A 104,513-nucleotide genomic window follows, 5' to 3' on the forward strand; every position below is an offset into this window, starting at 1 on the left:
CTTCTGTGAAATAGGTAATGCTGAATTTATTATATTTAGAATTAATCCTATATTAAAGCTGGGGTACTTGACTTGCTGTTGTAATCACATAAAAAAAAACTTGTTGCATTGTCTTCACCTAATTCTTTATTGAGTGATGGAAGATAGAAGCAGAATCTTAATTAGTGGAACCTTCTTCACTTTGCCACTGCTCAAAGCTGCTTGAAACGTGCATATAAACAATTTGCTTGAACTATTTGGACATGAAGGAGGGATTTTGAGAGCTAGAAAGAAATTTGGGCCAAATTAAAAAAGAAAAAAAATCCAGTATGTGCTGGAAAAATCAGATACCTCGGCTTTAAAGGAGCTATACCTGAATTATCCTCCTTAAGTATAGTGCAAACTGTAGGGAAAACAGTGTGCATCAAATTATAAAACATTTGTATCAATTTCAGGCTATTTTTGTAGCAGTTTTGTTAACGTGACCCTGAAAAGTGACCCTGCAAGTTGTGAAATTTGCTTATAAACCTGTTCCTGTAAAGGATTTGGATGCTACAACGATATTAGGAAAGTTATGAATGAGTTTGGACCACAATTAATATTTAAATTTAGTGGCTTCCCCTTTCATTGTTTGCAATCAAAAAATCAGGTATAGGGCCTTTAAGTCAAATAGTATGAATTAAATTCAAATACTGAACAAGGCAGCTCAAATTCAAACTGACTGTTTATTTCAAATTGCACACATACATAACATGACAATGTGTTACCAATAAAAAAAAAAATCACTTTCACACTGTGAATGTAGCTCTTCAGCAAATATATTTTTTAATGTTTTTTAGTTTAGTTTACTTTTTAATTTTGTCAGGGACCACACATTAGTTTACATGAGAAAACATTTTGCACTACATTTAGATGTACTTTCTGGCCAGGTGAGCACTTACTATATTCCTATGTAAATGAACTGATTAAACTTTGTATCCCCAGAGGAAATTTGTGTTTGGGCAAGTACTGTGTTGACAGACACTACAATGACTAAAAACTACAAAACCTTCCCGCATGTTACAATTTAGTTTAAATTTAGACCACTTAGATTACATGGACCCGATTTAGAGAGAAAGGAAAAAACTCTTATTCAACAGTTTGAATGAATAAATGGCGAGTGACAAAAATGAAGCACATGTCACTGTCTCCATAGTAACAGTCCAAGTTGGGCTTTTAAAAATCCTAAATACATGCACCATTAGCAACGACCATCCATCACTGGAGGCTGTGGTCGCCCGGTGCTGTGTCTCCTGTCAGGACACAGACTTTACAACGGCCACTTTGACATTGTTTACCTCACCAATACACTCGGGCTATTAACGAAGAGAGCTTTCCACTGCCTCAATATAAAACTAAATTGCCTCTAAACCCTATATCCCCCATAGTCCGGTGCAATCCAGTCAGCGCTTAACATTTCCACAAACAAATGCAATCAGAAAAGTTGCAGGCATCTTTTTTTTTTTTTACGAAGTCACAAAACTAAAGGCTCACACAAACGCTTTAATTGAAGCCCTGAGTTAAAGGACCTCGATGGCGGCTGTGGTGAGCCTGATTACTTAACAATATATGGTGATGGGTAAAACTATCAATCAAAGCGGCGTATAGTGACAGCATGTACAACTGAGAAGAGACTGACCAAAATAAGAGCTGTGGACTCCTGTCATGGCAGAGTGTGCTGTGGAGGAGTGCAATTAGATCCCTGCCATACAGTGGTGACGATGGCCATACTAACACCAGCGTGAAGAGGGGAGGAAAGAAAGTGTCACTTTTATGGACACAAAAACAACAACTGGACAGAGCTGCTGAGGAGGAACACGTGAACAATTCCATTTTCTAAAGTCACACCCACTTATACAATTAAACGCTTCATTTCACAATGGCTCGCACTACCTTACAAGAACAAATTATTTAATCATGAATTTATGGTACATTTGAAACTTTTTATACAATACATATTACTGTACATGATATAGTGCCATGGCATGAAATGTGCTCCTCACAATTCACAGTATTAGTTTGTATGTTACACTTTTATATTGTGTTCATCACTAACACATTCAACACATTTTCTTCTGAATTGATGTAAATGTGTTCTTTAAATAAAGGATTTGAATGAATTTAATTTTCAAGAGTTTGTAGTCAGTGACATGAATTGCTTCTCAACAATGCCCTCTCAAGTCCAATGTGTTATTGATAGAATTCAGTCCAAATCATCACGCTGTCAGTGAGGTGCCCTGTAACAACAGTTTTGTAAAGCCTCCACAATGATGTATTGTCATGAAGCTACTCACTCTTTATCGTATGGCTCCGTCACATGCGGGGTCTGCTGTCGATATGACACCATAAATCTAAAGCCGTGCTGCTGCTGCTGCTGCTCTGCTCCTCACCTCTGCACCTCGCCACCAGACCGGGCCTGATTTCCTTCCTTGCGTGACTCCGGAGTGTAAACACAGGGCCCGAGTGACTCATCACTATTTCTCACTTCCACGGTCTGATCTAAACACATGAAGAGGTCAGGGGTCGTCGACGGCTGGTGAGTGGGTGGGGGACCGCGGTCTGTCTCCCGCTAAGACGTCTCCCGTTTTGCAGAAGAATTCATAATGCCTTCCTGCGGCCAAAGTCTGCCCACTCCGGACTGTGCCAGGCTGGAAGAAAAACAACTTTTATGAATATCTTTCTGCTGGTTGCAATGTGTCTATTTTATTTTTCTTTATTAAACTAATTCACAGGCTTTATATGTTTGATGGCTATGTTAAAAAGCCATGTCCTTTCTGTACAAGTCAAGGTGGAAAGGAGGATAGCCGCTTCCTTTCAGGCCCCCGAATCTGAAAAAGGGCCAAATCCAAGTAGACATCAATCACACTGTACTCTGTGGCTCTGCCTGGACTATTGTTAAAAAGCAGAGGGAGCGGAAGGAGGCTGGAAACAGGTGGAAATAAAACTCATTTCAACAACTATAGGAATCTCCTGAAATCATAAGTGCTCTATATTGGGACGAATTAATCATCGAATTGCAAATCCAATTTCAATGGTCGCAAAGAGAAATCATTATTGAGGTGAAAACAAAAAACACTCCAAGAGGATTTGTCATTTAAAACCTGTTCACTTGTTTTTGCTTTGCTGTTTCAGTCTTCTCTTAGTTATTAATGCTGCTGAAGTTGTTTAAAAGGTGTGCTGTATTTTATAACATATAGAGCAAATCTAATTGCAAAACATAACTACAGATTGGCAGTTCTCTTGGGACAGCAATATCTTATTTTGCTAAATGAAAAGATAAGAAAATGTACACACCAAATGTTGATGACATTACAAGAGAGAAATTCAACATGATATCAGAAATGATCACTTGCAAATGTTGTTTTTGTTTTGCTTTCGTTTTTTATCCTGAATGTTAAAACGGTTGACTTTTGTTGTGCAAATTTGCGGAAAGACATCCTTGGAGAGGCTTTTTCTCCATTGCGAATCTTGCAAAGCTATAGTAAATTAGACAATAAGATAAGAAATTAGACGAAGAAACTCAAGAATGAGATTTGCACAAAAAAAATATTATTTATAATATAAAAAAACAAAAATTGAAAATGACCAGGAAGTTTTGGGAATGACTTCATTCATTTGCCATGTCAGTGCGGAAAGACCATGTTAAGATTGCACAAAGCTTTCTGTAACTTTCTATCCTGACAAAGAATAGACGCATGCCGCAAAACAATAACTGAAGGAGCATCTGTGGAGACTCTCCCTTGTCTCCTCTCGGGCACCGCGCCCGCCCCGCCCCGTGCACCTCTCCCACAGCTCTCCTGTCTTTGGGGTCATGGGTTGGAGGCTGGCAGTGTGTGTGTCACTCGATGCCCAATGCGTGTGATGCTTGGCTTGGACCCCCCCTGTGCTCAGGAAATGCTCCGGGCCTTTTTCCCACCCTGGTGTTCCGCTGCGGAGAGCTTAGGCATTACAGACGAATCCAGTTACTTTCCAAAAGCATTCCTGGCTGATTCTGACCACTGCATCCCAGCGCTCCCACATACAATGAGCGGGGATTCTTTGGACAGCTACAGTCCTATCAGTGTTGTGAACTTATACCCAAAGCTGCTCATGCCAGAGCAGGGGGAGTTGGAGCAGCACAATACTCGCATACCCTTCCCCATTTGTTTCACTCTGTGGTCCCTCTGTAGGTTCGGCTCAGATCGAAAATAGACAAAAACTGAAAAGAGACATGAAACGCACGCTACAAAAAAAAAAAAAAAGAGATCTCCCATTGTGGTGCTGTCTTTGGGAATTTCTCAATTGCTTTTTCCATCGCAGGTTTGCCACAGGAAAATCCCCCTTCAGAGTCAAGGCAGAGAGAGATGGTGGGTTGTGCGTAAACACCGTATCGCTGATGTAAACATGTATGTGCAGTGTAAACCTCTGTGCCACCATCAAACTGCCACGAGCCCGGGATCAAAGCAGATGATCCGCAATGAGCCGGTCTGGTCCTCCCTTGTTCTTCTGTGGTTTCTCTTGTTCTTGTTATGGATGTTCCTTCAGCATCAAACTCGCCCCGGTTTGGACCTGGTTGTATGAAACAGACCCTGACTGACCTGACCGTGCTGGCCGGTCGCTGCTCGATATGACACTGTGAGGCCACTGAGATGTCTCCCAAATGGTTTACATTCACTGAAAATCATTTCAACAACACATTTTAAATTAGGCTGATATTACATATTCACAATTGTTAATGGAATCAGCTTTTTCTTTGACCAAATCATTCAACATTATTAACACTCTTAGATTATACTTGGAATTGTTTATATTGGGTTTTAAGCACCAAAATTAATTGATTTTACGTTGGAGGATTTTCAGACCAGAGTTGTTTCTGTCCCGTAAAGTCTGAGTATCCCTGCCCATGCATTGTCCTCTCATATTGGACGGTCAATCCACACAAAGACCTCAAATGGGCTGTAAAACAAAGTCTGATTTTCTGCTTGCTTGCCTATTTTCTTCAAATTTTTTTTAATTCAATTTAGCTATTTATAGAAGATGGTTAAGCCATAGGCCTCAAGAGAACAGCCATTGTTTTCATTTACATATTTTTCATAAGGGGGAAAAGTCCCTAAAGAAAAAACGATATTACCACATTTTAGCGAGGTGGAATTTCTCGAGGACTGGACGCACCAGACGCTCGCCACGGCTGTCCTTTATGTCAAATTGTGTGGTCACTGAAAGAATGTGATGTGCGCTCAAAAATCTCAAGGCGCGCTCCCGTCAGTGGTCAGACGATAAATAAAACAAGAACAACGAAACGAAAAAGGAAAAAAAAGACGCCTGGACACTCAGAGAAATTGGACATTGTCTATTATGGCACGTTCCGGCTCACGTGGGAGCGGTGCCAGCGGGAAGCGCGTGTGAAAGTGCGCAGCGGGGGAAGTGTTTCTCTCAACTGCGTCTGAACCAGTGACTCATAGCGAAGTGTATTTGTAATGGTTGATGAGGCTATCAGAAGGTAAAAAGACAGAGCTATTTGCAAGATTTTTTTTTATAGCTATTTCATGCCTTGTTTTCCGTTGTTTAGTTGTATTTTTTAAGGTGAGCAGATCCGACATTGTTCAAATCGGAGAGCCTAACCAATATAATCTAGCCTACTCTGCTGGTTTATGATTTGTGTGTCATCTCTTAGACATCGGCAGTAAAAATATGTTAACTTGCCATATCTACATCCAATCACAGCGTGCATGTGCGCCTTCATGGCATCGTGGTCGTTGTCAGGGAATTAAAAAGACATCGTGCGCTCGTGCTGCAGCTGATTGGACGGTCGAGGGAGGTGCCCATCAAAAAGGACTTCAAATGTAGCGATGCAGCACGCGCAATCAGGGATCTGCTTGCAATCCCGTGTCTTCTCATTCGCATAAACAGCACTTAAAGGAAAATATACACGGCCACCTACTGCGTGCAGAAAGTGATGAGGGGCAGCTTCCCTCCGCCCTGCGCTGTTTCTAATTAACGCGACAACTAACGGGACTCGAGGCGACTCCATGCAGGCGCAGGGACCCGGGCCTGCACGCGCCAGGCTCCTCGTTCGCACGTTGAAAACACATAACTTTTAAAGGGCCTGAATAGATTTTGGACCATTGATTCCAAAAAAAAAAAAAAAAAGATTAAACAAAATAATAATAATTAAATGTCCATCATAATTCTCAAAGCCTATTCTATTGTTTTTGCGGTAGATTTATAGGCCTACTTCCTTCTACTACTTTAAGCATGAGTCAAAGGATGCCAACTTAGCTTGGAAATGTCTATTATTTACTTAGGCTATTGACTTATTATGTAACATCGGCTAATATTTCGGTTTTTATTTTTGTTAATTCTAAAAAATAATATAAAGTCTTATGTTGAAGTAATTTATGCATTCATGTAACCAGTGGATGGGTAAGTGCGGCCTCGCGCTGACCCCATGCGCCACGCTCTTGACCCACAACCAGTCATTAATAAAACAACCTCACATGGTTTTATTGTTGAACAGAAATTGTTAATTGACAAAGCAGGGTCACATACATAGTTGTGTTGGCTACATCAAATCAAATTGATAGTGGAGCCTAAATGAAAAATACAGATGCTCTGTAACAGACAGATGTGAACTATCAGGAACTTTAGTTGTCCTATTAGCTAATTAGGTCACGTTGTTGTTAAAAGAAAAAAAAGAAGAATGTAGGCTATTCTAAATAGGGCAATGATGTATCCCGGAAAGGCTGTCCTGCGTGCTGCACCTTCACTTATGTGTCCCGCATTCCTGAGGACGCAGCGCTGTCAAATATTTCATAATAAGACGTCATGGAAAAAGCAGGACACCGTCTGTGATAAAGCAAAGTTTAGACCTCAAATTCATTCTCCATTCTGGCCATTGTACCCAAACAAATTGTTCAGACCGAGCTCTCAGGTGAATAAAAACGTAAATGGCTATTTTACGAAAATAAATAAAACATAAGCAAAAAAAAAAACTTGGAGCGCAACATTTAATAATAAAAGGAAAACATTTTGTCCCATTTGAGTCCTGTTTGACAAACAGACTCACACTTGTATTGAATTATACGATTATATTAAAAATGAAATTACGCAGAGCCAAATATTCCCCCCCCCCCCCCCCCACATTTATAAATAAAAGCGCAGGACAACATCATTTTGTGGAGAAAAAACGACATCCCCTGGGTCCAAGGAGCGTGTGAGCGCAGAAATCGGCGTAATGGAATGAAGTCATGAGCGCTAATGAAAGGCAGTAGGCAGAGAGAGGACAGGAGCGCGCGTGCCCCTGGTGCGCGCTGGGTGGTCCACTGTATTCTGACAAACGTGTCGCTCTCCGGAGACGACTGACCGAGACTGCACTAACTAACTAGTTATACGCATTTATTCAAAGTCTTATAGAGAAGCCACTTTCCAAAGGCTATTGCGTAATTAATAAGTGACGTAAGACCGGGATGATGGGACGATGGCACACGCGTGCGGTGGCATTCGAGGAGTCAAGGTTTTATTAGACCCCAAAGAAGTATAAGGATCAAGTATCGGACAGTATTGGTAGATTGTAAGTCATCACAAACCTTATTATAAACGCGTTGACTAATACATATTTATATATTGATCAGACCAATAGACGGATATTCATACGGTCTCGGAATGGTATGCTACATATATTATTATTAGGCTATTTATGAACCAGCTGTTTCCTCTGTCAAACTGTCTTTTAACTGTAGGAGTTGCCTATAGTTTTTTATTTTTATATAAATGAACTTACTTCAGAGTGAGAGTCCATTGGGAGACGCTCGTCGCTCGTTCTAGTCCAAGTCTGAGTGCGCACTTCTCGGCTGTGTTGCACTTCTCTCCTTCTGCGTCCTGCATAAATATTATGACTTCATTAAACAAACAATATTCCTACAAAAACGTGCGCATCTTGTCGAACTGTGAGAGTGCGACTTGGGTATTAGGCGATCTGGGGCTTTGCTTGATATTTTATTTAAAGAAGGGCAGGCAAAATGTTTAGATTGCCCAGCATAAACATCCTGCCCATGTTCCTTTCTCTCCTCACTGAAGTTTGGAACACGAGCTATCGATTGAACACTCGATAAATTAGCTTTTTCGCTTAAAATAATAGACCAATAGTTTTATAAAGGATTTTGATAAGTATGGATGGTTCGTCTTCCAATTGTAAAATGCAAAAGACATAAATTAATATGAAAAATAATCATATATTTATCTGAATGTACACATTATTGCATCACACATGTTATACAGTGCATCCGTGTGAGTTTTGACGGTATTTCGGATAACCAAATTTAACATTCAATCCATGGGGGTTAGAAAAAATGGATTTGGCTAAAAAGTGAGCTCAGACTCAGATGCGCACGCTAACAGCCCACCACCGGAGTAGGAGGGAATTGGGCGGGTCCCAACATGAGGACAGCCAAGACATCCAGCTCCCAGTGCGCTGATGGCAACAGATAAGTAAAAACGGAGCTGATGGGACGCACGACAACCTCATAGGCGCATTGGAAAGTGGCTCCTGTTCTGGTCTTTTTTTTTTACATTTGAGACTTGACGCAGAGAGGGGTCAGAAGATTCAATCAGGAAGAACTCGGGATTTTAGATACTTTTACGCGTGCGTCAAGCTGAAGAGCAGTCTGTTTTTTGGGGATTTTAACAGCACCGTTTGTGGAAGTGGAGTCATTTTGTTCCCCCCACGCACAAAACTTTCTAATGACGGCAGAAGTTCAGCAGCCTTCAGCACAGACTGCCCAGAGCAGCCCGATGTCTGTGCCTGAAAAGCCCCACGCTCAAACGGCAGTGATGGAAAGCGCTTCATCCACCTCCAAAACTAAAAAGACGAATGCGGGAATTCGTCGTCCGGAGAAGCCCCCGTACTCATACATCGCACTCATCGTAATGGCGATACAAAGTTCTCCGACCAAACGTCTCACGTTAAGTGAAATCTACCAATTCCTACAGAGCCGTTTCCCATTTTTCCGAGGCTCATACCAAGGATGGAAGAATTCCGTGCGTCACAACTTGTCTTTGAACGAATGCTTCATAAAGCTGCCCAAAGGGCTCGGCCGGCCTGGGAAAGGCCACTACTGGACTATTGACCCAGCCAGTGAGTTCATGTTCGAAGAGGGCTCCTTTAGAAGAAGACCCCGAGGTTTTAGACGTAAGTGCCAGGCGCTAAAGCCCATGTACAGCATGATGAACGGCTTGGGCTTCAACCACATTCCGGAGTCATACAACTTCCAGGGCAGTGGCGGGGGCCTGTCATGTGCCCCCAATAGCTTGTCACTGGACAGCGGCATTGGCATGATGAACGGACATTTGGCGGGTAACATGGAAGGCATGGCGTTGTCTGGACACTCCATGTCACATCTGTCAACCAACAGTGGACACTCTTATATGGGAAGTTGTCCAGGGTCCACGGGAGGCGAGTACCCCCACCACGACAACTCTGCATCTCCTTTGCTCACAAGCGGAGGAGTCATGGAGCCGCACCCGGTGTACTCCAGCTCCGCGTCTGCGTGGGCCCCTACGCCGCCCTCTTCTCTCAATAACGGTGCTTCGTACATAAAGCAACAGCCGCTGTCTCCCTGTAATCCGGGAACCAACCCTCTTCAGTCCAGTTTACCCACACACTCGCTGGAGCAGTCATACCTGCATCAGAATGGACACAGCACTACAGACTTACAAGGTAGGCCCACTTCAGTCCTTTTATTGATTATTGGGCTACTTTTCTCGAACATTTTTGTCATAGGTTGCATGCGTAAGATTTGGTTCAAAGTATAAACTCAAACGGGAAGGACAGTGTAGAGGTTCGTGACAACCCGGCAGAAGAAAACATGAACGTGATTTCAGTCTGCCCTGAGGCCCAGGGTCCTCCGGGACTCGCGTGCAACTAAACCACTGTCAATTTGGTTAATAGCCTCGAAGCAGCCGCCCACTGTCCACTATCAGGACAGACTGAGTGGACTCTGAATAAATAAGACCCAAAGTTACTGCAGATATGGAGAGACGTTTGTAGAGGAGCTTTCCTCATAGATTTCACCTATAGGCCTATTGGCTATTTCAGTGCTGAGGAAAATATATTTACAAATGTAATCAACTGTGCGTATTTAGCGATATGTTCAAAATGGAACATTCTTTAGGCTACTCTTGTTGAACAGAATAATCTACTTAGATTTTCGTATCTTTATACTTAATGACAAACAAAAACGTTGATGTAGCCATACACACAACCCGTATTGCCCTCTTATGTTCCAAACGTACATTGTCTTATGCGTTGAAAGTCAGTTAGGCTAAATAAAAACTCAATATTAACAGCTTACTTGAAAATAATGCAGGCCTATTTACATTTGTTTAATCAATAAGAGTGTCCAATGGGCTTCTGTTTATTAACCAGGCTAAATTCTGTCTTTGCAGGGATCCCCCGTTACCATTCCCAGTCTCCCAGCATGTGCGACCGTAAAGAGTTCGTCTTCTCCTTTAACGCCATGGCGTCCTCGGCCATGCACTCCCCGGGGCCGGGGAGCGGCTCCTACTACCACCACCAGCAGGTATCCTACCAGGACATCAAACCGTGCGTCATGTGATCACGTGGACAATGTATAGGCCAAGGCCAAGCGGTGGATTTCACGAACGGAAGAAACCACTGAAAGAGGCCGTGGAGTAGCGCGGACTACATTTTACGCACGGCCAAGAACGCACCGCATTTAATGTTGTAATAATATAATTGTAATAATAACTATTGTTTTTGATCTTTGACCACAGCGGGCAGAGACTGTTGCCCATCTGTTGTTTGGTACGCAGTCCGACAGAGCGGGAAAACACCTCTTTACCTTAATTGTGAGGCAATTGTAAATGCACAGTTTCTTTTACCATTTCTGTTTATCGTCAATATTTCTGCAGAGTCTTCATGGACGCCACATTTGCTTTGTAAGTCCGCACGGACTGTGTACACATGATGAAGGCACTTTGTGAATAACCAATAAGCGCGACTTATTTATTCTAGGCCTGCGTATTTTAATTTGAGGCAAGATTGGAAAAGTTTATTGGCAATATTTGTCAGAACGCGCAATGTTGTTTTAATAATTAAATTGAAGTATATATTGTTAGCACTGTTGTTGTGGTAATTATACTGATGATGGATATTAGGAAAATAGGCTATATTTGCAGCACTGTATTAAAATGTTAGAAAATGGAGGTTGAGGTCCAAAAGCGAGGTCATACTCTTCTTAAAGGTCCTACTTACAATCATTCATTGAGAATAAAAAATAACTGCTGGGCTGTTGGAGTCCAAATCTCAATATTGCAACCTTGCGCCGTTTTTTTAAACATGTACAATAAAAATAAGACTCAATTTTTGAAATGTAACTTGCTTTATTGGGTGTTTCAGTCTAAATGCAGGAGAACATGTAATACTGACACTCAAAGGGGATCATTTATCAAGAAAGGTGCTAAATAGTGGGTGCAAATAAATATGCTATTTTGTGGGCATGTTACACCTAATTTACCATTTGATATGGCCAAATGTACAGTATTAGGGACCTAAATCTGAGATGTAAATAAGACAATGCTGAGAGTAAAAACATAATTCTACTGCTGATCCACTTTAGTACGTACTGCTTGTTTTGCACATGAGCAAACGCTTGGTAAATGACCCCAAAGTGTGTTTCTTAAATTGTTAAAAAATGTAAAATCCATTATTGACATACACGCCTACATAGAGATGTGTGTCTATAACAGAAGGGTTTGAAACAAGGTTTAATGACAAAATTATGAAGCAGAGTGTTTTCATGAAATTGAAGTTAGCATAAAAAAACATGACGTACAAACCAGGCAGTATTATTAAAACAAAAAACACAAAGAACTAAACCGAAAAACTAAATGCCTTTAAGTGGATTTCACTTCAACAAAATAATATCAATGCAAGCATAAACACGCCATGTACTTTAAAATATATATTTAAATTGTTTTAAAAGATAAAAAAAAAAAAAATGTTGAACACATGAGAGAAGCTATTTTTTAGAACATTTTTTATTACCCGATTAAAATCGACTGACATCAGGAATGAACCTGATCTCATTGTGTAGTGATTTGGAGAGTGCGGCTGCCGATGTATGCGCACTCATCCGTAGGTCTCAGAGTACAATGCATTGCTCTCCTTTGGCATGACCACAGCGTGAACTCTAGTAAAATGCCACTGAAGCTGAATGGCAGCTTGATCATCAGAACAGCCCTGGACATTAGTGAGTTTGAGAGAGGCATGAGACGCTGCACAGCTGTTCCCAACGCTGCCCACACTGACAGATCCAGAAGCAGCTCTAGCCTGCTACATGCAGACAGACATGCTGCACGCTTGTTCCGCTTAGGGAAAGGTCATTTTACAACAGCAGGTAAGACGTAGTGCTCATCAATTTATAAAAACAAAACTAGGCTTTAAAATTGTGGTCAATCTAAAGGCAACCTTTCTTAAAAAGAAAAAGTATTATAGTGATTGTTATGTGAGAATAGACTTTTTGACGATACATTTATTAAAAGTTTGTATAAACTGCTCTGTAATTTTAATCGCTCCATCACCTGTATTTTTCTGTATGATACATAAAAGGTATCATGTGAAGTGAAATACTTTGAAAAAAATAATTCTTGTCTTATTCATAAAATGGCCATTTAGGACTGAATCATTTTAATAATACGTGACATTTTGGAGACGTAGAAAAAAGCTCATCCCTCTACATTCTGTGAAATCTCCTTCGCGTTTTCAGAGCTGGGGCTCCGTTCTCCCTGGTTGGTGGTTTTAGTCTCGTGTTGGGCTGGTCTGGACTGCTGCGGGCCTCTCTTCCTGGTTCTCCTCTGGCTCTTGGCCAGCTCCACCTGTAGCTCGTGCCCGTTCACAGACAGGTCCTGCAGGGCCGTGAGGGCCTCCTCCGCTGTCTGAGGGTCAGTGTAGTCCAGGAAGGCCCTGTGCTGAGCTCCCTGCCAGGTGAGTCTCAGTGGGACAGCCTGCTTCTCTCTGAGCATGGTCTTCAACTCACTAACGCGGAGCTCAGGCGGGATGCCCCCCAAGTACAGGCTGGTCACCGTGTCTGGGATCTTAGGTCGAGATGAGTAGTCACCACTAGACTCTTCAAAACCCTTTTCATTCATGGTGCCAGCTCTTTTAGCTTTTGTACTTTCGCCCTCCCTCCCTCCAGCACCAGCATCTTTGTTTTCTTTCCTCACTCTCACTATCCGCTGTCTGCTCTTCTGCTGAGGTACTGCTCCCTGCTCGTATTTGGGGGCTTGTTTGGGTTCCTCCCCCACATCTTTCTGTGTGTTCTGCCTTGGCCTCCGTGCAGTTGGCTTCTTGGCCTGGCTGGGCTCAGCTTTAGCCGGCGCCACCCCCAAAGTAACATCCTTCCCCATTTGCTCCTCAAGAGCACGCAGTTTCTTCAGAATAGGTATCTTCTCCAGCTTCTCGATGTCCAGCTGCAGAAAAAAAAGAAAACAAACCCAAAAAAAGAGCCCAATAAGCTCCATCATGTCAACTTTGTATGAGGACAGTATAATGTAATGAAAGCTGACAAATGAACCACTGTGTGGACTTCCTTGGAGCACATGCTACAATGATAACACAACTACCGATCTTTATAGCAGAGCAGGACATTTCACTTCCCGAAAGGTTAAAAATAAAGGCTTCTGTTTTGATTTGTTGTGTCTTCAAGTGCCTTGGCAGCCTTTGATAGCGAGCACTGGTGTAAAGGATACACTGGGCTATTGTTCAAGCAGTGACCTGTCGCTCCCCTGCCCCTGAGAGCCGCACTGGCTGGGCAGAGGAGCCTTTGATGCTCAGACATGGCCTTCCTGTCTGACAGTTCACTAGGTCCTGTTTACTGCACGTCTCAAGAAACCAGTGCTTGTATTAATACTAGGTGTACATCAATAAAATACACAATTTCAATTATTTAACACAAACGGTATTACTGTGTCATGACCTGAGTCCTGGTACAGTCCAGGGTTAATGCTCACTTGATTGAGCCTGTATTATATGAATACACTATTTTATATTTTTAGAATGACAAGTATTAGATTTTGGTACAACCTCTAGCTAGATACTCCTGACCAAGATCCTCACTCAAGATCTGGAGATGAGGCGTTGCAAAGTGGTCGCCCACTGCTCCTGATAGGTTGCCCTGAGGCACTGACTGAGACGTGGAGGACAATAAAGATAACAATAAAAAACAATCCTCACAATTTCTTTAAAAGACTGGTGCATAGTGGACATTAGAGGGCAGCGTTTGTGCTGTTTTCATATTCTATATTATAAAAATATTTTATGCACCTCCTTAATACATTTACAGTGAAGGATTGATCTTACAATCTAGATTATCTATTATAGCAAATAAAATGAAAAAATAAAAAATAAAAACATTAAAAAAACACACACCTACACACACACACAAACGCACACACTCTTACACCTCCGGTGCCAGTGCCATATTCCCCTATGCATTTAAATACATTGTATTTAAATGCATAGGGGATACATTGGATCTAAAATCATTAAAAATAAACACGCAGTACCTTTGACCAGATGATTCCCTGTGGTTTGGGGAGCTGGCAGTTTGTTTTTATGACTCTGGTGGGTGTGAGGATATAGTCCACTGTCAGGTCATGACTCTCTACGAGTTCCTCTGGAATTTCCACCACCTAAAGATGGAATATTGAAAAATTCGGAATCCATTGGTATATGTAGATTAACATAAAAATGATTCTTGCTTTATTCCTGCTTTTTCTCTCTATACTGAGACTAAAAATCTATTACCAAAGCTAAATGTGAAAACTGACCTGGCAGTCGTGCACTACACTGACCACCACAGTTGACTCATTTACTGCTCCCATTGAGGCCATCATTCCAAACTCCATGTCAGCAAATCCCTCTCCTTTTCCAATGCGAAAACCTGTGGTTAAGACAAGAACAAATAGTCAGTCGGACAAACCATAAACATTGCTCTAACCTTTGGCAAATATGCCTTTAAATCTGATGTGGACATAATGCAGGACGTTACAAAAGCCATGAGTATGCTGAAGATTAACACCAGTGTATGTGTATTAGTGTAGTTTGGCCATGATACACCTCATTTACTATTTGTGTAAATGATTCAGTTGCTGATCCACTTTTGCACGTGCTACTCGTTTTGTAGATGAGCAAACGTTTAGTAAATGACTCCTTGTGCGTGAGCTATACACATTCAAGCAGTATAACACACGTAGAATGAAAAGCTAAATTTGGGCCACTTTGAAACATACCCATTCCTGATCTCTGCCTCTCAGACCTCGGCCACAGTTATCCCAGGGATTCAACAGTTGCAGATCAAAATATGTCTTGAGTAGAAAGGCATTTTAAATGGAGAGCAGGCTGCAGCAAAAGCCACAACAGGCAAAATGGTTCTCATTACACACAGCCCCCTGCTCTCATTTCTGCTGCTGTTCCAGTAGGTAGCTTGTGCCAGTAAACATATTTAACAACTCACTAGACTATTGAAACATGACATTTACTCTCTGCCTCTTGTCATTTGTAACAGCAATAAACAGCCATTATGGTATTCTGTTTCTAAACATCTAAATAGTGGGTCATACGTAGACAGGGTGAGTGTCTGATAACAGGCTTTAAGTCACAAACCTTTTCATTTGGGTTCTAAATACCCACTAGTTCAGAGTAATTGAAAGTTGATTAGAAAAGTTTCTGAATATGAGAATGATTTGCCTTCACTGGACCATGAGTACTATATAAACAGAGTATTAATTGACTCAGGGTGAATCGTGATGTGAATTTGTAACTCTGTACAACATCAGAAGGTTTAATTTTATATCGCTGTATTTTTACTTTTGTGCTGGTATGGTATGGCATGATATAGTTTTTATTGAGACAGGGACAGGGCCCAATTTAACATTGACCAAAAGGAAAGATACATTGCACCAGGTTATGGCAAAAGTGCTCATTTCCACCTGTCGCCCCAGGGCAGGTTGATCTTACAGTACAAAAACTGGTTTTAAATGTAGATGAATATTCCGTGACCATGGATTTATACATTTTAACATCACCATTAACATACATTTAACTTAGATACGCTTGAAACATTAAAACATTTCCTACAAGTCCTTTTTTGCTGTGTGTCTCTTATGTATTGCAAGTCCCTTTTTGATTCCACTCATTTCTCATTCACAAACTTGCGGATTACTCACAGAAATGTATGTCATTGATGTTCTAATCTAAACTGTATAAATAAGTACTTTGAAGTATTTAAAATAATAGTAAATTATCACTGTGGTTTTATGTGATTTTATCATTCCCAACATGCCTACCTTTTGAAAACCTTTTGCCATAATTTATCACAGAGCTCACCTTTTTCTGACACTGCGACAGAACCAACCACCACCAGGTCCACTTTCACCTTTGCATCCAGACCCACTGGCACGCTAAAGTCTCTCACTCCCTACAGCGGACAGAAGAGCACAGGCGCATACATTTAACCATTTTGAGATCTGAGATTCACAGGGACGTCCAAATGTGATACCGTTTGACCACATGACAAACCTGTGAACTAGAGCATATGCGAAGTTGTTCTTTGGTGGCTCCAGGAGGAGGGGTGATCTTGTTGAAAAGGCCAGTGCGTAAGCGAGGAGTCGGTACCAATAATGTTTTCTCCGCCTGTAAAGATAATGACAAAAGATTAGGCTAAAAGTTGTGTTATACGTACGCATGACCATTTTAAAACAACAAATTGTTCTTTGAAATGACTTTCTCTTGTGTATCAAGTTTTTTTTTCTCTTTCAATTGTTGGTCTGCTACCTGTAAAATGGCCAGTCGGACCCCCTCCAAAGGTTTGTCGGGGTCCACCTTTACCTCTTCTGCCTGGGCGAATACCTGGAGCTCAGATACTTTGGTGCAGGCGGTTGAGGCGCCCTAATCAGAAGAAGAGAAACTGTGACTTACTTCCAGTGTAAGGAACCGCGCCTGCTCCTGAGGCCTGTCTGGGTTAACTTTGACTGTGTGGCTGGACTTGAACTCCTGCAGGACCGGGAGCTTATTGCAAGCCTGAGCTGCGCCCTGGCCAATAATAAGGGGCACAGGAGAGTTGTTAAAACGTGTTGGATAAGAATGGTGGACTAAAGCGTCTTAGTGTATCTAGATTTGCATCAGTCGTTTGTACACATCCAACACACTGGATAAATGAAACTTCCACTATGGAGCCTACTTTGTATCATCTGTCAGAGCATGTTATAATGGACTGTGAATGCAAAACCTTGAAGTTTGGGATTCTGTTGAAGACAGGTCTTGGAAAATTTGCCAGATTATTTTCTTCGATGTACTGCCAAACTCTCTGACGAATATCTTCTTTTGTCGCGCCTGGGGAGAAAGAACCAGCAGTAACTTTGCAGAAGGCCTTGCATAATAACAATTAAAAATATCACACATTGCGCTACGGGCTACGTGACACTAACCGGGATGTATGCTGATCATCGGGTCCATCGCGTTAATGTCACCACAAAACGTGCGCTTTCTCCAAAACTTGCGTGTATCTTAAATAACGGAGTCTTCCACGTGTGTGCAGTAATATAATACTGAAGAACAGCTGCTTGTCAATGTTTCTCATAACTACGGCAGCTTAGACAGGTCAAAACACACCAACCGCGAAACTACGAAGGCTACGTCTTAGTATATGTTCAAAAACAAATCTAAAAACCGCACAATTCACTGTGGTCAAAGGGACAGAATGCAGTAACTTGTGTCCAGCTTTGTGACGTGTGGTTCGCGTTTGCAAACGAATGGGAGTGATTTTAAAAGGCGTGACTCTGCCCCCTCCAGGCAGGTTTGTTCTCCTGTAAGCCTCACAATCTACCACTAGATGGAGCTCTTCACCAATAAGTGGCGCAGACACTTTTGTGTGAAAGCTTTTTTAAATGTCATGTTGTCTGTCATTACAGACTGCAGTTCAATATTTAATTCAAGATGCCAACTGCGGCTTTCTGTGAGCCACATCTTACTTTAACTGCATTATATATGTGTTAGCCTTGTTTATTTTAGAGCAAAGTCATACTTTTTTTTATTTTTTTATCGCAGGATGATAATATCGAAAATAATATCAAGCTGCTCTGTCTCACCGATCACACTGCCTCCAAAGCTAGTCTGTCTTTGTCCGGGCACAGCGCGCTCCACGCCGCTTGTGCACACTCAGGGTCGGTAGAGCAGACTAGACAATTGCCCTGGAAATGTGCATTGATGCCTCTGCTGGTCCCTGCCCCTCCCTCTCTGGCGCTTTCAGTGAGGCTGTGCCGCACAGACGGTCAGCTCTCATCATCGGAGCAGGTGAACTGTGCATTCTCTTAGGGGTGTAAACATATTAGTTGAAGAGGATGCTAAAAATACCAGCTTAGCAGAAATCTGCCGTGCCAGCCCATCTCTCACGCATTCTCCTATGCACCTCCTGCCCAGACGCGCACACCCTCTCGTCTCCACATTATTCCGGCTTCTTTCTTGTCCCTCCGATGCTGCTGTGAATAACGAGACGCCGGTGGCTGGGCTGCATGGAGGCTCAGGGAGGGGCTGGAAGCCCAGGTAAGAACCATTGTTCCTTCATAAATATTTGTCTTTTAAGATAATTATAGTTTCATCAAAATGCTCGAGCAATTTTGAACTGGGTGTTACCAGTCACGTGGAGGTTATGTGCCATTGATTCTGTACACATCGCCGTTTTCTGACAGCAAACCAGATCAGCAGACAACATAGTCGCTTATCGTGTCTTTATTGAACTATATTTTGACGCATAACTTCATAGTAAAGAAAGGCGGAAACAACCTGCTTCAAGCCACATCACTTCCATGATCCTCTCAACCTCTAAAGATTCAAGCAGAAGCTGCAGATGTGATTATACTCTAGCCTATAGCAATTGTGTTAATACCAGCAAAAGAAGACAATTAGTGTTGGCATTTTGTTTAACTTTTAGTGTAAACTACTAGATATGCCTATAGGCGACAGGACTTATACTGCATACATTATAGTGTTTTACTCTACATGACTTGTTGCAATACTATCGGTCTAGTCTTACATTACAAATAAAAGAGATAAAGAAATGTGTTAAGAGACAGATGGTGTAACAGGAGCATCTGGTGCAGTTGTATAGGTTTTTGTGGATCCTTTAAAAAAAATTCTATCACTTATCACTGCTTAAGTAGTTTACAATAGTAGCCTACGTCAGTATTGTGGAATGAGGCTGCTGTAAACACTGAAAGTTACAATCACGTGATATTTTAATGGTCAAAGAGTAGTCTTTTCCGTTACATGTTTTCAATCCATTTGATTATATTACCTTACAACTGTATGCAGAGCCAAACAAAGACATTCAGAAGCTGCTGAAGCCCTCCAGCTCCGGAGATCTTTCCCGGGATCTGTTCCAGCCTCCTGTGGCCGAAGAGGAAGGTGCTCTGTCGGGGCCCACTGCTGCAAGCCTGCTCCACATCGCTGAGAGGAGACGCGAGTACCGGGGTAAGACTCAGAGAAACACATTAACAGTATAAATACTTCATATGCCTCGAGGTGAAGTAGCTGAGTTACTGCTTTATATATAAAAAGAAAATCTGTAGCGATAATAAAAACAGGCACAATGTAAAATAAATGTATTAGTAGTTTAATCCAGCCACAAACTTTACTTTGTGTCAGTCTCTGGCTTTGATACATGGAGATAGGTATAATATTTTCTGCACTCTACATAACCTTGGGGATCTCAACATCCAAACCATCCCTCTCCATTTTGCTTCATCTTGCCCAGCTCAAAGACCCAATTGTGTTGAGTCCCCTACAGAGAACTGCTTGTAAGTGCCAAGCTTAGAGCTGACACAAGAGAGACCAGTAACATGGGTGACAAGGCGGCCTTTTTAAGCTTTACAAGCAGAAAGAGAAACAGACAGAGCATTCCAGGACAAATTTACCAGCGATTCACCTTCAATCTCACTCACTAGTATTTTAACACTGCAGATAGCATGATGAACATGTTGTGATTAAAAATCACAACATGTGGTATTATGCAAAATCGACTTTTTTAAGCTTTACATCATGTTATTATGTCATTCCCTCATTAAAAACATGCCTGAAGTGTTGCCTTGGCACATTCAAGTATTTTTGAGTAATCTGTAAAAACTCTGATGGCGGCCATTTTAGGGATAGGTTTGCCTGAGTCCTCCTAGGAACGCCCCCACCTCCTGGAGACGCCTCCGACCTTTCGTCACCAGCCGAGTAACCAACCACTGCTCCTCAGCAGAACCCCCTCCCCACTGATGCCACAGACAGTGTGTGGAGGGGGCGTGTCGGAAAGGGGCAGAGGTTCTTAAAGAGACAGAGGCCTATTTCAAGACATTCACTACAGCCATTTTGAGAGAGCAATTTCATACAAGGCAGTTATTCTAATTTACTGCATTTACAGACCAACAGAAGGTTTCGTCATCATTGTAGTGTGATATAGACTGGTGCTATGTGATTGAAAAAAGCATAATACCCCCTCTTTAAAGGAACAGGCCACCGTTTTTCCATACTGACATATGTATGGAACCTTAGCCATTGATGCGTACCTGTCTGGTCCAAAGATGTTGTTAGCATTTAGCCTTTCCTCCTCTCTTCTATGGGGCCAAATGGGGGTGAAGTTAGAAGCGACCAAGCTCTTTCACGTTTTCCCCTATTTAAATACGTGAATAGTTACACGATCCAAGTATAGTTACACAAAACATGTCGATTTTCTAAGCGGATAAAAAGGGGAACTATATTGCAAGGCGTAATAATACCTTAGGAGCACTTCGACGTCCGCGCAGTATTATCTTCACTTTACTGTGTGGACGTATAGTATCCCTTTTTATCCGGTTAGAAAATCCACATTCTATTTTGTGTGACTAGACTTGGATCGTGTAACCGTATTTAAATAGGGAAAACATGGAGTAGCTTGGTTGCGTCTAACCTTACCCCGTTTGGTCCTATAGAGGAGAGGAGGAGAGGCTAAATGCTAACAACATCTTTGGTCTTTGCAAGGCAAGGCAAGGCAAGTTTATTTGTAGAGCACAATTCATACACAAGGCAATTCAAAGTGCTTCACAGTTGCATAAATATAAGAAAACAAATACAATCAATAAAAACATCAACATAGAATTAATCAATTACAGTAAGAGGCAAGAGTGTAGATAAAATACTTTCAGTTATATGCATTTTTAAGTCTTCTTTAGATTCGCTCTGTCTTGAGCACTATTTTTAAGTCTTGTTTTGACTCACTCTGTCTTGAGCACTATTTCACTCTGCGTGTCACTTTTTGCGTGACTGAGTGCAAGACAGTTACGCATCAACTTGTCTAAGCTCAGGTAAGAACATGACCTCATTGCATCGGCATAGATCTTAAATCTTTTTCTCTGATTATGGTCACAACTTAATATCATAGACAACTGTTTGATTACCAAGTATAATGTAAGTGACACTCAAATGAGTTTCTACACTGCAAATATTTAACAGTTTTAGGTGAGATACAGTATATTAATATGAACTTGAAAAAACTAAAATGTGCACAAAGGTCAGAAAGCATGACTAAATTAATTAACACGCATGCACACACCACCTATATCTGTTTTCTGTGCTTTTCTCACACGCATGTAATTTTATAGACAGCAATGACAGCTGATTGACAAATTCAGGTTAATTTCTTGCAGTCTAGGAATAGCCTTTATAAATGGGAGACCATTTAAACACAATTTTGCAATAAAGGCTTTGGGAATTAATTATTTATTTACCCAAAAATAACAAAAGGTGAGCGACAGTGTCATCTCTCGGCTGTGAAATCCAAAATCCACTCAACTGTTCCACAATGTGTATCCACGCAGCCATTTGAAGCTCTTTTTGATTGGTTTCTCACACAAATCCCTTTGTTGCACTCTGCATTTGAGGGGGAAAAAAAAAGATGTGATCAATTATTCAAAAAGAGGGGTGTGGAAGAAGAGAAAAGAAATGGCGATGTGGAAGGCTAAACGCAAGGAGGAGTTAGTAGCAGCGTGTGGCCGAGCCTAGAGCTGCAGTTAAGGTCTGGTAGACTTTATTTTTCTAGTGATGGAATTTATTTAGTTTTGTCTACCTTCAGCATGTTGTAAAAGCAAACATTTGTCACAATAATTACAAAGCATTTTTATCAGTTGTGAACTAGCAGTTTAATTGTTGCTTGTGAATTGTGCTTATAAACTCTTTCATGTGAGGAACTGAGAAGTGTTGTGCATTAGTAAAGTTAGATTGAGTGTGGGCCACAGCTAGTTTACATTTTGTTTGCTTCATCTTCTTCCGTTTTTAAACAAAAGGCCTTTAAATTGAATATAGTTGAATCGGGATATCATGATTTCTTCAAATTGGCATCATGAATCATCAAAGAGTCAGATTTTACTGTAATGCATATTTTAAGGGATTGTTCTGTATCTTTCATAAATGCTCAAAACAGATAAAGTGATGATTTAAATATGCACTAATTATTTTTTATTTAGTTAATCCTCCATTACTAAGTGCTTCAACTTTAAACACAGCTAATGGTGGAGTGTAATGTCTCTGCAATGTAATTATACAGGCTAAAAGGTCAAGGGCTTAGTAAATATTTATGAATGTCAGATGTGTGCGGGGCACCAGAAGCTGGCTGGATCCTGCATCTTAACAGCATCCTATGGACAAAACAGATAAAACCAAGGTGAGATGGGTCACATCACACACTCGTCCCATGGGACTTACTGTGTGAGCTGCATACAATGCTGTCCATCATTTTTCTTTTTACACGTATTTCCAAAGAAAAAGGAAATACGAATAACCGAGGTTTAGATTGTACGGCTATGTGACTCTTTTGAAAAAACAAACAAAACTTTTAGACTGCAATTATATTCGTTATTTATATTTAGAATTAACATTTTGTTAAATCACCAAAGAGCATCAATTTCCTCTACTTGGGAACATGTTTACAGAGGTCGATGTTAAAGATTTAGCTTTTAGGCAAATTGTTATTGAGAAAATGTATTGTTTTAAGGTGAAAATTGTTTTTATTACATATTTTCAAAGAAAATGCAGGCTTTGCTATTTGATTATGTGACCATAAAAAATAGGATATTTATTTGGTTGTGATTCTACAGCCCCTATTAGGTTCACAACTTCACGCATATACGATGATGATACATTTAGCCAAATGTGTTAGGTTTGTAGGAATGGAGTTTGTCATCCAGATTGCTTTTAATTTTCCATCTTTTCATGAATGTCTCAAAAAAGAACAAATATATTAAATCTTTTAAATGCAAAAAAATGCTAAATATGATGCTGATGTTACTGCTTCAAGGTCCAAAATCTTTCAGTCCAATTCAGTTTTCCTTGTTTTTTCAGTGTCAATGGAGACATGGAAGAAAACAAAATGTTCGCCTTGACCCATGTGCCAAGCAAATATTTAATATTTACAATAATTGGTACAATTGTAAAAGCCCCTATGGCCTTCCTGATCCTCCACTGGAGCTTGTGCTGAACTCTCCTCTGCTCCTCTCTGTCCCCTGAGTAGAAAGCCATCTTCTTCTGGTTCTGGAGAGCTTTAAGCTCACGGGTCACCCAGTGGTGGCTGTTGGGGAAAGCACCATACTGTAGATGATGGCACACCTCAAAGAGCAGTGCTATTAGTTTTACCTTTCAATAAGCCTAGTGTTTCTGAGTCTGGTTGTGTCGTGTGTCTGTCTATGTGTGTGCGTGTGTATTGATTTGTCTTTGAGTATGTCTATTTAACTACATGTCATTTTCAAATGTAACTAGAAATCCAACATCTTTACCAGGAAGTATATTGTATCTCAGGGATCTTCCTGGGTAAATAAAGGCAAAGACATAAAGTATAACAAGAACTTGGCTTGAAAGTTATGAACTCCACTTTCTGATGACAGATATCAGAAAGAAATTGTAAAAGTTGACATTTTACTGTTGGATCAACAGAGGAGATGAAGTGACGTTCGCAGAGAATATAGTAATATCAATGGGGGGACGGTGGCTCAATGGTTGGAGGTGCGTTTAGCTAGTTAATGGTCAGTTGTTCGATCCCAGGTGTTGTTGTGTCATTTGGCAAGAGATATCACCCTTGTGGCGTGTGAGTGAGTGAGTGATTGGTCAGTAAGTCACTCACATACCACTTGCGATAACTGGTGATGCTACATATCCCAAGAGCACTTGAGGGCTTGAACTGATGGCCAGACGTTCCTTGTAGTCTGTAGAATTTATTATTCCATTAATGACAGCAAGTTGTTCAGGTCCTGAAGCAGCAAAGCCCCAGGCCGTCGCACTGCTACCTCCATGTTTGACCTTTGGCATGCTGTTATTTTTATCAAAGACCGTGTTGTTTTTGCACCAGATGAAACGAATCGTAGACAATGACATGACAAAAACCTTTGTCTCGTCAGTCCATTTCTCTAAAAGTCTTTAGAGAAATCATCCAGATGTTTTTTGGCAGATGAGAGATGAGGTGTTGCGTTCTTATTTGTCAGCAGTGGTTTTCGCCTCAGAATTCTCCCCGTGGATGCCATTTTTTCTCTTTGTTTACCCTGAGTCATGAAGGCTGACTTTGAGTCCAGTGAAGTCTGCAGACCTTCAGATGTTGTTTTGGGTTCTTTGGTGACCTCTTGGAGTCATTTCGTGGTATTATAAGTGAGATAGATATGAGATATGAAGCTTATGCGCAAATTCAACCTGGAAGACCTACCAGCTGCATCATTCATCACCTCATCACCGGCAGCGCACTCCAATCATCCAATCACAGACTCCGATCAAGCCGCACCTTCACAACAGCCAATCACCGAAGCTGCTCATCCCCTCAGCAGCCTGTCATCACTCAGGATCCCCTTTTTAAGCTTCCTGGTCAATCACTCAGCCGCTTGCCAGCCGTGCTACGACCCTCCTCCACCCCTTTCTCCGCCTGGCTCCTCTTCGGCGCCGCTCATCAAGTGGCCAACCCAGGTCTTTTCCACCACCACCACCAGGGTCCAGGCTCCGGGGAAGATCATGGCTATCATTCATCAAAGCCATGCATTCCATATCGTTCGTTCAGTCTTCCGCCGGGGTCTGAGCCCCAATAATAATTCATGTTCGTTAATAAAACACTCATACTGTCATTTTGTTTCTGTGAGTCTTTTCAGGTTGAATTGTAGCCTACTTTATTTGTCAGTGACATTACCTTGATTCAACAAGCCTGGGAGTGGCCAATGAAACTGAACTCAGCTTTATTCACAGAGGGGGGCATTTAGTTTTTCACACAGGGTTTGGATTTTTCTTTCCCTTAAAGGGGGGGTATTATGTAAAATCAAGCTTTGCATCATGTTATTATGTCATTCCCTCATTAAAAACATGCCTGAAGTGTTGCCTTGGCACATTCACGTATTTTTGAGTAATCTGTAAAAACTCTGATGGCGGCCATTTTAGGGATAGGTTTGCCTGAGTCCTCCTAGGAACGCCCCCACCTCCCGGAGACGCCTCCGAGCTTTCGTCACCAGCCGAGTAACCAACCACTGCTCCTCAGCAGAACCCCCTCCCCTACCTAGTTTAAGCCATTCGCTACAGCCATTTTGAGAGAGCAATTTTATACAAGGCAGTTATTTTAATTTACTGCATTTACAACAGAAGGTTTCGTCATCATTGTAGTGTGCTATAGATTGCTGCCATGTGATTGAAAAAAGCATAATACCCCCTCTTTAATAAGTGTGATCATTTGGAAACTGTATTTTATATTCACTAGGTATGTCTTTGTGCGATATAAAAATTGGCTTGATGATCAAAAACATTTAAGTGTGGTAAATATAAGCAAATGTAAGAAATCAGGAAGGGGGCGTGTACTTTCTGACGATACTATGTCTGTAAAAGCACTATATGAGTAATGCATTGTTATTGTTATTGATCATGCCATTAACGTGTTTGTGTTTTTGTTTTGTCCAGAGCCCTTGAGCAGTGTGTCTTCATTGGAGGTGCACTTTGACCTCTTAGACCTGACGGAGTTGACCGACATGTCCGACCAGGAGCTAGCCGAGGTTTTTGTCGACTCTGATGAAGAGAACCACAACGATGCCCCAACAGGTAAGACAAAGCCACCAGTGTACAGAAACTAAAGCTGGTTAATAATCATATTATTGACAATATTGACAGTAATTGTTAGTTACAGTATTTTGTGTTCCTTAATACATACGTTTAGTAAAGGGAGTTTAGATGGTTAGGTCATTATTTATTCATGTTATTGGAAAGTATCAAGCCAATTCAAGCACCAATCCCAAACAGGTTGTGACACATACATTATATATTTGCCTGCAACAGTAACTATGTTATGGGCTTTGGGGATTGAACATGCTTTGAAGTGAGGACCTGAAATGGAAGCATATTCCCCCTGTGTTATCTGCAAAAACGTGTTTAGTTGGAGTAATGGGGTGCAATACCATTCATGATGAGGTTTGGAAACACATAAAAGCCTGAACACTGTTGCACTCAGGCAGCATTTATTGCAATAAACAACAAGGTGAGGCAGAACAGCTTAATGATTAGAATTAGTATGAGTGACCGTCCATTGGCTAATGCATACTTCTGACTTTACCTTAAAATTGCAATAGGAAGCAACATTTCCCTAATGTTTTATTTATGAAGTGGGAGCTGAGCTTGTTCTGCATACAGATAGTTGTTAATGGTGCTCTTACACACTTAGAATATTGGCAGACATACTGTATAAGTGTTTGAAGACAAAAAGTCTGACTGAAGGTGAAGCACAGAGATTCTGTGCCTGAGCTGTTACTGTCAAACACTCTGTTTATATCGAATGATGGCTTCTGTTGCTCAGAATTATATGAAGCAAACTGTTTACAGATAGGAATCAAATAAAATGCATCAATGGAAATTATGTTTTTTCATTCAAATGTATGCACAGGCTTTTAGTATACGCCTCTCAGTCGTCCAGGAATGATTGTTGTACAGATTAAATGTTGTTGACAGGACGGGGTTATTGAGTTGATGAACAATGGTTAATCTACACGTTCACGTTTTACAATGTGATGATGTCATCATGTTGCCTGGCCTGCCAAACGACATGCTTTTTTTATAGATATTTCATATAGCCAGTTAATGGTCAGTTGTTCGATCCCAGGTGTTGCTGTTGTTGTGTCATTGGGCAAGAGATATCACCCTTGTGGCGTGTGAGTGAGTGATTGGTCAGTAAGTCACTCACATACCACTTGTGATAACTGGTGATGCAACATATCCCAAGAGCACTTGAGGGCTTGAACTGATGGCCCAACATAATTTTCATAGATATTTCAAAGACATATAGTCTGGGAGCAAGCATGATCTCAACAATTTCCCGGTGGGCGTGATTGAGAGACGGCATAAACCAATCAGAGCAACGTTAGATACGTTGCAGCAACAAGCGGCAGGAAGACCTTCCCAAAAACGTCCTTATTTACGAGGAACACTGTTTCTTGCTCCGGTTTTAGGGATTACATTTTTTTTCAAATGATTCAAAAGAGACCAAAAAGCAGAAGAAAACATTGTATCACTCGCTGCGCACGCCATCTCTATTGTTTTGGTAGAGTGTGGTGACGGCTTCCGCCTCTCGGTGCGTGATGATAGGCTGCGAGGAGCTGTCCAGACGGTTCTTCTTTTGAACAGAAAGGAGGAGTGTCTGGCAGGCCAGGCAAGTCATCATGTAGGTGCCAATACAACTCTATGGGAGAGAAACAGTTTTTGAAAGAAATGTCCAAACAGAAAATTGAAAAACGCTGTACTTTATCAGTATTTGGTTGTGATTGGATTCACAAACCCGCTATATTATTTTTATGGCATATTATATTATTTTATTAAACATCATTATGGCTTTCAGTCCATTTAATGCTCATGGAGCATTATACATTTTAGTCATCCTGAGTGAGCTCAGAACTGTTTACCTTTTGGGATATTTAGGAATGCATTATTATGCAGAAAAGGCCACAGACTGGTGAACACAATGGCTGGATGCCAGCTGCACAGAAGGAGCCCACACTGACACTATAGCTCAGGGAGACTGCAGCAAACTGAACAGAAGGACGAGTGAGAAACACATTTGTCAAGAAGCTGGTATTTTATTGTCACTACTTCACTTATTTTTAAATGCACAACTACAGGTTAATGGAGTGAGAACAAAGTGACGCCTATTCTGTACAGATTCAGAAATATTTTGGACGGAATTAATTACAACTTTGTTTTTTGTTTTTAAAATCAAGTTGACACTAATATTCATACAGCTTACTTATATAAACTGTGAAAAGCTGCTCTTAATTACTCATTGTGTGTCGGTTGTATATCTCCACCATGTGGCCAAGACAGTCTGGCAACAAGAAATGGTTGGCTGTAAAGTATTTACGGTAGACTGTTAAAAGGTATATTATTAAAAGGCTATATACTCTCTGAGCCATGTAGCTTATTAATGTAACTGATGACTCAACTAAAACTGGAAATGTTTTATGTCACACTTCTTTCGTGATGCTATCAGGTAATTGGTATGTGGCTGTTCCACCAGGTGCACACCAGCCTCTGCTACAGAAAGCCGGGTACATGCGCTCCCCCTCGTGGACACGCGGCTGCAGTAAAGCAGAGCCACAGAGAGAGCGAAAACACCACAGTGACTCGGACGCCATGGAGCCCTTAATGAAACTGGAGAGGTCCAAACAGCCCTGAAATGAACCAGTCGGACCACACAATGTTCCCTGGTGCTGAGCCAGTTTGGGCTCAACTCTGGACACTGTGCTTTTGTCAATTAAGAATGTGCAATACTTTTAACCATTTTTATATGCATTTTTAAGTTTGGTTTGGTGAGTTTGACTATTATCTGATCAGTGGGATTTTCATTATTTTACAGATGACAGGGTGTGATCATTTTAAAGCAACACGTGGACACACATGTCCACTTAAAAACATCTTGTTTGTCAAATCCTGCTGACGTCACCGTAGTATTGGTAATAAAAATTAAAATAGCTATTGCACTTCTCACAGAGAAATATATAGAATGCTTCAGACTTATTGACAGAAGTCAAAAGACAAGGGTTATTCTATTCAAGTCTGTAACCTCAAACTGGTTCAAGGAAATGCTATGTAAGTGGGAAAGGATTAAAATGTGCCAACAGTTACAATGCAATATTTCTCATTTGTATAGCTCTTTGAACTGTCGATGCCAATAATTCAGAAAGTTGATATGCAACAGAGCAGTTCTGGTGTGTGTGAAGGCCAAATAAATTATTCAAAATATTTTTGTGGTTTCATTGATTATTATTTTTCCTGTTTAAACGTGTGAAAAGTTAAAAAGTCCAAATCATTAGACTAAACATACATTATTTCACTCCCCATCACATTCAGACAGACAGCTTTGTAGTTTCACTGGTTCTCATGCTGTGAAATAGAATAGAATAGTTACATCACTGATATTCAACTTTTTTGATCTCACAATTAAAAAGGCACCATAAACATTGGCTACAGACAGATGTGCAAGAAGTTTGTTTTTCCTTTTTAATATAAAACCACAATATCACAATTTGCATATAAAAGTTTAGGTGATTATCACCTGACAACATTGCTGTGGACTTTTATAAAGATCCGAGGAGCTGAGCTCTGGACCAGCTGTCACAGAACAGACTTTTTTTGTGTCCACCTTCAGTCACTTCACAGATGTTTTGCATGCCCTTGATCTTTGTTCCAGTTTTTTAAACCAACAGGTAGCGTTGTGTCCTCCTCCAACTTGTCATTGTCCTCTTGTAACTCTTCATACAGAGAGTTTTCTTTAAAGGGGCGAGGTCCCAGCAGATCAACTATGTCAGATTTCTCCAATTTTTCTTTTTCAAGAAGACGTCTGGCAACCTGCACCACAAGACATGTTTACTTCTACTTTACTGCATAAGACAGTACAGGGTGAAAAAATGCGAAGAGTGAATTGTCAGAGGTGGGATTTGAACCCGCAATCCTGAGGCTGTAACTGTGTTCTGTGCACATGCAAACCCATACCCACTAAGACAGAGGTGATCCATGAATTTTTACTTACTAGATCAACAGCTTGTTTCTTTTCAGTAAGCAGTTTCAGTGTGCGTTGGTAGGCAGCGTCTACAAGAGCACGGACTTCCTGATCTATGAGCTGTGCAGTGGGCTCACTGAAGGGCTTCTCTGTAATTATGTTTCCAGACTGAGGGAGGTCAAAGGACATCTGACCAACTGCCTCACTCATTCCATGTTGTATCACCTGAAACAGGACACAGCATAGGGCATTAGTTAAAAAAGATCATTGTATTCCTTGCAGTCTTAAAATCTTTGGAGCATCAATGTGAAGTCTAACCTGTGCATAAGCAGACTGCGTGACCTTTCGTAGATCATCCTGAGCTCCCGTGGTGACACGTCTAAAGAAAACCTGCTCTGCCACTCGACCTCCTAAAGTCATGCACATTCGGTCAAACAGCTGTTCTTGGCTGAACAAATATTGTTCTTTGGGTAAATATTGGGCATAACCCAAGCCGTTCCCCCTGGGAACAATGGACACCTAAATGCAGACCATGCGGTAGTAAGCTTTTTTGGAATTTGCTTTGAGTGAAAAAATCAACACAGTGGCGGTAGAAGTGGTATACCTTCAGCAGCGGGTCTGCGTGCTCTAAAAACCAACCACTGACCGCATGTCCTGCCTCATGATATGCTACTGTAGTCCTCTCTGCAAGCTGAAGAACATGGGATTTTTTTTCCAGACCTGTGGGGGAAAAAAAGGTTACATAAATTCTAATTTGTAGTTGTCAATGTATTAAATTACCTCCAATCACCCTCTCCACCGCCTGTTCAAAGTGCTTCATATCAACATGTGGGTTGAGGTGACGTGCTGCAATCAAAGCAGCTTCATTGCACACATTAGCAATATCAGCTCCTGAAAAGTATCAGCACTTAGACTTCTAGGTACAACACAACCCAAAAAAATACTGCACAGAATTACCTGTGAATCCCGGCGTCAGTGCAGAAAGCTGTCCAGCTAACGATTCAAGCTTTATACTAGAGTTCAATTTCAGCTTCTTTAGATGCACCTTGAAAATAGACAATCGGCCTTTCATATCTGGTGGTCCTGTGGGAAAAGAAAGTGTATTTTCTTGCTCGCAAAAAGAGTGCACTAAAAGCATTTATGGCTCAATCATTGAATAAGCAAAGGGAGCATCATAGAAGAAAACTCGACTAACACAAGATTAAATTCAATTAGAGCCACAAGAAAGAGCTTAATGGTGATGTAATAAAAGTAACAGTTCATGGATGTAGCAAACACACAAATTGTACGAGCATTAAAATAAGTATATAGAGTATAAATATTGTATTTTTCTTGTTGTATACCTAAGTATATGTGTCGATCAAAGCGCCCAGGCCTCATCAAAGCTGGATCAAGGATGTCAGTTCGATTAGTGCCAGCCAAAACTACCACATTTGTGTTGCTATTAAAACCTGTATAAAACAGAGTATGGTTATCTTTAATGAATCATCCCAAATATGTTTTTCATTACGAAGAAAACAGAATTGAAAAAACAGGTTTTACCGTCCATCTCCACAAGTAGCTGGTTGAGTGTGTTCTCCTGCTCACTGTGAGAACCTGAATTCCCATTTCCCCTCTTTCTACCCAAGGCATCGATCTCATCAATGAACAGGATACAAGGAGCATGTCTCCGAGCCAAGGCAAACATATCCCTCACCTAACAGTGGACGCAAATATCATCATAAGCTAGAAGATAATCATTTATTTTATTATTTGCTTGCTTATCGTGATAATTACAGGACTGAATTGTACTACTCTAAAAACACATTAATGTTCGAATATGATCAAATTAAAAATGCACATGATTGGGGAGCCCTTACCCTGGCTGAGCCCACACCAACAAACATTTCGTGGAACTCTGAGCCATTCACAGTAATAAATGGGACATCAGCTTCTCCCGCAGTCGCTTTGGCCAACAGCGTCTTCCCTGTCCCTGGAGGTCCCGATAACAGCGCGCCCTAGTGTTAGAAGATGGCAATGGGCAAGTAAATAATATTGTTAAACGGCCAGTTCATGTGAAAAATAAGTTCATCATAAAAGACAAACCTTTGGGATTCTGGCTCCCAGGTCTCTGTATTGCTTTGGGTTCTTTAGGTAATTGACAAACTCCATAATTTCCACTTTGGCTTCAGAGCACCCTGCCACATCTTCAAACGTCACACCAACATTGTGTTTTATTAATTTGGCTTTTGATTCACCCATTTCAGAAACACTTCCTCCTCGTCCACCAGGACGCCCTCCGGACAGAGGACGGTGACGTGTGGCAAGAAGTACAAAACCAATCAGGAGTAAAGGTGGAAGGATGTTCAACAGAACAGTCCTGTTTAAAAGATACATTAAACATGCTCAATAAACACTATCCAGCATATCAAATAAATGTATAATAATAATATTCAGTAGATACCCATCAGTTTCACTGGAATAGATCACAGGGACTTTTGGGAACTCAAATTCCATTTCCTTCTGAGCCACCTCCAAATTATGTTCAAAGGAGTCCACACTGCCGATGTTGAACCACAAGTAATTCTAAAGCACAGTCAATATGTGTTACATGAACGTTATCATGATATAAATAACAAACACTAACCACTTGTGAAGTGTCTACTCCACTGACGGGAACAACTTTGACATATCGTTTGTTGATGACCTCCAAGTGATCCACCTGCCAGCAGTACAAGAACATCATCACTGAATTACAGAGCATTAATGTTAATGCTAATTAACAAACATTAAGTTAATGTTAATTCATTTTAATATAAGTTGTCTCTTTACCAAGCCTTTCCTCAAGAAATGGTCCACAAAGTCTTTCCAGGAAATATGGAAACCCATCTCTCTGGTGTAAAAGTAAAGCATAGCAGAAGCTACGCCGGCAGCACCAACGGCAACATTCAAAGCTCTTTTGTTGTTGATGGACCACTCCTGTTAAACAAAGAGCAAATAAGTTCGACATATACATGAGAGTGGGTGTTCTGTGTCCAAAATCTACCTGGAATTGTGTCCACCAGTGAGATTGTTCATCTCTCCAGCCTCTTCGCTTGTTTTTGCTTCCACCGTCATCGTCATTTTCTGTTTCAAATGATTCTTGATCTTTGACATTTTCTTCTAAATATTTAACAAAGCAAAAATAAACATAATCCACAGCACAGGAAATGAACTGATTGTATCAACGCCACTCACTTTCAGCTGATTTGGTTTCATGATTGTCTTGACTCTTTGGGAAGAATTTCTCAAAACCTTTGGATAAGATAATAAATGATTTGTATGATTCATAACCTTAAGTCTTAATTCAGAAAGACGAATTACCTTTTGGTGGCTTATTAGCACTGAATGACCGAGTGAGAGGAATACTGAGTTTATAACATATTCCAAGTGTCCTCTGCAGATGAGATGCCTTCTGAAAGAACATTGGGTGAAAAGAATAACCTCACTGGGCTAAATTAGAGCCTACTTTAGAATACATTACGTTATGTCTTCTATTGGACCAACTGTTTCTGTGTCCAAGTAACAAAAAATACATTTATAAAACAAAATATATCCAGTGGGGAAAAAAGTATTTGGCCGAAATCCAATAGAATGTCTATGGGGAACTGACCAAATACTTTTTTCCCCACTGTATAAAATTGCCTTCTATCTCCATTTTCTCTATCGTTGAACTCTAATCAACCAAAGCAAAATCTAATTCAAAATACATGCCAAAGCGCTGCTCTTATAGGTTCTACCCTATAGAACAGACTCTTATGACCCTCTCCATGCCCCTGCTGCTTTCAGACAGACACACCCCTCTCCACACTAGCAACAAATTATGAAACTCTGATAGTAGAGCATTATGATTATTAGAACATTGCATAAGTAAACACAAGCAACGATGTGAATATATTAGCAATTACTTTATACAGTCTTGGAGGTGTGCTTGCGCGATGAAGAACATCGTGTACTTTCCCCCAGCACATCTCTCCTACATGTGTAACTTATGGGCAGCTTCGGGTGATGCACCGCGCTGTAATAACAACATGATAAACCGTTTCAAAGAGAAAGCTCAAATAACTCGTAGCCTGTGCATAAAGCAGCTTTCTGACTTGCACCTGCATCAACAGCACAGCAGTTACGTTGCCTACCGACGCGGCGGCTGCACAGTTGTGACGAGTTGCAGAAATAGTGGAGAAGTCTCGGCTCCAGGTCCAGACGCCCCCAGCCCTGGTCCGAAGAGGCCCGATACCTAAACACAACAGCCCCATCTGTCCCACTCATGGATCACTGGACAGGTCCTACGGTCCTATTCACCGCAAGGACACTTTGGACAGTGCCTTGAAGCCAGTAACAGCTGCCGTTAGTCGCGTTGAAAATCTATCGCGAGAGTTTGAAGCAAAGATGTTATGGCCATTGAAATATTTAAATGAGGCTTAGGCTGAGTAGATGTCATTTTATTCATCATGCAACATTGTAAACACCGTATCCAGTTTGGAAATTAACATAATTATAGCAGTTAGGTAGCCGAGTTTATGTTGAATTAATATGTCCTGCATACATTGCATAAAATACAAAATTAATGAGATGTTTTCACAGTTTTTATGCATTCTATGAAAACAATGTTTGGGTAATGCCTTTCTAACTAAATTATAACCAACATTGTGAGAGTTGGTCACTAGAAATTATTTTTTTCATTAATTTGACATTTGTTATTTTTTTACATTAGATTTTGAACTTAAAGTCCAAATAAGGGGCACAGGGAATGCAGATTAATATTGCTGTAACACTCATGGATAGTCTAACAGCAGCACATTACAGCACAAAAAATAAATTACTTTTGTTGCCTCTTTAAAGTGAAGTTTGAGTAAACATGGCAGTAAAAGACATTTGAGGCAGATAATGGTTTTGCAACTTCATGCAAAAAAAAAGAAAAATAAGACAGCTCCAGATACTCGCAAATATTAACACACGTTGATGCATTTCAGTCTACCAGGTACCACTAAACTCATTGATTAAACAAATAGTGTAGAATGAACTGTCTACATTAATACTTGGTATTCTCTGTGAAAAAGTGCAGCAATATTTTCATCCTCCTTATGTAGTTTGCATATCCAACGGCTCATCTTGTTTGCGCTCTGTCATTCGGGTACATTTAGGGCAAGTCGTAGAGTTGTCATAATAACAATCCCTGAAGAAATAAATAACATTATTGTAATTATTACAATGCCTTGGTGTCAAGGTTGAATTATTTTATTGCATATGAATTCATGTGAGGCTTCTTGAAATCATTATCACCATTAGGCTTTTCAATCTCCTTCATACTCGCATACAAAACATTACACTGAAAATACTGATCATGACAGTGATCTAATCGATGAAACTACTCACCTGTGGAAGACAGCAGAGCAGTCGTGGCAGACCGAAGTGTGGCTGTCAAAAGGGAACAGGATGTCGCCTTCTTTGCACAACTCACAAACAAATCCTTTGGCTTGGCATTTCTAGACACATGATCGCAGTGAATACATGCTTTGTAAAAAAAAAAAATGCAGCTACATAAACAAAGAAAACATACAGAAACAAAGATTAAGAAACTTTGAATGACCTAACCTCACAGTCTAATTTAATGTGCTTAGCAAATGTGGTGTGAATCTCTGTGAGCGAACAGCTGAGACGGCCACTGGAAATGTCGATAAGATCTTGAAGTGAATACATGTCGTCATTCTCCACAAAATGTTGCCGGTCTTGCAGCTTCAGAAAAGACATACAGTACAATTGTGACACTTGCAAAATGTTCTGGTCCAACAATGAATACCTGGTGTGTCAGGTGGCGTGTAAAGCACAAAAAGTTACAGAAGTATAAGATGCCACATTATGGTGTTTGGCTAGCATGAAATCTCCTGTGTCCACAAGATGGAGCTATTAAACAGACAATCTTAAACAGTTATTTCACACAGGGCTGACCTGTAGTAGCAGTCGGGCCTCCATTGCCTCCTTACAGGTGATAAAATAGGGCTTCATTAGAAGAATGTCTTGACGAAGTTTCTGCAGGTAACAAAAAAATGATTTTGTACTTACATTATGTAGTATTGTAATTTACATAAATGACTTTAAATACATTCTGATTAATAGTGCATCTACATGCAAGGATTTTCTTGCATCAAAGGGATTTTTAACTCACTCTGATTTCAACCAGTTCCTCAACAAAGTTAAACAGCAGGGGGTTGATTTCTTTTAACTTTAGTACCGGGCGGGACATCATAAGGGCTAAGTAACGAAGTGAAGATCGGCAAACCTAATAAATATAAAATAATAAAATACATAAACAAATAAGCTAATTTATCATTTTGTAGTTGTTAAATCTGTATTCTACAAATATTAACTCTTAGTCACCTTTCGTGGTTCAAACTCCCAGTTATGAATCACTCGGGCTGGGATGATAGCGGTGTCATTCCAGTGACATGTGCAGCAGTAATATTGGCCAGTGTAGTCACATTGTCTGGCCTCACTTGGCACTCCCCCTTTAAAACACACATGAGACCATGAAACACTACTAATGAGCATAACAGGTTGCATTTATGACTTTGTTGACGTTTACTTCTTCAATCAATTTTCCATCCTATATCTCTATACACCATCAAAGAGATGCAATAATAATGGCTTTTACTTAATCGTCATTAGTGGTGGGAGGCGCCATCTTGTATTCATGGCCAGACTGCAGGTCTAACTTATGCTGACATGGGCTTTCATTTATGATATGTGACATTTCTGACATACTGCTCTAAAATATATTGCTCGGCCTTAGTTCTTTACAAAAGATAAAAATAATCTAAGGTCACTTTTGTCATTTTGTCTTCCAATCCTGTGATCAGTCTGAGGCCACGCTAATTCATTTCCTTTGAGCGTTTATTCTTATTATATTTTTGTCACTCTCTGTGATTGGCAACAATTGAAATCCCCACAGGAAATGCTTACAGTGAGCAAAAACGTTTGCCCCCAAAAAGTGGGCAGAGCTGAATAAAATGGATAGCCACAGCTGCCCTCGGATAAACTGATGGAAGCGAGGCCGCCAACTTGTTCCATTGGCCCCTCCCACCACCACAATCATTCACAGGGGCAAAGTAGGAGACAACAGTTTGCACAAGCGGAAGCCAGGATTCAAACCAACAATCTTCTGATCATAAGGCAACCCACTGCTGACTCCAAAACAATAATGACCTTTAGGTTTGTTTAAAAGCTTGTAAGGCTGTGATGGACCTGAACAGTAACTGTGATTTCACGCACTCAGTGAAATGGGTGTTCGACACTCAGCGCAGCGGTAGTCCTGTCGATCCAGACCAATCTCAGGGCAAATACTGAGCTCATACTCCGACTGATGGCTCACTTTCGACCTCACACATGGTTTGTTAATCAGGTTCAGACATTTACTATGACAACGATAATAACATCCTGAAAGAAAGAAGAAACAACAGTCACAAGTATGTTTTGTTGAGTCATGAGAGCTGAAAGTGAGCTAACATTGCTTGACTATGACAAATATCACTGTAAAACTAAAAAGGTCCTGGGGTTATCTGACGTTCAGTGCCTTAATACCGTATGCTTCATTCCTGAGGATTATAGTTTGGGATCTGAACAGACGTTATGAGACAGCCGAGTCCGTCAACAATACCGAATGTCTGATTGTCTCATCAGTTTACACCCCATAGAGCTTTCCAAATATTGCTGATTTGTTCAAGCATAACGGTTTGTAAATAAACATATGTATTCAACATACAGCAGAAGAAATAATAATAATATTAATACTGATATGTACTTTTACCTGTGCAAGTATACCATGTCTGGATGAGGCCCCAAATTATGGCACTGCACTTGTCACATGTTTGCTTCACACTTTTACTCTTCTCTTTAGAAAATCTATGCTCCAACAGAACTCTCAAATTAGGCTCATCTTCCTCAGGATCCTGAATAAAACAAAATGCATTTCTTTTAACAATAAAGCCTTTGAGATATTCTGAAGGGTTAATGTGTATGTGAAGAATATTACACTTTTCTATGTATTCACAACCGAGGTACAGTAACATAAATAATGGTGAGTGAAAGTATATATAACTTAATTTTAAGTTTTACTAAAGCAAATGAAAAAGAGGCTGTACTGCACTTCTGAAAAATAGGTTGAGTTTGTAGGCTACGGATTAGCTCCAGTTCTTTTTCCAAGAAGGATCACAATAAGGGCTCTAACAAGCATAAAGAAACAGCTAAGAGGAAGAACTTACAACACCACCCTGGTTACCCAATCGCAAATACAGAAATGCCCTAGTTACAGTTTTAGGATAGTCCAAACCTTGAGCTCTTGTAGTTTGAGGCGAAGGTGGATAAGTTTAACTACGGTGTCCTTCTGTTTCTCTGAATGCTCCGGCAATTCCAAAATTAGCTTTTTGCACTCCTCAATGGCAAGCTTCAGCTTTTCAATGTCAGAGGCCACAAATGACCCCTATAAAAAGTAAAGAAAAACATGTGCATTGGTAAAATAATAATAAAAAAATAAAAATTAAGCAAATTCAGCTAAATTAAAGAAAGTCTGACACACCATAGGCCTGGAGAAGTGATCTTCAGCCAAACCCAAGTCCATGGTCTTGTCAGTGCTGTGGGTCCGAGTCCCAAAGAACAGCTCTGGTCTGGGTTCTGAAACAACAGGAGTAAATCCTGCTCTTTACATGCGTTGTTAAACAATCGAACATACTGTAGAGCAAAATATCCAATAAACTCTTGTAATCAGTGACAAAAAAGGTGCTGCAAGTAAGGTGAACTTTGTGTCCGCGATAATTAGTGAGAAGCTCAGACCTCAACATTATTAGGAATTGGAATGTACTAGACTACAAAGCTGGCTCCACGGTGAGGTTGGAGCCAGCTTTAAACAGGTTGGGGTTTTCTTGGGTGGATCAGTGGAAGCGACCTGGGCTTGAGGCCTAATGGTTTTTGACTGTGTTCTGTGTGTGTGTGTGATCTGATGATGCATACTGTGCATAACGATTGTGTATTAATGTGGTTCATGTCGAAAATAACTCTAAAACCCTCAGTAAACCAAAACTAACAGTAGTCGGGACATTCTTTTGATTACTCACTCTCTTCAAGCACAAGTCAAGCCCAGGGAGCTAAAGTAGCAAGATACAACCTAATATTCCACTACCAATACCACTAATAATAATAATAATAACAATAATAATAATAATGCATCGGTTTTATATAGCGCTTTTCTGGACACTCAAAGACGCTTTACATTGCATTATTCATTCACTCCATACCCCATGGTGGTAAGCTACTATTGTAGCCACAGCTGCCCTGGGGTAGATTGACGGAAGCGAGGCAACCAGTCTGCGCCATCGGCCCCTCCGACCACCACCAACCACTCACTCACACGCTACATTCACTAGGCTTCCTGGTGTTGTCTCCCATCCAAGTACCGACCAGGCCCTTCCCTGCTTAGCTTCCAGGTCTGACAGGATTGGGCAGAGCAAAGGCGGTATGACCTAAACTAACACTGATCTGAGACTATTAGCTAAAATGTTGCTGTTAATTGTGCCTTTTGAACCATATGACAATATTGCTGCAGAGGGTACATGAAAGTTCATGAATGATTACAATAAAGTATGATTTGTCATCTGACAGCATTTTTGTCAAATACATACAGCAAGAATTTCAACAGAAGTAACAGTGAGTAATACACAAGGAAGGTAGAGAAGTCTCAGAAATGGTTTTCTATACTGTCACATTCTGATTAAAGAAATTAATAATAAAAATAGATAGTCTACCTCTGTGGACTTGTAAGCACATATTGAATTCTAGACAGGGTGCAAGATCTCTTGACAACTTAAACCATAAAAACAACTTCACTTTCAATTCCTCAGTTAAAAAGCATTTATGCAGTTATGTTTCTGTCAACTGATCCTGCCAAGATACCAAGGATACCAAGATGGCTGCTCAGGGCAGCTGTGGTTTGTTAGGCTCTACATGTTGGTCCATAAACTGCAGTATTCCCCTGGTTTTATGGTATCTATTCAATGTTCTTCAACAGAAATGTGCCAACATAAAAGGACATTTGGGTACAAGTGAAGATTCAACAAAAGGGAATGTGGCAAGTACACATGTTTGTGTAGTGCTGCTTTGTCTCTGCCTTGTTCTTGTCCCACCTCTGCAAAGCAATTTCTTGACTGGGAATTTACCATCTATTCTTGGGAATTACTCACCTCTAAACAGCAAGGTAAATCAATTGATGTTTTTTGGACATGGACATTTGATGCTTTATTCAAATTACTGGCAGAAAACATGCAATTGGACATCTAACAAAGATGGCAAACATCACTCAAAAAGAGTTAATTGGCACACCTATTGCAATGTTTTGTTTCTGTTGCTTCTCTGTGGAGATGTGCAACTGAATCCTGGTCCCACCAGCTTTACCCCTGGAGCTACTAGCACTGCAACAACCTGGCATGTTCCATCAACTAGCCCCGCACCTAGCCCTGCCACCATCCGGCTTGGTCTAGGAACCAGCCCTGCTGCTAGCCCTGTTACCATCTGGCCTGTTCTGGGAACAAGCCCTGCGGCTAGCCTTGTTACCATCCGGCCTGTTCTGGGTACCAGCCCTGCTGCTAGCCCTGTTACCATCCGGCCTGTTCTGGGAACCAGCCCTGCGGCTAGCTCTGCTACCATCCGGCCTGTTTTTGGAACCAGCCCTGCTGCTAGCCCTACTACCATCCGGCCTGTTCTAGGAACCAGCCCTGCTGCTAGCCCTCCTACCATCCGGCCTGTTTTTGGAACCAGCCCTGCTGCTAGCCCTGCTACTATCCGGCCTGTTCTAGGAACCAGCCCTGCTGCTAGCCCTGCTACCATCCGGCCCAATCTAGGAACTAATCTTGTTGTTCGTGGAACTGCTGCAAGTAAGATAAAGAAAAAGAACATAAAAGTTGCTTCAATTGCTCCCAATGTTGTAGAAAAACAACAAGCTTCAAAAATGTTCCAAACTGTGAATCATGCTAAAGTCTTGTGGGAGCAAAATACAAAGCCTAAAGGTCTTTTTGGTGGTCATATAAATATAAGAAGCTTAGTATCTAAATCAGAGCAGATGGAGCAGTTGTTGACAAATTCAAACATTGATTTTTTAGGGTTATCAGAAACTTGGTTAAACCCGGCATCACCTGCTGCAGTGTTTAATATCAGAGGGTATAATGTATATAGACGAGACAGAATTCATGGCAAAGGAGGGGGGGTCTTGATCTATGTTAAAGACAGCATCCAGTGTCAACAAATTGACATACAAGAAACCTCTCTTGAATGTGTTGCTGTGAAAATTACTCTGTCGCCAGAAATGTCATTTGTTGTGATCACACTTTATAGACCACCCAGTGCGAAAGATGTGTTTTTTGAACAATTATCAGAAGTACTTAAACAATTTAACAGTAAAGAATTAATTCTGATTGGAGATTTTAATCTGAACTGGCTTGATAAATCAAGAAGAAAAAAATTGAAGGATCTTGCAGCTAAATTTCAAATGTCACAACTACTAAACAGTCCCACAAGAATAACTAATACTTCTCAAACTTTAATAGACTTAATTTTTACAAATAAACCATGTCGGATAACAAAGACATACAACTTTATTACTGGTATGTCAGATCACAACTTAACATTAATAGTTCGAAAACTACCAAAAATTCAATTGAAAGATCAATATAGCATGGGAAATAATAAAATGGTATCATTTTTGCCACGCAGAAACATACCAATGTTTGAAAATGAACTTAAAGAAATAAATTGGATCGATATGACTTCAGACAAAAAATGTGAAGATATCTGCAAAAATGTGATAGAAAAAACTAAATCATTGATAGAATCTTATTCAAAAACAATACCCCCGAAAAAGAGATCAAAACACAAATTGCCATGGTTTAATAACTCAATCTGGCTCCAGATGAAAAAGAGAGATCTTGCTCTAAAAAAATTTTTGAAGTCAGGTCTCACCACCGATCGGTTTGTATATAAAAATTGCAGAAATAAGGTCACTTCACTACTCAGAGCAGCAAGAGCACATTTCTTTTTGGATATAATAAAGGAGGCAAAGGGAAATAATAAAATTTTGTGGAAAAATATTGATAATCTTTCAGGAAAAACAAAGTCAGCAAATCAGATTATACATTTAAAAATAAACGGAGAAGAACAACACAACAATTTGGTTGTGGCAGAAAGTTTTAATAATTATTTTTTAAATTCTGTTTTAGAATTAAGTACAAATTTTACAAGTGAATATTCTAATCAAATTGTAGCTAGTGATGAAACTTCTCTCAACCTTAAACTCACAGATGAATTAATGGTGAACAAAGTTCTCTCATCCCTCTCAAACTCTAAAGCTAAGGATATCTATGGACTTGACACCGTATTTCTCAAAAAATACAAACATTATTTAACGCTTCCAATTACCAAATTAATAAACAGTTCCCTTGAGGAATGTACTTTTCCCACAGCACTAAAATCTGCCATTGTAACCCCTATTTACAAATCGGGCGATAAACAAGCCATAAGCAACTATAGGCCAATAAGTATACTTCCTGTTTTTTCAAAAGCTATAGAGAAAGTGGTTGCTGAACAGTTGACGACACACCTTGAAAATGAGTCCTTATTGCACCCTATGCAGTTTGGCTTCAGAGCCAATCATTCTACTGAAACTGCCTGTTGTTATTTTATGGAATCAATCAAATCAAGCCTTGACACAGGAAAGGTGGTGGGTGCTGTATTTTTAGACCTACGAAAGGCTTTTGATACAGTTAATCATCTGGTGTTATTGTCCAAACTAAAACAATATAATTTATCCATCAATACCCTGAGCTGGATTAAATCCTATTTAGCCGGGCGCTCTCAGTGTGTCCGTGTAAGTGAAGCAGTGTCCCAACTGAGAGAGTGCACTATGGGAGTGCCACAGGGATCTATCTTGGGGCCATTATTGTTCAGTTTATATATAAATGACCTCCCATCCGTGTGTGATGATGTTGATGTCCAGATGTATGCTGACGACACCGTTATCTACACGGATGGGAAGGACCATGAACAAGTGGCAACCAAGCTATCTGTGGCAATGGACAAAATTTCTGTATGGTTGAATGATTCCTGTCTAACACTGAATGTGAGTAAAACTGCGGCAATGTTCTTCTCAACAAAACCAAACAAAAAAACGAACCCCTTAATTACAGTAAAAGGAAAAGAAATTGATAATGTCAATGAGTTCAGATACCTTGGCATCATTTTAGACTCGAAACTAAGCTTTAAGAAACACATCAAAAAGGTCTGCCATACAATAAAATATAATCTGTTTACATTTAAATCTATAAGAAATTCTTTGACAATACAAGGAGCTAAAACGTACTTCAATGCAATGATATTACCTCACTTACTCTATGGTGTATCATGCTGGTCACAAGCCAACAAATCCACAATTAAACCTTTAGAATCTCTTTATAAACAAGCACTTAGGATTCTAGATAGGAGATCGCGACAGTATCATCACTGTCAAATATTGACCAAATATAAAATGCTCAATTTTGAATATATAGTTAAATCAGCCAATCTAAAATTACTATTCAAGATTGTTAATAATGTGGCACCTCCACCACTAAAAAAGTTTGTCCAATTAACATCTGATCAGATGGTCAGAACAACAAGGTCAACAGTCAATGGCCAATGTACCATACCAAAACGAAAAACAGCATTAGGACAATCAGCATTTTCTTTTAAAACTATCTCTGAATGGAACAAACTTCCAACTGCACTAAAATTATGCAAAAACTTAAAACGATATTGCCTGGGTGTGAAACAACATTTTCTGGGAAATCAAACATGTCAGCATTAAAGAAAACAACAACAGCAACAACTAAATTTGACATCTGACAAGGGTAGGGGTGGGTATAGACTATAGAGGAACACGTTTTCCTTTTAATAAAATGTACTTTTTTTTAAAATTTGTATATAAATGTAAATACTGTCTGTAAATATTGTGAACTGTATTTTTTATGCTTTTTGTAGTGTTTTGTATTTGTCTGTCTCGGGGACTGCAGATGGAAATTAGCTCCAAGAGCTAAAGTCTGGTACAAAGCATCTTTTCATGCTGATTAATGCTCCTGTACATGTCCCTGTCAAATAAATAAAATAAACTAAACTAAATTTCCCTTCCCTTACATACTACCCTGGGTTAGAAACAATTAGGTTTACAAATATATGCCATGAAACACACTAAAATAAAGAAGCGTGTTACTTCCCACATATCTAAGTAGTGTCGAAAAACGGCACAAAACAAGAACAGTTGAAGTAACTTTTGAAATGGGTCAAATAAAAAAGTGGTTTAACGAAAACAAACTATCACTAAATAAAACTAAATGAATGATATTTGCAAATAAAACAATAAATATAATGGTTAAAATTAAACTACATTAATTTGACTATTTTCTTGATTTATTCTTGACAAATGTCCAATATTAAAACAAAGATTGTCCAACACATTTCAATAACGGACAAATCAAGGTATCGATATAAATATAATGCTCTTTACATGGTCTATTGCCCCATGACATTGCCATATATCACCTACTGCCTTGAGTTCTGGGAAATAAGTCTACGCATCAAACCAATTTAAAGCGCCTTATCATAGATAGGAGTAATGGTATTCTGTATGTTCCCCTCATGGCATGATGACCCTGTATGAAATTATATTTATGGTATGGTACTGGATGTACTTGACATATACTTGAAACGTTATAGTACAGTATATGGTAACTGAATGTAAACTTCAATACTTTCAAATATGCCAATCTGAAAGGGGGTAGACGCTTACAAGTGCTTTGATTCTTCTGCCTACCCCGTTTGAACATCATGTTTATTGAAGCCATTTTAGTGTCCTATATGTCTGTTCCTCCGGCTACTGCCTTTTTTTTTTTTTGTTACATCATCTGCTTAATATTGTGAAACTCAGCTGCTCAAATAAAAAAGATGAATGAATGAAAATGGGTGGAATTTTTTTGTTTCCCTAAACAAACTTACCATGCTGTGGATCAGGTTGTCCCTCTTGAGGGTCATCCTCTTCATCTTCACGGTCAAAAGGATTGAGACGGGTCTGTCGATAAGGTGCTCTCCTGTCATACTCCATTTCAATGGCTACATCTGAAAACCACATAAGGTATAATTGTGTTATTCTCTGTATTGAAATTGATTGCTGTCACTGTTACGTCTAATTATCACAAGAACAATTACTAATGTAAATAACATCTGAAATTACTTATATATTTCACACGCCTCTTTGTATTACATTCATTCCTTTAGGAAGTAAAAACACACGAATAAACTAACCTGTAGTTGGCGCTCGTACAGATCTAAAGTCTGAAGTCAGAATTACTTAAAACTGCATCAAAATCGCTTGTAATGTACTACACAATATGAGTTGGCCTCTGTGTGCAAGACGGACCACATTATTAAACAAATGGTCGTCAGTCAAACCGCTTTACGCACATCCATGCGAACAAGAGCTGATGCATCGCCTCACCAATTTAGGAGCAAGTCCAACCAATCAGAGCCGTGTTGACTGTAAGCCTCCAAGCTGTGATTTAATACATATATATCGAACACATGCATGCACGTATAGGTAAGAATTAGAAACCACTACTACATGGGGAGGGGAAATCAGATGTCTCAGCATCCTGAGCAAGTTAGCACCACAGTGGCTAAGCTAACTCGCCTCAAACCAACGATTTTCAGTATTTTGCGCAAATGTCACCCATGTGTCGGTGTCGGTAATATTTCGGTCACATACCCCGTTTTTGCCCAAAGCAAATGCTGCTGAAAATATTCTTCTGTTTCTTGCTTATTGGCAAAATGTGTTCAATTGGCGTTGTTTTGTCCCTGTCAACATCACAAGGCAGTAAGACCCAATGCGTCAAGGCAGAGCGCACACAGAGCGTGTTTCTCAGAGTTCTTTCACAATAAAATAAACTATTTCAGCAACATAACAAACATAACATTACATCACATTACAAAACATAACATAACATAACATAACATAACATAACATAACATAACATAACATAACATAGACAGACAGACAGACAGACATGATACGTGACTTTATCACTTATCAACCACATGCACTATGACTAAACCTGCACTACTAACATTTAATTTTTAATTTTATTTATTTATTTATTTTTGGTTCATATACTTTTTGCCCCCTTGAAGTGGTGACCTCTGACCAGGGCTCCCCCTCACTTCTCACTTCTTGATGTAACAGCTGCCTTTGATACGGTTGATCACAACATCCTTCTCCACCGCCTGCAACACAACATTGGTCTGTCTGGTACAGTTATCTCCTGGTTCAAATCATTCCTGGCGGGTAGAGTTGAGTATGTGGCCCTGGGAGACGCCAGGTCACTGCCCCACACTGTCACCTGCGGGGTCCCTTAAGGGTCTGTCCTTGGCGCTGCCCTCTTTAACATGTAGATGCTCCCCCTGGGCCATATTATCGGCAAGCATGGAATCTCCTTCCACTGCTATGCCGATGATACTCAGCTCTACCTGCGCACTGACTCCGTCACCACATCAACCTCGCAAACAGCTCTGGCAGCCTGCCTGGAGGAGACAAAGGCATGGATGGCAGAAAACTTTCTACAATTAAATGACTCCAAAACTGAAGCCATTCTTATCGGGACCCCCCACAAACTCAAAGCCTCCCCTATCTCTGATATTTCATTCTCTGGAATCACCCTCCCCATTTCCTCCACTGTCCGTAACCTGGGAGTTAATCTTTTATCATTTGAATGCCACATACAAAATCTCTGTAGAATCTCCTTTTTCCATCTCAAAAACATTTCCAAACTCCACCCCAGTCTCTCCCCCTCTGACGCTGAAACACTAGCTCATGCCTTTGTCTCCTCCAGGCTGGAATACTGCAATGCCCTCCTCGTCGGGATCCCAAGCAAAAACTCTTCAAAAACTTCAGGATCCAGGATCCAGACGAGGACGCCTGAGCACCAGCACATCACCCCAGCCCTCTGTGACCTCCACTGGCTTCCGATCGGTCAACGCATCAGGTCCACAGACACCAACCTTCTCTCCGTCCCCAGAACAAAACTCCGGACAATTGGTGACAGAGCGTTCCAGGCAGCTGCTCCTAAACTGTGGAACGCCCTACCACTACACCTGAGGGCCCCACAGTCTCTGGAGACTTTTAGAAGAGGACTTAGAAGAGATTGTTGTCAGTTCTTACTTGTGTTGTAGCACTTTGAGATTTTCATGTGCATTACAAATTAAAGGTATTATTATTAACGGTATTGAAGTTTCTGATAATCATTGTAGATCAGGATACCTCTATTTGCTATCTAACTCTTTGCACATTTCCTGTCTATCCTGCAAATCCTGAGTGTTGAGACAGTCATTAGATCTGAATTTCTCCATTGTGAGATCAATAAAGACTTATCTTATACATACATAGCCTATACTTCTTTCCCTTTTCAATGAAATGCGTCCTCTTTTAGGCCAAGAACGAGGTCACATGTCATTTGCGTCCTCCAGCTGGCTCCAGCTATAAAGTATTGATGAGGGTCTTAAAGTTGGAAATTTAAGCACTTAAAGGTGATTGAGCAAAAACAATGTGGTTTAGTTGTTTTACTTTTATTTTATTTTAAATTCCATCTCCAAGTTTTGTCTAAAACCCGCCTGGAGTCTGCTACTGTGGCTGTAGTTTATGAGGACTGTCCTGATCACATGATGACCTACTAGTTTAGCTGAGAGGCTCTTTTGTTTAGATTTATTTTTGCACATAAACATGAAGAAACACCAAAGTAAACCTTGTGTATTGTTTTCTGATTAAAATAGGGGCACGAAACACAAATTGATGTGATTGCACAACGTGTGTTCGTCACATACTGTACGTTTCAACCCCAAACTTTTACAATGGGTCTCTGAGGCTCCTTAAAGTACAATTTCAAGTTGAAAAATTGTACAGCCGGCAACAATGTGTTGCCTAAAATAAAAAATAAGAGTCATTAAAATAAAGAAGGTTTATTGAAACATTGAAACAACAAAAACAGACGTAAGCAGATAAGAACCAGATGGGCAAATGTTCTAGACAACATTAAATTCAGAGACACTTATTTTATGTAATACATTTATTTATATGTTGATGTTTTGTGGACTGATTTAATCTGCCTTCTTCGTGCTCTATACAAATAAACTTACCTTGCCTTTTAGAATGCATAATGCACAATGTCACATTCTTTGACAGGTCTTTCAAATTTGGCCTTTGGTAAAATGACACACTTTCCAATTTTGAAATGACATTTACAGACGTACATATTTGAAGATATTTGTTGCTCGAGACTAGGATAAAGATCTGCATTTTTTTTCCGTTGGAAATCCCCACCCACTGGTGTTATTTGGAGAAGTGAACTTGATCATGAGTTTAAGCATTTGAAGACTACCACTGTTATAGAATGAATGGTCCGTCTGTTTCACTGCACTGTCCTGTTTATGAATAACAAAAATGTAGAATGTAAAAGTAAAGGATCCATCCACTGTGTATTTTGTTTCACGTCGACCCTTCTTGTTCTGCTCTATAAACCAGATGAATATGTCCCATTCACCATAACAACATAAAACATCAATGTTGGCAGCTCTTATCCATACAAGCTATTAATGTCTTTATTACAGAAGATTACTGACAAGGCAAATGTTTGCAGAAAACACATTTACATTTAATATCGGTTTGCAGCATTATCTTGTGGTCAGTGTCAAGTTTGTTGTAATGTACACATTGTTGTGATGAAGATATACTTTACTGACACTACATGTATCACACATATATTCTCAAAATCTACCCTTTAGAAATGTCACAACCAAACCAAGAAATGAATCAAAATATACATTATGTGCAGTACAATTACTTTTTACTCCCAGCAAAAAGGACAGAGACAAAGACTGACTGTTTACACACCCACGCTATGGGGAAAAGATGGCGTTATTTTAAGGAGCCTAATTTCACACACTGCATGGTCTTCAAAATTATGAAACAGAGAGTTTCAATTCATGCGGTTTCATTTTGGCAAACACAGTTGTCATGGGACCCCCCATAACCAATTCACATCTCAATTAAGTATCTCTTCTCACAACCTACTGTTTAGCACTCACAGTCACAGAAAATGTTTAGGGTTTTTTTTTTGTACAAAAAATGCTTATTTTAAATTTCACATAAAGTTGACTTTTTAAATGAGTTTTTAACACAACAACAAATGGAATCAGACACAGTGCAGTTTCCATTAACAACTTTTTTATGATTACGAGGGTGGAAATTTGGCTGTACCTTCATTTAACCACCATACTTGTTTCAGAATACATTTATGGGACCTTTAGTTTAAAGTGCTTGTGGTTTGGTATGCGCTATAGCCTTTAAGTGATCTTGAAACATATTCTCTCATTTGTGACAAGAGTGTATTATAGCAACAAAAAAAAGGAAAAAAAGCCAAACCTAATTTTGAAATTAACAAATAGGAAGCCACATTGAAATGTTGGTTTAATTTAAATTAATTCCTAACTCTCTTCGATATTTGCAGCATTCCAATTATTCACAGGGACAAGTTTATTGGCACATTTCACAACTTGCAGGATCACTTTTGGCTCCAGAACAAAAAGGTGCAAATAGAGTTCCTTGTCCTTGAAATACATTGTGGTACCACTAAAACTGAGGGTGCAAACATTTCAAAATGAGATTGCAAAGCAGCCTTTTGCACCCCAATAAATCCAGTCATGCTTTTCAGGGTCACTTTGACAGAAATGATAGAAAACTCCCCTGCAAGTTCACAAAATTGATTGAAATGCTTTACAATTCGATGTACAGTGGTTTCACACACACATGTCTGAGTTTACAATACACTGAAGTTGGATTAAATACTTTTCATTCCATGACTTCCAAAAAAAACAAAACAGGTATAGTGTCTTGACAGCACTAAAGTAAATTTAAGTTCACAGCAACTCAATAAAAAGGCACCATCTGAACATAGTCATGTTAGATATTACATATATAGTCTTGCAGTTTTCCCAAGTTCCACAGTCTTTTGCAAAGGATAGGGGTCCATACTCTCCAATGTCCTTTGCAGCTTCGCATAAATGAGAAGACCTTTGAGGGCCGCGCGATCCGAACCTTTGTTTTATGCTCCAACATTCAGGAAGAAGAGGACTCGGACAAATTCTTTAACTTGAAACCATCTAAGTTTCTCCCTGAATGAGCAAAACGTCAGACTCCGAAGCACCAGGAGCACAAGATCAACTCCTGTAGTGTCTTGCGCAGCTCCTGACTGCGATACGCGTAAATGAGGGGGTCAATTAATGAATTGCAGATTATAAGGATGAGAAAAAGGTTGAAGTTTCGGAAGAAACAGTTGCAGAAAGGACTCGTGGGACACGTGAGGATGAGGATGAGGTGGAGGAAGAAGGGACCCCAGCAAACAATAAAGACTCCTAAAAGGATGGTGAGTGTGATAGCACCTTTCATGCTCGTTGACTGACGTCGGTTCTTGTTGAATGCCATGATGCGACGTGAGTGCACGTGGGCAAGGACGAACATGTGCAGGTAAAGCACCGCGTTGAAGACGAGAGTAGTGAAGAAGAAAGTGACGAGGCATACGATGACAGCATTGTCCGTGTGGTAGACAATGAAGAGGATGCTGGACGTGATGCTCGCGAGCCATACCACAACAATGATGGCTACAGCGCGTTGGGTGGTCATGATGCTGTGGTAGCGCAGCGCGTAAAAGATTGTAATGTACCGGTCCGCCGCTATTGTGCTCAAAAACGACAGAGAGGACACCACAGAGCTGCAGATCATTACATCAATGATGTTGTCCAGGTGACGCAGCATCCCTGGATGCACGTCCAGCAGTCCGTGGTCGTTGAACAGCATAAAGATGGTTTCTACTACGTTACTGACACTGACCAGCATGTCAGATACGGCCAGACAACAAATGAAGTAGTACATTGGTGAATGTAGGTTACGATTCTTGATTATAGCCATCACAACCAAGATGTTCTCTACCAAACTGATGAGACCCAGTGCCAGGAACAGCTCCTGTGGGATGAGGATCTGCACGCAGCCCAAAGAGTTGCGCTCCCCAAGAGACGAGTTTGTGTCGTTTTCTTCCATATAGTCACTCAATGAAGTGAAATCCACATGGAGAATGGGATTGTGTGACCTGTTGGCCATTTCACCGTATTCTGAACGGTAAAAAAAAGAAAAAAGAAAGAAAGAGTGGTTCCCCGCGTACAATCTTGGACTACTGGAACAAAAAAAAGTTTTAGCATGAGTCAAAATGGATCACCAAATATCTGCATCCTGTAAATTCCTTACTATCAACAGCTTGGGGGGAAAAAAATAGAAGGGCGCACATTTTACGCGCAGGCGTCTTATTGTTAAGATATTGTATTCTTCTCTCCACCGAATTGAATCAGTCCAGACTGTTTCGATGTGCAGAAAGTGCTCATTTGTGCTGTGCATGTCCTGTTAGCCTCGCGCCCTGACTTTGTCATGAGCAGTGCCTGAGCGTCCTTAGGGAGCGGAGCGGTTCAAACACAACTCCTCCTTCCTCTCACATCATACATGGTCCCACTTCGTTTAACAAAGAGCTCATGAAAGAGACCCCACTGAACTTTCAAACACACTCCTAACCCCTGCAACAATCTACCAAAATTGTTAATATTCTATATTTCAGTCACAGCCACCCAAAAGAAGATGGCTGTTTCTGTGCGCTGGCTGCACTGAGGGCAATGTGACAGCGGTCTCTCCTTTGAGAAATGATTAAATATCACGGCAGAAAACTTAACTTTTCATTTGGCTATTACCTTTGTGCTCATTGAATCATTTCCTTTCAGTGCTTTTGTGAAATAATTGAATTGTAGACCATAATAAAGACTATTTAAAGACTACAATGTTACTAAATCTGTTTCGGAGGCTCCTTGGACCATTTGCAACATTAATAACATGTTAGTTTTCATGTACAGAAATACTTTTTTTTCTGTGCCAGTTACACAAACAGAGATAGAATCCACTGGTAATAAGTGGTCTGAAATCACAGCACATGTAGGTCCCTCAGAGGCACTGATATGAAAGCCTTTCTATACTGCCATCAGATCACATGAAAACTTCAAAACCTCAGCTTTAGCTCCAGGTAAACTGAGAACAATGACATCATTTGAGCATCCAGCACAGTCACACTGAGGGATCATGTGGGCCTCTAAGGGCTATGGACATCAGTGTATAGCTGGATACACTGATTTGTCCGCTGCCCGCAGCACCCACAAGAGTTCAGAAGCATTTACAGCTGCTTCAATTCAGAGGCATTTACAACTGCTTCAATTTCTAAATGACACACTTTACTGCTTTTAATCAATGTGTCTTATGCAATGAAAGTATTTGAGTATTTGTGTGAAATATTTCTTTTGCAGAAAAAAAAAAACGGCTTGAGAGAAATTTCAACATTTCAGAGGAAACAAACGGCTGCTTTGATATGATCAACTTTATACACAGTTTGAGTGCAATCGCTGAAAGAAAAAATGTTGGAATTGGATTTCTATTAATACATTGTAATTATATCTGTAAAAGGCATAATTTTACTTGCAAGAAAAACATAGGTCACACTTGATTTTACACTACCCTCGATAGTCCAATGCAATATGCTATGTAACAATGTGCAACCCCAACCTTAACCCGTTATGTCTGATTCCATTTTGTACCTCCAAACTACTAATACACATTATTCCATTGTGTATGTAATTCATGGATACAGGTTTATTACACATTGTTACATATCGCATTACATAATACTACATTTGGCATGTACTATGTATAGTAGTGTAAAACAAAGTGTCACAAAAAAATACACAAGAAGATGGTCTGGATTTAATGGCACAGGGTAAGTTTAATTTGAAGCAGTTTTTACTATCTAATACTAGAAGTTTACACGGGCTTAACTCTGATCAAATGTCCTTTAAAACAATATTGAATATATATCTTTAATTCATGTCTCAATGGTGAAAATAACAAATACTATAAAGGAAAACAAGTTCTTCTTTACCATTCCTTGATTGTGATTATTAAAAGAAAAAAGCAGTCCAGATTATGTATTCTTGTTATTAAAAACACTTCTCTCAAAAGGTAAATCATCTAGACGTCTGTGTGGTCCACCTCTGCATCAGTCCCACTCCTCATCATCTCTGTAAGGGTTGTCTTCCCTCGGTGGCTCCTGAAACCGGATGTTAGCCAACATGTCCCTCATTGCTACCATCAGACGATTGACTTCCTGGTTCAGTTCCTGTCCTGCCCGAGCTACTTCCTGATCATCTTCTTGTCTCTGCCCACCCTAAAAACAATAGAAATGATTAAGCAGGTGCCTGTAAAACGTAACAGCAAAACCCAAGGAAAGGAGTCCAACAGTGTTCTCTATACAATAATTCGTTACCAAAGCTGATTTCATCGTTTGCCCAGAAGCATGGGGTTGTGTTATATGTTATAAGTTCCTGATCTAGATGCTTTAGACATGTAACTCTATTTAAACCATAACCCTATTTGTCATAAATTTAATCTTTTACTTTAGATAACACAATCAGGATGCAAGCTGCCATAATGGAAACCCGGACTCTGTAAACATTGAAATATACTGTATATGGAGTTCACTTCATCACGCTACAATACATTGTCAAAGAAGTTATAATGAGGCTAATTTATATGCAATAGTACCAGAAAGGTTATTTATTTACTGACGTTATTTATGTATGCTGTGTAATGTCATACAAATGGTAAGTTCCTAATTTACACCATCCTTATATTAAAAAAGAGATTCAACTTTTCCAACTTCTTTTTCTTTGAACAAAATAATGGGGCAAAGTAAATACGAACATTGTAAGAACAAAGTGGCAATCCAATCAGAGCTCAAAAAACAAAGAAGCAAAGAAGAAACCATATATACTTAAATACATGCATACAACTCTTTCCAAGGCCTAAAGGGCACTACACTATTGTGAAATACTAACCTGAAGGTTGAAGTTTGGCAACAAGGACCGAAAAAAGAGAGAGAGTGTGCTCTCATTAGATGCTCCATTGTGTTGCCTTAAATCAAAGACAGAACGAATAACAAAAATATCAATATGAAAAACCACTAAGTTCAATAACAATTGAAGATCATTAGGATCTATACCTCTCTGGTCGTGTGTATGATGTGATGGAGTCGAGGGGTGGTAAAGGGTCAAAGCCCATCACTGGTTGAGTGGTCACCTCCTGAGGTCGGGACACAAAGGATTTTATATCAGTGCAAGAAAACTGATAATGAGCAGATAGAAAAGACTTCTACTGTAGTATTGATAGTACTGTATATATGTAATGTACTCTTGCTGTATTTTTGTAATAAACTGGGTCTTACAAGAGGCAGACTGGAGGTGGCTTCTTTTATTTCAGACAGAAGCACATGTCGATGGATGTTCCTTGGTGCACTCAAGTACCTCTGCTTCCTCCTAATTTAACAGAACATGTAATTATTCCAAATTCAGACACAAAACCGCATGGGTAACTGGGCTCTCACTTGTTTTCGTAGTCCTCCACCAGAGGGTCTTTGACATCAACTCGATGAAGCACCGTTTGTACATTGGTTTCCAGCCACAGCATCACTGCAGCCTCCCTCCACAGGTTGAAAGTTCGGCCGACATATAAAGCTGTCAGTTCAGTCAGAGCCAGAGGCTGCCTGAAAAGTTTAATATTTGAAGCATGTAAATCTCTATGGTTCCCGATATGCTAAATCAAAACAAACTTCAACTTGTGCTTCTAAAACTTCGATTATATAAGTTACTAGAGGACAATATAAACAATTATACCCAATCAGACTCCTTGGGGCAAAGAAGACATGTGAGGTGACTGTTTCGTCAGGCTGCACTGTGCAGAGGTCTAGTAACGGCATCAAGACTGCAGATTCAACAAGTAAACAGGTCATTTTCACTTAGAGGAAACATTGATTGCAGCTATAAAACAATAGTAAAGGGGCATACATACTTCCAGGGAACATTATGAGAGCATCTTGCAGGATCTGATCTGCCTTGTGTCTAAAGTTGTCCCTTTCACTTGGGTCCAGATCCTCCTGTTGACTCAGATGGAAATGACAAAGAGCAACAGAAAAGGCAAAATTCGGCAACTGGGAAAGGTTCTTGTGTTCCTGGAGGAAAAAAACAAAGGAATTGATCAAATACAAAGTTAAACTTTAACCTCTTAATCTACAAAGGATAGAGTCCTCTTACAAGAAACATGAGCATATTTTACCTCCCAGTCTTGATACAACTGGATAAGAGAGTGGTATTCTCTTGAACGCAGCATCAGAAAATCAATGAGCAGCAACATGCAGAGTGGGTCAGTGTCTGGGTCCAAACTAATTTTACACAAACAAAATATTAGTTTGTTAAAACTGTTGGGGATGAAGAAAAATGATTAAACGTAGCGCATAGTAACATGCAATTTAGCTGATTTAATCAGTGTTGTATTGACATAGACAGCCATCGACTTTTATTCCCACGATAAAGCCCTACACAAGGACCAGACCAATAGAGCCAGAAAGTCAGGAAGCTAGAGTTAGATCAAAATGAATGATAAGCTTTGACCACTGTGTACTGTACATGGCTTGGATTATGAAAAACAAATCAAAATAACTCATATAAATAACCAATAACTACTACCTGCAGTAAAAAAATATAAATATGTTTTGTAAATTGTCAAGATGTAAAACAGGTGCTATTCGAAAGGGCTTCCCTAAAAAAAACAAAAAGAATAAAAGCAATACATTGTTCTTATCTAGAGACACAACATACATGTTGTAAACCTGATGTCTATATGGTATATTTAGTTTTTTAAGGAAAATAAGGGTTCCTGTTTTGTTCCTCTTCATAATTTAGGCAAATAAAGAGATAAAAGAGATCAAAGATGCTATAGATAATAGCACAACAGTAACAAACTGTGGGAAATGTATTGGACGATATTAAAATGTGGGAAGTGTAAAACACTGCCTGTATTTGCCGGTACTTATGTGATTTAGTGTATACCTTAGGATTAGTTTGCAATATTCCAATGCTGTCCGTGGGCACCCTCTCTTTTCCAAGAACATCATGTGCTTATAAAGTGCTAAATAAAAAGCCCTATAAAAATGTGACATGAAGTTAGAGAAAAAAAACAAGATTATTCTGGTCAATACAGTAGTGTTATCAAAAAGACACACCTGTTCTCAGGTCTGAGGTAATCCAGTCTACTCATTCCAGAGGTCAAACTGAACAGAGGGTGAAACGCACACTCGAAGCTGTACAATGCTCTCTCTGAAAATGTAAAACAATAATTAGTTTTTTATTACCCATGAATAACAAGTGTACTGGACTTAATCCTAATACCTTAGAATGCAAAAAAAACATACAATTATGTATGTATGTATGTATGTATGTATGTATGTATGTATGTATGTATGTATGTATGTATGTATATATATATATATATATATATATATATATATATATACATATATATATATATATATATGTTAATTTATGTGTATATATATATACACATAAATTAATATAGTATATATGTAATAATAAACACAGCGTAATTCAAAAATCAATAGTTCTGTTTTGGTTTGTTGGTGGCATTTTATTAAATAAACGAAACAACAAACCAGACATCCTTCTCTGCATGACCCCTTCGACTCCAGATTAACAGTTTAGATCTATGCTTTTAAGATTTTATCAACATGTTGCCTAGAGAAATGTAGTTAAATATAGACAATACTTCATCCTCAAGATCTTCATAAATGTCATTTATGTCCTGGGTTTCAGATATTAGACATCACAACATTCCCAGGGCTGATAATACTTCAAGTGCAGGTTAGTCAAATTATTCACCAAAAAATAGTTAGAGACTATTTTCTTCCCCTGGTTTGACATTTTTGTGAGGTTCATTATCAATAATACTGTACCAATGGGCCACGAGCATGTTGGATTCTGTCCAAACAGTAAAAATATACACACATCACCAGGCGCAAAGCTACTACAGTGAACAGTGAACATGTCAGATTCTGTGAAACTAAAAAGCCTCTTCCTACTTCACAATTTTGTTCCCAGCTTTTCTTCATATTATATCATAGTGTTGTAAAACTATCATGAAAACCACCATGATCAAGAGCGGTCAAGCTGCAGAGCGTTACTGTCAGGCACCCGCAAGACCCATCTCCACGCTCTGATCCCCCTTGGCTCACTGCAAAATACAGTCAGGTGGTTCCCACACCATCTTTATTTATGCAACGTTACCAAAAATGACTTGTGCTTAACCTTAACCGAACTGAGGGGTGTTGGGCAATGCTACAACACAGGGACAAACTACATTTATTATGCTACTGAAGTACATTCTGAAATATCTCCTGCTTTAAACTGCTGATATATCTGGACAAACTGACCGGAGCAAAGAAATAACATGGCTAATTGATTTAAGATTAATATTTAATTTGTTTGATGATTAAAGATGCTGGTATGATCCTTGGCTCAAAAATTGTCCCTTTGAAACACACTTTACCAAATGCCTGCTGACTGCTCTGCTTTAAGCCCAGGACACTAGAGGGCGCCATTGCTCCGCCATTGCTCCGCCATTGCTGTAGTACCTCCATATCGCCGCTAGGTCCCCATTGAAAAGCATTGGACTTTAGACACATTAAAAACAACTTCAATGCCTGGTTATTATTTTTTAAACACAGGACTAGGCTAGATATTCCTTCAGTGATAACGCTGGGTTAGTCACAATTAAAGAAACCAGGCTGGTTTTCGTAAGAAGAATTTTAGAAATCTCGTAGGGTCGGACTGTTAGCATTGGAGCAGCGCGAGCTACACGTCACACAAGGGCCGAGTCTACAGTGAAGATCCCGCCCTTATGCCCATTTTAGGAACATGCTTCATCAGAGCTGGGGAGGGGGAGTCTGTAAATCCGCCATGATTTCCCCCCTCGAACGTGGTCATTATGGTAAACGGGGAGGAGTGAGTAGATGAGGTCCATTATATTTACAGTCTATGACTTTACCGACTGTGTTAACCTTAAATAAGGAGCGAACTAAGGCTGTAAATATCAGTGTAACTTTTTTTAATTGAGTATAATAATGAAATATATTCTGTACCTGAGCATGATATGCGTCATATGTACATAAATGCAGGTAAAAGTTGTGTTGTTATAAGCCGATTTAGTGAAAATATCCCACTTTCAAAGGCCTAGTCACCTTATAAATTATTAGGTCAAACCTTTTTGAATTTTTCTTTTGGGTATTTGTTGTGAAAATGCTGTGAACTTTTGTAAAAACTAGCTTTTTCACCCATGTGGAAATTATCACATTGTAGAACTTGAAAACCAAGATATAAAGCATACGTGACATGAAAAATAAAGCTCACCAATAAGGTCCCGGGCCATCTCCTGATCCTCTTGTATACGGCAAACATCTGACAACTGCAGTAATGAATCGATGTGGTAGGGATTGAGCTGAAGCAGAGCCTAGGAACAAATAAAATAAATGATTAATTCTAAATACATAAAAAGCTACATAAATGTAATTTGTCAGAATTGGGTATAGAGCTGTCGTAGTTTTACCACAATGTTGTTGGGATCCATGGATTCCACGGCATCCAGGAACTTGAACTGTATTTGTTGATATTCCCGGTTGTGCTCAAAAGTGAAATAGTGAATACCGTCTTTTGACTGGAGCAAAGACATGGCAATTCCTGAAGAAAAAGAACAATAACGTAATGAAGTACAGCCCTCAGAAAATAAATAAATCATTGTAAATTGTTATTGTAATGTATTCATATTATAAAACAGATTTTACATTATGTAAACGGTTTTGTTATTGTGATTCTGTCATTAATCATCAACCTTACAATTGCCATCAGTATAAATTATATTTTGGTTAAAGGAACAGACCACAGTTTTTCCATGCTGAGATATGTTCTTACCTTACCTTAGACGAGTTGATGCGTAACTGTCTGGTCTTTGTGCGTGCACTAAGTCACACAAATGTTGTTAGCATTTAGCCTCTCCCAGCATATTCCTATAGCTCCAAACTGGGGTGAGGCCACTTTGACTTTACTGCGCGGCCGTCGAAGTGCTCCTAAGGTGTTATTATGCCTGACAATATAGTTCCCTTTTTTATCCGCTTAGAAAATCAACATGTTTAATTTTGTATGACTAGACTAGACAGTTTTCACGTAACTGTATTTAAAAAGGGAAAACGTGAAAGAGTTTGGTCATTTCTAACTTCCCTCCAGTTTGGAACTATAGGAATATGCTGGGAGAGGCTAAACGCTAACAACATCGTTGGTCTTTTTGCATGACTGAGCGCACGTACAAAACCAGACAGTTACGCATCAACTCATCTAAGCTCAGGTAAGAACATATCTCAGTATGGAAAACGGTGGCCTGTTCCTTTAAACATATCTTGGGACACAGATAGGTCATGTTTATGGCAATATTTACATACATAGATGACAATCTTACACACTGTACCTTTAAACGGTCTAATGTCTAAAGACTAATGTTACTCGATGGTGCCGAACAATAACAAAGTGATCTTCTTTTGTATCTGTTACTTCTAGTCCTGTGTTTTTTTGTATGTGTGTGTCGGCTTTTGAACACTCTACCTTTAAGCAAATACATAATAGACTGTTTCATAAATCCTACATTATGATATGAGAATTAAAAACAAAGAAACACATTTTTTATGGAAGTACCTGGGCGGCTGAAGCGAGGCCAGCTGTCTTTGGGACTCGTCATCCACAAACTACGATGAAAGTGTCTGTTTCTCTGCCGTGGTCTGTTATCGACAGGAAATTAAGATTAAACCTTTTAGAATTGGACACGTTTACATTGTGGAATACCGGTTTAATTGCCTTTGGTCCCCGAGAACTGCTCTTGCTCCGAAATATCTCTTCAGCTCAGTCTCTGGGTTGAGATTTCTGGAAAGCAAAACACAATCTTACAATATGATAGTAATATTTATTATCTCATTATTGACTAAGGGCCTCCAAGTACAATATTTTAAACTTGACTTGACACTACAAATAAGGAAAACTGACACCGTTGTTCTTACCTGTGTTCGACATGAAGCACACATCTTCGGTCCGGACGTCCAGAACTGTCACTTTGTAAACTATGACTATGAGATTGTTCCAAGTTCTCCAGTATCAAATCAATGTTTTCATCTGGTGCTACATCCTAAAACAATGTAATTACAATACAGAGTCATATTGCTACATTTAGATCATATTTAACAATAAGCAATTTTAAAATAACTTCAATACCTGTCCATTTTCTGATGCTGTTTTGTTCTTTTTCTTTTTCTTCCTTTTCTTTGTTTTGTCTCCTGACTGAATAAAGAGTTTTAAAGACATTTAGTACATGAAGGTTCTGTGGGTGCATGTTTAAGTTTTCACCTTAGACTCTGAGACATCATGGTGCGAGGTTTTATCTGTGGCGTGGCCATCTCTTTTTTCTGCATCTTCATCAGGTGAGATTTTCTCTGCCTCAATGTCTACATCACATATCTGTTAAACAAGAAAAGGAGTATATATTACAAATATCCAATTGACAATTCAAGTTGGCATGTCTATAGTCTACAATCAAATCTAATATTTTCTTATTAGTATTAATTGTCATTAAACGTGAACGACTTCTACAAAACAGAAAAGGCAGTACTGTAATGGGCGAATAGCCTACTTATAAAACGTATAATTCTTGGGTGTATGATATAAATGTGTTGCAGTAAGTTGCATAACCGGAATACTGTTTACAAATTCACATTAGCCTAATTTCAGTTTTGATGTTCTGAAAGAAAGATAATATTACAAAGCTGTGCTTTTTATAAAACGTAATCACACGTGTACAGACCTTGGTTGTGGCGTCACGCACCTGAGCTGAGCTACTAACAGTTCAAATGTATTGTGCTTAACAAGACTGACAGCTCTCTCTCTGCAGGGATTTAAAGTGCGTGCAGTGACTGGTGTCACATCAGAGTGATTACCACTTCATAAATGTTGCTGAAGTTCTTCTGAGCCTTGTTCTTCTTTGCTTTTCGGGTGTTGCTGCTGCTGGTTGTGGACGACGGTGCTGTGACATTAGCCGTGTCCAGCTGCTCCTCGGGACCGTCCTCAGTGAGATCCTCGAGGCCCAGGGCCTCCTGACCCCGCTGCTTCCCCTTCAACCTTCTCAAAGCTCGGGTGGACATGGTCGCACCTCAATAAGTTCACATTAGGCTATAAATGGAAAGCAACAAACTCAAGCGACACATAGCTAAACAATCTCTTCTTCTTTTAATGTGATACCAGTTTATCTGAGGTCTGTTACTGCCCCCTACCGGCATTCCACATAAACACTTGTTAAAACAGCAAAACGAAAGGAGGCATTGCAGCCTGTATTACCAGTTGCATTGGTTTATGACATTTCAAATTACTCTCTTTCTGTTCACATTTTTGAAGCTATTTTAAGCAAATAACAAAAATGGATTAAATATAACAGCACAAAAACGTGTCTCAGAAGAATGTGCATTAAGAGGTATCAAATATTTCCTTGATGTAGTTTTATGCTTTTCTTCAATAATTTCAAGTTTTTCTTTCTTTCTTTCTTTCTTTCTTTCTTTGCTTTCTTGCTTCTCATTTTTTTGAGGAACGTTAAAAAATTGGCCCACAGTTAACGCCGTCTAAAAAAAAAGGAAGTATTACTACACTCATTTCAAATGCTTCACAGGTCAACCGTGGCAAAAAAAAAGGTGTGGACCTTAAGGCCTACAAAGCAATGCATTGTTCACACAAAACAGAGCTGAACTTTTTATCACAATTGGGTTTTTTCAGTAACAATGACAATAACAATTGCTTAAAATGACAGGGGCAGATTCCAATATGATGAAACAGTACAATGAAACATTGTGATAAAGGGAAGACAAGACTAAAACAAAAATATAACACTTATGTTCAAATAATTACACAAAATACATTTTTACAACTTTCAATAGGCTACGCAAAAATGAATATGCCATTATTACTAAATACTCCAGTAAGATGTTTTAAGTTAATATTGACTAAATACAGTGGTATGGTACAAATACTAACATAGAATTGAGTACACTTGAGTGGATAGACCAAAGCAGTGGTAAAAGGTAGGTGATAGTACTTCATTTGAGGCAAATACAGTTGTAATTTAAATAAAACATTCTTTTGACATATTCTGACCATAGTCCCCAGGTCACTCATTGGCAGTAACAGGGAGAGGGTTGTCATAAGCAGCAGCTTCCAAGTCGTCCACTCTTTTCCTGCGTGTCTCTGGAGGGGGTCGGGGTGGAGGGTTCGATGGTGGACTCTTGATACTTTCTGCGGTGGGTTTTGGAGTCTGGGGGCGAGGCAGAATAGGCATCCACTGTTCACCTCGAATAGCTGCCTGGATATGAAAGCAAATGGAGTGACAGATCAAAATCAAGCAATCTAATAATCATTATCATTCAATTGTTTATCGTAAATATGTTGTGCATTTACAATTAATAAAGAATACAGCAAATATTAATTCTCAATAGTTGTGAAGTTACACATTGTACACGAAAAATTTTAGAAAGTGTCATTTTTCCAGTAAATTTTATATCTGTCACAGATTTCTAATTAGTGAAAATGTATTACTCAAAATATATAATACTTTTTGATTGTTTTTCGGTGCTACATCTGGAGGTGTTGAATCATTTAGTCACTCTCTTTGTGGGCCATGTCTCAACTGAGCCTCTTTCCTGAAACTGTTTCCTTCTTTGAAACGAATCGCTTCCTGCTTCCACGCACGTCTAATTTCACAATCATTAAACAGTTTTTTAATGATAAGTTGTATAATAACTTACTCCCAGGTATATGAGACTTGCAATCCCAAGGCAGACACACCCAAGAACTGTAGCAAGCATAAAACCTCCGGGAACACACAACCTAAAGGAAAGGTTTTGTCACGAAAAGCAGATAAAGGTAAATTGCTAGAAGAGACTTTATTACACAAACTTACGCTGCATGCAAAAAGGCTCGAACATAGTAGTTTCTGGTCAGTGGTCCAAAGGCTTTAACACATATAGTGAAGCAGTGCTGACCCCTGTCAACAAAGGAATACAATCAAAGACTTAGCAAACATAGATGTGATCACACTGGCAGTGGCAAAGACTCACGTTCGTCCCACACTTGTGCCCTTGGATCTTTTTCCTCTTGGATACTCAAGGAGACACACAAAGCTTCCAGCAGCACTACAAACCTGTTAAGGCACTCAAACTGCATCATACTCTTGCTCTAGATGGCCATATTAACAAAGCATTAAGAATACAATTAGGCTACTATTGAGGAAATATGGCATTCACACACTAATCAGCCTGTATTGATAGTTAAATGTAGCCTAACCTACTGTAGATCACAATGATAATAAAATCACAATAAAAAAAACCGTATTGACATAAACATACTGAATAAGCAAATCCTATACACATCACACAGGCTATAAATAGAAGGATACACTGCATAAGCTGCAAACTCCCAGCCTCTGAACTGTCCTGCCACCCCCACGATGCCACCAGTGAGGAGAACTGAAAAAATGAACATTTATGTTAGGATCTAGAATGAACTCAACGCAACAAGACGCGTCCCATCGAAATAAAGGCATGTTTCATTATTGCTTTAGTTTGGCTACTTACTGAGTCCGGAGGCCAGAGCTTGCTCGTTGGCCCACATCGCCCACTCTATTTTCCCCATGGCATTAATAATGATAGACGGACCTCACAGTTGAAACCGAGGAAGATAATCGGACAGCGACTGAAACTTTTATATAAGGAGGAAGCAGGTGTTACTTCAGATATGTTGACACGCAGAATGGGCGGGACAGTTGGCAATCCCCTATGAGAGCGTCATTTCCGAAGAGCACGAGCGCAAAGGAGGCGGGGCCACGCCTCAGGTAACGACAGCATACAGGTAAACGTAAATGTCTGAATGTTTTAATGTGAATGAGGACTCCTGAACTCTAGGCTATGAGTCCACACTGTGAATGCTGAATACTTAGCCTATTTATTTTTATTAATATTCCCTTATGCTGAAGATCTGAGTCAGCGCCACTGCCTTCTGTTTCTTCTGTTATTATTCTTTTCTTATGTATTATAATTAAATATAATGAATACATAAAATAAGGGATAGTCAGTTGAGGAATAGAATATCTTACATTTATTATCACATATAATAGACTACTTCTTAATGGACAGATATGACATCATACATAGAAAAGTGGACATCACAGAATTTTCTTTGGCATTCCATCAGATCCAAGAAGGTGCTGTGAATGATCCTCCACAACACATGGCCCAGGTCCAGCCTAATGCAAGAGTTGAAAAGATACTGTCAGATTTCCATAAGAGATGAGGAAATTTGAAGAGTTCATATTTTGGAAGCACAATATTCAGCCGACATTAAATACACCTAGCTAGACACAAGCATACTGTAATCCATTGCTATAGTAGCTACAAAATAAAGTGTGTTGATTTATGCTTACTTTTGTACTAATAACGTAGCTTATTCTATTTGGCATTGGCTCCAAGCCAACATCCTGTTTTAGACCCTCTGAAAGATTGGCGTCATCCACTGGAAGACCTTTTATAAACCTGTTAAAATGAAACAGTGGATTAAAATGCTTATAAGGAAGCCCAATGTAACTCATCAATCTAAGTGTACTCACTTTCCCCCATTGATCTCTGAAGGGAAGAAATGCTGAACTACTTGAACAAACTCTGGGACATGCTGCTCTAGAGTGAAGATGACCGCATTAGGACCTGCATCAAATGTGTAGGCTACCTGAAAGAATATAAAAGTTCAAGTTTTATTTCCCTAAACCAAAACTGCACAGGCTCACAATTGGCTGAATAAGTTAAGACTTATCAATCCTACCCTTGTCTCTCCATAGTGATTGTTATACCGATGCACCACATTGATGATTTGCTGGGACACACTGTTCAAATAGAATATTGGGGGATATGTGTCGAGACAAGTTGCGTGAAACTGATTACTGTCTTTCATTGTTAATTCAGCAAATGTAGTGAAGTCTTTTTGACAAACAGCTTCAATCATGTCTCCCATCCTTTTTGGAACAACACATTCCGCTCGATGCTGCATTACAATGAGGAAATGTTAGGATGTACTTTGGAGAAAGGTAGCCTAATGCTGAGGATGTACCTTCAACAAAGCACTAGTGTGAACACTGGTTTGCATCCCTGAAGTGCTGCCTATTGGCTTCCGATCAGCACTCACCTACAAAATATAATATATATAAATTTTAAAAACAATTTCTACTCACATTATTTAAGTACAAATACTCTGACTTACAACAAGAACAAGGATTCTGAGCTCAGGCCAGTGAGACTCTGGCTCCACCTGTTGGGCCAAACTGTCTTTGCCATCATCTCGCTCTCCCTGGATCCACTGGACAAATCCCCCATACATACTTCGACAAGCACTGCCCGAGCCTTGTCGGGCAATTGCGGACAGCTCCCCTTCCACACCAAACACACGAGCAAGTGTGTAAACTATAAAGCAGAGAAGAATAAAGGTTAAAACTAAAACAAGATTCATATTCACTTTGGTATTAAACATCACATTATGGAACTACAATAAAAAAAATAATAAAAAAATACAAACCCAAACAAGCAAAACCAGCAGCTGATGAAGCAAGTCCAGCTGCAGTTGGAAAATTGTTGATGGAACAAATGTGGACCTTGTGAGACAAACCAGCTACATCAAAACCATGGTGGCAATCATTACGTCTTTTCCTTGCAAGTCGTCGAACTAAAGATATTGGAGAGAGAAATGGTTATACAGAAATTTGCATCATAACACTCATAATAAAAAACTTACTTTCCCTGAGACATGACTGAAGTCTTGGGTGGCTTATGTCTTCCTCTTTTCCATTTAGCCATATCCGATCCTCCTCAAAGGATCTGTCAGTTGCAACTGTGGTGGTTGTTTTAAGCTAGAGTAAACAGGAAAAATAACAAGTTAGGTCTGGAAATATCTGGACTTTTTTTTTTTACTGCTGATAATGTACGTAACAACATGCATTTCATATATGTCCAGAGGTGGCCAAAATATGAACTCATGTAAGAGTAACAGGACTTTAAAATATTTTTACTCAAGTACAGGTAAAAAGAAGAGTAAAAAACTACTAGAAAATGTTACTTGACTGCTGTGAGTACTGAGTAACTGAGCACAAAGGTTGGATTCATGTAGATTATCAGAAACAAAACACGAAATAATGGGAAAATTTGAATATTTTCAAAGAATGTACCATAAAAACCTACACAAAGAAATCATCATGAAGAATTAAGTAAAGTAAACACAAAAGACATCTATTGTACGCATCAAAATGAGGATCTTTCACTTAAAGATTTGCTCACAGAGGCACACGTTACTAATTGTTTTACTCAAGTAAGAGTACAGATACTTCATTTTAATATTACTCAAGTAGAAGTAAAAAGTACTGTGAGAAAAAAAACCTACATGCAAAAGTAAAACGACTTCAAAAAGTGACTTAAGTACATGTACTTGAGTAAATGTAACGGAGTAACCGGCCTCTGTGAACAGTCTAATTACACACGATGATGCACATACCTGATCTTGGTGCAAAGTGACACTTAAAGATGAGTTTATGGGTAGAATGAGTCCTTCATTTCTCTTGCCCCCTTAGCAAACAGCAAAAAAGAGAATAAACCGCACATTCGCATATTAGGTTCAACAATATATGTAAAAAGTAGACAGAAAGGATACATACAGTATTTGATGACAGCTATGTTCACAGGAGCCGTGCAAGTCACCATATTTGATTTATCGTCAGACATGGTTCTGTTCGGTCAAAGTAGTTTGAAGTTATACAAAAAAGAATCAAATGATCAGAAAGTTGCAAAGCCTTGTGTCTTTTTCATTCGTCGATGACACAAAGTAGCCGATATTATATAGATCAATGAGAGTAGCTAACACGAGCATGTAGCCTCCTCTGGTCATTCGTGATTGGCTTGTAGCAATCATGTGGTCTCATCCTGGACCAATCAAAAACCAGCCCGTGATCCACAGCCAATGAAGCGCGTCTGACCACACTCGTGTGAAAACAAGACAATCCCATTAACTAAATGAATAACTTATATATTTTGCAGACGTACTTCTTAAATTACAATGTGATAAATACTATTTTATACAAAGACCTAGTAGCCATGACCTTATTTGATTATTATTATCAACATTATTACAGTCATTTTAATAATTATTTATATTTTGTTTATTGTCTCTTGGTGAATAAGTAATAATGTGGTGTATGGTTTAAGTGCTAATTAAACAGACACAAACATATAACTCTGGTATTTAAGGCTTTTATTTTATTTTAAATGTAAACTTAGAGCCCTAAATCAATGGCATAAATGTTTAAACTGCAAACACTGGGTTTATATGAGTAAAAAAACTTGTGAAAATGTGAAAGTCATGAAATTCTAGTTCTAGTGCTGAAAATGGGGGGGAGACTATCTTGAAACGGCAACCGCATAACTTGCAACTTGGGACAGCTTTTTCTGTTGGTGGTGTGTTCCACTAACACACAGTAGCCGTCGGAGTAATCACAGGAGCTCACTAAAATAAGCAGCTCAAAACGTCCCAACAGGTTCATTTCAGGGTTTCTGATCAGTAATCGTCGTCATCATCATCATCAGAGTCCATCACCCTCTGCCTGTTAAACTGATAGGTACATAGGACATACTATTGACATGTGCAAAAATGAAGATCAATAAAATGCTTAGAAGGAAGTCCCCATAAACTTACTTTGACTGTTGTCTTTTTCTCTGTTTGCTGACGGAGTTTTTCTAAAATCTCAATTAGGCCAGCCTCTGAAATCTTACCAAAAAAAGTAACATTCAGTTTATAACCACAATACTCCCAGGGTTGAAAATGTTTATGTTAATTACATACCTTTCCACTCAACTGCCCAAACTGAGCCATTCGTATGAGATACTTCTCCACAGCAGTGGCCTTCTCTGGCTTTACTAAAGCAAGGCGGTTCACTGACAAAAGAAAACACCTTTTGTTTTTTTACTGTGTACATTTTGAGAAAATATTTCATACATTGAGCATACTTACATCTGGCACGGGCAGACTGATCAAGAACCTGAGCCAATATCGAATTTTTCATGTCATCTTCTCTGCAATAATATTTAAATAAAATACAGTGTGGTTACAGAACAGTATACACTTTTTGTTTACAACACAATATTATACCTTTGTTTAGCCTCCTCTCCCTGCTGGTTGTTTGATCCATCCTGAAATCATAAATCAGAGCAATTTTAAGATGATTCTCTGCTACTCTGATCATCACTCATTAAAAGGAATAGGCCACTTAGCCCCTCCTATAGCATATTCCTATTGCTCCAGACTGGGGTGAAGTTAGAAGCTAGATCGTGTAACTTTTCACGTAACTGTATTTAAATAGGGAAAACGTAGAAGACCTTGGTAGCTTCTAACTTCACCCCAATCTGGAGCTATAGGAATATGCTGGGAGAGGCTAAATACGTTTTTGGTCTTTTTGCGTGACTGAGCGCGCACACGAAAACCAGACAGGTACGCATCAACTCGTCTAAGCTAAGGTAAGAGCATATCTCAGTATGTAAAAACAGTGGCCTGTTCCTTTAAGTAAGATTTAATGGCACTGTTTGCTATGTCCTCTGTGTAACTGTTTTTTGCATATCCACAATTCAAAGGCTTGTGGTCTGTTGAATATTGACAGACATGAGTTAAAGCAAGAGTTACAAATTTGTTCTGAACCATTTTAAATCTATTCTTCACTTTACTATTACTTGTCCCTGGTTGTTAAACCTCTCGACTGTCCCAAATATTTCTCCATTATAAGAAATGGATATGAAGATGTGGACTATTTTATCTTAGTTTTCTGGTTTTCCTGCTGTTAAAAGAAGGCCTACGGCAGCGTCACTCAGCTCTTTGGTTCTGTTTCTCTGAGTTATTTCAACTCTGCAATAAGGGCGGTGTTATACACATAGTAAGAGTAATAAAAAAACAAAACTACGGAAATTTACCAGTTATCAGTTGCCTGAAACGGAGCATTATAAACACCATACCACCTTTGCTATGCCCGTTCCCGTCAGATCTCGGAAGCTAAGCAGGGTTGGGACCTGGTTGGTACTAGGATGGGAGACCATCAGGAAGCCTGGGTGAATGTAATGTGTCAATACGCGGTTGGTTGGAGGGGCCGATGGCGCAGAATGGCAGCTTCACCATGTATAGTGTGGATGAATAATGCACGAAATTGTGAAGCAACTTTGAGCATTTGCAAAAGTGCACTATAAGAGTAATGCATTTTCATTAGGCCCGAGCGGCCAGCCGTCGCGAGGGCCTATTGTAATTGCCCCTCTGTCAGGAGCGTGTGGATAGTGGTCATGGAAGTACGGCAGTCAGGGCCGTCCAATGCTGCTTGTGAAACAAAAAAAGATTTGGATTAAAAAGATTTATCTAATTAATTATTATTATTATTATTATTATCAACATGAGTAAGATTATTATTATCAACATTATTATAACTATGATTATTATTAGTATTAAAGCTGAGGTACCAGGGTTTGTCCTGTTCAAACTTTGAAATGCATCGTTTTGGGCCAAACTCATTTCTAGCTTTCACAATCCCTCCTGCACATTCGAATTGTTCAAGCAAATCCATCGGCCAAAAAGAAAACCGTGGCCATTGCGGAGGTCGTCGATGCTGGTCTATTGGCACACACAATTGATAAAGCATAGTATCAATCATGACCTATATCTGTTGTGTTGACTGACTATATGCACGTTTCACGCCCATGTACAGAGAGTGAAGCAGGGAGGTCCACCGCCAAAATAAATGACACCAATTTAGTTTCTACTTCGATCTTCCATCACTCAATAAACATTTAGGTGATGCAAGAAGGTCCTTATTTTGCTGTGTTTTTTACAACAAGCTCTGAGGTGACAAAAATAAATTTAATCCACAATAAAAAGACAGGTACCCCGCACCAAGGTGCTGGTGAGCGTCACATTTATCAGATGAAAAATAATGTGATTAAGCCTGCTATGGATAAGGCTCTTAAAGCGACGATCGAGTTATTTACATGTGTTTTATTACATGTTTCACGTAATAAAACAATTTCCTTTCAAATATTTTATTGGCAACTACTTATTTTTCTCTATATACGTTTTGAGCATTGCAAAAAGACTAAATACACTTTATGAACAGGAAAATATCGCAAAAACTGTGAATTTGCGGAGTCTGCTGTTGAAACAATCAGAAAAAGCTCTGAGCTAGCTTTAGCGTTAGCACTCTCAGCATCTCCTTATAAGGTGGACACGTTTTCATCTTGTGTTTATTTCCTCACCCTTTGTTTCGCCATTAGCTCCGACATCCTTTGCTGCCTAATCGCTTCCAATTCGTCGTCAGCCATGATTAAATTTGACAAAAAAAATAGATATAATGGTCCTGTAACGTCTGTAATTCAACAACTTGCCTCGTAGCAAGGCCCATCTGAGTTCAGACAAGGAGAGACTAGCCGATCACAGATCGTCACTAGTAGAAGAAGCCATTGGCAATCGAGCGAAGAGTTATATATTTTCATCACAGGTGAGTGAAAAAGCTGTAACTTTTTTACATTGGCAGCCTGACTTTAAGAATAATGACGCACTCAACAACACGCTCAAAGACTCAACATAGTAGGTTCTTGAATCAATGCATGCACGTGACATTTGCCTTCGTGTGCAGGAAAAAACATAACTTCGTCCAGTTATAATTCTGCAGCATAGTAACAGAAATGACAATATTACAAAAAATTGTCAATTGTAAGCTTATATTTATTTGCACAGAGGTGAACGTGTACAAGCTGTGCACAAAGTTAAACATGTATTTATTTATTTATGTAGATTTTGATTAAATACGTGTGAAGAACAAAATATTTGCATGCATTAAAAATAGTAACAGACCCAATGTTTAAAATATAGAAGTGAGAGCCTGTCACTGACTTGCTCAGGTTGTGGGAAATGTTCTTCTGAATCTAAAGTCTTAATTAGTGCTAGTGCAGGCATGCACTAGTTATAGCTCAGTGACTGAACTCTCTGTTGGTTCTTTAAAGTGAGGAATGACATGACATGTCGATTCACAGATCAAATTTGTGTGCGTGCTGCCAAAGGCAACACAAGTTAAATTTAAATCGAACCACTAAGAGTACATCTTACAGTCATTACCTCAAAGCTAAATAATGCCGATCATATAGAGTGACAAATACTGTTTATATGTTTGTTTCTTCAATCCAGAGCACATTTCCTGGCAAGAAGTTGGGCAAATGGAGAAAGGAGTGTCTAGCTTCCTCTGTAAGTACTGTATGAAAAACGGCTCATCAATAATGGGATGTGGTATTTCTGTCCTGGGCCTCTTATAGTGAAGACAATCTGCAACACAAAAACAAGCTAAAGAGTAAAATGAGTAATAATTTAAGGTGGAGAACAATACATGTTCAGAATAGCACTTTACCTCAACATAAGGGTAGAATGATGCCTCTCCAACACTCTCCCAGTATTGCTGAGTCTCAAATCGTAATTTGTACACACCAGCTATGAAGTTATCTTTTGTGATTAGTCCTGGGCACCGGCCATCATGATTTGTGATTCTGTTGAAATATTTTTAATAGGCTATAATACATTAGAATGATAAATTATTGGTGTTTCTGTCTGTGACTTTGTTTATTTTACCCATTTGTAACTAAGCTCCAAGTGTCAGATGAAGTATCCTGTCGAGAAAGACTTAAGGCCATATTTGAACCAGGGACCCCCAGGGAAATATTGAGCACATGTGTGGACAGGGGACTCACAGGTTCAGCCATCGGTGCAACCTGAAAATACAGATGTGACACTGTAGTACTGTATAATAATTATATGTCACATGCTGAAGTTGAAATATGTACGTTAGCCATCACTATCATTACTAACCAAAGATGCATAAACATTTGGCAAAACTAATGTGAATCCTCTACAATTGGATGGTTTTATCTTACCTTGTAGTCAGGCAGAATATGTCCTTTGAGCTGCTGCAGTCTTTGAGCACTCATTCGCTCTGATCGGTCGTCTTCAAACTGGGACACTGTATCTAGTTTAAGAAGATGATTTCAAGGTTCATTTAGCAGTCACATTCCACTCACCGCATGACTTTTAGAAAATTGTCATATGGGAGCCTCCTCTTTAAAGTGTCAACTGTAGCTGACCGTTATGCGGGTCTTTTTGTCACAGTTTTTGCACTTTGATCTTGTTGGCGATGTATGACCAGGCAGCTGCCCCATTGCTAAAGCCAATGCAGAAAGACTAATTGAATCCAGTAAAACACAGACACACACCATTCTCATAAATAAGAAAATACTTTTAATACTGATACAATAATCCTTTTCACTTGGTTTGTCTAAATTACAAACGTAAACATTAAACACCTTTATTAACATCAATTCAACATAAAAACTCAAAAGTCCTAAATCAGACAATTAATGCACATTATTACACAATGGCTTGGCCTTGCACCATTTCTTTTGATGACAGTCAACAATCAGTTCAATCATTTATATCCTCAAAAGTTGATTTACTGTTTACATACCGTACTGGAGGTAACATTCTAACTTTACAAGAATGTGTTGCTAAATTAGTACTTTATTATGAGATCATTGGTGTTAGAGAATTTGTCCTTAACTGTCTCCGTACTGGGTCCTCCTTAACAAACCCCTTCACAAAACATTGCATGAGACTGGAGTTTTGTTGTCATTCTTGGAATGCACGGCTCATCATATTTAAAACTCTTGTTGTGGAAGAATGATCAGACACGGATATTCAATGTCCGCACGTTGACTGTTCAATTGTCTCCAGGCCTGTATTGATAAATGAACTTCTCCTGCATTAGACATCCAGGATTTTGTCTACCGCTTTTTTAATACACCCAGTTGATAACTTTACAATGACTGGGGTGTGTGCTTACAATGTTCAAAACAAAGAAAGAAGCATGCTATGGTTCTTTGCAAACCAGTTAGGCTTGCATTTTACTAGTGCTAAATGTTATGTAATTAACAGTTGCTTGACTGGGTGTGTTGGAATTGTTGATGAGCGTGTTTTGTGGAAAGACTAGACTGATATCTATATTATATCTATATATATATATTATTATTTATTTTTTAAACTTTTTTCAAAGTTGCCTCATTTGTTAATCATTGATTGTGTAGTGATCTGGCCAGACCACCTGCGCACCGAGTGAACTTTAAAGGCAACGTTGCACCCAGGGCATTAACATTTTATACATTGTGTCCTGCAATTTACAAATTTTACACCAGTGCTCACAATAAACATAGTTGTGTATCAAGACAAAACTACTTTTCATTAACATTTTTTGTGTTGTATTAGATTGTTCTGTAAAATGATCCTTGTTTGTCAAGACTTCCTGAATACCTTGTCAATTTAATGACACATTGTAATGGTCAGAAAACAACAACGATGTAATTGTTCAGCTTTCCAGTCAAAATGTGATGTCTAAGAAAGGTTTATGCATTGTTTAGTGAGAAATATGGCCATTGCTTTGATTCTCTTAGTTCTTCCTCCTCGTTTGGCACTTGTTCCATGTCCATGTCCACTCCACAGGCTCTTTTATTTAATCTTCATATTTCCTCTTCAGAGTTATGATTGCTTGTCTGGAAAATCTAAGAGGACAAAGAAAGCCATTCAGTTACATGTCACATGCAAAACTAAAAAAATGAACTGGTTTGACAGTGTCACATGCGTAATGCCCCATGCTTAGTGACACTGTTTTACTGTTTTGGTTAATATGAGCTAATATGAGTTCATTTGGTTAGTAAATAGGTCAGATGTAATAAAAAATATATTCTGACTTCTAAAATCAGTGTGTTACAAGCTTACTGTGTGGTATTCATCTGTCTCCTGCTCAGGGCTCTCCTTGTGGATTTGGTGGTGGTAGGAAGGGGACAGTGAGGAGCGAGAGAGTTCAGGGCTGCTGGCCGATGGAGAGTACACGGAGCCAGCTGGACTGTCCTCTTTCCTTGGAGACCCTATACAGAGCAGACAACAGATGTACCACGGAGGTTTTAGGCACAAGCAGACTGGATGGACTTTGGGATAAGAATGCAAAGAGGAGCATAAAGTAGAAGCACAAGTGATGTGTGCTGCTTGTACAAAAGATGACAGACAGAGAGGATGAGTGGGAGTGACAGGTTGAGTGAAGGACATCATGAGGAGAGATTATGAGGGAGGATAGCGTTTGGGAACAGGGGAACCAAACTATTAAGATTAATGAGCACAGAGATGAGAGCAATGAAACCGCAAGGTCACTGGAGTGTACGTGTGAATGTATAGTTGCATGATGAGTCTTCATGGGACAGTTTTTACAACTGTATGTGTTACTTCAGAGCATGTATAGAGTAACAAAGATACCATGCACTGTGTTAGATTCAGGGGGAGTTTGACTGCATTAAAGCACTCTTCTCAGGAAGGACAAGGTGGGGCTGCAACAGCACCACTCTTGTGTGTCCACAAGAGGGAAGCATATTTCATTCTGTATGGTTACACCATAGATCAGATATGGGCAAAGTTTTTGATGCAGTTTGAATTTTCCACAGGGCCGGACCAGCTGCAAATTTGGTTGTTTGAAACAATTACTATTCTCAAATAGACTGTAATTGCCCGAACACATTAAAAGAGCAACAAAATAGCAGCCGTTGAGCATTATCTATCTGTATGTCAATGAAAACAGTGGTGTTTTCCACTCTTATTAGCCCCCAGGTCTTAGTTTGCCCGTGCCTGACATAGATATAAGATAGAAGAGATGACTGGTGTTCCATTCAGCCCATTCATAGTAATGATCATGAGTGGTCTGTGAAATTAACATGGCTATTCAATCTCCTCCTACGAAGCCTGTTCCTTGAACAGACAAAAAGGCGTGAAGCCCCGCGGGGCGGGCAGACCGGCTACGAGCCTCCACAGAGCTTCAGAGCCTGTTAATCAAAGATTTAGGCTTTCACTTTTTATTGATGTACAAAAAAAAGCGTAGTTGAAAAAATATGAGGCCAGCATTGTCTCATAGGTCACAGCCATTTTTAGAAGAAAAAACCTCTTTGGAGACAGATAATCAAGCAGTTCAAATCAGGTCCAAAGTAAAATAGGAATCCAGTTTACCAAGTGTCTTTTGGAGTCGCCCCTGGCCACCAGGGGGTGGTATTACAGCAATGTCAGCTCCCGCCAAGAGAAGGGCTTTCCTCGCCCATTGGGTTACACACTGAAATGAGTGTTTCAGTGATGCACAATTTGTACATTGTTATGATTTATTTTCTTTCTTTTTTTAAAAGTAATTATGATAGCAAATTGTAATGTTCTAGTGTACTCATAATAATTGTTTATGAGTACACTGCCCAAAGGATCAAGCATTAATTAGAATTGGCTGCTCATCAGTCAATCTGTAATGTGCCATTTTGCCTGAGACCTTTAAAAATGTTTGCTTGGGCTCTCTTCATGTATTAATGGCTCACCTTTCTGCTCAGGCTTGTGTGTGTCCATCCTGTCGAGGCTGTCGAGCAGCCCATCGATCTGTGTCTTTATCAGAGTCAGCTCCTTCTTTATCACCTGCAGTTCCTCCATGCCCACTGCACCAACACACGAGTAGTGTTATTAGGACAGGGTATTATATCTGACACCACTCTGATTGGCCTGGTGTTGCCCTTACATTTGGCTGTGTTTGAACTTGAAGAGTAGGGTCTGGAGCTTTTGGAGTGGCTTCTGTCCCGTCTGTGTTTGGAGGAGTAGCAGGAGGATCGCGGACGTTTGACTGGGCTGGTCCTCAGTGGCACAGGAGACAAGGAGGCTGGGACACGCTGGGAATCATACACTCTAGAGAAACAAAACAAACAAAATACATTCACTTGAGCTTGCAGACTAGGGGTCCCCAACTGGCGGCCCTGGGTCCAGATCTGTGCCTCAAGGATCCCAAATCCTTTTCATCCTCTCGATATACTTAATAGCTAAGGCTGGATTAACAATTATTCAAACAATATTAATAACATTGAAATAAAATGGCAAAATTATTAATTTATTGATCAGCTTTGCTATGAAAATAGTCAACCTGTGCTTATGTTCAACGTTTGTAAGAGCAATGACTGCATATGTCCGGACCCTGGACATTTTGTCGAGAGTTACGAAATTAAAGTTTGCAGACCTCAGGCGGATTTAGTTGGGGACCCCTGTTATTGACAATATTATGCTGATGTCAGGGTTCATATAGTTTATACAGTAATCATTTACTGAACAGGGCAGAGACCATGCTACTCTGCCTATATCAATATATCAATCAATCAATCAATCTTTATTTATATATGCTTTACAGATTTAAAAACTTTCTCTCACCCCCACGTCCTCCCACAAATACAAACACATTGTCGCATTCATACTCTTCCCACCCACCTCCCCAGAGACACACCACACAAGCACATCACACACACTCAAGGTAAAACAATGGACATAAGGCTGAGATAAGGCTGAGATAAGGCTGGGTACAGGAAGGAAACACCATCCAAGGAGCCATCTGCATCGGGAGCGTCACCTCGGCTGCAGCCACAGGGACCAACACAGGGTGCCTGGACAAGGCGCAGTAGAAACACCACACCTCCATCCAGACACCCACAGGACAGCAGCCACAGCCAATCACCGCTCCCGAGGCAGAGGGCTCCTCCAGAGGAAACTGGAAGAGCATAAAAATTAAATAAAAATAAATAAAAAGTAAAATCGAATAATAGGATCACTAAAATAAGACCGAGAGGTAAAATATATAAATACAAAATAAATATTAATGACAATTAAATATCAATTAAATTAATTAAAAGGTGCTGAGATAAATAAATAGGCCTAACAGAAATAAATATCAGTTAAAAGCTAAACTAAAAAGGTGGGTCTTGAACCTCCTCACATGACATCACAACATTCTAAAGAGCCCATAGTTTAAAATTGAGGTGGAGCAACTGAAAATTAACTCTGGTAACTGGTGAAGTGTAGATTTGTTTGTCTTAGTTTTTGGTATTTACTGGAAGAATCCACGTGAAACAAAAACTGTATCAAAGTTCATTGTCTCCGAACAAATTCCCAATATTTTTTTTTTCTGAAAGGCATCCAAAAGTGGTGACAATATTCGAAAACATGAGTGTGATGTGGACCAATCCAATAGGCAGGACTTCAAGACATAAAAAATAACACAGTCGGTTTGTGAATCGAATCATCATCAAATTCTGACAAAAAACTGTATTTCTCCCATAGAGTTGTATTGGCTCCTGCCCTCTACCTGACAATATCACATCATCACATTCTAAATCGTGAACGCGACCAATTGCATTATATGGATAAATAAGAAAGGTCTGTCGGCTTAAAAGAAGTTTGCTGGTAATATTTTTGCGACGTTTGACTTTTATTTCTGTTTCTGTCTCATGCCTTGACATTCCTTTCTGCCAATGGCGCGTTCCATGTCTTTATCTGTCACTGAATGTAATTGGTTCTGTCAGGGCCAATCAATAGCCCCCTCCAGGCTGGTCATGCTGCTGACAATGGCTGTATCACAATCCAACTCCATAGTTTTTACAGAAACGACCGACCACGTGAGACATACCAGAAAGTGAAAATATAAAAACACAGAAATAACCTCTCTGCTCCTTTTCAACCACCTCAGCATCAGTCTCTCCCTTTACATTGCTGGATACGTTTTGGTAACTCGGGGTTTGTCAGCCAACCGACAACAGGAGAGCCCTCTGTCAGCTGCACAGAGGGGATTAAACAAAGTACAAAGCACTGGTACTGTTTAAACACAGGCGTCCCAATGTCATATATGGATGAAGTGCATTAGCCCATAAGAGTGTGTGATTAGAGGCTTTAAACATTGTCCATGTGTTGGGACAGAGAAGCCAAAGACTTAAGGGAGTTTAAAGTACTTTAGAGCAGTTTGCAGCAGATAGACAATGTGTTGCTATGCCGGCTTTGAAGTGTCATCTCATAAACTGAAGCTCAGACAATGAGAGACTGGAGACAACGGGGATTACAGAGGAAAGTGTGTGTTTGTTGTCCCTATGGATTAGACTGAACACACAAAGCGGCTCTGTCAGCTCGGGCTGTTATCAGGGAGCTAAGAGTCACTTTTCTTTCTCGTTCAGGACAGTGCACCACAGTCACTCGTAGGGCTGTGCAATTAATCGAAATTCGATTACGATTTCGATTATTACACTAGACTAGACGATCACAAAAATAGCATAATCGAGAACAAACGATTATTAAGGATGCCCTCCCGCTCGTCCATCCAAAGCGCAAAAAGTCCGACCTGCGCGGTTTGTGTGAGCGCGTCTGATCAGCTGAAACACCAGCGCAGCGTGACAGAACTGTAAATAATATCGTACTAATATTTCTTATACCTAACTCTTGAGATAACGCGCCACTGTTAAGTGCTTACCTTGTGCTGAAAGGAGAACAGCTGTTTTAGAAGCCTCGATATCCTTTGCCCAGGCCCTGGTTTTGTTTAGTAGAAAAAACTCGTGCCTCCACTGTGAGGTCGCTTCCGTTGCAGGCTCCACTGTCAGGACGGGAAGTGCGTACTTTTTTTGGGTGGGGGCGGGGGAATGAGTGCGTTTAAATGCCGATTTTACCTGCCTTTTAATTCGAGGGAGGCCGGCGAGTCAGCGTATGTCCAGAGTAGCGGTGAGTTGCTGATTTTGCAACTCACAACTACTTTGGACTCAACCGCCACAACTCTAACCAGTGGTGTAGTGTACGTGTAACGCAGGTATACGCTGTATAACCACTAGAAAACCTGCAGTATTACCGTATAACCACTACGTTTATCACTCACGTGCGCAGTGTTATTTTCTCTCTGTCCAATTAGACACCAGCCCAAACTTGACAACAATTTCCTCGACTTCTCATCCCTCTCTCTCTTTCTCCGTCTCTGCCGACAGACACGGTTCCCTCTAAGCTGCGCTCGTGCTCCCGTGTTGTCTGGGTATAAAATAAAACCCTGAGAATGGCTGATAATAATGGAGGCTTATTAACGATCCTCATGGCGCTGGAGGAGTCAGCTCAGCGTCTCCTCTGTCTACGCCACCTTTCCTGTTCATCCCCGCTCTGAGAGTCCTCCATGTCGCCCATCTATGCGCATTTCTCAGTCTCTGCAGGGGCTCGTGACAGCGACATTAGGCAAAGGCAGTGACAGGTGCGGGCTAGTCTGTGTTTTACAACAAAGCGCTGAAGTGCGTTTTACATTCGGACTCTGAAGGTGTCGCTGAAGGATTGAAAGAGTCTGTAAAGTGGATGCGCGCGCCTACAGCGCTGCCCGAGCCACGCGCTCCCCTTCATTCAAAACATTTTTTAAAAAACAAGTCCTTCTCCACAAAGCAGCGCGGAGGGGGTTGTGTGTGTGGGCTGCGCAGGCGCTCGTTCTACAGTGCGAGAGTCCGGACATCAGCTGATATGATCAGAGTGTGTGGGGTTAGGGCAGACTGGGCTTTATTCATTTATATTTTCACACTGTTTCTGCCCTGGAAAACTGGGAAGTCGATGTGCTACGACGCTCTGTGACTGAAAACAAAGGGCAATAACTTTGTTTCCTTTGTTTCCTAACTTTGCGGGAGGAGCGAAACAGCGCCGCCAATTTGACGCTGGTGGCCCAAAAGTGTACTGCAAGTTAAGAGTGTTAGTATTAACCATAAACGGCCGGACCGCGGAGATAGATTTTACGTGATATTTTTTGTACTAATTAATACTTCTGGGAGGAAAGCGATTCAACCTGAAGTGCGTTCGCGATTTTATTTTGAAACGTATCCCGTGCATTTCCCGTCCTGACAGTGGAGCCTGCAACGGAAGCGACCTCACAGTGGAGGTTTCAGGAGCAGATCAACGGAGCTCAAAGCAAACTCTTATTACTTCACGCTGCTGAGATGATTGTTTCTGTTCCCTTCGCATTTCACGTGCTAAAGGTTCATGCTTTAGTCTGACCATTGACAGTATATTTAGAAGCGCTGTGTGATGATGTCATCAGGCCGCGCGGCCCTGTTGGACAGGTGTGAGGGCTGGCCAGCAGGGGGCAGGTATCCCTATAGAATTAGTTTAGAAACTGAACATATTAAAGTAAAACATTTAAAAACGAAAATGTAGTCCATAGTTGTTTAAAAAAAAAAAAAATGAATAAATAAAACAAAGATTTTTTTTTTAAGGGAACAAATAATCGTTTGAATAATCGGGATTTCAATTATTACTAAAATAATCGTGATTATTATTTTTTCTATAATCGAGCAGCCCTAGTCACTCGTCTCCATATGCTGACACTTAAACCTGCAGACACACAACACCATCTTGAAGAAGATATGGGAAGACGTAGCAATTCAGTGATAGGCAAAAAATGATGGGTGATGAGGGTCAATTCAGTGGACGGCTTGTGCAACTGGGCTGCCGTCTGTGGCCCAAATGCTCAAACAAAACAAACCAACATATTTGGGTTAGGTTTGTTAGGGTTGGCTAGACAAATATCTGTTCTCCCTATATCTGGAAGAGTTTTCTCAGCATGCATCCGGTTTACTCATCATTACAAATCATGCTAGCTAATCCTCAAGCTTGTCCTGTCCAAACCTAGCCGAAGATCTGAATACGTGTCCCTGGGCAATACCGTCTGACCTACTACAGTCAAACTTTAGACTTCTGCCTTCTCATGCATGAAATGGGAGAGGGAAACAGAACAGTGGAGTCAGTGTGGTCTGTGCCCTGTCTCAACCCCAATAAATAGAAAGGGCTGTACCAGAATACCTGACTTACTGTATCGCCTTCATCAGGCAGCTGTGTGGTCATGAACCATGGCATCATCTTTCGGTCACACTGGGTCGCCCTCCAAACACGCAAACTGTCGGTCATTGTGTTGTAACATGGCCGTCTTACCTGTCATAGTAATCTTCGTGATAGCTGTCATAGTCCAGGTCTACGTCAGATCTGCAAGAGAAGCACACAGAGGCAATATCAGAACAGGTGCCAGAATGACCAAAAAACACTCGCATTTTACAGCACAAAATAGCTTGTCAGTGAACGTCTATGCTCCCTCAGAGTGATATAATCTCTTCATCTGGAAAGAATACTGTGTTGATGAGCGTCAGCCAGTTGGAAAAAGATCTGGGATTTGTTCTGCAGCAGCGTTCAATGTGGCAAATCCATACGACTCAGTGTGTGGCAGCCACTGAACACCCCCACAGTTTGCTCATTGAGACGCGCTGTACTCTGAGGGGTTTGAGGCAGCAGCTATTACCTCCAGTGAACAGTGACTGATGCTGCAGAAAAGGCTGGATGAAGTTCACAGCTCAGGGGTCAAATCGCTGCGGGACCGGCCAGACCTCCGCGTTCCTCCCTAATCCAACACAAAACTCTGATGATCCCCGATGTGATCTGCTGTGGCCCTGTTTGTGTGTCTGACTCATTTCCATAGTTTGTTATATAAAACAAATGGGAATAGCGTTTTACATAGACATGCAGGTCCAAAGGTATACGGTTGTTCTAAAAGTTTAGACCTGTAGTATATATCACAAAGTATTTCACAAAGAACCAGTTTTCACCATAGAAATCATTGAAACGGTGTTAGCTATGTAAACCCGTTGCAACAAATGTGGCCAGTTGGCTGACTTTATGGTTCCAGTTTTGAAATATTTTATTGATTGATTTTTTTTGTGTTTTTTTTTTTTTAGAGATGCACAAATCCGATACCGGAGCTAATACTGGAAAAAATACGATATCGGGTATCAGATACTGAACCGATACCAGTTTTGGCTCCCTTTTACCATCAAACGCTAAGTGAATATGGGAATGCTGTATGTCATAGTAATGTGTAGAAAAGTCATCCTTCCAAGAGTCTATCAATAGATATAATTGATATGCTCTTTAACATCACAATAAAATATGACTTTATTGATTTTACAATGGAGACGAGTCAATAATTTTTTTCACTCAGAGAAAGCCACTTTTAAGAAAATCCCTTGGTATCGGTAAATATCGGATATCGGCAGATACTCAAACCCCAGTATCGGTATCGGTTAAAAAAGCTGGATTGGTGCATCTCTTTTTAGAGAATGGGGTTTTGCAGAAATAAAGCACCTACATCTTATAAACAGCTTAATACAGCAACAAGGTATTTTAGCCTGTTTTGTCATTCCTATACCATAAGGTGTGTCTATATTGTAAAAATACTAACTAGTCCCATCTAAAAAAGAAAATGAAAAGTTGTTTAATTTTGAAACATGGATCAAAGCAGTTTTTCCTGCTGATAAATATATGCAGCAGCATAAAAAGGATAGTCTGTGCACGCCGCAGATTGAGATGAGCTGATTGACTTTGATGGAGATGAGGCGGTGGCAGCGCTCTCTTCCTTCAGACACTCTCTGAGGACAGAAGCAGCTAATCTACTCTCTTCGCTTTCATTAACACAGAGGATTCTAGACTTTGACTTTTGTTTCTCATATGCCTTGATTTTATGCTTTGAGTGACATATGCTGAACAAACTACAAAGGGAATACGTAGTTTAAATAGTCTGTGGATTAATACGAACGATGAGGGGTCACCAATGGCTGGAGCTTTAAACCCAAGTGGACAGCTATGGGTTGTAACTAAATGGAATAGAACCTACAGAAAATAATCTGTCACAGTGCAGCCTCGAAGACTCCTCACTCTCATATTCACTCAGTATGGGGAAAATTAGAATTACCAATGCAGCTGATTGCCATAACACATAACTTGTTCAACAGATGCAGTCACCAAACATACAGCGGATTGTAATGTACTTTTGTACTGTTGACTCAGTGTTCTGCATTATTTTCTGGGAATCGACTGCAGCATGCACCGTGCAATTACAACAGCAAAGAGTCCATATATTTTTATCTTTAATGCATTCGTGTTCATTTATGGTCTCAGTAAAATAGATACAGATTGCACTTATTCTCTGGAGCGAGTGAGTTGCCCTGAACGTCTGCCGGCCCTTTAAGTTTGATTGCAGTATATGTGAGGGAAAGTGTGAGACTTATTGAAAAAGAAGAGCCAGGGAGTGCTACTGCTGCATCAATAAGACATTGAACTGAAGCCAAGACTAAAACAGACAGTACATTTAGGACAAGAGGCACGCATCAGGGATGTGGTGAGCCGATAACGGTGTCACCTCACTCCGTTTATCCTTGGTAAATGGTCTCAACTTATATAGCGCTTTTCCACCTGCAGTAGGCACTCAAAGCGCTTTACAGCAAGGATCCACTCACCCATTCATACTCTCATTCATACACCAATGTACGCAGACACTGGAGGCAATGTGGGTGAAGTGTCTTGCCCAAGAACACAACAACAGTGTGCACTGTCAGGAGGTGGGATTCGAACCCCCGACCTTCAGATCTACCATCTGCGCCACTGTCGCCCAGCAAAGTTACAGCCTTCACGCTGTAACTTATGGGGGACAGGAAAAGACACCGATAAAGTGGCCAGCAAGTCATGTTGAATAGGTTGTTTTTTGTTTTTACTCAAAACTCATATGAAAAAAAGTTTGAAATATATATATTTCACATCAATGTACAACAGTGGCATAAAATGCAACACAAAATTGAGTGTTGTAAATTAGCAAATTGTGCATTAATGGCCAGAACAGATTATGTGCAAATTTCTAGTAAAAAAAGTGGCATGAAATGCCCCAACAGTGAACCTTAGATTTCCTCCATCCTTAGGTTTCCTTTTTTTATGCACACTTCCTGATGCTTTGAGAAAATATTGCTTGATCCTCTTATGGAGAAAGTCCAATGACGTTTATTTTTGTCAGTATCACCCACCACCTCTATTATGCAATACATTGCAGTACAGTCTTACTACTGCACAGTTTGGTCATGATACCCAGCCCTGCACTCAAACACAGAGGAATGAGTCAGATTGTCCTACAGCTGTCGGGGTGTGGACATGCTTGGCTGGTACAGGGGGCTCTGAGGATCAGCCTGATGAACACGGCCTATTATGGTTTTGGTCTGATTAGTAACACACGAACAATGTCAGAGTTGGAAGGAGTGAATGAGTTGGATGAATTGTTCTGTTTTTAGCAGCAGAGACAATCATGGAAACATAACCGTATTGGCATTGATATGAGGGAGAATTAAGTTACACATGTAGAGGACTGGAGGATGTTATTTTGGTTGTGTACGGTATATTAAAGGTACGTAAGTGATGACGTCGAAGCCTAGCAGCTGCAGCTTGGCGGCAGAAGCCAAATAAGTGTCAATTCTACATTATCATTTGTTTTGATGCTGAGGGTTCTGAGTGGATTGAAAATGATGAAAAATTGTTTTGTGCTGCACAATATATCAAATTATTGTTATCGCAGTATCATACTTGATGAATAAATTGCTTACAATTTTATGGCATACTATGTTGGCATGGCTTTGTAAAATGTATATGGCAGTGCAAATAATGCATGAGTGCATTTTCTCTATAGTTTCCATTAAACAACCTTAGCATGTTAGCTCATGGAACAATAGAAATGGACATTTTTCATAGGTTGAGTGTGTGCACTCTGGACAAAGTGTGTGTTCTGACCTAATCCAGCTGCAGGCTCAGTGTAGTGTTTAGAGTGGGATGAGTCCAATTCTTCTGCTTGGCTTGAGACCATCTGTGCGCTGCTCCAAACAACAACACAAACACTAAGGACTATTAAAAGGTCTTGGACCTCTGTTGAATCCACTAAAACTGTTTGAACTGAATTCAGTAGATGTAAATGAGGTTCTTCTTTTGGACATTTTCCACTCAACACCATTTATCAATTTCACATTCGTGCTGTGAGTAGTAATTGGAAATCTGAGAGATCAAGATATTTAGTACTAATTAGCTACCTAACAGCCACTATACGATGACAACTGAGAGCCCTCTCTGTTCCCATTTACCAGCGCAGACCCAGAGCTTTGCTGTGATTTCACATCACACATAATTAGAGCAGAGTTAAGAGGGTTTTTAGCCTGTCGCCTGGAATTAACCCTGTAGCCTGACATTACTGAGAAATCACCAGCTAAAAGTCTTTTTATCTTCTTCCATGTGTGGTACAGAGCTATACTTAGTACAGCCCGACCGATATATCAGACCGATATTTGGGTATTTTACGATATTGACTATCGGCCGATAAAAGATTGATAATATCGGTCTTTTATTATCTCCTGAACCAAAAGTGATAAACATTTGCTGAATTTGACTTTTGCCTTTCAAACAAGCTCCCTCTGAAGTACTGACGTGTTTACAAGTATCGTACACAGGATTTTCCCAAAATTATCAGCGCTGCATATCGGTAGCGGCCAATCAAAATCCCCAATAATCAGCATTGGCCTGAGCAAAACCCATATCGGTCGATCTCCATTAAATATATTTCTATATATTTATATGATTGACACCTTTTCTATATATCGGCTATCGGCCATGCCAACCCCCTTCTTATCGGTCGGACCTTAATACTTGGGGATCCCTTAGACTGTGTGACCTGTGTTCAAGGGGAAATCAATATGTTATAATCTCACAAATGAAGGTGAAGCTTGATTGCAACAAATATTGCTGCAACATTGAAATGAAATTCACATTTTGAAGGACCTCTTTAATTGACTGTTTCACTGAGAACAGAACCAGTTGGTACTATTGTGCACAGTGATCAAGACTGGGCTCCTTTTTGTAATGTTGTGGCATGTGCATGGTTTTGTGTTTGCTCTACACTCTTATGGGACAGTGCTACAGCCCACCGCAGGGCACACTGCTGCATGATGTGCATATTCAATACAGTCTCTCTGGTGCCCTTGCAAAGCCCCATTACCTCTGTGCTGCAGACAGGGCTTTTCCTGTGGGACATTTAAGTTCTCTTGCTTCATTACATTATTTAGATGCAAAGCTGTGTCTTATCAATTTCTCCAAAGTAAGTAAAAAGTGGTGGTTTAGGAACCTATACAGTCATAGGAGTCAGATAATGTTACTGCAAAGTCTTAAACCCTCAGAAATAACACAGCACTGTGTTATATTGTCAATGTCTATGACGCTCTCTTTCTCTAATATGCAACGTCACACAGTATTATTGGACTTGCCTCTTAGGGTAAATAACACAATAGATTATGAAACTGCATGCACAATCATTTATTGATTGACATCACTTTGTATACAGACCTTTCATGAGTAACTTGTCCATTTCTTGAGGTTCCAAACCTATTAACTGGAAGATATTTTTTCTGTTGATGTTTTTGGGCCTGAGAGGCAGATTTCTCCATAAGCTGACGGACTGTCTGAATCCAGGCTGATATTGATTGTCCTTCCTCGGGCCTTCACACAGCCCCTCCGATGGCACGTTAAATGTGTTATAAGTCATTAAGCGCCCCAGGACTTCGGCTTCACCTGTCTCATTCAGAATATATTGACACATTGTGCAGGTAAATGTTTTATTTTCCCTCAAGCCTGGAGGTGTGGCTGACTGCTGCCTGGGCTCCGCATAGGAGCATGCGTGTGTCTGTTGTTACTGTGTGCTGTTATTATGGACTTGTGTTTTGAGTCGCAGCTCGTCCTCTTACTGCCCCGGGGCCTCTGAGCCCATTTCCTGTTGTGCTGTGTGATAAGTTTCCCTGTCAGATCCTCCCAGCACCACTATATTTCTGATAAGCTCCACTGCTAGTTTTCCCGACCTATGGCACAGAGATCAATTTGAGATTGATTCAGAATGCCCTGCTGGGCCGAGCTGCAAGATCAATTTGAGATGGATTGTTCACGCCAGGGGGCCAATGACACGCAGCGCAGTGCTCACTTGCTTCCTCCCCACTGCTTCTTTCACCCCCTCCTCTCCCTCTGTCTCTCCCCCACAGACACTTTATACTTTTTTAGTGGTTTGCTGCTTCTCTTGTGCAGTTGTTTCACACTTGTCTCTGCTTTGTTTGTAGTCAGCACCATATTTACATCAGGCCTGACACTTTTCTCCCTGTTCACCTGCTCCCTTCACTTCCTCATTGCGGCGCCGGGCATAGTGATGACTTCATTAGCACTGTCTGGCACCATAACCTACAGTATGTTCGAGATAAGGCTATACCAATGCACTGAGCAACAGGACAGAGCCAAACACCAATATGATCCTGACCTTTTTCCACGTGTGCCCAAAGCGAATGGTGTCACCGCATTTGACCCATGACCTTATCTTCGCCAAACACAATTTCTACAACAGTCCAGACATGATCCCATTGCTCTCTTTTTCATTTTCCTCACAGCATTTGTGTCTCACAGTCCTAAAATCATTGCTTCCTCCCCATGTCTGAGCACACTGACCTTTCCCCAGCGGAGCCTCATTGACCTTTGCACAACTGTGCCCAGGGCACAGAGGAATACCCAGGTTTTTTCAGCTTCAGTGCTAACAATGAATAAAAGGGATTTCTGCTGCAGCATTTGATAATAAAAAAAGAAAAAAAAGAAAACTGAAAAAACATGTTGTATATTGCAAAGACAACATGAATGCCCTAAATACAAAGCGAATTGAAGACTTGATGATAGCCTCTATATATGAACCACTACATGTTTTTCTTACTACAGGAATTGTCCATTTAGTTCAATGTAAAACAACTCTATTTGGAATAAAACCTAAAACCCTTTGTACACACAAAATGCAACTGCACGGTTCACAGCAAACAGGGGAAATAAACACCAACATTTTTTTTATGTTAATTGTATTTAGTTTTGTCTGTCAAGTTATAATCCTAAATAAATCCTTCACTACTACTACTGTATTATGCTGTAAAACCGGTCAACTTATGATTTAAAGGGATATTTCATGATTTTTGACATAGGGCCTCATTTCCTAGTTATCCAGAGTGTTGTTGATTTCTGGAGATTTTTTTTTTAGCGCGTGTCTATGGTAACTAGTAGCCTTCATTAAAAACAGTCTGACCCAAGCACAGTGCACCTGAGGCAAATCACTTATAAGACAACATTACCGATATAAATGTCTGTGTTGACTGAATCATTTTTGAGATATAACCATTTTGCATTTAAAACAACTTGTATTTGAGCAGCATCAGCTTCCTGGTTGTAAGCGACGCAGCGGCGGAGTGATCTGCTAGGTTACCGACTCTACAGTAGTTTGTTTACCTGCGGCCGACATTACTACAAGTTTAATTCACAAGGAGCTTTCTACAAATCAGATATGGCAACGTTTGGAGGACCCGATGATTTTTAAAAAATGTTTTTAAAAAATATCTCCAGAAATCAACAACACTCTGGGATAACTAGGAAATGAGGCCCTATGTCAAAAATCATGAAATATCCCTTTAAACAGCATTTACTTTCACATGTTGGTTGTATTAAAATGTCTCTCACAGGAAATGATCTTCACACAGTATCTGCCGACTGATCCCGTCAACTTCAAACTCCTTAAAGATCCAGTGATGCTCAGTCCAACTTTACTTCAAACCTGTTCTTGATGTCACCTCTTGGGAGGCTGCAGCACCCCACAGATTTATGAGTAACATTAGCAAACACTGCAGTAACAACAAAGAGTAATGGAGCAAGAAAGGGGCTGTCAAAACCTTTTTAATGGATTAAATAATTTCAGATTACAGACAAAGGCAAATGGGGTGCTGGGACTTTGTCGACTTATCACATCAACGGAGTTCACCACCTGTTCACTGACTCTGTGACTCTGAGCTATTGACAGATGGGTCAGTCACATCACTTTATTCTAATTCAATTTGTTCTGATAATTGACACGGATGACAGTGTAAAAGAACTGTGCCAAAGGAGGGAGACAGAAATACAGAAGAGATGCGAGAGCAGATGTTGGGCACAATCTGCAGGGGCCAGTGATCAAACCCAACCCTCCACCCGACAGGCAAAGTAGGGCACAGAGTGAGATGAGGTCAGAAAAATCCGATAGTATTTATATTCTACAGTATAACATGGTTTGGTAATAGCATTAATGGGGGTGTTATTATTGCTGTTGTAAATATAACTGTTAAGTCATTGATTTTTGGTCCAGGTAACTTTTTTAGGCTTACTCAGCATGTGCTCTTGTGGCCAATAAGTGTATTGGCAAAAAAGTGATTTGGCATGTAAAATGATATAACATCCAATTCACATCTTATAATGTCAAATCATTTCTTCACAGTGACAAACCGCCTTAGCGCAGGGTGCAGAGAGTGTCTGTTAAAGAAATCTTCTCACATGATATGGATGTGAAATGTCCTGTGCTGGTTAAATATACATTTGATGAAGAATAGGGACCACAAATATGGTCAACATTGTCTGAACATGTCCGTACTCCAGAAGCTCAAACAATATTCCTTATTAGTTCAATATAATAACTACAAATTAAATGATACATTTTCGTTATTTTTTGACCTGAAATGGTTTTGTGAAGCTCTCGTGGCCTGTTGTGCTTTGTTAGTGTTTAGTCTTTGTTTGCTTGAGCTCATAGAGGAGCAGAGGCATGAACTGTCCTCATTAATGCATGGCTGCAGGCTGTTGGCTTATACCAGAGAGAGTGAATAAGGTTCGGGGGTTAGAGGGAGACGCAAATAGAAACGACAGAGCAGCAGGCAGGTGCAATAGGTAGATTTACTCTGGAAGCACACGGGGCACGTTTAATGGATTTGCTGCACAAGCGGGAATGTGATTCTACATTGTACAAATATACTTAGTGACAGACGAATGCATTTCACAAACCTTAATGAGGTTTACTGACGATAAGACACATGAACACATAAGAAAATGTTTAAATTCAATAAAAAGTACCATAGTTTACTGTTCAGTGCCTTTGCTGCATTAAACTATTTTTGTGAAACTTTGATTTAAAAAAATCGTAGAACAGTGCCCACTTCCACCGTGTGATATAGAGCACTTATGGAGCAGTGAAGCTTTAAATGGAGAGCTTTTTTTATTTATTTGTTTATTTGATTGGGACAGTGCATGTTAATGAACTTATATGGGACTCATGCATGTAAACACGCCACGCCGGATTGTAGCCATGGGCTTATTTGCATCCGTTGTCCCACAATCACACGCTCAAACACACCTATTGTACCTATTGTACATGTTTTTAGTGTTAGGGGAAACTGGAGAACCCGGTGAAAACCTACGCAGACACAGAGAGAACATGCAAACTCCACACAGAAAGGCCCCGTCCAGAAGGGAATCGAACCCGGGACCTTCTAGCTGTGAAGCACACGCACTAACCGCTGTGTTACCGTGCGACCCAAATGAATATTTTTACTTTCATTTGTATCAAAGTCAAAATATGTTTTGGTAAATACAATTAAAACAACAAAGTTGAAATTGAAAAGACTGCACCGCGGACACACTCAACATGAATTCATGCATATTCAAGAGTCTGACTGTGCAGTGGCGCCAGCTTGTACAGAAACATGTTTGTCCTTTTAGATTTGAACTGTACAAATTGCTCCAGAAATAAATTCTGGTAAATTATGCACTAACCTAGAGGAGTATCTGTAGTGTTTGCAAAAATACAAAGTAAACAATAATTAGCTGCCTTCCTGTCTGAAGCGCTCAAATGTCAACCAGTGGAAGCAGCCTCATAACTTGAATCAAAAGCTTACATGTATGACTTCCAAGAATTAGATATTCTATAATTATGCATTGACTGCTCTGCTGAGGCGTAGCTATATTGTGTTGTGGAGGAATACAGAAACACGGTTAAGTTTTGTGAGTGGTAAACAGAGATAGTTAGACTCACCCATAAACGCTAGAGTTGGTCCTCTTGCTCGCAGCCCTGGAGCGGCTGGACTTCATCTCTCCACTTACACTCGTGTCTGCAGAAAACAGAGAATGCAGCACAATTACAATACTCACTGGTAGGTTTGAGTCTGTGATAACTCAAAAAGTACCGCATGGATTGATCCGGCCTGTACTGCACTCATTACACTCACTCATTACCCTGGACATTGGGCCAAATATACAAGCCTAACCAGAGGAGGATACATAAAAAATGATATGGTCAGGAAGGCACACGCTAAATTAATAAAAAAAATAAAAAAAAAACATTGTGAGTGGTAAGGAGTTAATGTGTTTAGATGCCCAAGCACTGCAGGTTTACAATACTCTAAACAAGTGAAGAGATTGTATTCACTGGAACCTGACATTTGTATTACTGGTCACGGTTTTCAATGCAGCTACTGAACATTATCATATACATTCCTTGTTTATAGTCACATTGTTTCTTCTAAGCCTATAGGTTGTGAGCTATAGATGACGATAAACACATCTTCAATCTGTTGAGATTAAAGAGAAACAACTTTATTTTACTTTTGACTGACAGATCAGTGTTGTCGGGACTAATTTCTTTGTTTTCATGCTCCTTGTCTTTGCAACAAATCTTTCAATTTGTTCCCTACAATTTTGATTTTGCGTACTGTATTGTTGCTGAAGCTGTTCCAATCCCAATCATATAATCCTGATGACTAACAAACATTGGTTGATTAGGCTTCCTGATTACAGGAAGCCAGCACACAGATACTTACTTGGTTTCCTAAAAACGGTGTGTTAAAATGAAATGAGACAGTGGGGAGGGGAGGCGCAGGGGCCGGTCCGACACGGACATGTGCATGGTGAATGGAGTGTGACTGGGCCAGCTGCACATACACTCACTCAGAACCATCGTCAAATGGCTGCGAGCTACAATTAATTAAGTAGGGCTCTGAATATGTGAAAAACGGGGACATGTGTACTGGCCTACTGCATGGATACATACTCCGCCTTTTTTCCTGGATTTACTCAAGCCGACTGAGAAACTCTCCTCTGTGTCTGCGTATACTGGGGCATGATTGTGTGAATGAGTGAAGGGTCAGTTGATGTAAGTGATAATTTAGTTTTTAAAGCTTTTAGTGTCCAGTGGACTCAAACGAAGTAAAAAGTTCTACTATATAATGTGACCATTTATTATAACAATATGGTGAACTCCTTAGTTTTAAAACCTGTAGCTCTGTGTTACACAGGGAATCAAAAGAAAGGAAACATGAGCAAAGAGACGCAAAGTCAAATGCCAAGTGACATTCATAGATTCTGTTGGTCAATTGATGTTGGTATAGAACTACATGTTAAAGGGACACATAAGCCTAATGCAGTGTTATTTTAGGGCTTTGCAATATGACAGTATTGGATACTATGTACCCGGTTATGTCTGTACACATTGTAATATATATATATATATATATATATATATATATATATATATATATATATATATACTTGATATGAGCTCGAAATTAACCAAACCAAAGAGTAAACACCTAATCATGATCTATTCCCTGTCACGATCTGCCAGTGTTGAGAGATCATCACATTGTGATCAAGTTCTTCTCTCTTTTATGCAGCTCTGTGTTCAGTATTTAGGTAAAGGTGTGCAAAGTTGTCCCCTCATATTGGTCAGACTCCACCATCATGTGCTGAGTGAGTGCCACCCCAACTGAACCACTCACAGTGAAGTGGGAACTTTCAGAAGAAGCAGATTGCTTTACTTAGTTCTGAAAGGAACAGGCCACCGTTTTTCCATTCTGAGATATGTCTTCCCCGAGCTTAGACGAGTTCATGCGTACCTGCCTGTTTTTTACATGCAAAAAGACCAAAGTTGTTGTTAGCATTTAGCTTCTCCAAGCATGTACCTATGGAGCCAAACAGGTGAAGTTAGAAGCGACCAAGCTCTTTCACGTTTTCCCTATTGAAATGCACAATCCAATCTAGTTACACAAAATTAAACATGTCGATTTTCTAAGTGGATATAAAGGGGAACTATATTGTAATTCGTAATAACACCTTAGGAGCACTTCGACGTCCACACAGTAATATCTTCACTCCTAAAGAATTCTGAAGTGTAACTATACTTGGATCTGTTACTGGTCACGTAACTGTATTTAAATGGGGAAACGTGGAAGAGCCTGGTCACTTCTTACGTCATCCCCATTTGGCCCCATAGAGGAGAGGAGGAGAGGTTAAATACTAACAACATCTTTGGTCTTTTTAAATGACTGAGCGCACGCACAAAGACCAGACAGCATCAACTCGTCTAAGCTCAGGTAGGAACATACACAGTATGGAAAAACAGTGGACTGTTCCTTTAAAAGCAATGTAAAGACACAAATTGCTCATGAATCATCAAAATCATTATCTAGGCTTGAAGAAAAATATGATTTCGGATATGTCGCCAACCCCATGCAATTTCACTTTTTCAATTATTTTTAGCTTTTAGATTTTATAATGAAATGACTGCAGAAAACCCTGTTATTAATGATGATGACTCACTCATCAAAAGCCACATTTTTACAAAGTGATGAGGTGCAACTGTAGACAGATGTAGTTAAAAGGAAAATGTGTTTTATGAATTCATTCCCTCACCAGGGTATCTGTTTTATACCACATGATGAGCCATTAAACAGGAAGCGGTGGTGAGCCGCCGCTGAGCACAGTGGTCGAGCTCAATAGGAACAAAACATCGGGAGACCTTGGGAGGTAATCAGGAGGTTGCTTTGTAAACCCAGTCCTACACCCTTACAATTAGCTCCCCGGCGGCACCTTTTTTCTTATAATGGCTGTTCTCTTGCTGCATATTGTTTGATCATGCATCCAGACTTTATATTTCTTTGATTATTTAAACATAGAGAAACATAGAAGGCAGAATACATAATATAACAATGTGCCAAACCCAGTTTTAATGCACTGATCAGGTGGGCATATTTGCAAACAGTTTATTCTAGTTCAGTCTTCAAGTTACAATTTGACGGCAGCTGCTGTGCAAGAGTCTTAATACTGTAGGCCTCAATCATCTAGCGACAAAGGAACATAACTACAGGCGTTACAGTCCCAAGCCCCGGAAGGGAAATCCAAAAAAGAAAAGCGACAGTAATAAGCTTCTGAGGAGGCTATGACGAGACATCAAGGTCAAAGACATTCAGCCATAATCAACTACAATGGGCTTATGCCACAAGGAAGTCTGCCAGGCTCACTTTTCTTTATATCGCAGTCGTAGGTATCAGTTTGGAGAGAGAAAATATATGAATGAAGGCATATGCTGTATGATTGTATTATATGTATATTGGAATGGATCTTCATTTACTTGCATGAAATGAAACGTGTCACAGTGATGGTTGAGAGACAGTATGAAAATGAATGCAGTCACTGTCTGTGTTGTCTGCTCTCCCACATTTCACACTCACTCTTTGAATGTTGTTTAAACTCAACACTCAAAATAGTACTTATTACTTACAAAATATTTCTCTTGTCAAGTAAAACAATTTTTTTATTTAAACATTTTTTTAAACATTTTATTATAATACTTGAGTGTGACGTATGGTGCCGTGTACAGTAAAACCATAGAAATCACTGTGATTTTCCAAAAGTAATGAATGTAGACAGATTTTTTTTGTGTGTGTGTGTGTGTGTGTATCACTAAAAAAGGGTGTTTGCAACTTTTCGAAATGTATGTAATCGTGCATGTAAATTTGGTTATGTAAAGTTAAAAAAGTAATTAATGGGAAAAACAAAAACTTTTGTTGGATGGTTGTTAGATGGGAGTTTTAACCCATCCTTGATGTATAGCAACTCTAATGCAATATATCATCATAGCTCTGCAGTATCTGTAACTTCAACATGGCTCTAGTATTAAAGGGTAAACACACACCTCTGAAAGGGTCTTAATTTTCTGTTAAGTGAGAGGAGTCTGGGCGACTGAGAGATGAGACAACCATATCTGTGCAAGCAAACCTCCCCCATCACATGCACAAAGGAGCATAACCTGGATACTCACATCTGGGACTGAACAAAGTCATGTCGAGGATGTAGAATCAGCCGTGAAAGGAGCTGCAGGTGACCCTCTCCTCTCGATCGTCTGTGCGTCTTCTCTCTTCTTCTGTGCGTGTGCTGAGGCAGACATTCAGCTGTGCTACTACACTCTCACTGACAGAACAGCCAGTGAAGCCCCAATGGACTAAACCAACTGTGCCACATAGACAGGGGTGGTCATGGGCAGACGCTAGACTGGTCCATATTGTAAAAAGTGAACCAAAGCAGGATAAGCAGGCTTCCCTCGGCAGCAAGAACTTTTGTGCAGATCTCATAGGAGAAATCTCTGCAAACCTCTGCCTTGATATATCATTAAAGATTTTAATGTATATTATACTAAATGGGCTTTTTAAAGCTTAGAGTGGAATTATTTGTTTTGTAATTTGTGTGCATCACTTTTCCGATGTTAGATTGTGAAATGCCATGGAGGCTAAAAGCAAGACATAAAATAGAGATTACACTGGGCTCGCAAAAAAATCCATACACAAAAAGCTCAAACTGCTGAATATGTCATGGTATCATGAGACAGTGCACAGTGTATACATGGTCTGTTGTATTGTGTATGAAGCTGACTTTTATGTAGCTGTTTTAATAACACATGACATTAGGATCAGCAATAATGCGTGCGATCATGCAACACTGGCTATTTCCACTTTTTGCAGCATCTATCTTTGTTCTTTCTTACCTCAACTCCAATTTATATTGGTTTTTATTTCTCTTGACTGACTCTCCAGCAGGCTGCAATTACGGAGCTGGTCTGATCATTGTGTCAATTGTTGGTGGTATGAAGAGTCCACCTGAGGCAGATTCTTTTATGTGGCTTTAATTAACAAAAGCACAGGCCGTTCCTCACTCTTTGCTCGATTAAACCCTGCTATAGGTGTAAAGTACTAAGCAAGGGATGAACACTAAAGCAGTATTAAATAGAGATATTTTAAAGTGCTGTGTGGAGCAATAGTAATGTCATGGATCTGCATTAAAACAGTGGTTCATGTTTTAACTATTGGCTTTGAGGCCCTACTTTGGGTGAGGTATAGATGCCCAGATTGATGCATGTATGAGAATATCAAAACATGATAGATCTTCACCAAAAGATAATGGCTTTTTATCTATAAACAATATCAATCACTATTTTTATTAGACAATCGAAGCAATGGATCTGCTGAATGATGCTGAACAGTTAGAAATTACATGACAGGTTTACCTTTCATACAATTGTATGCATGTTCTTGCTGGAGTCTGGGAATAGCATAAAATCCTGGGAAATCAAATTGAGGCCCCATCCATACCCTTTTCCCCCCTGCACCACTCCCCTGGCTGGAGTTTAACCATTTCTTTAGCTGAAATATTGAATCCAAGTGACAGTAAAAAATATTGAGTCTGGGCTGTGTGTCGAGGATAAACATAAATTGCAAAGGTAGGAGTATGTTTTCCTTTTTTTCTTTTAAGATGAAACCTTCAGCGCTGTGTTGTGAGCGTTAAAAACTCCAGTGTAGATCCAGTGTCTTTCTTCTCGCATTGAAGCCCGCTCCACCAGACGCTTCCAAAAAGAGTAATTTAAAGCCAAGTCACAGCTGAGTTCTCCTAAAGATTGAAATGTAAATCCACTGAGAAACGCCCGAAAATGAGATATCAACCATGAGCGGCTGCTGACACCTTCAAAATATGGCGCAGGAATAATTTTACATACTTTAGACAGAGCAACATCTTTGAAGTCTTCCTAATGAAATTGTATATCAGTGGATTGTGAATGATGACACAACTGGGCTCAGGCAGAATAGGAAGTGTTTTTATGGTTTCATTCAAGAATATGAAAGATACATTGTCATGTTCATGTTCTTGTAAAAGAGAAAAGACACATCATTGTAAAAGAAAAAGAGAATCAACCTTTTTATTTAAAGCTGCAGTATGCGACTTTTTATGTGGAAAAAAAAGTTGGTGTTTGTGTGTATTTGACCTTGTAGTGACTCAGCGGCTGTGTGAGTGGTCAGCATGGTACCTTTACTTTCCATCACAGTGGTCTCTACAACATGCCAGGACCATTTGTTTTGTAGGTTTTCTGATGAGAGGGTCCGTCAGCAGTGAAAACCTTTCAAACAATTGACCCTGGAGCATCTTAGAGACCACTGTGATGGAAAGTAAGGGTGCAATGCTGACCTCACACAGCCGCTGCGTCACTACAAGGTAGTGCAATACACACAAAGATCAACATAAAAAGTTGCATAATGCACCTTTAATAACAGTGGAATGCATTGAATATGGACCTTAATTTAAGACATTTGGGATAAATACACTTTAAGAACAAGTAAATAAACTCTAAAAAGACTATACTACAGTGTAAGAAGACTATAACAACAGTGTAATTAACCTGGTGTAAGGATTTTAATTTAAAGCAAGATATTTGGTGTAAATACACTTTAAAGGAATAGGCCACCGTTTTTACATAATGAGATATGTTCTTACCTTAGCTTTGACGAGTTCTTTAGGACCTGTCTGATCTTCCCCCGTGCCTTCAGTCACGAAAACACAGCACAGACGGCGTTAGCATTTAGCCTCTCCCTCTCTCCACTATAGCTCCAAAACAGGTCAAGATAGAAGCTACCAAGCTCTTCCACGTTTTCCCTATTTAAATATGGTTACGTGAAGTGTTACACTACAAAGTATAATTACACAAAATTAAACAATGTGGATTTTCTAAGCGGATAAAAGGGGGAACTATAATGTAAGGCATAGTAATACCAGGAGTAATTTGGCATCCGCACATTAAAGTGAAGATTACTGCGCGGATTTCGAACTAGTCCTGGTATTATTACGCCTTACAATATAGTTCCCCCTTTTATCCGCTTAGAAAATCCACATTGTTTAATTCTGTGTAATTATACTTTGTAGTGTAACACTTCACGTAACCATATTTAAATAGGGAAAACGTGGAAGAGCTTGGTAGCTTCTATCTTGACCTGTTTTGGAGCAATAGAGGAGAGAGGGAGAGGCTAAATGCTAACGCCGTCTGCGCTGTGTTTACGTGATTGAAGGCATGGGTGAAGACCAGACAGGTCCTAAAGAACTCGTCAAAGCTAAGGTAAGAACATATCTCAGTATGTAAAAACGGTGGCCTATTCATTTAAGAATGGATAAGTAGCGTTTTTACATACTGAGATATGTTCTTACCTAACCTTAGCCGAGTTAATATATCCCCGTCTGGTCTTTGTCCGTGCGCTCTGTCACGCAAACGGAGCACATACGCAGCCTCTCCCACATGTCATATAGCTCCAAAAAAGCTTACGATAGAAGCTACCAAGCTCTTCCACGTGTTCCCTATTTAAATAAAGTTACGTGAAGTGTTTTCATTCGAAGTATATTTACACAGAAATGTAACATGTAAGGTTATTGACGGAAGTGAGCGGGGGAAGTCTTTAGGAGTTACTGCGCGGACGTTTTACTCCTCGTATCATTACGCCTCACAATATAGTCCCCCTTTTTATCTGCTTATAAAATCGACATGTTACATTTCTGTGTAAATATACTTCGCATGAAAACACTTCACGTAACTTTATTTAAATAGGGAACACGTGGAAGAGCTTGGTAGCTTCTATCGTGAGCTTTTTTGGAGCTATATGACATGTGGGAGAGGCTGCGTATGTGCTCCGTTTCCGTGACAGAGCGCACGGACAAAGACCAGACTGATATATATTAACTCGGCTAAGGTTAGGTAAGAACATATCTCAGTATGTAAAAACGGTGGCCTATTCTTTTAACTTTGCAATTGTGTGAACTGGCCTATGTGGTTGCTTTACGTCATTGCTCTTAAAGAGACTAGATGCAAGTTGGTCATTTTATGCTCACTACTGCCACCTCAGGTCTTATGCATCACTGCAGGTTCTATATTAAGCGCGTGCACGACGGCCCTTCGGACCCGAAGTAGCACCTTTTTGAGTGACAGTGCAGGATTTTAGAGGCAGTTGTGGTGAATATATCTGGGCTCATTCTTCACATTAGGCCATTGCTAGAACATGTAGGGGGGTGAAAATACTTAGTTTTAGCATTTTTAAACCCTTTAACATTCATCAGGAAAAGACCTAATCAGAATTCTGTTATTGCTGGCGATAACAACCCCATTATTTAAATAAATAAATACATGCATGCACGTACAACTGTCAGCCAAAAGTCAATATGCATATATTCAATATGATACACTAACATACTGTACTAAACTATAAAGTGCTTAAATGATGTACAGTACTTACCTTCTATATCCTTATCATCATTATTATTTATTAGTTGTTTTCTTTTATATTTTCTAAGTCTCTACTTTTCTTATCCTCATGTTCCCATATTAGACTCTTCTCCCCAGACAGCTCGAGCCCCGCTCTGGTGTCCAATCAGAGACTATGTTCACCGAGGTAGGACTGTATCTTGACATGATAATCTCCTTTTTAAATGCACCACTGCACTCTTTTTGCTCTACGGTAAAGCACTGCAGACAGCTCATATATTATCATTGAACGCCTTTTCTCCCACTGCTTTCCCCTTTTCTCTCCGTGTCACCGTCCTCACAATGTGCTGCACTCCACACTCTCTCCGGCTCAAGTATCTGGGCGTGAAAAAGCCATTATGCCCTGATAGGCCCGCAAACGCTAAGAGACATGCGGAAGTGTAGGCAACTCCCAATCTGGTCATCTTTCTTATTCATTCCCTTTGTTCACAGTGATAGTGAACGTCCTATCACTGTGGACCTTCCTCAGCGGTAGATTACACATTTTGAAGAATGGTTTAGCGATTTGTTGATCTTAAATTGCCTCTTGTGACAATAGAAGTGTCTGTCTCTGTATGAGTCATATCAATTACTCACAATATTCAACTCAAGGCCCACAGTGACTTCCATAGGTCTGACACAGTGAAAAGATAATATGATCTACTCAAGCAGTTTACATCCTTCATTTCATTTTACTTTTTAAGCACCTTTCCCCGTGTTCTACAGTCAGTGTTTATACTGCTGATGGAGCTGAGCGTCTCATAAATTATGTCGTGTCCACAACGATCTAAAAAAATTATATGCGATAACGATATGCGATAACAATATGCGATAACGATATGCCATAACGATATGCGAAAACGATATGCGATAACGATATGCGTTAACGATATGCGATAACAATATGCGATAACAATATGCGATAACAATATGCGATAACAATATGCGATAACGATATGCGATAACGATATGTGTTAACGATATGCGATAACGATATGTGTTAACGATATGCGATAACAATATGCGATAACGATATGCGATAACGATATGTGTTAACGATATGCGATAACAATATGCGATAACGATATGCGATAACAATATGCGATAACGATATGCGATAACGATATGTGTTAACGATATGCGATAACGATATGCGATAACAATATGCGATAACAATATGCGATAACAATATGCGATAACGATATGTGTTAACGATATGCGATAACAATATGCGATAACAATATGCGATAACAATATGCGATAACGATATGTGTTAACGATATGCGATAACAATATGCGATAACGATATGCGATAACAATATGCGATAACGATATGCGATAACGATATGTGTTAACGATATGCGATAACAATATGCGATAACGATATGCGATAACGATATGTGTTAACGATATGCGATAACAATATGCGATAACAATATGCGATAGCAATATGCGATAACAATATGCGATAACGATATGCGATAACGATATGTGTTAACGATATGCGATAACAATATGCGATAACAATATGCAATAACAATATGCGATAACAATATGCGATAACGATATGCGTTAACGATATGCGTTAACAATATGCGATAACAATATGCGTTAACGATATGCGTTAACAATATGCGATAACGATATGCGATAACAATATGCGATAACGATATGCGATAACGATATGTGATACGATATGGCCCACCCCTAATACATTGGCCATAGGTCACGATAATAAAATCTAAAGTTTGATTTATTGAGGCAGGAAACTATCACGATACACAATATTATTGAAGACCTTATAATGTCAAAGAAATTAACTCTAAAGCTTAAAAATGACAGTTATAACCAGTGTTGGGCAAGTTACTTAATATATTAGTGATTACAGCTCTAAAAATGTTGTATATTTGTATTACATATTACTGTTTCAAAAATGTAGTTGAGTTACACTAATTTGAGTTACTTTGAGTTACTTTTGGCAAAATATGAACTGAATAATGCCACGGAGCAAAACTGCAGTCAAAGATTTCCTTTTCCTTCACTTTTCCCATTCTCTTGTTTTGTTTTGAGGACATTAACTACAGACAACTGCAGATCTTATGCACCAGTGTCCAACTTGATTTAGCATGATGCATTTTATTTGTGGGGAGATTGGCATTTTTTCATTCACACATTTAAATGCGCTTGTAACTCGAGTTACTTGAAATGTAATGACTAATATATTCCTGTATTTTGTAGTAATATGTTATATTCCTTAGTTTAAGAAAAAACATTCCCAAAATAATATGTTTTTGTAATGCGTTACCCCCAACACTGGTTGTAACACTGTTGTAAATATACTTAATTTAAAAAAATAAATCCCACAATGAACATGAAATACAATGAGACACAACTGTAGGTACGAAATAAAATATGGCATTTTTTTTTTAAATATATTTAGCCGAAAAAGGTATTGTTTATCTGTCATTTATTGAACAATAAGTTGATATAGTAATTGTCGTGACAGCCCTAGTTATATGTTAGTTATATGTTACATGTTTTCTTTTTAACACCATAGATTGTATCAACTCTGATTTATTTGCACGAACATGTTAAGGTGTAATGTAGAAGTATCGATGTAGTAATGGTTCAAAGTGTTCTTTTACATATATAAAGCTGGTTTGCTCATAGACACACTCTCAAATCACTTCCTGGACCTTAGCTTTTATTTGATTGGCCAAACAAAGGCAGCGAGCACTGGGTTTACAAATTAATTCTATTTCAACAGGAAATTGGTTGTGTATAAAAGGTTTCTCCATCCAAAAGGAGGTTTTAAGTCTGTCCTTGTTGTTCTCTTCTGATGCTGTCCGTTTCAAAGAGAGATAACGCTGCCCTCTGCCTCGGTCTGGATGGGCGTCCTTTCCCATGGAGCCCTTATGGGACTGAGTGGATTGCTCTGCATCCAAGCTTGTGATGTGCCTCTCAGACAATTGGCACAAGTTGGGACAAAAACCACCCTGTCAGAGGAAGGTCCAAACGTGTCCCGGCCAGTCCGTGATGAGTAATTAGAGGAAGGGGATTCAATTATTGTGAGACAGTGACTGTGTGAAAGCCAGTTAACTTTGCATTAGCGACCTGTCACTTGTGTCTGAAGCGGAGAGAGCGCATGCAAAGCGACAGGCCCGACCAGGAGCAGCTGAAGTGAGGAGCATTCTCAAACAGCGCCATTCATCATCCTCTGAGCCCTATCTCTGAATGTCAGGGAGAGCCCTCCTCACTGAAGCAAACAGCTGCGGGAACAAACCTAACCAACCACTCGCTGCTGCATCAGGAATTAAGCTAGAAAAATCACACATTGAATTAGTTTTTTTTTTTATATACACAATATTTTTTGTCTCTGTATTTGGATCTTCCTCATCCTCTAGTGCAGAGGCCTATCCTGATTCAATCTTTTTTTACATTGAGGTTTAGGAATAAAACTGTGTACTAGCTTATTCCCATTTTATTTGGATTATACTGGTTATGACAATGTCTGTACGGCAGATTTGATCATTAAAACTAAAGGAATCAACACTTCAGAAACAACATTACAGAATGAAACTGTAAAACAATAAGCAATAAAATACCATTAGTATTTGCATTAGCAGTTTCTTTCGAGGAATCTCAGTAACACATAATATTCACCTTTATAATAGCTCCAAGTGAAGCATTTTAAATTCGCTGTCTGAATGATGGAAATATGGACTACTGGATGCCATGTGCGTGTTGACATATGCTCATGTGTTGGATGAAGACATAGAGTGGGAACAGATGCTCCCAAAAGCCTTTTGAGGACAGTACCACTGTGTGCAGATGGTTCTGTGCTATAAAAAGAAATCTGCAATTCTCAAAGTTAACAGCTGATTAATCAAACATGTAGAAATTGCTGGCAAAACATACAAAGTACTTTCCACGCTTCATCCCCGAGTGCTCGGAGCTAAAACAATGTCTAATGCAACTATTGATCGAACATATTTTGTGAGTGGTCGCCATTGACTTGCCTAATGATGCTTGAAGTTGAAAAAATCAATGCTTGTTGTTTAGTGTTTTAAATGACTTTATTAGTGGTGTGAAATGCAACATTTTAAAATATTGATTGTTATAGCCTTTGCAGGAACTAAATAAATACATTGTATTACAGGTGAAAAGTGTAAGTTGATATTGATGGGTAGTTTTAGGAATGAGAAAAGACATCACTGTCAATAGACTGTGAAAGACCACAAGAAGTGAGTTGGATATTCTTCACTCCAGCTTTCCTTTTGTCATCAGCACATTCATTCTGTGTCCACAAATATGCAAAAATATGCACGTGACTCTAGGGCTGCTTGATTATTGAAAAAATTATAATCATTATTTTAGTCATAATTGAAATCTTGATTATTCAAAAGATTATTTGTTGCCTTTAAAAAATGTCTAACTTTATTTTTAAAAAAAGTCTAACTTTATTAATCAAAAAACTATGCTGGATATTTTCTGTTTTCTGAACAGTCATAAAAGTACAAATGATTTCAAGGAGAGGTCTCTGTTTCACACCTGCCTCCTGCTGGCCAGTCCTCACACCTGCGCAAGCAAACTGAGCTGCGCGGCCTGATGACATCATCACACAGAGCTGTTTGTTTTATGTCAGGCCAAAGCATGAGCCATGGCACGTGAATACCGCTGGAATTATTTTCCCTTCGGCATGAAATAATGCAAGGCATCCTTAATAATTTTTTTTTTTCTTTTTGGAATGCATTGTGCTAAAGTGCTGTGTTGTCTGCCTAGTCAAGACTGTTGTCTACTGTATTTTGTAATTCTGTCTTGTGTTAGTTTGTCAAATGTATTGTCACTGTTACGTATTGTTTGTTTGTCTTTGTTTGTGTTCTTCAATAATATTATTATATTATTTATTTATTATGCTAATTTTGTAATCATCAAGTGTAATTATCAAAATCGCAATCGAATTTTGATTAATTGCACAGCCCTACGTGACATTTGTGCATTTGTTTTACACTCGCCTCACTCAGCCATGGGACAATTTTCTTCTGACTCCTCAGTTACTCGATTAGACCTAAATCTTTCTTGTAAAATATCATCAAAACTGTATAATCTGA

The 104,513-nt window shown here is 39.7% G+C and overlaps 12 protein-coding genes across 14 annotated transcripts; 2 read left to right on the forward strand and 10 right to left on the reverse strand.

Annotated features, from left to right (window-relative positions):
- Positions 1–8,411: 8,411 nt before the first annotated feature.
- Positions 8,412–11,024, forward strand: foxf1 (forkhead box F1). The gene is made up of 2 exons (XM_079555411.1): positions 8,412–9,712; positions 10,441–11,024. Exons 1-2 carry the CDS (start codon positions 8,737–8,739, stop codon positions 10,608–10,610), a joined length of 1,146 nt encoding a protein of 381 aa, XP_079411537.1. The 5' UTR covers positions 8,412–8,736; the 3' UTR covers positions 10,611–11,024.
- Positions 11,025–12,109: 1,085 nt separating this feature from the next.
- On the reverse strand, positions 12,110–17,991 carry mthfsd (methenyltetrahydrofolate synthetase domain containing). Of its 2 annotated transcripts, none has more exons than XM_079555645.1 (8): positions 17,503–17,991; positions 17,304–17,407; positions 16,994–17,107; positions 16,595–16,708; positions 16,403–16,493; positions 14,845–14,957; positions 14,581–14,706; positions 12,110–13,485 (listed from the first exon to the last, which is right to left on the reverse strand). In XM_079555645.1, exons 1-8 carry the CDS (start codon positions 17,528–17,530, stop codon positions 12,742–12,744), a joined length of 1,434 nt encoding a protein of 477 aa, XP_079411771.1. In that variant the 5' UTR covers positions 17,531–17,991; the 3' UTR covers positions 12,110–12,741. The 2 variants fall into 2 exon arrangements, with proteins under 2 accessions (XP_079411771.1, XP_079411770.1); XM_079555644.1 differs by lacking the exon at positions 16,994–17,107 and adding an exon at positions 16,850–16,963 and having other exon boundaries at positions 17,503–17,987.
- Positions 17,992–18,229: 238 nt separating this feature from the next.
- Positions 18,230–29,309, forward strand: dbndd1 (dysbindin domain containing 1). The gene is made up of 4 exons (XM_079555283.1): positions 18,230–18,616; positions 19,385–19,543; positions 26,003–26,140; positions 28,599–29,309. The coding sequence occupies exons 1-4, from the start codon at positions 18,586–18,588 to the stop codon at positions 28,754–28,756; spliced, it is 486 nt and encodes a 161-aa protein (XP_079411409.1). The 5' UTR covers positions 18,230–18,585; the 3' UTR covers positions 28,757–29,309.
- Positions 29,310–29,568: 259 nt separating this feature from the next.
- On the reverse strand, positions 29,569–34,358 carry LOC306962574 (mitochondrial inner membrane m-AAA protease component AFG3L1-like). Of its 2 annotated transcripts, XM_079555753.1 has the most exons (17): positions 34,235–34,358; positions 33,423–33,513; positions 33,297–33,353; positions 33,106–33,221; positions 32,892–33,038; positions 32,707–32,781; positions 32,524–32,645; positions 32,166–32,439; positions 31,940–32,077; positions 31,623–31,776; positions 31,424–31,531; positions 31,038–31,163; positions 30,861–30,971; positions 30,685–30,800; positions 30,399–30,599; positions 30,111–30,305; positions 29,569–29,929 (listed from the first exon to the last, which is right to left on the reverse strand). In XM_079555753.1, the coding sequence occupies exons 1-17, from the start codon at positions 34,352–34,354 to the stop codon at positions 29,735–29,737; spliced, it is 2,346 nt and encodes a 781-aa protein (XP_079411879.1). In that variant the 5' UTR covers positions 34,355–34,358; the 3' UTR covers positions 29,569–29,734. The 2 variants fall into 2 exon arrangements, with proteins under 2 accessions (XP_079411879.1, XP_079411880.1); XM_079555754.1 differs by lacking the exon at positions 31,038–31,163.
- Positions 34,359–34,836: 478 nt separating this feature from the next.
- On the reverse strand, positions 34,837–46,055 carry def8 (differentially expressed in FDCP 8 homolog). The gene is made up of 12 exons (XM_079555278.1): positions 45,928–46,055; positions 45,162–45,281; positions 38,671–38,765; positions 38,425–38,574; positions 37,903–38,044; positions 37,368–37,532; positions 36,477–36,604; positions 36,265–36,378; positions 36,048–36,128; positions 35,694–35,834; positions 35,475–35,584; positions 34,837–35,274 (listed from the first exon to the last, which is right to left on the reverse strand). The coding sequence occupies exons 2-12, from the start codon at positions 45,265–45,267 to the stop codon at positions 35,181–35,183; spliced, it is 1,326 nt and encodes a 441-aa protein (XP_079411404.1). The 5' UTR covers positions 45,268–45,281; positions 45,928–46,055; the 3' UTR covers positions 34,837–35,180.
- Positions 46,056–50,119: 4,064 nt separating this feature from the next.
- mc1r (melanocortin 1 receptor) lies at positions 50,120–52,049 on the reverse strand. The gene has a single exon (XM_079555909.1). It carries the CDS (start codon positions 51,361–51,363, stop codon positions 50,398–50,400), a length of 966 nt encoding a protein of 321 aa, XP_079412035.1. The 5' UTR covers positions 51,364–52,049; the 3' UTR covers positions 50,120–50,397.
- A 1,025-nt stretch (positions 52,050–53,074) lies between these two features.
- Positions 53,075–61,540, reverse strand: tcf25 (TCF25 ribosome quality control complex subunit). Its single transcript, XM_079555565.1, has 18 exons — positions 61,226–61,540; positions 60,639–60,749; positions 60,507–60,572; positions 60,296–60,420; positions 60,096–60,161; positions 59,937–60,019; positions 58,801–58,931; positions 58,605–58,704; positions 56,405–56,498; positions 56,232–56,324; positions 55,459–55,564; positions 55,195–55,354; positions 55,020–55,107; positions 54,731–54,889; positions 54,572–54,662; positions 54,350–54,429; positions 54,186–54,261; positions 53,075–53,515 (listed from the first exon to the last, which is right to left on the reverse strand). Exons 1-18 carry the CDS (start codon positions 61,427–61,429, stop codon positions 53,348–53,350), a joined length of 2,001 nt encoding a protein of 666 aa, XP_079411691.1. The 5' UTR covers positions 61,430–61,540; the 3' UTR covers positions 53,075–53,347.
- Positions 61,541–62,069: 529 nt separating this feature from the next.
- cyba (cytochrome b-245, alpha polypeptide) lies at positions 62,070–64,052 on the reverse strand. The gene is made up of 6 exons (XM_079555186.1): positions 63,905–64,052; positions 63,727–63,796; positions 63,389–63,463; positions 63,232–63,315; positions 63,077–63,158; positions 62,070–62,634 (listed from the first exon to the last, which is right to left on the reverse strand). Exons 1-6 carry the CDS (start codon positions 63,960–63,962, stop codon positions 62,443–62,445), a joined length of 561 nt encoding a protein of 186 aa, XP_079411312.1. The 5' UTR covers positions 63,963–64,052; the 3' UTR covers positions 62,070–62,442.
- A 428-nt stretch (positions 64,053–64,480) lies between these two features.
- mvda (mevalonate (diphospho) decarboxylase a) lies at positions 64,481–67,350 on the reverse strand. Its single transcript, XM_079554632.1, has 10 exons — positions 67,018–67,350; positions 66,858–66,928; positions 66,105–66,219; positions 65,889–66,035; positions 65,577–65,776; positions 65,427–65,501; positions 65,142–65,360; positions 64,933–65,048; positions 64,750–64,858; positions 64,481–64,572 (listed from the first exon to the last, which is right to left on the reverse strand). The coding sequence occupies exons 1-10, from the start codon at positions 67,082–67,084 to the stop codon at positions 64,492–64,494; spliced, it is 1,200 nt and encodes a 399-aa protein (XP_079410758.1). The 5' UTR covers positions 67,085–67,350; the 3' UTR covers positions 64,481–64,491.
- Positions 67,351–67,593: 243 nt separating this feature from the next.
- On the reverse strand, positions 67,594–70,815 carry pdcd5 (programmed cell death 5). The gene is made up of 6 exons (XM_079554964.1): positions 70,640–70,815; positions 68,505–68,545; positions 68,367–68,428; positions 68,199–68,290; positions 68,052–68,123; positions 67,594–67,967 (listed from the first exon to the last, which is right to left on the reverse strand). Exons 1-6 carry the CDS (start codon positions 70,703–70,705, stop codon positions 67,914–67,916), a joined length of 387 nt encoding a protein of 128 aa, XP_079411090.1. The 5' UTR covers positions 70,706–70,815; the 3' UTR covers positions 67,594–67,913.
- Positions 70,816–71,570: 755 nt separating this feature from the next.
- On the reverse strand, positions 71,571–72,621 carry uraha (urate (5-hydroxyiso-) hydrolase a). Its single transcript, XM_079555306.1, has 4 exons — positions 72,305–72,621; positions 72,003–72,142; positions 71,785–71,920; positions 71,571–71,702 (listed from the first exon to the last, which is right to left on the reverse strand). The coding sequence occupies exons 1-4, from the start codon at positions 72,356–72,358 to the stop codon at positions 71,613–71,615; spliced, it is 420 nt and encodes a 139-aa protein (XP_079411432.1). The 5' UTR covers positions 72,359–72,621; the 3' UTR covers positions 71,571–71,612.
- Positions 72,622–72,991: 370 nt separating this feature from the next.
- LOC306962558 (RNA-binding Raly-like protein) lies at positions 72,992–95,281 on the reverse strand. Its single transcript, XM_079555739.1, has 7 exons — positions 95,116–95,281; positions 91,054–91,129; positions 81,240–81,290; positions 76,012–76,175; positions 75,818–75,931; positions 74,196–74,344; positions 72,992–73,978 (listed from the first exon to the last, which is right to left on the reverse strand). Exons 1-7 carry the CDS (start codon positions 95,135–95,137, stop codon positions 73,937–73,939), a joined length of 618 nt encoding a protein of 205 aa, XP_079411865.1. The 5' UTR covers positions 95,138–95,281; the 3' UTR covers positions 72,992–73,936.
- Between the last annotated feature and the right edge of the window lie 9,232 nt (positions 95,282–104,513).

Source organism: Gobius niger (genome assembly GCF_951799975.1).
Source record: "Gobius niger genome assembly, chromosome: 4".
In the NCBI taxonomy this organism is placed as follows: domain Eukaryota; kingdom Metazoa; phylum Chordata; class Actinopteri; order Gobiiformes; family Gobiidae; genus Gobius; species Gobius niger.

Coding starts and splice junctions, on each gene's coding strand:
- cyba (XM_079555186.1), bottom strand. CDS start 63,962: ATGGGGAAAATAGAGTGGGCGATGTGGGCCAACGAGCAAGCTCTGGCC. Junction 63,464..63,726: donor GAGTTTGCAGCTTATGCAGT/GTATCCTTCTAT, acceptor ACAGGTTTGTAG/TGCTGCTGGAAGCTTTGTGT. Junction 63,316..63,388: donor GGCACAAGTGTGGGACGAAC/GTGAGTCTTTGC, acceptor CTTTGTTGACAG/GGGTCAGCACTGCTTCACTA.
- foxf1 (XM_079555411.1), top strand. CDS start 8,737: ATGACGGCAGAAGTTCAGCAGCCTTCAGCACAGACTGCCCAGAGCAGC. Junction 9,713..10,440: donor CAGCACTACAGACTTACAAG/GTAGGCCCACTT, acceptor CTGTCTTTGCAG/GGATCCCCCGTTACCATTCC.
- mc1r (XM_079555909.1), bottom strand. CDS start 51,363: ATGGCCAACAGGTCACACAATCCCATTCTCCATGTGGATTTCACTTCA.
- uraha (XM_079555306.1), bottom strand. CDS start 72,358: ATGAGTGCTCAAAGACTGCAGCAGCTCAAAGGACATATTCTGCCTGAC. Junction 72,143..72,304: donor ATATTCTGCCTGACTACAAG/GTAAGATAAAAC, acceptor CTGTATTTTCAG/GTTGCACCGATGGCTGAACC. Junction 71,921..72,002: donor TGGAGCTTAGTTACAAATGG/GTAAAATAAACA, acceptor ATATTTCAACAG/AATCACAAATCATGATGGCC.
- dbndd1 (XM_079555283.1), top strand. CDS start 18,586: ATGGAGGCTCAGGGAGGGGCTGGAAGCCCAG. Junction 19,544..26,002: donor GAGGAGACGCGAGTACCGGG/GTAAGACTCAGA, acceptor TGTTTTGTCCAG/AGCCCTTGAGCAGTGTGTCT. Junction 26,141..28,598: donor CCACAACGATGCCCCAACAG/GTAAGACAAAGC, acceptor CTGTTCCACCAG/GTGCACACCAGCCTCTGCTA.
- mvda (XM_079554632.1), bottom strand. CDS start 67,084: ATGTCTGACGATAAATCAAATATGGTGACTTGCACGGCTCCTGTGAAC. Junction 66,220..66,857: donor TCACTTTGCACCAAGATCAG/GTATGTGCATCA, acceptor TGTTTACTCTAG/CTTAAAACAACCACCACAGT. Junction 65,049..65,141: donor ATCACTATGGAGAGACAAGG/GTAGGATTGATA, acceptor ATATTCTTTCAG/GTAGCCTACACATTTGATGC.
- LOC306962574 (XM_079555753.1), bottom strand. CDS start 34,354: ATGGGGCTGTTGTGTTTAGGTATCGGGCCTCTTCGGACCAGGGCTGGG. Junction 32,078..32,165: donor TGGGAGCCAGAATCCCAAAG/GTTTGTCTTTTA, acceptor TTCTAACACTAG/GGCGCGCTGTTATCGGGACC. Junction 31,777..31,939: donor TTGGTGTGGGCTCAGCCAGG/GTAAGGGCTCCC, acceptor GTCCACTGTTAG/GTGAGGGATATGTTTGCCTT.
- tcf25 (XM_079555565.1), bottom strand. CDS start 61,429: ATGTCCACCCGAGCTTTGAGAAGGTTGAAGGGGAAGCAGCGGGGTCAG. Junction 60,750..61,225: donor TCAGCAACATTTATGAAGTG/GTAATCACTCTG, acceptor CTTGTTTAACAG/ATATGTGATGTAGACATTGA. Junction 54,890..55,019: donor GCCCCAAGGAGTCTGATTGG/GTATAATTGTTT, acceptor TAAACTTTTCAG/GCAGCCTCTGGCTCTGACTG.
- mthfsd (XM_079555645.1), bottom strand. CDS start 17,530: ATGGACCCGATGATCAGCATACATCCCG. Junction 17,408..17,502: donor GATGATCAGCATACATCCCG/GTTAGTGTCACG, acceptor CTTTCTCCCCAG/GCGCGACAAAAGAAGATATT. Junction 16,709..16,993: donor CGCGGTTCCTTACACTGGAA/GTAAGTCACAGT, acceptor TTATCTTTACAG/GCGGAGAAAACATTATTGGT.
- def8 (XM_079555278.1), bottom strand. CDS start 45,267: ATGGAGTATGACAGGAGAGCACCTTATCGACAGACCCGTCTCAATCCT. Junction 38,575..38,670: donor ATCACTTCTCCAGGCCTATG/GTGTGTCAGACT, acceptor TACTTTTTATAG/GGGTCATTTGTGGCCTCTGA. Junction 38,045..38,424: donor TCAAACTACAAGAGCTCAAG/GTTTGGACTATC, acceptor TGTTTTATTCAG/GATCCTGAGGAAGATGAGCC.
- LOC306962558 (XM_079555739.1), bottom strand. CDS start 95,137: ATGACTTTGTTCAGTCCCAGAT. Junction 76,176..81,239: donor CACGAAGATTACTATGACAG/GTAAGACGGCCA, acceptor TTGTTTCTCTAG/AGTGTATGATTCCCAGCGTG. Junction 75,932..76,011: donor AAGTTCAAACACAGCCAAAT/GTAAGGGCAACA, acceptor GTGTTGGTGCAG/TGGGCATGGAGGAACTGCAG.
- pdcd5 (XM_079554964.1), bottom strand. CDS start 70,705: ATGGCTGACGACGAATTGGAAGCGATTAGGCAGCAAAGGATGTCGGAG. Junction 68,546..70,639: donor AGCTAATGGCGAAACAAAGG/GTGAGGAAATAA, acceptor TTATGATTTCAG/GATGGATCAAACAACCAGCA. Junction 68,124..68,198: donor TTGGGCAGTTGAGTGGAAAG/GTATGTAATTAA, acceptor TTTTTTGGTAAG/ATTTCAGAGGCTGGCCTAAT.